The sequence below is a fragment of the Nipponia nippon genome, unplaced genomic scaffold (genome assembly GCF_047370975.1).
Source record: "Nipponia nippon isolate SJK-2023a ecotype South Korea unplaced genomic scaffold, ASM4737097v1 scaffold_3, whole genome shotgun sequence".
Classification (NCBI taxonomy): domain Eukaryota; kingdom Metazoa; phylum Chordata; class Aves; order Pelecaniformes; family Threskiornithidae; genus Nipponia; species Nipponia nippon.
Genome location: NW_028262347.1, coordinates 9,992,722 through 10,136,900, shown reverse-complemented (window position 1 = coordinate 10,136,900; position 144,179 = coordinate 9,992,722).

The following is a 144,179-nucleotide window of genomic DNA, read 5'->3' as shown; positions in this document are numbered from 1 at the left end:
AATGTAAGCATAAATTACACATGCCCTGGGAGTAGGGTGTGAAGTCTAATCTTTTATCTGCTTCAATTATTCATCCATTTTTTGCTTTTAATTTTATATTGGCATTACAGCTCAGTAACTAGGTGATGGTCATGATTTATCTTTACAGTTTAGAAATACCAGCTTGTTAAAAGTCTGTCAGAAAATAAGTAAGTGATTTTTATAGACTTTTATTTTAAGTTTTGGAATTGTTGGCATTTTCACATTTTTAAATGAAAGATTTCCTCCTTTTTCTCAAGATCAAGTTTCACTTCAAAATTTAGTTTTCTACAGCTAGCCCCCCATTCCCTAAACATTTTAAGAAGTCAAAATTTATTTCAAGGAAACACTATAGAAGTATCACAACAAAGATGTTTGATTTATCCAACTGGACCTTCCATATGAAATTCTAAATATATTAGCTCAAAGTTTTTGACCAAGCTTAGAGCAGAAAGTTCTTCAAAATCTTAAAAATTCTCACTGCAAGAGAACCATATTCCTCCAGACTTATTAATTCAGCCTGATCTTGAACTGCAGAATTCTTACCACTTCAAGCATGCAAAACTCTTAACTCTGCCTTTCAATCTTGCCCCAACAAAGCTTACTTGAACTATGCACCTGAGTCCCTCCAAACCATCACTGGTCACTATCACTAGATTGGTGGCAATTAGTACATTCAGTCTCTCACTTGAGCTGCTACACACATATCTCTGTATTCATCAGAGGTAATTGGTAGCAAATGCCTGAGCAACCTTATTCAGGTGATTGCCACCAATTTGCTGCTTGGCTGGCAGTGTGATGTTGCAGGGTCCAGTCTCTGTAACCTGCTCTAATCACTGTGCTGGCTGCAGGGACATTAGCCTGTGTGGGTTGGGAAAGAAGATGGGGACCTAAGACAAGAAGGATAGATGGGGTAATATGGCTGTAGTCCTAATTTTCAGGAGCCAAAGAAGTTCAGAGAAGGTGATGGAATGGTATACGGGGTCTTCTTGGGAAAAGGTAAAACCTAGGGACAGGGCAGCAGAAAGGGTCTTTCTCCTCCTATGTACACACACAACCCAAAAATCTGACCAGAATCAGGTCCTTCTGCCACTGGAAATGTCAGGAGCCCCTGTATTAGTCTCTACTGTGCTGTTGTAGACTCCTGCACTCACAGAGCAGATTTGGTCATTTTCTATGATAATGGTGTGCTAACTAATCCTTCTCACTTGCTGCCACTGATATCAGACCTGAAAAGCTCATTCTCAAGAGAAGGGGAAACAGTTTCACCTGTTCTCATTCTCCTAAACTCTTTATTCCCTCAGGCAAAATAATCAACTAACACACCTGTGGAAAGTGAGTATGGAGCAGAGGAAACCCTGCACAGAAACTCCGTGAAGCCACAGCTGTGCATGCTCTCACTGGAGTATGCCCAGTGTGTAATGGCACATTAGGTAGGCATTGATCTCAGCCAGTTTATGAGGTCTGTTACAGAATTGAATCACTTACTGCTGAAACCCATGGTGCAGAAATTGCTACTTCCTAAGCTAATCCATTTTCAAATTAGCTTCCAATTGTGACTGATGACCTCACTGCAAATCAGTTTGCCTAATTGCTGACACTCACTAAGGGAAATCAGTCTTTATACCTCTTTCTTTGCCCTATTTTTCTTAATTTTTAAATTTCTCACAGCTTCCTTTTACACTACTCCAACTAGGAAGATAGGCTTTATGAAAATGCTGATTGCTTAATTGTCTGCTCCTATTCAGAAGACAAAAAAGGTAAAGGAAATCAATGACTGCCAGTGCCTCACTGACAGGGCAGTTGAGAATGTGTATTCATTTGTTTGTGCAGCTTTCCTAAATTGTTACTTAGCATCTATATCGGAACAAGATACAGAGACTTCTGCTAAAATAGACTCTGTTTCTTGATTATTGTGCATAATTATAGGCACTTCATTTCCCAGTTTGTAATTGTAAAGACAAGTCTTGACAAGAGAATAGGCACAAGAGTGGATGGAAAGGGAAGATTTGATGCCTGCATAATTTTTAAAAGTTGCCTCATAAGTCTGTTCTAGATGACTCATTATGAGAAGTGGAGGTACTTTTTTTTATTTCCAAGGAAGATTACAGGTAGAGATGAGAGTGCATAAGTAATATCTTACACAAGCATGCTTCAGACTGAAAAGCAGAAAAGAGAATCAAAACAACAGATACAGGTACATCCCACTTTAAAACAAGCTCAGACCTACGTCAAATTACGGGGACCTGTCTGGGACAAATAACTATTTCAGTTTGAATTGTCCCTAAAGTTGATGGCATTGAATTCCAAGCAGATACCTCTTCAGAGCTGACACATTTATATATAACATATATTCTACATGGTAGGATAAAGTGTATAGCAATGTAAAATATAAATAAGCTCTGAGTACCATGGAAATTTATCTTTATTTTTATTGTATTACAAATCAAGTAAAACTAAGAAATTATACTACAAGAATGAAAAAGGAAAAAATAGTCACTTAAAACTAATTCACTGAGAGTCATACAGACCTATCCAAGCTGGTCTTCAATGCAGTCAGCCCAAATTAAGTAACTATTAAGTTCATCCTACACTGACTCAAAATAGAAGACAGTGAGAAAAGGATCTCTGTGCAGCTGAGTAAGGGACAGTACAGATTTCCATTTTGCTGTGTCAGCTGGCTCAGAAACAAATCTGCATTTCCTCCTGGAGAGATACAGATGTACTTTTTTTAATAACAAAATAGCCAATATGTCTCTAAATATGATTATCATAACCACATATAAGTTGTTGTACAACTATGCTCAGCTTCATAGGTAGGGCAGAAAGCCAGAAAATGTGGTGAACATATCCTCTTCTCCAACCCCTTGACCTACTAGTGTGATGTTTATCTTCATGCTGACATTCCTAAAAATCTATATTTCCCCCTTGAATCAAGCTACCATATATTGAGAACAGAATAGTAACTAATGTTCTTTTGGCATTTTAGAAACATTTTCTCCTTGTATAAATTGCCTTGCTTTTGCTTTCCTTTTGTATGCCTCTCTCTTCATTGAGTCCACATTTTATTTCTGGCTGTGTGACTATTTGCAGCAACTCCTAGTTACATGTTAAAAAAATCCCAAGGAAACATTGTGGCTTGTGGTTTCAAATGTCAGTTTTACTATGTCCGTGAAGTTTAGACATGAATGACATGTTGACCTTTCAAGTAGCATTGTCCTGGGACATAGCTGAGATTTTCTATTAGAGTGAGGTTTGCCTTTAACAGAAGAGGAATGTTCAGATAGACTGATTGGTACTTGGCCCCTGGCTAGGCTAAAAGTATAGCTTTCCCTCTCAGGCCTAATTCCTAGCATAGGAATGCAGAGACAAAAGGAAACACAATAGGGAGATAAATCTAACAGAAGTTCTTCCGAGCAACTTTATAGAAGTTTAAGCTATAAATTGGAACACTTACTTCTTCTTTTGGGTTTGTTTTTTGGGTGTTTTTTTTTTTCATCCATTTTTGCCTGTGCCTAATATATCATCAAAATATGCAATGCTATTCTGAAATTTAGATAGATTCAGTGTTTTTTCTTGGGAGAAATGTTTCGTGAGAGCTCTAAAGTAATAGGATAAGGTATAGCTTATTTTCTTAAGAGTTTTCTAATCAGCATTAGTATGCAACTCAAATTCCAAAATATTTGGACGCCCACTGAAACAAATAGAAGTGTTGAAGGAACAGAAATGCACTAGTGACCTCAGAGCAATTTTTAATATTCTTAAGTGTTACTTCCAAGTACCAAAATCTTTTTAAGTGGTATCTAGCTATTTTTCTATGATATCTGGGGATAAACTCTATTCTTTATTTATCTAAGCAGGGGTTCTCCTTCAGTGAATCTCATAATATTAAAGAAGCTAATTGAATTAAGTAATTATAAAAGGTACTAGAGACCAAACCCATGAAACCAAACTTATCTGCTATTAAGCTTGCTCAGTGTCATTGTAATTTTCACATCCCATTTCAAGGAGCCTTCAGAAATGAGATTTAGTCAATGCTCCTGTAAATTTAGCTTTTAGGTAGGACCTCCAACAAAGTAACCAAATGTGGCAGATGAACTCCTATCAGGGACTAGGAGGATACCATCAAAATACACTAAGTACTTGTAAATGCTTTCCAACAAGCACAAATGACTATGACAGTACACAAGACAGTCATCTGGAACATTAAAGTCATCTCTTATTAGCATTTAGCTCCTTCCATTTCTCAAATCCTGGCAAAAAAAACCCCACCATAATTAAGCCCAAAACTGCAGCCCAGACATGGGACCTAAACAGACAGAAGAGCAGAAAGTGGTGACGCTCAGCTGGAAGAAGGAGAAAACAACAATGTAAGGAAAGGCAGCAGAAACAAAGGACCCCTAAACTACTCCCCTCAGGATCACAATAGTTCAGAAACTCACATTGCACAATCACATTCTTGATAACAAAGATTATACAGAAAGGATGTGGTTGATTTTTGCAAATACCCATTTGAAAACCAGTAAAGTGATGCAAAGATAAGATATGGAAAGGGAGAGGGAAATCAGTGACTTCATTTTCTATCTACATATAATCACAGACTTTAACTTTTCTGCACATGGGCAGTTGAGCCTTAGTCTCCTAAATCTAGGAAATGATTTCTCAGGAGTTTGCTGCTCACTAACCAGACTAAATCATCCTCCGGATTACACAAATATAGGGGTTTTTTTTTGCTGTTTTTCATTTAGAGCCATGTATGTTGGCTTATCAAAGCCTCTGCATGGAAAAGAAAATACTTTAGATGCTCACTGTGCGAGGACTGGCAGATACTTGATAGCACTTTGGAACCAGAATATAAAGCATCAAAAACTTGCAACAGAAATGGAAGAAATCTCAGAAACAGAAGTTATTGACTCTTTGGTGTAAGAAAAACATTCAGTTGCCAGCATTTTCAATAAACTCCAGGTTGGGCAACTGAGACTATGGCTTTGGTGCAATAATACATCCTTCCTGAAGACAAAGAAAATACAAATTTGCTTATAAACTTCACTGAAAGATAACAGCCTGTCTTGGAATTAAATGTGGTATTGTACTAAGCATAGCAGAAAGCATATGACAGTGAAATATCTATATTATCTTTCTTTTTTTTTTCTTTTCATAAACTATCATGAACATACCAAAAAGATATGCATACAAGAGAACAGAAGGAGAAACACAGTATCTACTATGCTGCTGTCATGACTGACATTTTAATTGGCTCACAAGCGTATGGGGACTGCAGTATGTTTAGACTTAATTTCCACATGTACAATACAGCCATTACAACTAGTCTCTTCTACATCTGGGAATTAGTTTATAGCATTGCAACTGTTGCTCATCTGGTCTTCTGCTGTCTTTGCCATGAACATGAGTCTTGACAGAGAAACTGTGGCTGGATAAAATAGCTAGCAGATATTAATGTAGTCCCCTTAGGTATACTAGTTGAGAGCATACCTCTGTAAGCAGAGAAAAGCCCAAACCAGAGCGTTTAGAATTGGAGCTAAATAAAATAGGGATTGCAGACTTGGAGTGCTGCTTCTTGTGCTGGAACAAGAAAGGCAGGGTAGGTGAAAGGTACAGTAGGTACAGCAGCACATACAAACAACAACCAGTGCTGGAACCCATCTCATGATGACTGCTGTTGTTCAACTGCAGCTTTCAGGGCGCATACACGGAGCAAAGGCCATCTGCATTACAGCTGGTTGGGACTTCTCCAGCAAAGTTCCCTTTCTATCCAAAAATTATGATTCGTCAGAACAATTTTTTTTTTTTCCTAATGAAAGCTAATAATTTTCAAGAACATTTTTATTTGAAACTTTTCTCAAATAGATCCATCACAGAATATCCCAAAGGAATACCTTTGCCTTGACTGTACTTTTACTTAGACAAAACATGAGAACAGAGAATTAACGCATGTATGTCATGGTCCAGTGAAGATAATTTATAAAAATGTGGAACAGCAATCAGAAAGACTGTCTCTCTCCAAGGATCATGGAATCATAGAATCATAGAATTGTTAAGGTTGGAAAAGACCCTTAAGATCATAGAGTCCAACCGTTAACCTAGCACTGCCAAGCCCACCACTAAACCATGTCCTTGAGCACCACATCTATCTGTTCTTTAAATACCTCCAGGGATGGAGACTCAACCACTTCCCTCGGCAGCCTATTCCAATGCTTGACCACCCTTTCAGTGAAGAAGTTTTTCCTACTATCTAACCTAAACTTCCCCTGGCGCAGCTTGAGACCGTTTGCTCTCGTCTATCACTTGTTACTAGGGAGAAGAGACCGACCTCCACCTCGCTACAACCTCCTTTCAGGATATAGAGCACACAGAGAGCGACATCCTTGGAGAGACTTCACAAACAGGGCTTTGCCCCATCCCCCTCTTGAGGGATCACCATGAACCAAAAAAAGGGTGGGATTTGAACTGCAGTCTCTCACATCCACTGAGATACAAAATGTTCCTCCATAGAAATTTTCTTCTTTTATTGCCATCGAGCCAACCAGACTCTGTCCCAATATTTAAGAATTTTCATAAACGTAAACAGTTGCAATAAAAGCAATGGAAAGAGACTGATTTTATTCTAGGATTTATCAGAGACATGAGAGAAAAAGAGTTTTGTTTTTCTTTTTAATCATAGGTGATCTTTATAACTATTGAGCTGTTTTAGAGTATTCACATATCAGTATTACCAGAAAAATAAGGAGGTAGAGGTTTGGAGGTTTGGTTGGGGTTTTTTTTCCTTTTTTTTTTTTTTTTTTTTCTCCTTTCCTTTACCCAATTTGATTTAGCATGATGAAGAAAAAACAAATCCCCAAACCCTGAAATCTTTCAGAAACCAGAGTTCCAGTTTTCCAGCCAGCCCACATCCACATGGAGGCCAAATGCTTTTGTCATATTGTTAATTCAGTCTGCACAAGAGGTTGTGGTTCTCTTGCTAGAGGAACTCTGCTATGAAATGTGGTGCCAGAAAATCTGACAAGTGCCCTCCCTCCCAGTACAATATTTTGGAGAGAGGAAGCACAGAGCAGAAGGCAGACTCTCTGTGGGTTGTTGGGGGATGGTTTGCATAGCGCTTAGACTTCTTTGTGGTGTGGTTTGGAAGGGGAGAAAGTTGGAGCATTTCAACAACTCTTCTCTCCCCGTCTCCTGCAGTTTATACAGGACAAAGAGAAATCCAGCAAAAAGAAGAAACCAATGTTGTCACTTTCCTGCCTTTTCTACCATCTTAGAACAAGGTCTACCACCAAATTCTAGTAGATCATGCATTACAGCCAGCATCTGGGAACACATATAGGAAAGGCTTTGGCAGTACAATAAAACCAAATATTTCATGAGAATGAGTGCTCAGTTTCAGATGTTGTTTGAAACCACATTCAACTATATGAAACGTGTGATTTTCTGTTTTTGTTATTTTTATCCCCCCCTCCCCATTTTAAAATACCTGAGAACTATTTTTAATATTTATTTCACCTTTCAGGTAAATATATTAACAGTCATATTGACTACTGTGAACACAAGCATTAGATCTTGGGAAGATGATTGAAACCCTAATAAATTTGAAACCGTTTTCAATTAGTACACAGGAAATTTACTTTGTGAGCCATGACTTGTTTTATTAGTGCCCTGGAGGGCAATTTAGATTGGAAAAATCAGGACATCATTGTTTGCCAAAAAAAGAAAACAGATACTTAGCTTTCATCTATAGTCTGGGATACAGCCATGAAAATGGGACTAAAATATTATTGAGTATCAAAAAATATTTATACACTGGGGTCAATCATAGTTCCAGAGTGTTGGAAATGACATTCATCCCATCCTAAAGTGTCTAGTTGAGTTGGAAGTTTGCCACTTGCTAACATACTGCTTTTACTTTTAAATGAACCCAAAGTAAGACATTTATATTACATTTTTAATAGGTACACTTAAGATATAACTTGACAGTTGCTCAAGAAAACAGGAACCTCCTTAAAATTTATCATACATCTCAAACTTTAGTCACCTGTGTTTTCTGCTGGGTTACATCATATACCCCATTCTCTATTTCTCTTCTGTTATTGCTCAGGTTCTCAGCCACGAATAAAAAGCTAGCATCAAAAGCAGAGGATAGAGAGAAGTAGGTACAGAGGAGGGCTCCTGCCAATGCATAATCCCTTCTAAAAATATGAATAGCAAGGTCAGCTTTTATGACTGCAAAATTTGTTCTGCCAATTGTAGTCTGGCCAGTAATGTGAAGGAAAGGATACACTCGATGAAACAACTCTTAATATGTCCTTGCCTGATGTACACAAGCATCAGCTACAAAAGTGTTCCTTGTGCATTAACCTGCCTTGACCTCATGCACCTGAATAAGGGCCTCTTGCAGTGTGGTCTGTAATTTTTCAATACTTTTTAATCATAGCCACGTCAGTGTCTTTCACACTTCAGCAAGCTCCTTCAAATGATGCCAAGCTTAGTTAGATTCAACAGCACTGGACCATGGCTTAAACACTTAGGGCTAAATTATCATAACTCTTTCTTGGTCGTGCAAGGGAGGGAGATGTCTCCCCTCCTTTTTCCCCCACTGTGAATGTAACTCCAGGGGGAAAGGACAGGGATATGAGAAGACCCTAGTGCACCTTGCTCCACATGCAGCAGCTGATACAAAATTCTCCAAGAAAAGAGGTGAAATGCTTGAGTCTTTTCACCAAAGCATATATAGGAAGGATGCAACTCCAAACAAGTATTCATACCACTTAGCATTAGGTTTCATCTGTACAATGAGTGCACTGTAATTAGGTAAAAGAGGCTGCTCCAGAAAATAATTCAGAATATCTAAATAAAACTAGTACTCAAAGCCTATCTCTGTGAGTAGAACTTACATGAATAGTGATCATAATTACACCAGGATTCACACAAGTGAAATTACCCCATAGTCAATGACAATTCCTATAAAAAAGGGAACATTAAAAAATACAGGGGCATTCAGTAATGAATCTCCAGATATATACAGGTTTTGTGAGGGTATTAAAAGGCCTTACACTTTTCCTTTCCCTTCTGAAGTTTTCACCTTTAAAATTTGTGCTTCTTGAATCAATCATAGATGCAGTATCTGAGCTCTTACACCTGAAACTATTTCAGACATGCAAATATCCAGCCAAGTGCTTAACTTGCAAGAGTGAACTCTTGTAAATGTTGCTTCCTTCAGAACAAAAAGGCTACCAGGTGTGAAAACAACATTAACAGTTCAGAGCAGTAGTGTACCTACAGTCCTATCACACATTCACACTCTGGACACATCTGCCCCTGAGGCAGAAATACCATAGTCTCACTCCCAGCTCCCCAGGAGGGAGGGACCCTGGCATGCCCATCCACTAAAATTTCCTAAATAAAAGCAAAACACACAAACAGCATCCTAATGAGCCAGGTCCTACCTCAGTAAGCAGGCATGACGTTGTCAGGACACGTACCAAAGGACCAGAACTGTAGGGCACATCATGGACTGCACCTATGCCTTATTATAAGCATGGTATCTATCTGACTCCATCAAATCAGCTGTGTCTATATGACCTTCTAGCTGAGGTTTTAACAGAAAATTAATCAAAACTAGCATTCTAATCCTTTACATAAATTTCAGGGTACTAGTTAGGATCTTGAAGAAACATAGTAATTTTACACAGAATTCTTCATTACTTGGAAACAAACAGGAACAAACAGTTATCTTTAACCTATTTAAATACATGTTTTAAAAAAAAAAAAAAAAAAGATGAAAAGAAAAGAGCTTACTTCACACAGCCACAAGTGTTTAATGGTCAAAGCAAAATTATCCAGTTTGATCGATGTCTCGTTTGATACTCCTAGAGAAAAATAGTTTTATATTTGAAAAATACAACTAATTTACAGAAAAAACCATAAAAGCTTACCTACATGTTTTGACAAGTAAATAAGAACATAATCAATTCCCTTAGCATTGCTTTAAAGCATCTAAAGCCTTGACTATATAATGGGGAATATTCTAAATTCAGTACGATTTGGGAAAGTGCATGGCAGGGGGCTTGTGATGAAACACAGTCATGTTGCTCTTGTATAAAATATCAGCCTTTTTGCTGTAATGAAGTGAAGTCATCTTAGTTTGCAACTGCAGTTTGTTAGGACTGTCTCATTAATAGAAAAAAAAAAACCAAAACAAAACACAACACCACCCCACCCCCCAAGCCTCTAAATGCATCAATTTTTTTTTGAATGAAGTTACATCTCCTTATAAAGGCAAGCCTAGACATAATACATTGAACGAAATTAGTTTCACTTTTTGAAACATTATAGCATGGTTTTACTTTGGCCCACTCAGTTAATCTTACTTAGGAAAAGGGGAGAGAGGGAACGCTTATTTGGAGAGGGGACAGGCAGTTTTGCAGTGCTGTATGAATAACACATAGCACAGGTGTGGAACATTGCATAAATAACCCTATTGCAAAAAAGCAGCAAGCAAGAGCACATGCCAAGGAACCTGATCTTACATTAGCCAGAATGCTGTAACACAGATGTCAGGTTGCCCATGCCTAGGAGCTGGGCAGAACTACTATGCACTTTTTGGACTTGCAGGTCTACTCAGACACATATGTAGGCATCCACGAAGGCTAACTCCAGCCAAGGAAAGTTGATCAGAAAGCCAAGTTCATAATGGAGTAGGTCAGAGCACCTAACTTTAAAGTTCAGTTGTAAAAGAGCCTCACTGTCTTCACTGGAAAAGCTCAGATAATTCACCTTCCTACACTAACCTCAGACTATATGAAACTCCCTTTCTCCATCCACTCTGTTCCTTCCCCTGCACCCCCCCCCCCCAAAAAAAAAAAAAAAGTGCAAGAAAACAAGCTAAATGAAAAATATTTAAGACTTTCTACAACTCATTAACAAGAACTTTGCTTACATAAACGGACCTTCCAGGCACTGGCACATAACCTCTGCTGGCCATAGGACAAACTTACCACTGCCTGATGCCTGTCACATGAACTCAAACAGCCTGAGCTGCAGTTTCCCCTGGGACCTAGAGTACACCCTGGATCAAGTGATACTAAATAGTGACTGGGCTATGGATGAACAGAGAAGAATACTTTTCAATACTTTCTGTATGGAATTTATCCATGAAAGATCAAGTCCAAATGCAACTAAACCCAGTTTGGTCTACAGTTGGTTCACTTCATTGAACATTGCAAATTAAAGATTTCTGTTTGGAACACATGGACTGTGTTGGTTAATTCTGTTATATTTCTGACGGCAGATGCTATGGGACTCTGCAGATTTGGAGGATACATCTTGTGTTTTAATATGTGCTTGCACAATACCTAACATTCCTTGGCAAATAAGTTAGTAACATTCTCACGTAAAATTATACAAGGTCTTGCTTGTTACATGTGAGTATAGTTTAAAAAACAAGTTTCTGTATTTGAATCATGATTTACAGTTTCACTGAAGTTCTCTGGCTTTCTAAATGTGACTGACACAGGAGGAACTATGCTAAAAATATTTTTGAAATAAGGAAGAATCAAATGAGAATACAGGATACTTTTCTTGTATAAATGTATTACAAGAAGTTTGCTGAAAGACAGTCTAGCCTCTAGTTTTAAAGAGCTGACAGAAAAAAAACTCTTCCAGGGGAAGACACCAGTACTGTGAACTTGCCCACATCAGCTGTCAAACAGAAACCAACATGCACAATTAAAGTAATTCGAAAAGAAGTTTTAATATCTCAAAAATACAAGAGCTGATCTTCTGTAACCTAGATTGTCAATGATCTAAAATGAAATAAATTACCTTATCTGCTAAAGGGAACAAAGTTCATAAGTCTGTCTTTTTTTTTTTTTTAAAAAAAAAAAAAAAAAAAAGCCAAAAAAACCCAAACAAAAACACCACCATACAATAGCTGCTGATTTGCTCTCCAGGGGTACTCTTCTTTTTTTCCCCCCTAGTGTTCTTCTTTTCAGGCTAAAGACAAATTTCAGACCTTACTCTGCCTTGTGTTAAAACCTGAACAAAGCCCACTGAAGGAAGTGGAAGACATTTCAATGAGCTATGGAAGCAAGACCCAAACTTGGTGCAAACCCATCAAATCTAACAGACCTAGATCTGTAGAGGCTAATATAGACCATTTAAAAAGTAAACTGAGACAGAATTCATAAAAGATACCTCTGTGGATTCTTGCATTTTATCTTTTCTTAATCTGATCCTAATAAATTATTTGGGAAGACAACTGAGAGCGTCCTAGGAGTATTAAACAGGTTTAACATTCCAGTTTTCCTAGAGCTTTATTAATCACTACACTAGCTCTGTGAACATCTTGCTAATCTAGTCCTCTCTGGACAATGTTTTTTTCCGCAAAAAAAGCAACCCCCCCCCCACCCGCCCCGGTTTTAAAACACTTTAACTCCAACGTTTCTCTATTTCCTGTGATATGCATGCACATAACCAAACTATTGACTTTAACATAAAACAGCTGAAGAAAGCATATTCTTAATTATAGTAGAATTAGAATGATATTAAAATATTATTATTGTGATGCTTCTGTTAAAGTTCTATCAACACTTTCCAGAGATATGGCAACAGCTGTATTTTTAGAGTTTTATCATCTGGACAGAAAAGCATTCCCTATGTTAAAGTTTCCAATTAAAATTTTGTGTTAAAAAGACTATACTTTTTAACTTCAGTTATGGAAAAAGATCCAGAATTTATCTCTAAGCCACAAAAACATAAAATAAATTAAATGATTTAGCATCAAGGTTTTTTTCCTGGTTTTTAAACTGACTTTCTAGCATCACAGAAAATACACTAAAAAAAAAAAAAAAGAAAATGTCAGGCTTTTTTAAGATTCTCAAGAGGGGCATCAAAAGTTTAAGCACCCAACATTATTAATCCCTTCTGAAATTCCTAATGCAGGTGCATGCATTTCTTTCTTATGCATATGAAGCCCAATCCAAACCTCCCAGTTACAAGTAAAAGGAGTATCACTGATTTTAATCATCTTTACTAGTCCACCTCTCCAGGCAAGGAAGGACTGACAACATTCTTGTACCTCTTTCAGATATTTTCCTCAAATATTTTGTGGCTCAGACACAGTCACGTGAAGACTGACCAACCAACCTACCCACCCATGCGTACATACACACACACATGCAGAAAAGGAAACTAATCTTTACTAAACAGTTTGTAGGATCCTCACTGCTTTTTCTTGTATGCTCCCACTACTTCAGGGCCAATCACAGGAGCCAAACTACCTCCTGCTGTTTTTTACAGCTGAGGTTTCTCAGTCCTTTATAGGCACCATTTGACCCCTTTCCAGCTGGCTCTGATAATCAAATACGGGCAGCCGAGTCCAGCCCTACCTCCCTGCTCTCTGAACAACTGCTCTAGGATTGAAAGGAGCAGACCACCCTGTTGAATGTCCTATGATTAAAACAGCAAAAAATTTAATAGGAAAATCTGCTCATTTTATTATTTCTTACAAGACAAAAGGAAGAGAGAGAGCAGAGAGGGACCTTTTGTGGATATGATTAACTTTTATTCACTTGAAAGTCCAATTTGGAAATAAAATGTTGAACTATGAGCTTTTGCAGACATACAGCAATTTTAAGTTAAGCAGATATTTCACGTAAACTTTACTATGTTAGTTTTGTCTGTGGAATACTCCGCATATGAAGTGTTAGTTTGGGTAGCTATTTTGATTAATGGGCTTACACAGACTTGAAATAAATTCAGATGAAACAACTCTTCATGCTTCCATGTTTAATTTTTTTTTTCGCTCTTTTTTCACTATTTTATGTTATATACAATATATGATAGAAAGGTCTTAGTGATAGGTAAGAGGTAATTCCATGAGCTCACATTGTCTGAACTACTAAGCTTGAGATGAGACAGGACCCCCTGGAAGGAGGCACTGTATTTCCTTGACAGCAAATGAGGAAGACCGAGTTTGTGGCATGGACAGACACTCTTTAGAAAAGCAGAGAGCAAACACAGAGAAGCAATGGAAAAGGTGGTTTGTCCAGGTAACAGGAATCTCAGCGCTGACTGGGAACAAGATTTTGATTTGAAAGCTATACTGGACAAGAGGGAGATTTCAAATAATCTTATTTTAATTTCCTTCGCCTAAGGTCTCTGAGATTTCTCTGAGTCACCAGTTTGTTGGTGTTTGTTTTGTTTTGTTTTGTTTTTTTTAAATCAAACTCAGTTTTGAAGATCTGTCTCTTTTTTCACTCTAAGAAAAGGTTTGGACAGGCTCGTCTCAAAACTATGCCTGACTTAAGAGTCCTATCATGGCATCTTATCAAGTACACAAAGCTAGATATGTGAGTGAATACATTTTCATAAAGATATTCCTCATTGACATTAAAAATCAATATTTGCATAAGAAAGTAGACTTAAGAGGTGATGTTTGGCTTTGACTCAATGCTAGAACTGTTTGTCACAAAGCCTTGAGATAAGCTGCAAGCAGATTGAAAAATTATGTAAACCATATTTTTGTGTTCTGCACAGAGATAAACTTTATCCCAGACATAATAATTGTATGATGAGTGATAGCATTTGAGAGAAAGTATTCTTTTAATGAAGAAATGGCATGTTATTGTAAATATCATTTTTACTCCTCAAGTCATCTCCAAAGGTGCATTTCTGAAAACGTGAATTTTCAAAATGAGACTCACAGGCAAAGTCTCCGCTTGTGTTTGGACAAAGTGCATTCAATTCTTGTTAGTCGGGTTTCGTGGTCTCCAGTTATCATAAACATTCTCAGAAGCTATATTATGCATACTATTTTGTGTCTGCATAAAATTTTGGATTCCCACCAGCGGAGAAAGAAATGTAGAAGCATTTCCCTGTCTTTGAAATTGTTGGTGAAAATGAACACAGGCATTTTCAGAATTGGCCTTATTAATGAAAGCCTCTCCTGGCTGGTACATATAAGGGCAAACACATTATTCCCAATGAAAAACAGCTTTGGAAAAGTGAAGGAGAAAGCCTCATGGGTGGCCTTCTAAGAAAATAAAAACAGAGTTTTATGCTCTAGCTGCATTTAAAAAAAAAAAGGTAGCCGATGGCTACCTTTGGGGCCCAGAGGCACAGGAGCAAGATGCCATGTTTGAGTCTAAGAGGATCTGTATTCTGTCCTCCTCAGACTGATGTGGGGAAATCCTGTGTGTTTCCCAAATCTGATTCAAAGTGAATGAAATGATAGAGAGTTTCACTCCCTGAACTGGCTGAAGCAAGATTGCTATGGAGGTGAGGGACAACTGAAAGTTTCTTGTATCAGCAGAGAGTCAAAATTGACTGTAATAGGTTTTAAAATAGGCTTTTACCCTTGATCAGAGGTCTCCAAGATATTTGATATTCTGGCATTAGCAGGAGCCCAGTCTTACACTTGAGCAATTTAGTACTTTGCGGAATCTGGCATTCTGTGTCTGATTCATATTTTTAAACTCTTGGCCTCTGCTTCCTGTCAACCATGCACTACTGTCTTTGACTACATCTTTACTACGTAGATATATACCTGTTTCTGCTCTTTTTAAGATGGGACAATTACATCTTCTGGTATTTGGGAGAGAGAGACATGAATAATAGAGTTGTCTTGTCATTCTGGTACAAATTTCATCCTATTTCAGTACACTGGCAAATACTAGAATTTAGAGGGAGAAGAAAAAGTAGAAAACTTCTGCTAGTGCATATTACAGATTTTAGCAGAATAGAGAGTAGTTTCTAAACTGTTGTGTTTGATTGGCTTTGCTCAGGTCTTTCAACATTTATTTTATGCTCTCATACAGACAAATCATTTATTGTGATAAATATTCTGTTTAGATCTCTTTTGGTTTATGCCTTCCAAATAAAATTCCATTAAGTGGAGCGACTACATTTATTCCATGTGCAAAATTGCTTATGACATTTCTGATCATTCTGTGATAAATGTTGCAGGAAGAATGAAAGAGATGCAGAAGCAGATATATCTGTAGATTAACATAACGTAATGCTATGAGGTATTTGACTTATAGCAGAGGCAGTGAATGAATCCATCTCCCATGCCTCCCACTCTTGTTAAGCTTCCTCTAGGCCCATCTAAATACACTGTTACATAAATGTCATCACATAACTTTGGCATGACTGTGGAATTACTAATTGACTACTCTGTTCTCACTGATGCAAGACCTTCCTTTTCTTTATTAAGTCAGCTTTCCTGCCGATAGATGTCACAGAACATGCGATTTCCTTCTGAAAAGGTCATTAAATGTGACAAATACATAAGCACAATTTGCTTCCTCCCTGCAGCAGGGATCTGGAAGTTTTGCATGGGAGTCTCTTGCGTAATACTCCCTGCCAGCCAGTTTGGCAGGTCCAGCCAGCACTAGTAGCATAAATTCACTTGGTGAGATATACCTTTGAAAGTCATTCATTACAACTGTAAACAAAGAACAACAGTGGGGAAAAGATCAACTATTTTAAGTTCTTTACTTTTTTTTTTTTTAATTCAGTGAAATACTCTGCTACCATGCTATGTTATTCCCTGCACTGCAGAGATGCTAACTGGTGATCAATAAAAGATGTTTCAACTCACATTCATGACCTTCATCTCAAATTAAGTCAATAATAAGACTCCAGGCCATTGGAAAACATCAAGTCTTAAATGACTTAGTAATATACACTTGAAGATAGTGGAAATATTATCATTGAGTACCGTGCAAATGTTTTAAGCCCTTCTGTTCTAACTCAAGTGATAATGTATTTATAACCAAACCCATTGGACAAAAAAAATGCAGAGCCTTACCTAAAAGCTTACCACTTTGAACACAGTCTATATCTGTATTAAAGAAAATTAATCTGCTGGTGATAATTCAGGGGCTTACATTAACTTGATTAGATGGTCTCCATCAAATTCCAGGACTGATAATGTCCATATTGTCTTTACTATGGCTGGTACTTTTATTGGAAATTTTATCAAATAGATATTAAGCTGCAACTCTTTTTAGCCCTTAGAAATGCCCTGTTCAAGACTAAGGATCATTACAAAAAATAAAATAAAATAAAATAAAATAAAATAAAATAAAATAAAATAAAATAAAATAAAACAAAATAAAATAACAATAACAATAATAAATCTTGCTTTATTTACATACACTAATCTTTTGAATACAAATAAAAAAGACTTAATCTCCTTGACATTTAATTCAGAATTATAATTATTTTTTTAGGAAGAAGCCTGTTCCTTCTTTAGAAATAAAACCAGTTAAACCATTTCTCTGCATCAAGAACAACTCTGAGCCTCTATTCAGAAGAGACTGATAAGGATTTCTACAATGAGTGCTAAGAAACCAGGTCTTGTAGATGTATTCTAACTCTTAGAAAGCTTAGTGGAAAAGAAAATATGGAAACAAAAAATGGTATGCTTCATTGTAGAGCAAAATATCCTCTTACAGGGAGGATATTTTTTAAAAAAAGAGCAGTTTATTCTCTGATTGTGTTCTGTCATAAATCATACAGACAGATGTGTGCCTTAGTCACGCATCAAGGTTGATTACCATTTCTTTAGGTTTATACAACACAGGCTAAGGATTAGACTTTTTTTATTGTAACTTTTTTTTTTTCATTTTATAGTAGAGAAAATGTAATATTGCATGCATTTTTCTTTGTTACAACACATCTGTACAATAAAAACAATATTTATATCATACAATTTTCTGCTTTATGAAGAAAAAATCTAGTCATAGCTGGATCTGCTTGTTCTCTTTCTAAGAACACATTTTGGGGGAAGTCCTCATACAGGTTAAGATAATGACAAAAATTTTTCATTGCATACTCTGCTACCCACATGCCTATCTACTTTTTATATTTTAAAAATTGGTTGATCAAGAAAATCTTAGAATATATGTATAGATTAAAGTACCTGGAGAATAAGTATTTACCAATTTAATAATTAAACCCTGTTGAATTCCTGCACCCATGAGTCAAGGACTTTTAAATGTCAGGGTGTGTATGTTTTTTAACTTCATTGTACCAGGTCAGCCTGAACTAGAAGTGGGATTCTTCCTCAGTACAGTTCCTTACCAAAGAAAACCCTGTAGGAGGAGAATATATACATCAGGGATAGTGATCTGACCTCAGCTAGTCATAGCTGGCATCAAGAAGAGATTAACATGAGGTTACTCAATATTTCTATTAGATAGAGTTCAGATTTGACATTAGTCATGGGTATAAAGTAAATTTTGACTCTGCTTTGGAATTCAAGCTCTCTTAGTTATCTGCCAGCTCCAACGAACTTACAAAACCAAGATTGTTATATCGCACAAAAGAACGAACACATGGCTGAAACAAAGAAAATCTAAGATTTGGCTGAGGAACTCATAGTGAAACGATCAATGTTCACTGGTGTTTGAAACTTACCAAATTAGATTTATTTCTTTAAAATTGAAAAGCAAAGCGAATATCTAATTCATCATTGAAAGAGCAGTCACTTCATATGATTTCTGGTGGTGAAATATTTGGCGAATGGCTCTCTTAGACAATCTCATGACAAATGTTGTGTATTATTACAACTATCACAAAGATGTCGTCTCGGTTTTGCTTCTTTGTCCACAGGAAAGGCCAAAAAGATAAGAGATGTGAATCTGCCTGTGAATTAGACTGTTTCAAGTTTGGTAAAGAACAATATTTCCTATCAGTCCAAGAATGTTAAAAAGTTAATACAATGTGAGTCAAGGAGTGCTTTTGTCCTATCATAATATAGTTCATAACATAGTAGATCCAGGCTCACTGATATCTTAATAGAAACAATAACCCTAATATTTTAGTAACATTTAACTTAGAAATTTATTGGTGTACCATATATTGTGCTTAGTGCTCATTTATTTCTTCTCCTAGTCCGAACAGAAATGGGACAGCTATTTCAACTGTTGTTTTTGTTTCTGTTTTTTGCTTGGTAAATACCAAAACAATAAAAAATAACTTGCAAAAAAAATCAGGGATTTTAATTTTTTTTTTTTTTCCACAGGGGTACATTTTTCCACATAACCGTGATGTTTATGTTCACTCTGACTCACACTGGAAGGAAAGGAGGTGTTAATATCCATGATCAAATCAGTTCATAAATTTACTTCATTGCCTAGTCACACCATCAACACTTGTTTTTCCACTGAATTTGTTTCTCGTTATTTCCTCTCTTCTACCTCACCCATGAGTGGTTTTAAACCTACATCAATTGAAAAAGTTCTCAAAAACATCCCCATGCAAAGAAGCATTGTAAAAGCAAGGTGACTTACCTTTTGACAATTCTCCCTCAAAACGGAAAAGTTTCGTACTTTTTTGAGCAAGAAACTCTCCTCTGAGGCTCTTCTCTTCCCTTGCCTGTCTTACACTGTGGCTTTAACCTCTGCCATCATTATAATTTCCTTAACCAAGGACTATGATGTCACAACATTTTCATGTTATGATGGACCTCTTTGGGTTCTGGATATAATTACTACTTTTCTGGGTGTAGCTATGCAGTTGTCAAAGAAAAAGAGATAATATAAAAATAAGGAAACAAACTACAGTGCCTGGTTCTTGGCCTATTTGTTCTTTATGTTGATATTGTTTGAATACCAAAGTCTCTGGCATCTTAACCACTAACACACAGAAGCATTTTACTATCTTCTGAAGGAATCAGAAAGTAAACAGCTGATTGACTTATTTCACCTTTCCCTACTGAAACCTGTTATTGGTTGAAACACAAGAAGAACCGGTATTTCTACTGCATCTCATTCTACTGCCTAATCAACTTCTTCCTCCGTTCAGCAGAAATTGAATATTAAAATTAGCTATAATCTAGGTCTATGTAATGATGCAGAGTATATGTTTATTTTCTGACCTTCTTTGTGCCAATGAATACATATTCCTGGACAAATGACTTTTGGGGCTGCAAAGTAATTGAAAATTGTCTGGCAATAGGAGCTCTGCACAAAGAAACATTTTTATTGAGAACTTTGCCATTGCAAGTAAGTTGAGCAATCTCTGTTACTTTGGATTTTTAAAACTAGATTTCAAATGCTAATTTCGTCTCAGATGGGGATGAGGTCTCCCAAAAGAGGAATCGTAAAGAAATCAGCTTCTCAGTCTGCTAAGCAAAATATCAGAGTCAACTGATCAAGGCTGAAATCAAAGCTCAGCTCAGGTCAGGAGAGTTTAACCAAGAGGCACACTTCCTCACTGAATGCCACGGACGTTTATTTTCCCTGCTGGAGTTCTCCACATTTCCCCCAAAAGCCATAGATGGGACGACAGTTTGTCCAAGCAGCAGTGCAAACTGCTGTGCTAAGAGCGCATAATCCTTACTGACGTGTTCTGGCAATGAACACATATCTGATGGCAGCCCTGTTTTAGATGATCTTATGCTCTGTCCTTCTCTCTCTGCCCACACTGAGAGCTACACAGCTAAACACAGGGTAATCTCTCTCTCAAAAAAGGAAAAGTATCTCTGCGCACCTTACCCTGCAATATACAGATCTCAGCCTTGACAGTCATCTGTGGATTGGATGTGAGTGTAGTCAGAGAGTGGATGCACCCTGTGTGGCACAGAGAGGTGATGAAATCCTCATCAGCAACCTGGAAATGAAGGCCAGACATTCAGTGTTCACGGAGCCCCATGAAACGATCTCAGTTTACTTGAGGTGCTTTGAGTCATGGGGCCTCAGAATGAGAACACCAGACCCTGCAGCAAGTGGTCAAGTCAAGAGCCATAACAGCAGCTGTATGTGGGCCACAGTTACCTTTACAATATTGAGACTGGGTTATCGTTACTAAATGCAGTCAACTGCAATACAGGGAGCTTGTTTGTGCCTGGAATGATTGCATTTTAAGTATAATGGAAGAAGCAAGCATCACTACCAAACATCTGCCTGTTGCGTGAGTGGTGTTTGTATTGCTTTAGCTTGCAAGCCAGTAGGAATTTGTTGGTCTGTCAGCTAGAAATAAAACTCAGGGAATTTAAATCTTTACTGAACTATTTGAATATCATGGCCTGTTCTTTGGGTTTTTGGGTGTTTTCAGCTTGATGACTTAAAATACAGAGGGTGGGTATGGTTATATACCCTACTCCCACTCAGTCATTCCTAAAATGTATGTTCATGTTCAGTTTCTCCAAGGTCCCTCTGGATTTGTGTCACTGCAGCAATGCTATGCCAGCTCTACAAGCTGAGAACAGGCGTCCTGGTCTCACTCAGTTGCACATCCCCCAGGCCATATAGTAACCACTTGGTGAAGAGGAACACTGTGATTAACGCAGAAGTTCCTTCAAAAATTATTACAGAGCTTTGCTTCAAGCCTTTGAGCCCTCAGACTTTCTGACATACTAAAACAAATTCTTCCTCGGGCTCTGTCCTACCAGTTCTAAGCAAGAACGTTAGAGGATACAATATGCTGTACAAAATAATTTGCTTTCTTTATTTGTAAAAATTCCTACAATAAAATAATGAACATCAGATATCTTTTTTTTTGCTAATGTGCTGATACTGCATAAAAGGAATACCTCAACTCCCAGCCCAGAACAGCATTTCCTACTCTTCATGCCACAGACCCATAAGAAATCACAATACAGATTCATGTCATGAAGCCTTCAGCCTTCAACTTAGCCTAAGATAGATGTTCATGTCTTCTAATGAAACTTCTGTAACCAATGAACATAGACACTCAGTCAACCTCAGTCACCTTCTGGAGGTAACTATTTCTTATTATTAGCAGAAATCTCCTGCAGTAACTGCTCTTCTATCTTCACTGTCTTCATTTAATGCCTGAAGAGGGGGATGATTTCATCTCTGGCTTTTCTAACTCATTCTTCCCCACATTCCTCTTCATCTTGACATTATTTCTGATGGGAATTTAATCAAGCAATGATGCAACATCCTTTCTGCACACTCTGATCTCTCATGATTTTAACCCATTGGGTGTAGTTTGTAATGGGAAAAGAAAGTGTTTGGCCACTGATTTTCTCTGCAGTTTTCCCCTGTATTTTTCTTAACTGTATTTCCTAACTGTGTTCGTTCACTGCATAAAAGCTTACTGGAGTAACTGTCAATGCAAATTTAGACAATCTCATTGCTCTGCTATACAACTAATACACAAAGACAAACCTATTGAACTGAATCCCTTCTAAGTTATGCAAGAGGAAATTAATCTACCATGCACCAGTCCATTTAGGCATGAGACAAATTAAAATTGGTATCAAATGAGGTACAAGAGAAAAGCCAGCATCAGCTAAGAAGTTCAATATATGGTAAGTGAAGTAAGATAAGAACTTATAGAAGCTAGATGCTATGGTTAATTCTTTTCTTTATTAAGTAAGAGTCATTTGTATGATAGGTACTCAAGGACTTATTGATCTTGGCAAAGCAACTAGATTATTTTTTAAAAGTCAAGTTGTTCTTGAAATTATACCTGACCAGACCTTATAAAAATATATTAATGTCTGTATTTTTATCAATATTTAAATCAATATCATATTTCATTTGATTTATTTTCATTGTATGATCTTACTCTTATAGACACCCAGATGAAATATCTCTTTTTTACTTACAGGTGGTCATTCTGTCCATTTTGAGGTTTTTGATCATAGAATCATCGAATACCAGGTTGGAAGGGACCTCAAGGATCATCTGGTCCAACCTTTCTAGGCAAGAGCACAGTCTAGATGAGATGCCCCAGCACCCTGTCCAGTTGAGTCTTAAATGTGCCCAGTGTAGCAGAGTCAACCACTTCCCTGGGGAGATTATTCCAATGGTTGACTGTTCTCATTGGGATTCATTAATTTGATGAAGCATGTTATCTTTTCCAGTTTTATAAATACCATTGCCTCCTCTTCAAAAATACTCAGGCCAATATTTGAGATTTTATTAAACTCAAATTTGATAAAATTTGAAGGCAAAACCAATGCAGAAAAAAAAATGCTTTTTTTCTCATAGGTTATCTAAATTTCAGGAATTAGTTTCTCATTATCAATATGTACTGAGGTACATATTGATTAAACATTATATCTCTCTATATTTATCTCAATATAATATCACAGATAAAGTAAAATACGCTAATTAACAGGCATGATTCCTGTGAATAAATTTTCTTTGCTGTTTTATGGTTTGTTTTTTTTTTTTTTTTTTTTTTCCCTGAGAGTAAGTAACTTCATAACCAAGAACTTCATAACCAAGAACTTCAAGTAACTTCATAACCAAGCAATCTTTTCTGAAGTTGCAGATTGTTACCACGGGTCATGGTGCTAATTAGTATTTCTTCATTATTTCCTTGGACCCTCCCATCTGTGTGTTATTCCTTGTATTAAGATTTCAGGATCTTTGGAGAAGAAACCATCATTTTACTCTGCGTTTGTGCAGTATCTACCATGTATGCTCATCTTTTATGAATGATCCTACCGAAAGGATAATCTTTGTTCCTTTTAAATAGTTGTCTCACCCCACAAAAATCTCTATAGATTTCCAGTTTCAATGTTTATATTATGAAAACTCATGCAATCACATTATTATACTCAAAATTTTATGCTGTAAATCTAAGGTAATGGCTATAAGTAGGGATAACCATCTATGTAGGGGATATTTTGAATCTCAGAAAGAATCTAAAGATCAATGTATAACTCACACTACATGCTAAAACGCACTGCTATTAACATAAGAGACATCCACTGGACTGAAGGAGGGTAGGATGTGCATAGTGGATATACACAAACATTTTACACTGGAAAAATACTTCTGTGGTGTTAAGCTACAAGTTTAGCCTAGGTTTTCAGTAGGATCTCATGAGTCATGCCAAGCTGCTTTGCAAAATGAAAGCCTGCTACTGCAAACCACAAGTTGGCCTTGTGTCTCAGAGCAACTACAAAATTGCTGGGTACTGCCATGTTATGTCACGTGATTATCATATTCTTGAGGCCACTCCTTGAAAAGCCTGAGCCATTTTTAATGTATGGTTCACTGGATTTATAGTATTATCCTTTAATATGCTAGATTTTTCCAGGAATTAACGACCACCTTTTATTGTGGCAGTAAATTATGTAGTAAATGTGGCTTTACTGTCTTTTTACTGACAGTGTCTAAGAATAAGTAAGGTTAAAGAACAATGCAAAAATATCATCACATGGCATATATGATATGGTTACATTTAATCTCAGGGTTAGAGACAATTTTTGTAATGTAATTAGGAATCATTGTTTTTCTTGGCGTTAGATACTCCCTCTGTAAAATGGGGATAAAAATATTAATCTTTATGATGATGAAGGAAAGTAAGCTTTGCTGTTGAAAAGCTAGGTATTATCATCCTCCTCCTCTCTAGTGGAATAAATCTTTATATATGTTAAAATTATACTCCCTATATATTTTTCCGTGCTTCAGCATTTAATAAAATAGACCCTGGACTCCAGACAAAAATGTTTTCTATAACACAAAATGATGTCTGGTTTTGTGCAGAACAACAACAAAAAAAGATTATTACTGTCCTCATGAGTAACCGAAAAGTTAGATTGATTATGTTTTGCATTCATCCACAGAAAAACTTGGAGAGAAGGATTAGTCTTATTTCTAGAAATAAAATACATGTTTTACTATCCAAAGATTTCAAAACTCTTTCACCATATCTAGAAAATATGTACTGCATCATATTTTATAAGTGGCTTTTGTTCTGAGTAAGTTTTTTCTGATTTTCATAAAAATTTTCTCTGTAATGGCACAAACAATTTTAATAATTTTATAATTTTGCTGTAGTCTGCCTTTTTACACTATTCTGGTGCAATGATTTCTCCATCCCAATGGGACTTAGCTGAGTGTCTTAAAGAGTTTCTTGAATTCAAATATAAAATGTAAATGAGACCCTTAACTAAATCACAGATGCAAATAACATCCAGATGGATCAGTACAAGTATTTCGTAAACATTCCCTATCTTTGTAATGGGTTAAGTTAAAATCCTGGATCCAACATGCAGTAAGTGGAAATTTCAATCATCTTCTCAAATCCTTATTTGGATCTGATTTGCATGACTGATGTCCATCTCTAGTCAAAAATCTGTTTGTCCAGAGAAAAATGATTCCCACTGTAGTCACAAATAGTTACACATGTTTGCATGGGTGCCTGTGAAGCCAAAAGTTTGCACAGGCCAGGGAAGCAACCTTGTCAGAGGAAAAAAATATACAGATCCCATGCTGCAATTGTTTCCCAAATAAAATATTTCAAGCCCTGGCGTGTCTGGACTGCATATGGAATGAGCATGTGTGTGTTTATGTGCACATGCTTATGATCGCATATAGTTTCCATTTCTAATATATATTAAAAGAAAGGATATGAATGAAAACTTATGCATTTGACTTCTCCATAAGCAAGAATAAATGACCAGTTCAGGCTAAAATTGCAATTGCTTTCAATATTGTAAGAAAGACATTTTATACAAATCTACATGAATTTTATGTATGTATGTACATGCATGTGTGTTCATATAGAAGTATATTAAAGCATATTTATAACTGTATGATTGGGACAGGGATTTTTTATAACTAACGATAGGACAGGGACTTTTTATTTAAATATACTGTGATAGTACCAAACTCAGTAATGGAAAGACTCAGCAGTGTCACAGCCAAAGTGCTAGACTCAACAACGGAAACAATGGGAGATGAACAGGAGTTACAATGACAGCAGAGCCAAACACTTCTTGGTAGCAGCAGACAGCAAAGCAAGGGGCAAGCATCAGAAATTGCAGCTTGGGAGGCTCAGATTAAACTTTAAGAAAAAAAAAAGTTAACCCGAAGGTTAGTGTTGGCAATAGTCCCACTTTGAGCAGGAAGCTGGACTAGACACATCCAGAGTTTCCTTTCAATCAGCATTTCTATGGTTCCATGAAATGTATTAAAAAGTGTATGCCAGGTATCACATCTTGAAAAAACCCAACACACTGATACGTCAACCCAGGTGGATTAGCAAGGCTTAGCTACGGATATTAATTAGCAGAACGAGAGGTAACTGTATTTTTATCCAGGTCACAAACATATGCCCATTTGTGAAAATATTAATGGGATTTCTCCAATAAAAATTTTACAGAATTGACCTATAGCAATTTACACTACAAGACTCCCTCCTGGAATCTCTAAAATTTATTTTTTCTTTTATGAGTATTGCAAGGTTAAGAAGTGTTAGGCAGCTGTTAAGAATTATTATCTGTATCAGCACCTTGGATTCCATTGTCTGGTTCCAGTAGTGAGCTCTCCCACTCCATAGTGTAATAAATTGTTAGTTTCTTTGATCAGGAAAGATTTTCCATTATAAACGTGCCAAAAATGTACCTGTATGTAATAATGTTTGTTTGACCCAGCAAGTTATCATAGAAATATAATTACAAGAAGTATTAATAAATAGAATTTATTTTAGTATTCAAGTGTAATGTCAAAAATTATTTTATTTTTTCATTCACTGTTTTCTCCAGAGTATTACCAAAACAGAGTATTACCAAACAGAGTGTTACCAAAACAGAGTATGAAATATGTACTTGATCATAAATTTTAATTTATTAATTTGATAACACTTGCAAGCATTCCTAATGCTCCATTCATTGTGTTATATAATTCTACACACCGTTGCATCCTTTTTTTCAAAAGAGAGAATGACCTTGTACTTGTCAGTTGCAGGTTTAGACATTTTGAGACACTCCCAAAAGTTTCCTCTTTTACTTGTGCTTCTGTCCGAAGATTTCTAAATGTAAATGCAGGTGCTTTAAAGTGTGTCCTGATTGCTTAATGATGAATAACTGCAGATGACTTGACTTCTACTTACTTACGTACTAATTATAGATGTCTAGCTGAAATACATCCAACATTTTGAGTTAGCATGGGAGGGGCTTGGATACTATTCTGACAGGTGCTAGGATAAAACTTTAAGACAGATGAACAGGAGTCATATAGCCAACTAACGGCTGAAAAGATTGACTGTAACTAGTCTTTGCTTCGGTTTTTCAGCTGTAAAATAGAGATAATAATATCTCTTAGGAAAGAAGAAACTCTGAAGTGTTATGAAGATACCCTGATTTTGCAGACCACTGTGAGTTTCTTGTCTGGAAGGTGTTATATATGGTGAGAACAAGTTATTGCTTGCTGTCTCCTATCGAAGACAGATGCATAGTTAATCATGAATCCTATGCTTTCATCTTGCAACCCAGATGCAGCAAATATATTTTTTACTTGCCTTCATCTTAACAAGAAGAATTACTCGTTTCTTAATGAAGTATATGAGCCTGTCCCTAATCCAGCTTTCAATGCCAGATTGAAACACTGGTTCACAGTACCCTGATAGATGTATCTGGTTCTTTCATATTCACTGTGCATGCGTATTGTTCAAAAGTCAGTGCACATTTTAAAAATGTCACTGCACATTTACACATCAATGAACCTCATAGGCTTTTGTTTCTGCCATACTGATCCTGAAGAAAGAAATATTACTTTTGTAATATTTTTGGTTTTGTGATGAGGAGAAATTACGAGTCTATTCTAATTTACTTCACTGTTTGGTAACTATTAATACCTGGTGCAGATGAAAAGCTAATAGCATATTGAAGACAAAGCAAAGAAAAAGTACTCTCTCTAGTTAACTAAAATTAAAAATTCTTCATCTTCTAACTGCCAACTCTTCATTTTCCCAAATTTACCACGAAATATTTCAGTATATGCCAAAAACTCAAATACGTCCTCCTTCCATTTCTCCTACAAAAGCTTAAAAAAAATCTGTTGCCTTCTTATTTCCGAGTGCCAATTTCTTGGGAAGTTACATTGTGGTACTACCTACGTTCTGAAGAAATAGCACTAGATGGTTTTTTTTTTCTCACTGCCAGCTTTACATTGGGAGGCAGTTGGCCCATTCCCACTTGAGCCTGCTAGAGAATAACTTGAAAGGTTTTTTAGGACTAAGCATTTCAGCAACTAAAAAGCAAATAACCATATACAGTGTGATATTTTATACTACATGATTTTCAAGAGGAAAGTGGAACAACAGAAGAATCACATGCTCTTGCCAGAAACAAAGGAAAGCGTAAAATAAACTGTAGAAAATGCACTGAAAACTCTTGCTTGCTTCACAGAAATAGGAAAGCAACACAAAACAAAATTGCTTAAGCCCTTGCTTAACCATTAAGATACCATTCACGTGTTAATAAAGAGCTGCCTGCACTCTTAGAGTCAAGCATTTTTCTGGACTGGGACTGCAGTTCTCAGCACCAGGCAGCATCACATCTTCCTGAAACAGTCTCATGACCCCAGTCAATGAAGAAATTCCTAAGAAACACTTGATCAGATAAGAAGAATGTTTTCAAGCAATAATCATGCAAAGGTTTCCCAGATGGATGGTTTTGTGCCATGAATAGAACACTGTGGGGCACTGTTTTTTGCAAATAACTTTTATCCTTTTTTTTTTCACACAGTTGTCTTTTATTTCTTCACAATGTTGGTGGTAGGAATTGCTGTAGGCCTCACAGGAAGCAACCAGCCAACTTGGAGTTTCATAAAACACAGCATACAGGCTTAAGCCTGCCCAGATACACTGTTAACCACAGAGCTGAGTGCAGGGCAGCTATGTTACCTACATAAGCGTTTTTTTACCAGTAAATCAAATCATAACATCATCTGATTTAGGATATAGCAACACCACAATGTAATGTCCTCTTTGAGCTACCTTAGGTGCTGGAAGGAATACAAATGATGTTCATAAAGTGATCGTCTCAGCTAATATAACCAGCTTCTCAGCTGCCTACCAATTAGCCTAGACAGAAAACAATGTTAATGAGCCTCTTCTACTGTCTGTATCATCTGAACTTCTTCAAATATCATGAAATAGCACAGAACTTTTATAACCATGACCACAAACTGTTCTCTTGGATGCAGTCGGAGTCCCCTTGAAGGCAGTAAAAGTTTATTTAATAATATCAACGAATAATTTAACCAAGAAGGAAGAGAAGGGGCCATTATAATCTTGTTTGGTCTTCTTCACTTTCTCCTTATCCAGAAATAACTCCAGAGTGAAAACAGTGTAAAAAGAATCAGACTTGTGTTTCGCGCATGATTTCCAGCAGCCTCAGCAATACGAATTAGAAGCCACCCATCTAGCCGATGCACGAAGACCACTAACCATACACTTAATGACATATTTCCATTTTTTGCTGTCTTTTTGGATCATTTCAATGGCACAGCTCAAGGCAGCTGTGCTCAGTGTCTAAGGAGTTGCAGCTGTTCATCATGGATGTGTCAGGAAGGAGAGGGTTTGGAGCTTGTTTCCAGGGATCCTACTGTGTAGAAGGCTGGCAAGGACTGTGGAAAAGGGAGGGTATTGAAAAGAATTTCTGTAAAGCTGTTTCCCATAGTTGTGGCTTTGGTCACATGTGGCGAATAGTTGAGGTGGTTTTTGGTTGGATAGCCTGGGCACTCTCACAGCAACTATCAGGCAGTCAGCATTTCAGAGCTGGTAACTAAATTGTTGAGGGCTTTGGTTTTCAGCCATTTTCCTTGATATATCTTATAAGGCCAGTCATATACGGCTGTTTGTAATGAAATAGCTCATTCTTTACATTTGCTCTTTCACGTTGCCAGCATTTGAAGCCAGGTCAGGGTTCCAGTCAAACGCATAATTTTTTGGGAATCACTATTCAAAGACACATAAGGATAAGTACAGTAACTACTGAAAGGAGACTTCTCAATTTATTTATCTTAAGAGAGACAGAGAAGGTTTTCTGATCCCAAATAAGCAGATGACTTTGCTTTAATTATATCACTGTAAAGAAGGCCTGGTGCTTTAGCTGCTGGCCTTTTAAGATCTCAAAAGCACCATTCTTGCAACACTAGGCAGTTACCATGGTGCAGTGGACTTATTTTTAGCCAATAGCTGAAGAATTTGGCTAGCCAGAGAATGATGTAGATATATTGTGACAGAAAACTTATCTCATAGGATTTGTACAGAAATCTACTAAGCACTTGTTTGGGTAAATATAAATTACTTTCATTTGATTAAAGTTTTGCTCTGGTCTTCTGTGGTTGCCTGAAGCACAAGTGATGAACTTAAAAATAAATAAATAAATAATGCTACATTACAAGGAATTTTCATCTCTACTGGTAAGTGTAGAAGATATATATTGACAATTTTAATATGGATCAAATGCTTCACAGATTATGGAATCTTTTTCCATATGGCACCCACACAGTACAGTTTTATGGGTCTAGTTCTCCAGCTGCATCGGTTTATAGGAGGTGTATATGCCTACAATGCCTGTCTCTTGGTGCTGAACATATTTCATATCCCACCTCCCACCACTGTGACAAAGGTAAACAAAGCAAGATTTAGAAGAGGATGAATGAATCCGGCAGCCTTTGTGTCAACTCAACCCAGAAGATAGAAAGGAAGTGATATGCTGCAACAGAAACCTCATGAAAATTCCTGGCAGTTTTGCCATTCTCCCACAGATTTTGCAAACGTTTTGGATAATCCTTCGTGTCATAATGACAGGGACTGTACACATGAATGCAGATGATGTCTACCAAATGTCTTTTCTCTCCCCGTGTGTGCATATATGTATACACACATACATAAAAAATTACAATCATCTCTTAAATAGAAATTTTATTACAAGCCATATCCTAAGGAGCTTCATGATCCATAAAATGTGACAACAAAACAAATAGGTACCATGTGTTCAACACAATCACAGAAGAGGCATTTACAGGCACTCAGAGATCACAGTGGTTTACCTGCATGGATTCAGGTTATACCACACATGAAGAAACTTTAGATTCATTGGAACAGTATATGCATGTTCAATGCTTGTTTCATGTTCCATATATGCCAAGACCCTAATGTGATTTAGGGATGGTTTTCTACATGATCACAAGGCTGAAACCTGGTAGTTTCTACGTGACTGGGTGTGGAAATTGGGAAACATGTTAATGAAGAAGATTCATGAAGAAAAGCCCCATGTTAGACAGGAAGGTAATTCTTGAGGCTGGCCTCAAGCTAGCAAATCTGGCAGCTAACCTCTCTGTAACTTAAAGATGATCAGTTTGAGATTTTTCTTTCTTTTGTCCTAATGAATAAAACTTAATGAACTTCAGAGAACTGAATAATTGCCTGAGAATTTACTAATTTTATTCCTTTGGTCACCAGTCCTCAGCATTTAAGCTTATGACTTCTGTGAGCCTTCTAACCTGGAACTGCATTTTCAGCTCTGAGTGAAATTTTCACCCAATCATTTCCCATCATCCTCTGAGATGTCATATTGCCAAAAGTCCGATTTATTTGGTAAAAAAGTATAAGCTAAGTCATGGAACTCATGACGCGTGTGACTGCCATGAAGAAAATTCATTTTGCCTTAAGATTCTGAATGCTGGACTCCTAGTAGCCTGGTGATAGTTAAGTTTCTATCCACAACTTTCAGGATTTTTTTTTTTTAATTCAATGCCTGATACAGAATTTTGTCTGATTCATCACATAATATCTTTCAGTGATAATCTTTGCTTTTTTTTGAAAGTAACTTTTTTTCTTTTTTTTAAATTTGAAGTCTACCATTTTAAATATGCTATGTCTACAGGATATAACATAGTTATCGTGGTAACAAGAACTTAAATAACCAGATCTGACATAATCTGATTCCATGGTAGTTGGCTACGCACAATCTGCCCTATCAAGAATGATGCATACCTTTTTATATGTGACATGAAAGAAACAAAATTATTACAATTTCCTAGTTGGTTGGAAATTAGTCTTTATGAATATATCAACAAAAATATAATAGGGGAAAAAAAAACCAAAACCAAACCCATGAATAAGCAAACAAAACACCAAACTCTGCCTAAAAGATTTTAATTTCTGCCAATGGATGTCCACATCATATTTTCAGGTCTTATTTCTTACAAATTGCAAGCTATTACTAATTGTTAGAGCTAAGACAGTCAAGTAATCCCTGCAGAATTTTCCCAAATCGTCTTGTGTGCACAACTTGTTTTTACTGAAGTTATGTGATATGAAAGAAAGATATTGAGAAGATAATAAACTGAAGCTGAAGCTAAATCATATATTGACATCTATGGAACTGTATGAATGTAAATCAAATAAAGAAGAATATGACACCTGGAAATGTTGTTTATGCTTTATGGCTGGCTAATGGCCCCCGAAAGAGATGAGATTAAAAGAATTCAGAACTGGATGATTAGTGGTAGGAAAACAAAACTTTAAGCATCCAATTTATGCTGTCTGTGCAAGGTTGCACATCAATGCAAGGTTGCATTGCACATCAATGCAAGGCTGCATTGCACATCAAAACATGGGCTAAGCTCAAAACACAAGCCACAGATCTCTGGCTTCGAGCTGATATGCTGTTCAGACATCCATTCTCATTATCCATGAAGGTATCTAAATAACATTTTTTTTCATAGCCATGTAACCGTGCCATAAAAAATACTGTAATCTTTCTTTGAGCAATTTTAGTCCTTTGTTACACTGATTGCATGTAAGTGGTTATAAAATATTTTAAGTCATTAAGTTCATCTGCCTGGAATTCAAATTTTGTTTCTAAATATTTTAATTCAAATCCAAAAGAGAAAGTGAAATGGTTTTGGCTTTAGGCCTACTTAATAAACTGGTAGAACTCTTACACTCTACACATTGCAAAGCTAATAATTTTTTCTTTTATATCTATTATTTCATAGAAAATATGTATTTTTCAGTAAAATGGAAATTTCTCTCCAAAATTTTTATTCTGGAAAAAAACATGGGGGATTCCATCTAAAAAAAAAATATTTAGTTCTTTTTAGAAAACAAAAGGGAGACGTTCAGATTTTCATTGTACTTTTTCAGTAAGACCAGACATTTTTGCTAAATCAGATGCATTTTTTTATTTATTAAAACTGAAATTACTTTGGGAAAATATTCTTTCTTAGTTTGAAAAAGCATTTTTTTTTTTTTAATTTTATTTCTTCTTCTGGATGTCAACATTATATTTTGCAATAAGACTTTGCAATTAGAACATGATTTTCTTGGACATTATTTGGCTAAAACTGATGAAGGAATTACTGGATATTGTGGTGGAAATATAGAGGAGAAAAAGGAGAATAAGATAAGGAAAATCAATGAATAAAAGTGACAGAAGAGATTACAAAAGAAGAAAAAGAAATTTTTAATTTCCCGAGGAAAAAAACCAATGATAATGCATTTTTGATTTGGGTTATGATTTCTTTATACAAGTGCAATGGAAATGGGTGAATTACAAAATCTCCACAAGATTTTTGGAAGAGGTTTACAAAATCATTATCCATGCACTAGCAACTCAGTAATAACGAATGAGCCCAAGACCGTAAATGCAATTTTTGTGTTGAATTATTTGTCTAGTTAGATTCAATAAATCTTTAAATCAGACCTTCCTTCTGAGGTATCTTTTATTGTGTGCTTTCACATTCATGTAGCTTTATTGATTGTATCTTCTTCACTGCCATATGTTAAATTACAAGAAATAAAATTGAAACATTAAATCACATTCCTTTCCTTTCATGTGTCACTTACCTATTGGGAACATATGTTACACTGGCACAATAAAACTTGCCCTGAAGGCCTAGTTTATGTACACAATGCTGTGAAAATGGAGGCATATAAAAATGTCCCTGTGTCCTAACTGAAGATTAAGCTTCAATAAAATAATATTATAAATATTTAAAACATAAAATATGACTTGTAATGATGTAATAACAAATTCTCCGGAGTCTGTGGCCATAAAAGGAAAGCAGAAGGATATCTGCAGTGTATGTCTTCCAGCAGAGTTTACCACTTCACCTATGAAGCAGGCCACAATCTTTCCACTCAGTTGACTTTTTTGCCAGAGTAACCTAGCACATGTTTGTTCTTTATATAACACATTTTATTGCTATTCATCTGAGACAACTGAGAGATACACAAAGAAAATTAATATTAGTTTCATTACATTTTAAAATCAATTTAACAGGAAGGAAAATTAAGTATTCTATACAGTAGTGAATGAAACACCCTGGGTTTAGTTTGAGTTAAACCTCTGTACTTTCGATTAGATGAGAAACTGGTTTCAGCTTGGTTTTCTCTTTTGGAAAAGCATAACCTTTTATGACTGTCATTTTTATTTTTCCAAGGATCCAGTTTTGACCCATTACAATCGCAGAACCAGAAGTCTGGAGTACATCTTCCAGAACATTGAATCATACCTGATACCTTATTAATTGATTATGAAATTAATTGATATGAAATATTCACTTACGCCTTTGTTAGAACCAGACTGATTGGTTCTTTCTGAGAGACAGGTTGTTGAACTACATAAAGAGTTCTGATCCAGTCATTCCTTAAAACTCCTACCTTATAAAGAACTAGTGTAGATAATGAGACAAAAATGCTAGTATTTTGTCAAAGTTTTGTTCCTAACTCATAAGCACCAGACAGATGATCCTCATACTGTAGTTCTTATACTTTGATTATAAACTTATATTACGCAAACAGTATACAAATTTACTAAAAGGAAGTGAAAAGTTCTGAATTTTGTTTTTTAACAGCACACATAGTTTTGCTGATCTTATTTCTTCCCTCCTGGTCTGGCATTGGCAGAGATTGTTCAGTGGCAAGCAGAAGCATGGCACAGCAGTTTGAAGAAAGTGAAGAAAAATATTTTTTATAACTGAATGTTGAGTTAGTTCAAACCAGAGAGTATATAATTGTCAAAACCACACTGGAACTAACTCACCTATTCTTCCTAAAAGTGCCATGGGGTCTTCATTTCACAACTGGTCCGTGGGACATTAGAGTTTATTGTTTGTTTCATTGCAAAACACTGTGAAATATTGAGATTGAAAGTAACTTTAGTTTCATTCCCAAAAGAAAGAACAAAGTTTAACTGATATTTGCTAGAGCATGAGTCCAACAAAACAGCTGGAGTTTAAATGAAAAGGACTTCTATTTCCATTATAAAAATGAATTTTCTGTGTTGTCTGGGAGAGATGTTAGGTTCCTTCGTCTGCTCCAGCATAATAGCACTACAGTCTGACTATACTTATCTATCTCATCCAATTCTTTTTCTTACTATAGTCCTTGCAAATGAGTTTTTCACTGAAAAATCAAAACAATGTCTAACTTAATGAGCATTATAGAACATTGAGAAAAGCTGTCAGTTCATCCAACCCTTATTATTTCATCATGAAAAGTCTGATCCTGAGACATTATCCATTGGTTTTTATTCTCAAGCCCAGGAGGGAGCAAATCAATTGCAAATGCAAAATTTGTCAAAGGCTTTGGGCCCAACCCTTGAAAAAGAAGTGCATCCCATGCTAAATGGCTGTGCTCCATAAAAACTACAATGGGGGTAGTGGGAAGAAGTCTTCAATCCTGGCCAGAAAAACTGCCTATGCAGCTGGGTCACAGATGCTAATTTAGAGGAACGGGCACAGAAGTGATTGCAGGCATTTTCCTTCAAAAGATTTGATCAAATATATCTGTACAACATTTCAATATGTTACATACATTCATAGACTAAAAATAACAATACAAAACAGGGAAGATGTAACAATCTTATACAATATATAAGGAGTCCTCTTATAGCTGTTGTTGCCCTCTTTGTGCCACCAACTTGCAGCTCTTCAATGAATGCATCAGTCCCAGAGATATGTATCTCAGGGTAGGATATACCTCTTCAAATTTTAACCATCTGTGGTTTGAAATTTAAGTCTGAGCTAGTTACCCTTCCTCTACAATAAAGAAAGCTCTTTCAGAGACATAGATGCCTATCTTAGAAAAGGGCAAATCAGTGTTTGGATGTGTCTACTTCTTTTTGTTGGTATAAATGGAATTTAGGTGATTGTATCAGAAATTAACTTCTCTTAGACTCTTAAAATCCTATTCCTAGTTCCCATTTATTGTTCTTATAGAGCTGAATTCTACAAACCTCAATCACTCTTAAAGCAGTCCCTTCCTAGGTGACTAGTACCACTGTTTGCAAGGGGTTAACCAGACTGCCAGGTACTACTCAGTGCATAAGCATAGTGGAATCTGGCTCTCTGCCTGAGCATGTTGAATGAGGTTGGCTAAGAATGCTTGATTTACTGTGAACAAATAGTTAAAGCAAAATTCAAAACAGATAAATAAATCATTCATGTAACCATCACCCACTACTACCACCTCCTGCTACTATGACATTATGAATACAGAATATCATTAGGGAACTAGAATTGTGAAGCTTAACTGTATTGCAAATTCTGTGCATGGCTACACAAGGCTATCTCAGTTCTGTGAGTAGAGCTCCACAGGCTGAACTCTTGTAGAACCATAAAAAAAAAATTATGTATGTGTAACTGTCTTTGTATTGCTTAGGGTGAAAGCATAGCATGGCAAAAGGCAACATTTCTAATATAAATATAGTGTCTTCTCATCTGTGTCTTTGTGTATAGAAGAAAAAAAGCATATGGTTGCATTTAAATCATAGATAGGTAAGCCTGGCCTACCATCAAAAAAGCAGAGTAAACTGGTCTACAGTGAGATTTCTGCTGTTACAGCTAAGCTATCTTTAACCAAAGGAGTTCACCTAAGTTATGTTGGACATCTTTATACCTACACACATACAGGTACATACATAAATAAACACGTATATACATGTCTATACAGCCTACAGTTATTCTTGCACAAAAGTTATATCAGAGCTGTGACAATAAGAGCCTCCGACATTTTGAAAGTACTTGGAGTTGGTTAATGCTTTGAGGTAGATCTGCATAGACAGTTTCTTTGCAGTGAACTCACCAAAGGAGTCCAAAAGACTCTTAACCTGAAGAAAGCCAGACTTAATTAGAATACATATTAGGACAACATAAATACAGCTCATCATAACTCAGTCAAACACAATAGAAAAGAAAAGGGTTTATACACAACTCTCCACTGTGTCTCTGCAGGGACCCTCTTAGCTTCTAGCCAGCTCAGTAGCTTTGAGTTGCAGCAAAATTGGCACAGCTCTTTGTGGCCCTGGGGAGGTTTTTTTCCTCATTTCTGATGCCTGGTTGTCACTGTCTGCTGCTCCTCTCAGCAAGCTCTCCCACTCAGCTGTGCAGCGCTTTTCTGTGATATTTCACTCTTTGCTGAGCAACTTTCAGTCTCTGAAAACTTGTCTCCTCTGAATAAACTAAATCATTTCCAAGGAAGGAACAATTTTTCTAACCAGCGAGCTTCATCTGACCCAGTTATTTTTTTTAAGGGAATGTAACACATGAACAGAAACAAAGAGTAGTTATATTAGTATATATATATAATAGTAATATTCTTTCCTTAGCAGTGATGTTATATACTAATCCTAAGCAGGAAAGCTGGCTACAAGGAAGGTTTGCAGGACCCAATGCCAGATGGAAAGTGCTCAAAGACTGACTGAATCAAATCTATTGTAAAGGCTGCTTCACCTATGCAGGATATTTTGTCTGCAAAGATTGGCTAAAGGGCCTAAGTAGGAAACAGTGTCTTACAATTATCCAACTTACTTACAAAATGCATCACAGGAAGAGAGATTCCTGAAAGAAGCCCAACAGAAGAAACTTAATAACTAAGTCTTTGCGTGCTGAGAAGTCACTTCAGATGAGACAACAAGAATCACTAAATCCAGGATAGCTCTGAATTACTTTTATTCTTCAGGGAACTGGCACCAGTCCAGTAGGAGCGTTAGTCCCACTGGGTTTCAGAGTCTGGAAAAATCCAAACTGTAGGTCTCAACCTCTCTTCCTTAAAAGAAAGGATTCTGAATTTTGGTCATTTTGTTTAATTTTGTTTTGTTTTAAAGTGGAAGAATAGCAGTGGCAATACATACTCCTGTGCTTCCAGAGGATTTAGTAATATTTTTTTACTAAGTGTAAGATATGTCAATACTCCTGAAAGTAGGCTGCACAACAAAATTTCATCCTAAGCCACTGGCTGCTTGAGCTGGGCAGCTTGGGGTAGAGGAGTAGGCATATAGGGAATTTTCTGTTCAAACAAGGAAAGCTGCAATAAGTATTTATAGCTAGAGAATTAATAGCAAAGTCGAGACCTTTCTATCCAACTTGAAGTAATATTTGATGACAGAGTTTCTAAAATGTGTTTTCTAATTACTTCTAGCAACTCACTGAAAGCCAATTAGGTGAATGTAAATTAGATTCCTTGAAATAAAGCCAAATCATTGCATAATACAGATCTATGCAACATGCATTTTAATGAGAGAAAAGTGCAATACCTAAGATAAATAACTTTTTAATCTTTTCTTCCTAATCCTTGCAACCAATCAACCCTTGAACAGAGGAAATTTCTGGAAAATCTCTGTCCCCTAGCAATACTTATTGCTATTGAGTTTAGCATTCCTGGTTTGTAGTTGCAGATTTGGCTCCTCCTTTGTTCGTTTAGTAGAAGTACAGAACAGCTTCACAAAAGGCACATTTTCAAAAAAAACCCACACCCTTCCAATACAAAGCTGTAAGAAAACTGTTAGACAATATTTCACAACAGACATCATATGGACAACCATTTTTATCCTGATTAAAGTAAAGAAATTCTGACATTACACAATTGCTATTGATATAATTTCTTGACTAGAAAAATGGCTACATGAACTTTTTTAAAAACCTCAACTTTTCTGAAAAAACAGCAGCCTTTGTTTTAGTTATGGCATTGGTGAGAACAATTTATTTTTTGCTCCACAGTTTACAGTTCAAAGAATATTTGTGTGTGTGTTGCATTTGTCTATTCGAGTCACTGTCACAGGTAACAAAGGGAGCCAACCATTGAGACAGTTAAAGTGTTAAAAGTAAAAAGAGTGATAAAATATATTTTAAATATCATTAACCCTGCTCCCAGAATGGTATAATGAAAGTGGATTGAGACATGCTAAGATGAAACCCATGCCTTTTGTCTGGAGTTTTGTTTTCCAAAAACCCTCCAGCTTTTTATGTAAAACTACTCTCTGATTCTGTCCTTCTCTTCTCAAAGGTGCTTAGAGTTTCTTGAGAGAAAAAACAAACAAACAAACAAACCAAAAACCCCTGAAATAAATCAGCCCACTTCCTTCATATCTTTTGTTCACACTTACCATGTAGCTCAGCATTTTTGGTAGTAGGGCCAAGGTATGAAATTTGCCTTTTGTCCTGTTTCACTCAGTCAGCAAAGCAAACCATCCTAGGGAATACTCCAGGAGACTAAACCTCCACTTCTCAAAAAGTAAATCTGTTTAATATTAATAGCCTACAATTGCGAGTACCCACCCTTGTAGGAGGGTGATGAAATCACTTTTCCCGTCTAACATTCCAACATGCCATCTCGGAAATATAATACTTAAATCCCATTTAGAGAGATATTTCCAAGTACCCCCACATTCACGCTATTTTCCTAGGGGCTGAATTTATTTTTAAGATCTCTGCATATTTGCTTGTCCAAGAAAAGGACACCAAATGTCATTCCTATCAATTACTAAATACATATATATGATCCATTTGGAAAATATTGCAAAAATTTGAAACTGTAAATATCTTTGCAAGCTGCAGACAAATCAGATCGATATGCTTAAAGGTGTTATGAATACATGAGTGCCAGATGCACTGGGCTACAGAAAGCACCACTCCTTTTTGTTATTTAATGCTTAGACTCCACATGGCAGACTAGTGGTAAAAACAAATCTGTTCACTAAGGCCGTTCACAAACTGATGAGCAGTGTAACCTTTTACTGTGATAAAAGTAAAGAAAACAAGGACATTTGAGTGTTTAATATGATCAAACTAATGGCAGCACAACTTTAAATTTATAAAAGCTCTTAACCACCTGGTTTTCACAACACAGAGCTCAGGGTGGAATTATTGTTCTGATTCTCCTGCAACACTGCCATGATAGAGGGTAGGTTTTCCAAAATAAATATAATCAAAACAATCCTAGGCAGTTGTGTATACGCAAAACACTCTGCAGGACGAGGCACAGATGTGAACAAATGGCTCATATATACACTTTATAACCCTTCAGGTTATTTTCTGCTGAATTTAAGGGGGAGAAGTAACAAACATTTCTTTATACAGTTCAGAAAACATTCAATACCAACCATCATTATCTCAAACTAGTAGGCCTGCTCTTGTATTTCAAATCAGATGGATGTTATCTATTCTAGTTTGATTGCTGTATTTTATATGATTGTATGTGGTCCAAGTCGTGATTATGGCCTGTGGGCATTCTTGCATTATGAACTGACTGATTGTATAGGCCTTTAGTTATAATAATAATAAATATGTAAGGCAAACTAAAGTCAAGAGGATAAGTGCAACAACTAGCACAACAGTTCCATGAAAAGTATAATTACTTTATTGAGAAGTAGAGAATACTTGGGAGAATGAGACTATTAATTGAAATAATTTTCCTCTTCACAAGTAAATTTGGAGACTTATTTGTCCATGACTTAGTGGTCAGTATCTGGGATCATCATGACGAGATTATTCTTTTTCTCTAAGCTTTGGATTCATCTCATCAAAATGTAGCTGTCTACAAACCAGGTACCTAGGTTTAGTTAGACATTTGCAGTCTCACTGTGCCTAATGCAAAAAGGCAGGGTCATTTTCCACTCACTTTTGGGACTGAATAAACTCTACTTGTGGAAGAGTTGGTAAGAAAAAAAATAGTATTCTTCAGTATGAATTATCAGGATGAGTTTATTTACAGCAATCATCAATTTAGTGTTTCAGTATTGTTAATTTATATTATAACAAGAGCATCTGATGCACTTCTTCAGATTTTAGCTACTCAGACTCTTTCCATTATCAAAGAAAACTTTGGGATGCAAAGGATATAGGTTTGAGATATACCAGTATGGTGTTCTGAAGACACTCATTTAAGTTACTTCTATTAGACTTCTATCAGAAATCAGTAAATTTATGAAATAATGCTCTAGAGTTTCTGATTGTATTTTTTATTATTAATGATGTGTCACATTTTCTTCTGGCATAAACTGGCACAGCTGCTTCGAAACCAATTGATCTATGCCATTTTATTATAACCGGCAATGAAACCCATTGCACCAGCTTCTGCTTGTTGATATTCTGTGAAATAAAAGGGTTTTGATTTTGAGTTGAGCCCTCAGGATTGCACCAAATAAATAGTCTGGCAATTTTGCATGCCTAAGCTGTGGGCTGTTGGTGTGTAGAACAAATAGGCAGATGGTACACAGAGGACCTGGAAACAGTTTGTTTCATTATGTATTTTTTTTCTTTTCTTTTTGTTCCACTATCTGGAGATTTTATGGTTTATTTGGGATATAGCTATTTTGAAAATGTTGTTTTAGTTAATTTTTTGATAACGTGCCCAGAGCTTTTGCTCTGAAGGAAGAAAGCCTCATGGTGTAAAAATTTTAGCATTTAAATTTAAGTTTCAGTCTTACAAACATTTACAAACATGCTCAATTCAGAGGTACTCAACCTAAAGTTTCTGAACTATGAATGTTTTGAAAGCATATGGTATGAACAGATGATATAGAACAGGATAATAGGAGTTTGCAAGAGCAGACTAGCATTATCATGGATGAGTTCTAAAGTTATTCAGCTACTGAATCCAAGAAACTACTATAACTCGCTTTGCCATGTAGAGTTACTCTATATAATTACTATAACTAGGGTTAATAATTTGCATGTTAAATACTATGACTACATATTTACAGTTAGTGATGTTTCTCAAAATTTGTTCAGGTAATAAAGACTAAGAAAAATACTTTGTTTGAAATTGTTGCTTCACTTAATTGTTTACCACTAATTTTAATGGAGCAAAGAGTACTTGCATGTTATCCAGACCTCAAGAAATGAAATATTTTTGTCCAAGGAATTTAAATTAAGTACATTATATAAATTTTATGGAGATACCCTTAATTGGTCATATTAAAACTGATTTCCAAAGAATAAGAGAATAAATCTAGCCAGTTTTATTTCTTTGGTAATTTTTGCGCCAAAGATGATTCAGAAAAGAGCATCTTTTTACACTGAAATACATGGCAAAGGAGTGACTACTGAAAAGGAAGAAAATGTAGCATATAGAGGAAGATGGGAGAAAGCTTAAAAGTATTTTAAATGATAGGAAAAAAAGGTGGAATAGAGCAGAGTGAAATAAATCCTATGTCTGAGTACAGTTTTAGCACTGGAACTAGGAAAACTAAGAAATTAATGTGATACCACAGGTATGAAAGAAGAAACAAATAAGGGAGTGAATAGGTTACTACTGTACTTTGTAAATCAAAAAGTGATTCCTACATTTCAGATAGGAAAAAGACTCTAGGAAGAAGCAAGCCAAAGATGATCAAACATGATCCAATTTTTCAGCAGGATCGCTGGAGAAATTATGTTTTACTAGATTTCAAGACCAGAAGAGACCACTATTGTTATCCAGTTTAAACTCTCACGTCATAAACCACAGAACTGAGCTAATGATTTTGTAGCATGCACAGAATTTTTGATTGAACCAGTACATATCTTTCAGTGAGACATCCTAAAAGACTCAACATGCTGAAGATCTACACTTAGGTTATTCAAGCCACTAATAAACCACGTTATTAAGCTATTATACTGTTTTCCTTACAATTTCAGCCCATGGATCTAGTTACATTTCTTGCTGGATCAAGGATCCCCCTGCAATTTTAGCAATGTCATGGACCAGTAAGATTTGATGATGACCTGAGTATAAGAGAAAATGCGCCAGGACATTAAAAAAAGGACAGTGTGGAACAGTAGATTTAGGCAAATAGGAGGACTAGGAAAGAACTGAGAGGAAATATGTCATGTCAGTTTTGTGAAATAAATTCTCATCGCAGGAGAAACATGGCAAAAGAAATCACATTTTTGCCAGATGCATGAAAAGCAAAACATATGGTTTGTTTGTCTCACATTTTTTGCATATTTCTTCTGTGTTGACAGACAGGTTTTGGAAGATGGAAAGTGCCTTTCCTTTCAGTGAAATGTCCATATATTTTTTATCATTATTATTACTATTTTGCCAGCTTGAAAAAGACTGTTCCAAATAGTTAAAAATTACTCCAAATAAAACTAAAGCCAGGAATACATTGGAAAAATTCAAGAACAAGCCAGAAATTTTAATGAAATCCTACAATTTTATAAAATATAATGTTTTTGGGGAGCCACATTTTTTCCAAATTCCTTGGGGGGGAGGGGGATTTAGTAATGGAAGAAAACAGTACTTACATAGCCCTTTATTTGTCAGGATAGGGGAAAATCTATACAGACTTTACTTTTATTTCCCCATTTTTTTTACTACTTTTTACCTGTCACTGAAAAAGAAATCCTATTCTTTTTGAAGACAATGAACAAAACAGATCCAAGGAAGTAACTTCTTATTTTTTAAGATATTTTTCATTTAAAAACAGAAAAGGAAAAAACCAAACCCAAATTGCTCCCCTACTGTCACACACTATATCCAGAACTTAATAAAATTAATGCAGGTTAAAAAGCTAAGGTAAAGTCCTGACCCACAGCAAAAAAAAAATTCTAATTTTTCTGCACCCATGAGTGTGACAGTGCCGAAATATAGATGCATGGTCCAGGGAATATGCTTCACAGATGGGCTTCCAAGTTTGTCTCAGTCAAAGGAGGCAATTTAGCAGCTGTGAATGGGCTCTGCAATACACAGTGTATTGGGCAACAGGACAGTGAGACATAGTGAAGAAATCTGCCCTCTTCCAGGCCTGGAGTATGTCTGTCCCTTGAGCAGAAGCATTTGGTCTTGTTTCATGGATGCTAACCCTGCATCTGGACATCCTGGGAACATGTCATCAGGACATCTAAAGTGTCTCCAAGCTCAAAGTGCTACATCTATACAGCACCTCCATTTGGACATAAAGCATAGTTATATGAGCCCATACCTATCTTCTTCCAAGACCTTTCATCTCAAGGAAATCTTGTTAGCAACACAGAGCACTTGGCTTACCTCTTCATTTTATCAGGGTCTGGATACTGGAAGCAAGGAATGTAGATGCAACGCTTTCCACACAGAAACAGTTAAAGGGAGAATTTTATTTATAAATGTTAATTTCATAGCCCATTCTTTCCTTTTTTCTTTTTTCTAGTTTGTTTCCCCATCTTGGCATTTTTGAAACATAGATTTTTTTTGAGTTGTGTGAAACCGCAACTCTCAAAACTATGACAACACTTATGAGTAACTGCCACTGTGCTGATAGTTAAGCATCCAAGTTTAGTGCAACATGTCTTTGAAAATGATCCCAAAGTGATGACACTAATGATTTTGATTATGAAGTGGAGAAGAGAACTGATAATTAGTAATTAATCTCCAACATATATGTTGGCAGTCAAAGTAAAAGAATTGTTATGGATTAAAACTCAAATAACTACCCAACTCATGTAACAAGGACAGAATTAGGCTATACATCAGGAAGGTATTTAAACATGCATCTAACTTAAGTAAAGAGATGCCCACTGAAATGCATTGTTTAAAAACAGGAGTAAAGTGGAGTCAGTGAGATAAAATAGCAACCAATATGACTATTCATGTTTGTGAGTATTTAAATACCTTTGGGGTAACTAAGGATATGTTTTGCATGAAGGAGTGACATAAAATTCAGTTCAGGGATATGCTTTCAGTCAAATATTTTAACGGTATGCAGCAACTATAATAAGAATCTGTCTGAGAACAAGTTGTGCAAAAATTGAATACGGGTCCTGAGATATATGCCTTTGTATGATAACTTTATAAATCACTCCTGCAGAATCAAGGAGTCAGCATCCTGCTATGCACAGCTGCTTGCCCAGAGAACTTCAAATAAAAAAAAATAAATATAGAAAAAAAACTAATGTGGAAAAACACTATACAGCTGAAAAATTAGACAAGCACAGTTTGTACTGGATCATTAGTCATGTATTGGCAAGTCCTGATTTTCAAGGGTGTCACCAGCTCAGAAGTCGTTTGGCATTCTGATTTAGCCTGTAAATATCTAGTCACATGCTAAATAAAACAGTCATTTTTACCCATGTTATTTTAGCATAAGATTCTTTAGCTATTTAGAAACTCCTGTGAATGTTTTGGAATTTCAGCATACAGAACAACTGGAGGAGCAAGCCCTTAACTAAGCCAGTTATAAGCTACTCTGTTCTTACAAAATGGGTTATCTATGCGCAATAGTCTATCCTGTGGCAGCTGATCACACTTTGCTGAGCAGAGCCAAGAAAAATGCAGGTAATGGCAACTAGAGCGAAGTTAATTGGATTGCAATAAAAGGTTAACACTGATAAAAAATCTTCCACAAATAGAAGCGAGTCATGGAGCTTTGGTTAAAAACAAGGTCCATTTCAGAGAATGCACAAGAAAAAACCTGCCCCATGGAGGTGGACAAAAATGGTACTTTTGGAGTAAGCAAAGGAGCTTTACAAATGGGGCAGATAATAGTACTATCCAAACAGTTAAATACATTTTGGAACCTAGGAATTTCCAGAATGTTGAATTAAAATGAATAAAGTTTACTCCAATGCACATACACAGAAGATGAGCAAGGAACGCTTTATCCATTCACAAAGCAAATGAATGAAATTTTCACCGTTTCTCCAGATGCATTAGATTAAAAGGAGATCAAGCCAAGGAGACTGTTTCAGACTGCTAAAAGCAAATACTCCATTAAAAGCAGATTAACACTGAAAGCACAATTGTTCTACACATTTTTCTTAAAGATTTTAATGTCACCTACTAGGGTGCAAAATACAGATGATGACTGGAAATGCTAGGTCAGAGACTAAAGGTGAATTCAAGGTGAGACATGTCTTAAGAATAGAAAGAAACACTGAGCATACCCAGCCAGGAAATCTATAAGATAAATTGGTATGATGGCATAGTTTATGCTTTTTCCTTTAGGGGTAGTGTACTTATTAATAACTAGAAGATATCAATGCAAGATCTGCAATGAGAAGAGTTCTCTCTCTCTCTTTTTTTTTTTTTTCCCCCATGAGCAGGATTCAGCAATATCTACAGGGGAATACAAGGGTCTAGCTTATATTTACTGTAAGACAGGCGGGGAATTGCATTCAAAGTTGAAAACGGTGAAAACGTATTAGCATAGGTTCATGACAGTTGGATAGCCAGAGAGAGACGATAGGTTTTCTAGCATTTGCATTCTTTAAAAACTGTTCTAGATTAATAGGTTTCTGTTGCCAAGGGTTTGACATTCCTAGATATATATTAGCTTTCTCTCAAATATTTAGGGGATAGTTAAGAATTATTGAGATTTCATTTTATTGGCAATCCAAGACTTATTTCTAAAATATTGGAATGTACTCCATGTTTCAGGGAGAAATCACAAGAGCTGGAAATCTCACCAGCAAAAAGTTTTTATGACGATAACTGAAACAATTTTTTAGACTGAGCAGGATTTGTAAAGGCTCTTACCTGCCTCTAGATAACAGGCATGCTACGTCTTTAGGAATACAGGAAGGATGAAAACAAGGAATAATACCTAGAAACAAAGTAGCAGACAAACACCTACTTGCATTATTCATGGTCATTTGACTCAGAGGTCAGGGCTTTGTTCTCTACCCACCAGTCGTAATAGCTCAAATAACATCAGCACATTGCAATGGCAGAGTAATATAGCAGTAAAAAGAAAGCATATTGGCACTTGACAGTAGTTTGGCATAGTAAAGTGGCACAGTGATACAGTAAGTTAGGTCTAGTGAGGAGCTGTAATTGTTTATGAGTCTGGTAAAGCTGGTTTTGATATTTACATTCAAGGTTCTTGGTGAGCAGAGATTTGGCCAGACTGGTGGAAAAAGTAATGTATTTTTTTTAAATTTGGCTTTTAGAATGGTTTCCAGCCCTTGTATTTTTGGTCACTGAGGACAAATGGCCACTAGGACTGCAGAGCAGTCCTTAGGGCTTATGATTTTGACATTGCTAAGACTATTAGCCAGGCAGCTGTGGATCCAGTGCTAGTGATTTTAGGTTGTGAGCTTTTTATTTTGAAGGGTCCTTAAATACAATATTTCTGGGCAGCCATTTAGTCAGGTTCATTAGAAACACATACCTATTTCTCCCCTTTTTCCACCTGGCTACAATATTATTTGCTTTAAGAAGTCCAAAAAAGACTTTAACAATAATGCTCATTTTTTCTGTCACCTGTGGCTCAGTAGATGGGCTTAAGCAGTACATGAATGTATATTTGGAGCCCAGACAAAACCTCAATGGAACCAAAACTAGACTTTCAAAAGTCCATTCCCTGTTTATGTAATATTTCCTAATATTTCACATGCAATTACATTTAGTGTCTGGTTGCCCTCTAACTTACCTGCCTCCACTTTGTGGCTTCCCTAGTCAATAGTTTAAACATAAAAAAAGAAGAAATCTTTTTATCTCTGTCTATTTTATGGATTTTAGGAGCTGAGTCAAAGTGAGTTTACCAATGGGCCAGACAGGGATATACAAAGATGAAAATAGATTTCAGACCTGTTATTTAATTCAGGAAGCACCTGTGGGTGGTGGAAATTAAACAATGTAATCTATCCTGAGCTTTACTGGACTTGAGATTCCTTTTCCTCTTCTGTAGGGAAAATAAAGCTTCAGCAATTGTGACTAGTCTAAACTGAGGCCTTGTTTTCAGAAAGAGGTGACCCTAAAAATCAAAATTTATTACCATATCCATATTTTCACCAAAGGTGAGGGTTTTTAGGCATGTAGCAGAATTTGAGTTTGTCATAAAGTTCTTGCATGGATCCAGATCATTGCTTTGCTGAAGCATGAGGACATCCAGGTCCATTCTTCATTCTAACAAATGAGAAATAATGACATTGTCTTGTTTTTCCTCAACTCCATATAATTTGGCTGCAGTTCCCTTTGCAAGAACAAATTGTTTAAATCAAATTATGGTATGTATACCAATAGCAGTGGTAAAGCTACTTCAAAGTATGTGCAGAAAAATATCTGGCCTACTGCCTTTTCTCCAGAGAAGATGGGGAACAGCTGTTTGGCCAGTGAACTCTGTCTGCTTGGTTAAGCGAAACATGCACAGCCCACTGCAGAGGTGGCAGATGCTGATGCCGTTGCTGCCAACTGGTGCAACTCAGCTCTTACTCTGTGTTGGCATTCTCTTTTCAGGAAGTGCAGATATATGGAATTACACCTTTTTGGATATCTCTTTACATCAAAACATGCCTCCAGTTTTCAGTAATCTGTAGTTTAGTTACAAATATTTCTGCAGTCAACATGGTCTAGTGGGAGCCTAACCCAGACTATAGACATAGTTGGTTAAGATTCCTCTTCTAATTTATTTTTGAGCTAGTCATCTTTAGGCTTCTGTTGTGGTCAAAAAGGAAAAGTAGAAACTTGTAAGGTGTGAGTCATCTTTTGGTAACTAAATTATTTAAAATAGGTCAGACAAATCACTCACTAGAAGTGTTTAGGTTTTTTTCAGTCTGCAAAAGGAGTCTTGAGACTAGTTAATGTGTGTGTGTCCCTATAGCAAGCATTTAAAGTTAGGTCAGATGAATCCTAATATTTGTGTAGAAAATACTCACAGTTGCTTAGAATAATTTGATGAGACTGGAAATAAGATAAATTAAAGATGATTAGACCTAAATCTGAAAGTTCAGAGAATCCAGATATTAGAAATATTCATGTATGTATGAATGTATACATTCAAATGCCAACTTTTCTTTTTTATGTCTGTGTGTTCTTTACATGGGGGCAAATGTTAGTATGCTGCTTTAAATCAACATCCAGTGACATTGGCCAGGGGCAGATATTTAGAAACAGGTGTATGAAGCTTTCTGGTAGACAACCATAAAAGAAATTTTCAATGGGAAATTCCTTCTTACCGTCTACCAGATAGTGGTGGGTTGATGACCTGTACAATACGGGATCAGAAAAAAAGGACTAGAGTGGATGAGAATCGCACTTAGCTAAGGAGGTTCACACTTATTTCTATTGTAGTTCTTATTTATTCAATGCTCAGAGGAGAATGAAGCCTAAAAAATAGATTACTAGGCTACTTGCCTATGTTTTTATCTTGCTGTTCTTTTGTTAATTCTTCCATGCAAGCGCACATACCAATACTCAGGCTTTGTATTGCTGTGCTGGTATGTTAAGATTACTACAGGACTTATTTAAATGAATAAAATATTTTGTTGAAAAAGTGGTTGGGTGTTGGGAGCAGTGACATATTATTAATTAACATTTTTCTTCTTTAGTTGGAAAAAAATGCAGAGTTCATAGCCTTTAGCTTGTGTGAGGTGACAGTATTACAAATAAGTTAGGGAGAAAGGCTTAACTGTACTCTACATAAAGAATAAAGTTGGTAAACAAATCCCACTTGGATAACAAGCAGACTGCAGAGCTTTGGCAGCCTTGCTTTTGTATTATTTTTGCCTTGTGTTGTTTTTTTAATTAAATGAAGCAAGGCAGAGCATTCAGAGCATGACTCAAGCTATTGCTAAAAGTACTAAATTAGATTAGCTTGGCATTTAAGTCCCGGCAATTTTGACTCAAATGCTTGGACTGTAAAGAAGGGAAGCCTTGAGGAATGAGGCTGAGGTCATTGCTTCTGAAAAGTCAAGTCCACATAATAAGCATCAGTATAGAAGATTCTTCTTAATGCTCTTTCTGTCTCATCCATATGACCTGGTTACGCAGTATGTCTTAGCAAAACAGTTTGTTACATGTTTCTGCACATAATTTGGGAGGGGGCAGGAGAGAGGGAACTAAACCTGTAGGAAATGACAAGACGTTATACATGAGGTGTGTGTGTGGGGCAAAGGCACTGCTTACATCAAATCCTTTTCTCATGGTACCAAGTGTCCTTGTCCAGAAAGTGCCAATCCACTGTGCATGTGCTATCATAGCATTAAGAGTCTGTGTTGCATCTGCTCACATTCTATACACTGCAAGGCATACCAACAGGAGGCTTCCAAAAAGAGGAAACTCTCTTTATTATAGGGCTGAGATGGGTACCTAGATTAACAACTTTCTAAGATAATTTAAATTTCTTTATGTGTTGTGTTACCAGAACTACAAAGAACTACAGTTCATAAACTGCTAAGATCCTTTTTTGCCTGTGAAGAGACTTTTTTTATTTCTTTTTATTTATTTGTTTTTCTTCCTGATGGATTCTAGCTAGAGAACTGTGGTCTTAATATAAGGTGAAGAGGCAGAAATGTTTAGAAAAAAAAAAAAGAGGATGACATAAGGCTTAAAGGTTAAGTAGGTTCTTGCCTACTTCAGCCCCCCTGATTAAAAAAAAAAAAAAAGTCAACCACTTTATACAAGAACATGATGACCTTTCATTTATTTACCACTGTCTGACAGCAAGCCCTCTGTGCCTTCAGATGTTTGCAGAGCACCCAGCTCAGTCTGACCTCACTTCTTACTGAGGCTTTCCTGTTACTCTAATGCCAATATTTGCCAACCATGATTACCAATGCTTGTAAGGCCATATGATTTTTCTTCATGGAAGTCTGTCTAACTTGGGATGAAAATCACATTTTGTCTAATAATTTTCACTTATCTGAATAAATCTAAGGATGGATATCAAACATGTTTATCAGAAAGGAAAGTGCCTTATGCCTATGATTTATTTTTGAAAGTATATTGTATCATATGCCATGTTACTCTTTATTTAAATGACCTTCAACTGGGAATGTAATTTTACACCCTAGGTTTGTGACAACATGATTTTCATTTATTACCTGACAGTTGTAAAGTATAGGTCATTATCAGACAGTAAGTAACTGACTTTAAGTTGTCCAGCGATGGAATTTTGCTATACTGGATAAATTTTAAATGTGTCCCTTTAAAAGACCAAAGCACTATGCTTAGCCACATTGTATTAGTGGTACAAGAAAAGTTTCTGCCTTCATACACATCAGTACTGGGTGTAAAGAAAAAAAAAAAAAATTACCTACCACCTTCTCTCTTCTTTAGAAGTTCATAGACCAAAGCATTTTAGTGTTTCCTTAATGCTCCCTCCATAACAGAGCTCAGTGTTGCGTCCTAAGTCACAGATCTGACTTGAAGGATGCAATCTACATGCAAAGGGCACTACATTTCCACATGACGGGTTCTAAACTTTCTGGCTGCAAAATGCAAACCTATAACTGTGTAAGCACTGATTACTGCACCTCTGGAACAGATGTTTATTGTTCTAACAATTTCTTCCTCTTAACAGCCTTCCAGTGATACAAATAAAGCAATAATGAAAATCCAATTTGTGGAGTTCAGTTTTGTAGAAGAAAAGTGAAAAAAAAAATTTCTTTTTTCTTTAATGAAGAAATTTTTAGAACAATCAAGATTTCTAAACCCACGAAAAAAAAAAAAAAGGAAAAAAACCCCGAAGCCAAACAGACCAATCCTCAAGATATATGAAGAATTTTCAATATCAGTGTCCATGAGGGGAAACACTGTTTTGTTTAGCCACTGATTCTTCACCCATATTGGCACATTAATGTTCAGCATACCCTCTTGAAGTCCGATGGTTTTTATGCCCAATATACTATGGTAGCACTTTTCACCTTTCCAAATTATGCAGAATTTAATCTATTCCAAAGAACATTAGTAAAAAAGATAATATTGAAGACAGGATCACATTATAAATATTTATTGGGCCAGGCAAAAAGTAATAAACCAACATGCATCTAGAAAACTAAATTCTTGTTAAAAATAATTTTAAACGGGTCCCTGCAGAGCTATTCCGAGAGTCTTTTTTGGCTTGTGTAGGGAACAAGTGCTCTGTTAAGAAACAGGAAGCAATTCTAAAGACTGCAGCAAGTAAACATTTACTTCCATTGAAAATCATAACAACAACAAAACAAACCGAAAAACCCAAACCAAAAAAACCCACAAAAACAATACCACCTAAAATTTAACATAATAGTACATCAGCGATGCATTATTTTTCTTTATGATTAGACTCTTGAAATAACGAAATACATAAAATCATACAGCAGCAGAATGGTTCTACTTGTGTCAGTAATATCTACTTCAATGTGTATGTGTTGAATCTTCACTGTTATGATAATCTTGGACTAATAAGTGACATATTCCATACTCATTTAAACATAAAATTGTGTGCAAATTTCTACTACCTCTTAAAAAGCACAATTGATTTGATTCACACAAGTGTGCATTTTTCTATGAAAAAAAAGAGACAAAATATTAATATTTGTTGCCTTGTTACAAATGCATGGCAATTTAAATTATTCCTTAATGGTTTCATTAGAGATAGCTGTTTCCTTCTTGCAATTTTGCCTACCATTACGAAAAAAAAAAAAGAGAAAAAGAATTTATGAAAAAAAAAAAAAGAAAAAGAAGAAACAAGTAACTGTCAAAATTTCAATCCATTTGTTATACCTAGAGCTGTTTCTAAATTTTTTTTTTAAATTGTACAAATATGACTGTCGTGGTTTAACCCCAGCCAGCAACTAAGCACCACACAGCTGCTCGCTCGCTCACTCACTCCCGCCCCCTCGCCCCCCACTGGGATGGGGGAGAGAATCGGAAGGGTAAAAGGAAGAAAGCTCATGGGTTGAGATAAGAACAATTTAATAATTGAAGTAAAATAAAATAGAACAGTAGTAATAGTAATAGTAATAGTAATAGTAATAGTAATAGTAATAGTAATAGTAATAGTAATAAAAAAATACAATAATAATATACAAAGCAAGTGATAACTGTATAATTGCTCACCACCCGCAGACCGATGCCCAGCCCATCCCTGAGCAGCAATCGCTGTCCCCCCAGCAATCTCCCCCCAGTTTATATACTGAGCATGATGTCATACGGTATGGAATAGCCCTTTGGCCAGTCTGGGTCAGCTGTCCTGGCTGTGCCCCCTCCCAGCTTCTTGTGCACCTCACAGAGCATGGGAAGCTGAAAAGTCCTTGACTAGTTTAAGCATTACTTAGCAACAACTAAAACATCAGTGTGTTATCAACATTATTCTCATCCTAAATCCAAAACACAGCACTATAACTGCTACTAGGAAGAAAATTAACTGTATCCCAGTTGAAACCAGGACAATGACAAATGAAGTTATAACCTAACATATATAATGACAATTAATTCTTCAGTGGATACTGTTCTAAATATAATTTTGGCTTCTTTTTATTGGCTTTGCCAGAAAAAAAGGTGTTTTAAAATCCTGTTATCATATGAATTACTAGAAACATCATCTCTAGTCTGAGCTGAACATATAGCTAGACAACTGTCTGTCTCCTATGCGAGGCTGCCTGAGATTCAGAGGTCAGGTATGGTTACCTAACCTGTGGAACCATACACAGGAGCATGAGCGCCACGAATATACTCTGAGAAACGTGGAGCCGAGCATGAGAAAACAGAGGCTGTCTTTTGCAATAACAGTTCAATAACTCTGATTTTCAATGGGGAAACCTGGATGCAATCCTTCCTTATCCTAAAGTTTGAAATGTATTTCTCAGGGAAGAACTTGCTAAGCTATGACCTATTCTGGGGAAGAGGAGAGGACCCTGTACCCTTCCTGGTGATGTTACCTGCTGTGCTGTCAGGCATACAGGGTAAAAAGGACTGACAGAAGTCTAATGTCAATGACTTATAACTGAAGCATCAACAGAAAAGAAGCTCAACTATGCAGTAGTTTCCCAGTTAAAGCAGCAACCCTACCTTGGTAGCCTAGCAGGCAGGCCATTCAGGTGGATAGTAGCTATGTCAAATACCTTTCTCCTGCTCCTGGAATATACTACAGGGATAGTGACTATGCTAATGCTCCAGTCTGGAGCTCCCTCCAGGCTGCAGAGCTTCACTATGCAGCAGACACAGTGGTAACAGGACACCACGTTTTGCACTGGGTCAGTGCTGGTGAAGGACATAGCCTGACTCAAACAAGAAATCCTGAAAGCAAATGCAGCAGGCACAGTGGTGAAGGGACACCACTAGGTCAGTGCTGGTGGTAGTCATAGTCCGGATCAAACAAGAACTGCCTGATCATCCAGCTGCTGCCAACAGCCTTCCCCACGTAGGTAAACTAGTGCTACTGTTGCTTAGAAAACAGTCATAATGAAATTAGCCAGCAATTGAGAGTCAAAAGTATTCAGTTAATAAAAGCAGCATTGTTAAATTAAATGGGTGTAGAGCAAGTAGTCTGAGTACCTCTAGCGATGTTGTTCTCTGTCTGACATGTAGTATTTAAAAAAGCTGTACTGCACTCTGCATAAAAAGAAAATAAGTTTCAACAGCTTGAGAGAGAGTTAATATACAGAAAATTACTTTTAAATGGCTTAGCATTATGACAGGTACATCTTGAAATATTTAAATCAAAGGTTGCTTCTCATGAAAAAAAAAAAAAGAGGTTAAAAACCAAACTAAGATTAATATAAATCACTTACTTTACCTCCATTATGATAAATCCTCAGCTTGTTCCTGGAGAGATCTAGTGTGTCTGAATGCTCCAGAGTAGAAACTATCTCCACCTACTCAAGAAACTATGCAATGTGTCTTGCGTGCAGAGCCCTGCCTAGCGCTGACCCATGGTGCAGGTTTATTCCCCGCATCATCAATCAGCAAGGCTATTTGAACACCAAGGTGTACGGAGAGCCTTATTAACTCTCTCTCCACCAGAACAATTTACTAAATATAGAAGTGTGCCACATTTTTTTTCAGCAATTTTGGTTGTAAACAGAGAAACACAAAAGCCACAAGTAACTGTAAATGTTTTCTTTCTAAATTTGTGTGTGGCTATTTTTAACTTGGGACTTGTTTTTTGAAAGTGAGGAAGAGGGAATCTCTATAAAAAGCCACTTTCTCATTCAGATTAACTTATGTTCAAAATAATTGCATTGACATTATTCTGCATCTACGCTGTTGGTGTACTCAAATAAAGGATTTGGTTCAGAAACAGAAGTTCACGTTGAGTTAAGAAAGCTTTCCTTGTGTAACCTTCTGTGCTTCATCTGGTTGAGAGAACATGGAGGGTGCTTTCATTAGCTAAATGAGTTGGATAGATATTGTGCTGATACTGGTTGCTTATGTATCAAGTCTCAAGTCCAAAACCAGTAATCTAATAACACCACAGGCAACATATTCAGGCAGTTCAACAGCACAGAAAGAAGTCAGGAAGTCTAAGACTTTGATGTACTTTTAGGTAAAGAGCTTTGTGTATTTTAAAAAGAAAGGGACTTTGTATGTCTTTTACTGTTTCTAAAGATGCATTGTGCTGTATGGAATGGATTTTGCTGTCTTGTGCATCAGTATTACACCTACATAATTCCAAAGCTGTGCTGGACTTCCACTGACACTGATGACAAGAGATTCAGGCCCCAAATCTGAAATCCAGTACATTCCCAACACAGAAGTGCTTAACTTCCAAGACATATGACCGTAGCTGTCTGTAAACTAGCTGTCTCTGCTGATGTGTTGGCATAACATCATCATTGCCTGTAGACCTACAGACGTACACAAGTGAACTTACACAAAGTGAACATCTAACTTTCTTTTACACTTAATCAAAAATGAAAACAGTTAACCAACATACAAAAGGCAGATTGGACTATAGCAATGTTTCTTGGCTAACTAAAGTGAACTAAATTAATTTTGCAACTATAAAGCTTAAATACTAGGATTTAGTACAAGTGACACTGCGAACATTTAGGGATTCTGAGCATTATTTAGAATAAACAGAAGCTTAAAGCCTGGATGGTAAAACCAATCCTTTCTCATAAGGGCGTTGCCTGTAAAAATACTGAGAAGGAATCCCTCCTCTGGGACATATAACTACTGCACAGGCTTTTTCCCAAGGGGAGGGTACAGACAGATGGTTGTAAATCCTCTGGCTTCTTTCCCCATGAGCCTTACTCCAGACTCCAGAGGACTCTTCTCCTGAAGGTGGATTGAGCAACTGCAGAGCTACACTTTTCTCTACAAGTAGCCGCGGAGCACAGCTCCTGCTCCAAGCAGAAGGGAAGCACATGGTTCTGCTGTATTTCCAGCTGTCCATCAACTTTTGGTTTAGGCTGCAGAATTTGGCTCTGAGGAAATGTGTTTAAATTCATCCTATCCTCTGGTGGATAACAACAGCCATGCCTGTGTTACCTTGTGTAGTAGAGAAAATAATCACTGGAAAGCTGGCAATTATGGTTAAACGGAGGGCAACATTTTTAGAGAGAATATAAAGCTGATGGCTTCCTGGCTCTGAGTTTTGTATATTTCTCTACATTTATTACTCTATTCAAATGTTTCCTTAAACCAGAATGATGCAACACATAATCTCTTGTTCAGCTGAAACCGTAGATGGCAGAGAATACAGGGAATACAGCTCTAATCAAAGAAAATAAGAGTAGACATTGGATCTGATCAGGCCGTCTGGTTATTTTATAGCTATCCTGGCCCTTAAGGAAACAGATCTCCTTCCAAACAGAACCTGTTAGAATGCAGGCATTTTTTGACATGCTAAAAGTCTGCCTTTGTTTGATCTTGACCAACAATCCGAATGTATATCAACAGAAGGAAAGCACACATCTGCCACAACAGGCATGTTTACAATCATTTTAATGACACCATTAGATTCTGTTTGCCAGTGTTCACTTATTTCAGGCTTTTATACAAAAAACATGCTAGATAAGTTTACCACCTGTGCGCAATGGAAACAACCCATTTAAATGAATAATTTTAGTGGCAATACATAGCTCAACTGTTTTCCTCTGTTCACCAACCTAATTGTGGGACCACAATTATGTTTACCCGGAATACACAGAGTTTTTGTGTTCTTGCAGAAAGTTTCTTTTCGAACTAGCCTAGGTTAAGAGTTACTCCAAACAGAACTTTGCATGCTTGCAAAATACACAAACATGCTTTAAAGACAGGCCACTTTAGAAAGCTTTTCAGGTGGCAGGTGGGATTAGTTTTAAATGAGAAATCCAGTCTTAAAAGACATCTGAAAACATCTATCCACTATGTTAAGCTCCTCTGGATTTAAATGTTTTAAGAAAGTTAGAGTTTGTCTTTGAGGGCTTGATGTTATTCCCACTGAAGTCACTGGGAAAATTCATGATAGTTTCTAGAGAGCACAATTTAAATTAAGACGGAATATAGGTGGTGTTACACAAAAAGGCAGAGAGACTGAAGATACGGTAACAGCCTTCCATTGCAGATGTGATAAAATTCCTGATGTTGTATTAGTTAAGATAAACACACACATATCGTCCTCACTCAGATCCTCATTGTACTGCTACTAAATCTCCCAGAACCTTAGGTATCGATTGTGCCTTATTGTGCAAGATGATAACCAAATAACAAAAAAAAAAAGACTGTCTCAGACACAAAGAGCTTAGCATCAAATCCACAAGGGTGTTTAAATCTCATCGACTCGATGGATATTTATAGTCTAATTATCTAACATGTAATTAGCACTCCTTCTGGAGACAGAACTGAACAGGGGATTACATGTGATGTTGCTGAGATATTACAAGAGGTTGTGTGCTACACAGTCCAGCTTTTTATGTAAAAGAAAATCATGATACTAATACACAGCCCAGGACTGCATTATTGCTTTGCTCAAGGGCACTGAAGAAAACCATTGCTAGTCAAACAGCAGTGGTGAAGGTGTGAACTGCGCACAGGTCACCTGCACAAATCAACATGCATCTATGTAAGAAAATTCAGCTGGAATCAGAACTGTACTAACACCTGGTCTCTGTTAAACTATCCATGATTTTAACACAATTTTCAAAAGGAATGACGTTATCTGAAAAGATGGGGTTCAAAATGCATGTAAAATAGTCACTAACTGGTACTTCCCCAGAAAAACTGTGGGGTTTAAAACCACAACAGAACAGAACAAACAAGAAAATCAGCTAAAAAACCAGCTTCTTGTATTTTTCAGTTTTACTAAATGAAGTTCCAGTGAGCAGTTCTGAGTTTTGGGTTTGCATTTGGGTTTTTGTGTTGTTTTTTTTTTAATTGTTGGAAAAATATTATTAGTTTTTAGTTTCCGTTAAAACATTCAAAGGGAAAAAAAAAAACCCTTTTCCTTCCACACACACTGTTTGTTACAGCTAGGCTGAACAAAAATTATAGAGCTTTCTTCACATGATACTTTCAGTGTTGTTTTCTTAGTGCCTCATGTTATCTTACATTCCTAGCAGGTAACACCACTCCTGGGTAACACCCAGAAAAAAGAGACATGCTGCCATCTTAATTTTTTTTTCTGAAATAATGCCCATGCACAATGCAAAATGTGATTTTACAGATTTGCTAAAAGTCTTAATTAAAACTGTGAATCTTAAAGTAGTAAAAACAATTTTTAAAACGTACTCAAATAAAGCATAAAACTTTTTTGCAATCTGTATTTTAAATTACTGACATTAAGCATAGCAAAGAGCTGCTGACAGTTACTTTTCAAACAGATTTGCAAGTCATAGCATTATTCAGCATCTTGGACTATATGGTGTCTCAGAAATGTCAGGGGCACCTTTTCAGCAAGGCATTTAATTGCACAGTTACACATGTATCTAAATACCACTGAGCTATGTGAAAATGAATTAAACCAGGATTTAAACATATACTTACATTTAAACACAGTGTTAAGCACAACACTGAGCTGGGCTCTATAACATTTCTATTTTCCAAATAATCAGTAAGCCACTCTAGAATATTTAAGGATGTTCATTCATATTTCACAGGTGGGTAGTTAAATAAAATAGATTTTTTTTTTCTTCAGGCTGTTTTAAGTTGTTTTTATAAGGAGAATTTTTATATGCACTTCACTGAGCAAGGTCAGCAAGCTCAGCTCTGACACATGCAGTGTGTAAAACAGGTGCTGTCATTTGCCTGCTTACTGTGAATGCATGATTCATTAAGGAGCTGGATTGCCCATCACCACTTCATATGCAGTAAATGTTACAATGCAAGTAAATTGAAGTTTTGCAGTTAATCTCTCAATAAACCACGTTAACTGGGAGGTTCTCAGTTATCACAGAACCACCAAGATGGGAAGGCTTCTTTGGAGATCACCTAGTCTGACTCCCTGCTCAAGCATGGTCAATGACAGTAAGTTGTCCAGAACCATGTCCAGTCGGGGTTTGAATGTCTTCAAGCATGGAGAATTTACAGCCTCACTGGGGCGACCTGTTCCAGAGTTCATCTAACCTCACAGTAAAAAAGTGTTTCCTTATGTTCAGGTGGAATTTCCTGCTTTTCCATTAATTTCCACAGCCTATTGTCCTGTCATCAGGGACCACTGAGAAGAACCTGGCACTGTCTTCTTCACTCCCATCAGGTATTCAAACACACTGCTAAGATGCCCCTGAGCCTTCTCTTCTCCAGGTTGAGCAACCCCAGCTCTCTCAATATCATTGAATGACGGATACCCCAGTCCCTTAATCATCTTTGTAGCTCTTCACTGGATTTGCTCCAGTAAATGAGTATCTTTCTTGTACTGGAGAGGCCAGCACCAGACCCAGCACTCCAGATGGGTCTCACCAGTGTTGAGCAGAGGGGAAGAATCACCTCCCTGGTCCTGTTGGCAATGCTCTGCCTAGTGCACCCCGGGGAAGGGTTGGCAATGCTCTGCCTAGTGCACCCTGGGAAGCTTTTGGTCTTTTCTGCCATAAGGGCTCATTGCTGGCTCATATTCGGTTTTCTGCCTGCCAGAGCCACCAGGTATTTCTCTGCCAAGCTGCTTTCCACACAGTTGGTCCCCAGTGTGTACTGTTACATAGGGTTACTCTTCCCCATGGGCAGGATTTGGTATTTTCCTTTGCTGAATTTCGTGAGGTTTCTGTCGGTTCATTTCTCCAGCCTGTCGAGGTCCCCCTGAATGGCAGCACAGACCTGGTATGTGAACAGCTCCTCCAAGTTTTGTATCATCTGCGGACTCGCTGAGGGTACACTTGGTCTTGTCATCCAGCTCCTTAAGGAACAGTTAACAATTTAACAGTATTGGCCCTGGTATCAATAGCTGGGTACACCGTTTGTGACTGGCCCTTGGCTGGAGTTCACGCTGCTGATGACAACCGTTTGAGCCTGGCAGTTCAACCAGTTTTCAGTCCACCTCACTGTCCACCTATATAGACCATACTGGAGCAGCTTGTCTGCGAAGATGTTATGGGAGATAACATTAAAAGCCTTACCAAAAATCAGGATAAAGTACTTTCACTGTTCTAACCTTATCCACCAAGCCAGTCATCTCATGGTAGAAGGCCATCAAGTCGGCTAAGCATGACTTCCCCTTTGTAAATTCATACTAACTACTCCTGATCACTTTCTTGTGCTTCATGTGCCTGGAAATGGTTTCCAGCATTAATTGCTCCATCACCTTCCCAGGGACTGAGGTGAAGCTGACCAACCTGTAGTTCCCTGCGTCCTCCTTCTTGCCCTTCTTAGGTCGAGGAATGATATTTTCTTTTTTCCAGTCCTCAGGAGCCTCTCCTAATTGCCACAGCCTTTCAAAGATAATAAAGAGTGGCCTCACAATGACTTTTGTCAGCTCCCTTAGCACTCGTAAGTGAGTGACATCAGGGCCCATGGATTTGTGTATGTCCAGGTTGCTTAAGTGCTTCCTAACTTTGTCCTCCTCCAGTGAGGGTAGGTCTTCTTTGCTCCAGACTTTCTCTGTGGTCTCAGGGGCCTGGGACTGCTGAAGGTCAGTCTTACCAGTAAAGACTGAGGAGATGAATACTTCAGCCTTTTCTGTGTCCTTTGTCACCAGGGCCCCTACCCCATTCAGTAGCAGGCCTGTGTTTGCCCTATCCTTTCTTTTGCTGCTGATATACCTGTAGAAGCACATCTTTTTGCCCTTCATGTCCCTTGCCAGATTCACCTCCAGGTGCTCTTTGGTTTTCCCAACTCTATCCCTCAACACTGGGACAGTGTATCCGTACTCCTCCTGGTCCCCTGCTCCTGTTTCCACCTCTTGTGCACTTCCTTTTTATGCCTGAGTTTAGTCAGGAACTTCTTGCACATCCATGCAGGCCTCCTGCCACCTTAGCTTGATTTCCTGCTCCTCAGGATGAGTCTTTCTTTGGCTTGGCAGAGGTGATCCTTGAATATCAAACAGTTCTCCTGGACCCCTCTTCTCTCCAGGGCTGTATCTCATGGGATTTTTCCAGCCAGATCGCTGAAGAGGCTAAAGTCTGCTCTCCTGAAGTCCAGGATTGTGATCCTGCTTGTAGCCCTGCTCCCTCTTCACAGGATCCTGGACTGCACCATCTTATAATGGCAGACTTACAGTATTGACAACATATTTATGGCTGGTCATCTTCATCCATGCTAAGAAGAACTGATAACTACTAAAAATCCTCTTATTTACCAGTACTAGTATCCTGCAGCTTTCCACTGCTGTGTAACCCCTTAAATGAATGTATGCAGGCAGTGTAAAGAACCTTGTATATTTTTAACGTTAGTCAGTATTCGAAACTAGGGAATATAATTCCTCTCTTGGAAGATGTGGTTTACAACTGTTTGATGAAGTAGACAGTTTCTTTCTCACATCTCTTTTTCTTGTCCAAAACATAAAAATATTTTTGTTCATGGAGATATGAGTCTAGTCTCTATTCTAACCTCTCACTTAGCTAGTTTTATCATTTGCTATACGAAATCACTCAATTATTGTAGAAACAAACATTTCTAATAAGGTTTTGATTTAATTCATGGACATTCTCAATGAGAAAGATCATGATATTACAATAGACATGTCTTCTTTACTGACTAAATGAATAATAAATAGAAAGAGAATCATAGAATCATGGAATCATGGAATCCTAGAGTCATAGAATCATAGAACAGCCCAGGTTGGAAGGGACCTCAAAAGATCATCTGGTCCAGCCTTTCACTGGAAAGAGAGCCTAAATGAGATTATCTAGCATTCTGTCCAGTCACATCTTGAAAACCTCCAGTGATGGGAGGTCTACCATGTACTTGGGGAGGTTGTTCCAGTGATTGATTGTTCATACTGAAAAAAATTTCTTTCTTATATTGAGAAGAAACTTCTCCCATTGCAAGTTGTACCTGTTGCCCCTTGTCTTTTCGATGTGGGTCCTTGTGAAAAGAGAACCTCTGTCCCCTTTGTAGCTGTCCTTTATGCACTGGAATACTGTGTTCAGGTCTCTCCTGAGCCTTCTCTTCTGCAAGGAGAAAAGACCTAACTCCTTCAGTTTTTCCTCACAGGGCAGGTTCTTCAGCCCTTTGATCATCATTATGATTCTCCTTTGGACCTTCTCCAGTGTCCTGGTTTTGGCTGGGACAGAGTTAATTTTCTTCCTAGTAGCTGGTATAGTGCTGTGTTTTGGATTTAGGATGAGAATAATGTTGATAACACACTGATGTTTTAGTTGTTGCTAAGTAGTGTTTACGCTAGTCAAGAGCTTTTCAGTTCTGACCAAAGGGCAATTCCATACCGTATGACATCATGCTCAGTATATAAACTGGGGGGAGTTGGCTGGGGGGCAGCGATTGCTGCTCAGGGGTGGGCTGGGCATCTGTTAGCGGGTGGTGAGCAATTGTGTCATGCATTGCTTGTTTTGTGTATTATTTTATCATTGTTATTATTTTCTCTTCCTCTGCTGTCCTATGACACTGTCTTTACCTCAATCTGCAGGTTTTACTTTTTTTTTCTGATTCTCTGCCTGACCCCACTGGGAGGTGGGGCAGGGTGAGTGAGTGGCTGTGTGGTGCTTAGTTGCCGACTAGGGTTAAACCACAACATCCAGTCTTTCCACATCTTTTATGAATTGTGGGGACCAGAACAAGACACAGTACTCCAGGTGCAGCCTGACAAGCACTGAGTGTGATGATCATGTCTCTGTCTCTGCTAGCAATGCCCCTGCAGATGCAGCTCAGGATCTGATTTGCCTTTGTTGCTGCAGCAGTGCACTGCTGATTTGTGTTCAGCTTGTTGACCAGGACCCCCAGGTCTCTTTCAGCAAGGCTGCTCCCCAGCCACACAGATCCCAGCCTGTACTGTGCTCTTTGGTTATGTCATGGCAGGTGCAGGACCTTGCACTTGGTTTTGCTAAACTTCATATGTTCTTGCTAACCCACTCTTCCAGCTTGTCCAGGTGTCTCTGTGAGATGGCTCTCTCTTCTGGCGTGTCCACCTCACCAACCAGTCAGTCTAGTGCCGTCAGCAAATTATATTATATTCTATAACAAAAATATTTCTACTGTCCTCTACAGATGCATGACTTTTGGTGACCTGCTCCTTTTCCCTTCCCTTTCCCTTTCCCTTTCCCTTTCCCTTTCCCTTTCCCTTTCCCTTTCCCTTTCCCTTTCCCTTTCCCTTTCCCTTTCCCTTTTTTCCCTTTCCCCTTCCCCTTCCTCTTCCCTTTCCCCTTTCCTGTCTTTTTATTTCTTTTTGCCAAAGCTAATCAAAACTTTTTTACTCCTGAAGAAATAAATTTTTTTGTTTCATACATTGTACTGTGCAGCTATGAACCAAATATCACTGACCCTTATATGCTCAGTATTTTACAAAAATACAGTAGGAAACAAAGCTTATCTCTAAGACCCTGCAAGTTCAAAGTGTACAAAGGTCTGTCACAATGATAGCTGTGAATATACCTTGTAAAAATATAGGCTCTAGTCATCCACTTCATCTTTTGGAGCAAAAAACCTGAATCTCCTGAATTAGAAGATACATCCCTATGACTTGGATCTTATGGAAATTATGTAATATTTTTGAATAAGGACTAGATGCAAATAAGGAATAGGAATATTGTAAGGAATAAATTTAATCCCACTCTTAGTTTTACAGTAGATTGGTAGTTTAATTTATACAGACAGTATTAACATAGTAAAATCTATGTTATATTGAACCTGTTGACTCAAGATAGAGGAGTGGTTGGGAGGGTCCATGAAAATGTATTCACAAGTACCTGATGGTAAAGGCGTGGGTAGGACCACAGGTTTGACACATACTGTGACTGATGTAAGTCACATTAATGGAAGGCTGAGTTTACCATTATGGTATGGTCAAAAGCACACTCTTGAAAGATCCCTTTCCTGGCTAAGAGGAGGTGGAACTTATCATTACTTGTCAGTGGGAAACATTTTTCCTTTGTAGATTTATCCTGCATAGAGGACAGTCTGGACAAGATCAGGGGTCGGGAGTCCTAAGCCCAAGGTGCTCTTTTTAAAGTGTACTTAACTCCAGGGAATTGACACAGGTAAATAAAATACCATTACAGAGTGTAAGGAGAGTAAGACTTTAAGGAGGTGTCTATTCCAAACAGGCAGAAGACAGTAAGAGAAAAACAATTTGGTTTGGTTTTTCTCCCCCCTCCTCCCTGCCTCATCCCCCCCTCCTCCCCCAGAAAATATGCATGATGAAAAAAGAAAAGAAAACAAAAAATCACAGGGGAAATAAAGCCAGAAAAGTGAAATCAAAGTATTGTATACACTACAACTATTTCATAAATGAACCTGTTCAAGGCTTTGCTTGTGTGTCTCACTGAATTCACTATTTGTGTTTCTTTCACTTAAAACAACTACTTATTTTCTTACAGGATTTTTATTGTTTATTGCTCTAAGAGAGAAACATCTGTACCATGAGGGGCCCTGACTCCTCAACATTTCCCAGCTGTTTACTATAAAAAGAGAAAAAGAGCTTGGTGTCCTCCCCACTCTGATTCAGTGTGCCCCAGACATCTGCCACTGGTATATATATGTTCCCCTCTGTTGCAAAATGAACTTGATTTCTACCACTCCTGACTACAAGTAGGATGTAAACCATTAAAGTCTGTCTGTTTATTTTTCAATGAAATCAGTAAACCTTAGCATCCAGCATATGAGTGCAGAAGAGTTCTGACCCACCCAGTTCACAATGTGCCAGCTTCAAGATTCTAACAAAACACATCTAGTACAATAAAAAAACCTTTCCATAGTCAATGTGAATCATAAAAGTTCTATATCTGGTGTAAGTTTAGATTCAGAGATCCAGATTCAGGTAAAGAGTCTTGGCACATATTCCTCCGTATACTGAGGAAATCTGGGAGATGGAAGGCTGAATCTGTTCCACATAGTGCTATCCAAATGCCACATAAAACTTTCACTGGAAAAATCATAAACCCAATTTTTACTAAGTAAATTGAGATATACATTCTTTCCAGTCATATATTTTCTCCTATGATAACAGATAACAGCTGGATTATACCAGACAACCCTTTGGTAATGTATTCTGATTTTTAGTAAAGAAAAGAATATCAGGAGCAAGTTAGTGGGAAACAAAGTGGCATCACCTGATCTACCACAGAAGAAGAAAACTAATTTATAGGGGGAAAGAATCCTATTAAAACTACTGTCTATCCAGGTTGTCTCCTCTTTATGTAATGCAGCCATGTTTTCTTGTGTCCCTTTATTCTATGTTAACTTCTTTCAAACTTTCCATATTCTACCAAATGTCTGCACCATTTCACCCTGAGGTTTTTTTCCTCTTCTTTAAAGAACCATTATAGTCTTTTTCTTTTTTAACTGTGCCTGGCATATGTTGAAAGGTATCTTCTAAGATTTCATTTATGATAGCTCAAAAATGTATGTCTTGCTAAGACTGCAAAGCAAGCTAATGGTTTTAAAAGCACAGCGATGAAAAGCCTGGCAGGGGAGTCCGTGCTAACTACATACATGGATCACAGAAAAGGGTACCAGAGGTCATTTTTTTCCCTCCTTCTCTTTTCTTGTCTTTTTTTTTTTTTTTTCTAGATACAGGATCAGTTCAGGTCGCATTGGTTACAGCCAATTGCACAGTGGCATTCTTTGCCATTCATCCTCGTCCAAATCCTTAATTACGGTCTACACAATCAGAGCTGGAGCAAGAAGTCGCAGCCCTGTATTGTTCCATGGTGAGCGCTTAGCAAAAAGGCAGGAATCTGATACTTGGTCACAGTTTGCAAACACTGTGGCTGAACCACCTGAGGGGGTCACATTTTTACATTCTGAGACAATTTATTAGTAATGGTGCTTGTTACTTGGAAATCCCCCTAAAGCTCCTTCCTTTGCGTAGGCTATCTGAAGGCAGCTTTCGCTCAGCAGTGGCTTAAGCAAGAGGCAAATAAAACAGGTGACCCACCCGCTTGAAGTAATTCACAAGAGAGCAGAGAATCCTCATCCTTTCCTTAGAATTTTTCTGTTAAGAGCTTCAAAGCATAGTGACAGACCCCTTGAACCAAAAAAAATCCTGTCTGAGAGATTCTTTAATGTCTAGAACCAGATGGGCCTGATGCAAACTTGACTGATGTTTATATATATTTTAAAAAATCCCCCATTAAACTTCGAGGGACAAGAAAGGAGTCATATATGTTTTTTTTATATCACTTATGTGCTAAACAGTACCGATTTGCAACATGCTGTACAAGCCACAGGGAAATGTAGAATTGCCAGTCCTGCATCAGAGACCTACCTCAAATTTTATTTTCATTTCATTTAAAAAAGGCAAGCAAAAGAATAGCAAAACAGCCAAACAAGGACTCTTTGTTAAAATGCAGTTTGCTTCGTGACACAAATAATTCAAAAATGTCAAGGAAATTTGAACTTACTGATGCTTCTTGAACTTCTAGATACATCAAAGCAAGCTCAGAGGGAAAAGACTCTGAAGTCAATATGAATACTCCTGGGGTTTTAAAGAAGTTTAAGATCTAGAGATGTATGTCTAAGCTGTTATTAAGTGTGTGCTAAGATGTTCCCTCTGATCTGCAACATTTACTCAGTAAAAGTAGTCTTATTAAGGTGAACAGGTCTGCTGAAAATAATATTCCAAACCTGTGATGCCTGACCTGCTAGAGCCCTCTGAAGTCAAGGAAGTATTTGTCCAGGTAAAGGTTATTCTGTTCATGCAATTATTTCCCAGAAGAGCCTTCCAGTCCTACAAAAGGTGTTAAAATATGCTGTGGTCAAATTATTTTTTAAATTGTTACAAAGAATTTAAGGAAATGAAACTCACCCCTCTTTAAAGAGCACAACAAAAATAAGACAAAGAAATTTCTCTCATATAATTTTGGCCAAATTCTTTATTAGAAATATTATCTCCCTAGTCATTTATCTGTTTTTTAAATCAGCCCTTTTCTTCTTTTCATGTTCTTCTGGCTACCATTCAGGAATTTATCATTTTATAACTTCTGTTTTTGTGACAAAACAGTGTATCACCATCTAGGCAACATAACATTGGCCTTACCCATAACCAGGCTATTTGATGCAGCTTTTTAAGCTTGTATTCACTGAAGATTGTGTGGGTGATTTGAAAGCTGTGAATAAGGGAAATTTGGGTAAGGACTGGAACACATAAACTCAACAGAAGAGAAACACAACTTCTAAGAGGTGATAGAATTTCAAAGTGCATTTTAAAAGAAATTTTTTTCAGCAATTTTGGCTGTGTTAAATTTCACAGGAGGACAAAAAATCAACCTTTAAATTAAAAGAGAAAAGTAGAGGAGGACAAACAACAGATAACACATTGCTTTTCTCCAAATGCTTTCTCTCTTTCAAAATTGTAAGCAACCCTTTACATTTACAACAGAATTTACCAACATTGTGAATGTATCTTTTTATAAAATATAAGATACAAGCATCCTAAAAGAAATCAGGTCTTTATCTAGTATAGTTTACTATTAGAGCCAATGTAGTGGGCAACTTACCGAGCTAAGTTTCTTGTTCAGGAGTGATATAAAAATAAATAAATAAATACAGTCATACACTGGGGAGATAAAAGACTAGAATCGACAAGTCTGGGGAGAGGCAGATTTGACTTTTCTTCTGTATTCTCCAGAAATAGTTCATTTTTTCATGTTAATCTCATATTGCCTGAATTAGCAATGAAAGTAAACTCTGGCATCTTCCATTACTCCAGGCCTAAATCACTGCTATGCATGATAATGACACCAATACTGATGAAATAATGGTGTTTACATACCTTGTAATTTCACAATGATTTTGGCCCTGGAATTTTCAGTGAAATTGCTCTGATATATAAAGTCATAATTGCTATCTTAAGCCTACTTTTTGTTTCTTCCCTGTCTGGATGTATTTAAGGTTATATAGTTGGGAACAACATTCTAGAGTTCCTACCCAGCTCATGTCTTGACAATATAAAAATAGTAAGAAAACAATTAAAGCAATGCATAATGGCATTCTGAAAATATTCTTAATTATCTTAGAAATCTAATGAAAGTTCAAAACTGGGGTTAAATCGTTGATTCAACTTTTTCTTAGCATTGTGCTTCCCATGTGGTCAGAAAAATAGTGGATAATTGGGCAGTAGAGAGAAAGGCGGATGTTTGTATGTATTACTGAGCTTCCTCTTTGCTCATAAGCAGGAAGGTTAACCTGCCTTACATGTAACAATAATTTAATATAACATTGATTTAATGACAGACATATCTCCAACTGAAGAAAGTATTTTACAACAACTTTTGTAGAATATAGTTTTCTTTTTTCTCATGGTCGATACAGATGAATTTTTAGTCTGATGTATTCCTGAGCCCACCCTGCAGTTCTGAGTTGACTACCAGAATAAAACATTTAATACACATTACAGAGTTTAATCTTTTTCCCTGAAAGTCAATGGGAGTTTTGGCATTGACTTGAATTGGAATTCAGGTTGCCACATAAAAGGAGAGGACTTGAAATAAGTAATACGTATTTGATTTGGACTATGACCAGTTATACAATCCAGAGTCCTTCATGGTGTATCCATCTGGGAATGCATCACTTCACAAGGAAATCTGCTTGATTCTGGTGGTCAGTCAGACAAGGTGCAGGAAATCAGAGGTTCTTAGTAACTGAACTGTTATGTGTGGAACACATTGTAATAGTAACCAGAAAACAAACTTTGATGCCATACGGATAAAAATACAAGAATATATCTATTGTGATGAAGGTAAAGGATTCATTTATAAAAAAGAAAGAAAAGAAAAGAACATTATTTGTATAGATAATTCTACAAAGACTCTATTTCTACAACTCAAATATAAACAATATTCAGTTCTTTTAGTGTTAAATAATAAATTGTCTACACATCTGAATGTATTCAGTTATACTTTAAATTTTAAAGTAAACACTCCAGTCCCTAGCCTGTATTCAGACATGAAAAATAATACTTTCTGTGTGTACAGCAATAATACATTCATAATTGCAAAAAGATCTTGAAAATGACACTTACGCTCTTATTTATTCTCTCTCGGTTACTTCCAGATACAGTTAGTCCAGTTTATATAGACAAATCTATATTTTTTTCAACAATAGAGCCTTTACCTTCAACTTGAATATCAAATTTTTTAGTTCTTAGTCCATGTTATGGTTGCTAAGAAGGCAGCATATTTTTCAGTAAGGTAGCAACAGTACTGGAATGCAAGGTATGGATGAATCCTGCTTATATGGTACTAAAAATTTATCTGTCTATATAAAAAACTGTCAGAAAAAGACAGGTTGAATCCCACTGCATAGGCATTTTTTTGGTCATAGCCATACTTTGAACCAAAGCTGACATACTCATAACTGAAACAACAGGTTCTTGGTAAGATATTGTCTGTTAATTTCCTGGTCTCAGTCATATCCAACAGTCATAATTTCAAATTCATTTATCAGTCTGTACTTTTCAGTGTTTGAGAAGTTCTGTGCCTGGTATGGTAATGTGCTTTTCCATTGGAAAAAGAAAAAAAGTATCTTATGTAAATAAAACATACTCAAACATTAATATTTACACATAAATGGAATCAATTCAGGAAACACACAATTAATAACATTTAATGTGGAGTGTCACTTAAGCCTGAATCGGTTTTATTAAGGGAAGAAAAATTCTGTGATACCAACATAGGTAATGATTAATCTGAAATACGTAATTTCTCTATTTAGTCACACCTGACTTAAAAATACTCTCTTACACTACATTGCCACTAGTGCTTTAAATGATAAATGCATTATTAGACTTTTTTTCCCAGTTTGTTTTATTATTAAGACATCAATTAGGACATCTCACATACTGTAAATACATTTCCCATATACTCTTGAATATGCCAGACATAAACCTCTTTGGAGACTATTTATTAATCTAAGCACATATGGGACTTCCATTTCCACTATTTCATGCTAATGTAATATCTAGCCTTAAACAGACATGACTCTAGCTTCTCCAAGCGGGTTCAACCACAACCAACCAGACTAATTTCCATGTCATAGCATGTGTTTTCAATTACACCATGAATTAATCCAACTTATTTTAAAAATTTCTTTTTTTGCTCCTTTGTTTAGAAAATGAAGTCTGTTGAACATGTTATAATATATTAAGACTTTGGCCTTGATAATTACTGACCCCTTTTTTTTTTTTTCCAGAAGAGTGATTAGAGTAAATGCAGTAATAGATATTATAGTGATTTATAAGCAAATTTGCCATACTGCAGAACAGTAAGTGAAAAGCATTTCTGTTGAACTCTGGATGTTGCTACCAATTTCTTCATATTCCATTTACATTGAATCTTACTCATGGCTGTGGCAGCTGATGTAGCACAATCTGTGTTCCTTTGCATTTATCTGGCAACTGTTTGGTTTATAAAATAAATTAAGTTCTCTATATTATGCTTTAAGAATGTGTTTGATTTCAGTGATTTTTTTTTTTTTAATACTAGTCTAAGTTTTTGTTGTGTTATGACAAAGTACATCTAGAATAACTCTTCTGGCATCGAAGGAGTTATTCAGGATTCTCAGCACTACAATTTGAACAGGATCAGGCTCTGCGTCCTTCACTAAAGGGCATATTCAGAGTGACGGAGTGGCTACATGCATGGTTCACATGCAGACACACCAGTGTTTTACACGTCACCAAGCAAATTCCTAATCATTAATGATTTATCTCACTGTCAAATTGCAAAGTAACATTCCACTCACCTACAAAAAAAATGCTTTCTTTGTTACTGTTTGATAAGTGGCTTTATTCTCTTACCACCATATTTCCTTCCTCTCATTTATCCCTCCATTTTTCATCATTTCCTCCCTCCAGTAAGGCAAGAATCATGTGTGTGGGATGGATTATTGTGAAGAAACAGCACTTTTCAATAAGTAATCCAGTTTCTACAGCTTTCAATTATACAAAGAGAGATACCATGCAGTACTCTAATACCATGTTTGTTTACAATAAAGAGAAATATTAAACTTTTATCTAATCTTACACATAATATCTTTTTGCTGCTAGTGAAAAGAACTGAAAGACAGAGGAGCTTCAACACCTAAAGTCACCACTGAAAAAGAAACTGAGCCGACTTCCGTTTTAATTGAAGCCACATTCAGATTAGATGTCTTAGAGACTGTTTTCTCTACTGGCAAATATTTCTGATGAGCTTAAAGAAGAGAAAACCTGGAAGTGTTCCCTTGTGCTGAGAGGTGAAGTTATTAATATGAAGCTTGATGCTTTCCATGAAACTTTGGTTATTTGCAGCTTCAAAGTTACAAAAGTGGAGGGGAAGAAAACAAACATGTTGGAGAGAATGTAGATTAGAGTTTTGAACTGGGGTCAGACTGGGCAAGACAGATATTTGCAATTTTACTTGAGCCAACACAGATACTTCAAGTTGAATTCACAGCAGTTTTCAGAAAAATATATACTTTTTATAGAGGAACTGTCTCAGTAGAATAAACTAAATAACACAAGATCAAAGTCCACCTTACATCTCAGCAAGTAAATATTCATTCAGATGTACAGATTTGTAAAGTTTTGCATCAGGAGAGACAACAATTCACACAGCTGACCTTGGAAATCCCAGGTTTCCAAATTCTACAGAGGTACCCCATATTCAGAAATTAACTTGTATTTTGTTAAGTGTAAGCTCAAAAAAACGTTCAGAAAGCCAGAATTTGGCTATATTTTCTCTTTGCAGTGGCAATGATATGACTGTGCTTAGGACGAAACCTTATTTTTTTTTGGAAAGAAATATCCTCTGTCTCCAGTGAAGCCACAAATGTTGTGCTTTGATCAACAAAAACTTTTAGTGCAAGACTGCATGTAATTTACCTCATTAGGTCTACTGTATTGAGAATGAATGTATTTCAGTTTTTCCCTAGCCATTTGCTCTAACTCCCCTCCTTACCAATTTCATCCCATATTTCTTGTCACCTTTGTCTTATTTTGCCCTCCAAAGTGCATAATTTCATTTAATCTCCTTCTATTTTCTTATCTCCCTAAATATACCACTAAAAATCATATGATGCACAATATCAACTGCTATGATGTTCTTCCTGCTTATGTGGTGACCGCTCTGATTACGTCTAGTCTGGCTTGTCAGCTGTCTGGGGCCCAGTAATAGATCTATCCTATATTTAAACAATGTCGCAATGGAGATACTTCTCTTTTGGTCAGCTGGCAGCACTGTGATTCAGAAAAAAAAGCACTGTTATTCAGAAAAACACTTGCGTATTCACTTAAGCACCTGCTTAACTTCAACTGAAATAAAAAAAAGTAATTATGCTTGTGAACTGAGCATGTGCTTTCTAGACTAGACTACGTGAATTTCTGTGACATTAGGATGTATATTAGAATTTTGTTTTCTTTATTTGTCATTAGGTTTGAAACAACTAGCATGTAAGGCACAAGACGGAACTTTCATTAATCAGAAGATACAGGAACACTTGAAAGGTAATTAGGCAAACTGTTTATAAGAGCCAGGTCTAAAGGAAAGCTTAGACTCATAAACTATTTATACTAAAATGTCACTGAATTCTCAGATTGCAATGATTAACATAGCTATTTGTAAACAGGATGGATGATCAAACCCTTATGAAAATAGAGTGAAGCAAGCTTATTTTTTTATTATACACAATGGTGTTTTTTTTTAATGTTATTTACTCAGAAAAAGTAATGGATATTAATAAATTTGTGAACTTTGAGCATAACAAAAATTTGCAAAACCTGGCTTCTCTTGTATCCTTCACCTTCTGGCTATTCATGAAGTGATCATGAAATTTTCATGCCTTCCCTAATTTAAAAATGTTCACAATATTTTTTTCCCAGGAAATAAGCCATGGTCTGCAGTTCATTTATGAACAGTTCATTCTGAAGATCTTCAGTTCACCACGTGGTATTGTTTCTGTTCCAGGTGATTTATGATATGGTATGTACCTAACAAATGCAGCGTGAAATATGAACACTATGAATCTTATATATGGCTGGAAGTAACCTCTTGGTAAATATGAGAATGCTCAAACTTAAGGCAAGATTGCAACTGGCTTTTTTGGACTGCAAAAGTCCAAACAAGAGAGCGAATCATCCTCCTTAAAGCACTCAACACAGTGTTACTTCTGCATGCATGAGAACACAGATTGCTTACTCTGTACACTTTTTGGTACAAACAACATTGTGAGGAAGCAAGTACTGCTCTATCTTCCTGTATGTGACTAGGGCCTATGGGCTGCCAATGTCATCTCAAAGAAGTCCAAAGCTCTGCATTGCTGCTCTCGTAGTAGCCTATTTGGGGAAGGCACAGTACTAATCAGCCTCCGCCAGTATTGTGTCAACAGAGCGAAACCACAACACATAGATGCATGGAAGAGAGACGAAAAAAAATTGGAATGTGTTTTTAATAAGGAATAACATAGCAGAAATACTGAAAGCCAAATTTATTCATTTTGGAACTGACCCACAGCCCACAGATGACAGTGGGATTCTTTATTTTAACTTCAATGAGTTTTCGTTGAGATCCTTGGGGGAAAGCTAGAAACAGCTGGATCTATGGAAGAGAGGAAGAATGACCCACTAATCAGAGCACAAGGCTGTGAGTCAGGACATCTGAGTCACCTGCTTTGCCCCAGACTTTCTTAGATCATGAAGCTGCATCTATATGTGAACAGCATAGTAGAGTGTAGATACCAATGACCTACTTGAGTGTGTGGTAGCTCTGAAACATGGTAATAACATCAGGCTGGCACTTGACTCAGCAGGACATGGGGCTGACAATTTTACTTTCAGAACTGAGATTTTCTCTCCACATAAACATTGTGATGCTTCACATGGACATACCACCTTGTTTGGTGACCTCAGATATGCCTAGACCAATGGTTCAATGTGAGCATGTCCACAGCATCACATCAGGAACCACCACACAGGGGTCAGGTAAATCAGTTATGGGAGAATTCAGGGGTATATTCATGAAGCCCACCTGAAAAGACACATTGTGAAAAAAAAATTATACATAACTTTGAGTCATGGAGAAAGGTCAAAAAGACTCCCAATATTATGGGGAGGGCAAGTTTACAGTTGGTTTGGTGACATCATAGCCAGATTTTATGGCTTTAAACTGAAAGAGGGTAGATTTAGATTAGATACAAGGAAGAAATTCTTCACTGTGAGGGTGGTGAGGCACTGGAACCAGAGCAGCTGTGGATGCCCCATCCCTGGAAGTGTTCAAGGCCAGGTTGGATGGGGCTTTGAGCAACCTGGTCTAGTGGAAGGTGTCTCTGCCCATGGCAGGGGTGTTGGAACAAGGTGATCTTTAAGGTCCCTGCCAACCCAAACCATTCTATGATTCTGTGATTTTATGATTTCAATCAGTTATTATTGCATGCAAATCCATCTGGGTTCAAAGAAAGATTAAGATCCCTTCTTATCAGACTTCACTTTCAGACTCAGAGGGAGGAGGGAAGGTTTCTACAGAGAACTCAAAAAGGTGAAAAATTTAGCACATTTCTCAAAATTATTCAGATTAATGTATTTGAAATTGTTTTCTATTCTTTGCTTTTAAATACAAACCACTTATTTTCTACGTTTTTCTTTCCTTAGCTTTCCTGCAGCTTCCTTTCTACTTGTGTGTATGTAGCATCAGCAAAAGAACAATCCTGACAGTTTTACATCTTTGAAGCAAATGTACAGAGCTTGAAAGTTAATTTCTGGGCTGTTTTGTATACAAATATAGAGCCATAGATGAGGGTATATTTAGTAGAGTGGATAGGTCTGATATGAGGTTCTAAACAGAGGCCAAAAAGGCTATCAGGGGTTAACCACAAAGAAGATTTAGATTAAGGCTATCAAATGAAGACATACCCCTCCTGGGCTGACCCTAGAGTAGTGTGAAAAGAATTAAATGCATTTAAAAAAGAGATCTCTTTAACAGAATCTGACAATTTTTACGTTGCTTTGAAGTTTACCATATATAAAAAAATGGCTGTTTTGTAGACAGTCTGTTATGCTTTTTCTTTGCCATTTAAAAATCATTAAAAGTCAAATGTAAAAATGGCACAAACAATAAGAAAATAAAAAAGGAATCTACTATCTACTCACTGAGGATAATGGACTATATGTATGTGTATTGAATAAAGACTTCATAGGTTTACAAACTACTTGAGTAAAAAGTAAAAGTAAAATTGCACATAACTACTACCAATATTGTGTTTATTAATATTAATATTAATATTAAAACAGTAAGGATAAATATATTTGAGGTCTAGACAAAGATATCTGTTTTGGGGCTGAATAAAGGTGTACAGTAATATATGTACAGTAATATATCAGTTCTGTGATAAAACTGTGAAACATTGTACCTTCTCATGCCCTGTTGTTTCCAGTTGTTTTCTGGGGTAAATGCATGACATATTTTACCGGGTCACCAATTCTTGCTTTGTAACTCTTAAGGCCTGCAGCAAGTTGAGGAGCAATCACAACACAGTGCTGCCTGACAACCTTCCTCCCCTACCCACTGCATGAAGTGACAAGGGCATGCCCCACATTGTGAGACTATCAAACATAAGATAAGCATGTACACTTGGGCATTGCCTAGCACCACAACTTCTCTTCACATTTCTATATGCAGTGCACAAGGTCAGGGAGCTGAAGAGACCTGAAACGCTAGGAATTTGCAAGTCCTCAGTACTGCAGTGGGGGGAGAGGAGCTAGGGATTAAGAAGAGAGCCAAAATGCAAATTTCATTTGGATACAGTCACCTGTCTCCCTCTGTATTAGCACTACAACCTCTACATGAAGCTTTGTTTGCTTCAAGACTGTTCGGTGCCATTTTAGACTCCTGGGGTACTGGAGATGTCGATAAGGAAGGGGCAGTATCTTGCCCCCACTGGAGCAGCAGATTGAGGACGAGAAAAGACAATCTTGTGCACGTTTATGGCAACAAGCATGTACATGAGGGCTACTGAATCCTGCTGTACCAGTCAGACATGAAGCTCTCCTAACTTAACATTGTATCCTAATGTATTCTTTTATCTTCCCTTAAAATTTGATATTAGAATAGCAAGTTAATATGTTCAGCTCACAGTATCCTGAGAATTTTGTAGTCTTTCCCCATTATCCCTGAGGCAGGACCTCTTCAGACAGCTTAGGTCTTCTCCAGACTCTTTACATTGATACTTGGATATGGTGAGTTTGGGATCTTACAGCAAACTCTTTCACTGATTTACCCTATCAGTTGTACCTCTAGGGTCTGGACTGAAGGAAACTGAAATGTCCTACCTTTTCTATGTACGATAAGCCTCCTACTTTTTTCGCTCTGTCTCTCATTCCTTGGATCCCCCCTTTCAGCATTGGCCTCTGCCACCCCCCAGCCCATGGTAGTGGCCTGTGAATTACCCTGTGGTAGAGGGCCAGGACTTATTCTCTCCACAGTCCTTAATTTCCTATAACAGCCCCCATGGATACAGTTCAAATTCTTACAATTATTTCTTCCCTCCCAGCTTGATCCCATGATGTTTCTGAAAAACCACAAGACTCAGAAAAAAAATATAAAATTCTTAAGACTGGCAAGTGTTAAAAGTCAAGTTAAAAGACTGCAAGTTAAAACTGATCTAAGAACAAGGACTCTCTGCAAAATAACAAGTTGCTCCACCCAGGTTTTACTTTTGTTTTAGCTAATCTTGTTTGTTTAACTCACATGAAAAGTTAAAGCCTTTATACATCCTTCTTCCCTCCACTTGGTTTGGGAGTTTCTAAAGCTTTTGCAAAGCATGGAAAGCAATGATTGTAAAACACATGGCACTGGAGCAGTGCACTGCAAACATTGTCACAAGTGTGTCATTCTAAGTGCTAGATTATATGTATATCCAGTGGAAAAGAAATTGAAAACAGCAACGTTACCAGAGTTCCAGTTACGGACGCATAATTTTTTCTGACCCAAGGAATAAGACTCTTTTTGTTAGACAATGGCAGGCAGCAGAATATGTCAGTGCACTAGATCATGAAAAGAGGGTTCATGAAGTGTCAGGTCAATCGATGGAAGAGAGGCTGCAGTGTGAGGTGTAAGCTGGGAAGAAGTGAGGCTTCCCAGCTGTCTCAGTATCCTCAGGAACCAAGAACATCTGACCAGCTTCATGTGCTGGTCAAGGAGTATAATACAGACAGAGACGTGTTAGGCAGAGGTGGACTGAACAAGTCTCATATAAAAGTGTGGGACAAGCCTGCTTATGGTACTGATCTGGAACACAGCTGTATGTCCCCTGAGAAGTGGAAAGAGACCAAAATTGTTTCCACAGAAGCAAAGACCACGCTAATAGGATGGATCTGTTGACATTCTAGACTGGAATAGAGGACATTATCTGACAAAATAGCCTACAATATTGGACCCCAATCCTTCTTTGTCTACCTCTCCTTGCCATGACATATATCACTGCAGATGAAGGAACTGTGGGACTGATGTCATGAGTGACAAAGTGGGGAAGAAAGTTTGAGAGTTTCAGAATACTATGAAAACTTCACTACAAAAGGGTGGACAACTGTCTAGGACAAGTGACATTAATGGGTTGTAAGCAGGCTTAGAGGTAACTGCTGTTGAATCAGTTCGAACCTTGAGGTATGTCCTCACAGCTTTTCTAGTATAATACTGGGTAGGACTGATAAAAGTGGAAAGGACTGAGGAGATATGGACTGAACACATCAAGAATGGATGAAAGAACTAGAAGGTTTGGAAAGGAGAGTGGTAGAAACAGATGGTAGGAACAAACTGATTACCTCCTCCCACCTTGCTATGTCTTAACAGTTAGAGATGCAAGTGGCTTTGTCAACCAGCTGTGTGAAATTCAGAATCTACCAATTTGTAACAACTTTTCTAATTAATCTGACAATCTGGACATTAGGATAGAGTAAGAAACTGGACCTAAATAAGGCTACTGTTGAATCTGCCATATTTCTAAGTCTTAGTTTGCCTTTTCAGAGGGATTTGGTACTTTGATACTTAACTCAGTTCTACAATTCCAATGCAAAATATTAGCCCTCACTATATTCTTTCACTGTTGTTCTTTCACTATTTCATCCTTCTTTGTCAATACTGTATTCCACAATTCAGAAGTAGTTTATGGTAATCCATTGACTGTTAATGAAATTAGCTCTTGAGAATGTCCAAAGCTTGTATTACTCATTTCTGCACTAGTTATAAACAAAGCGTAGGTGCTCTGGGCCAAAGCTGATGTAGAAAGTTTGTGCAAGCAAATAAGAAGTATGATTTCGGAAGTAAATCTTTAGCAACTGTCACGTATTTCCCTTCTCCTGTTGATGTTAGTAGAGGAACATGTATAGACACTTTATCACGTTAAGCTAACATGGCCATGAAGCTGGAACTATATAACGGGTTATTAGAGCTAAAGAATATTCAGACAATTTGAAGGTTGCGGTTTTGTTTTGCTTGCTTGTTTGTTTTGTTTTAAATAGCATGTAGGAGGGAATTGGACATTAACAGGTCACTAGTTTGACCGTAAGAATGAAATAGTTTGTTCACACACAAATTAGTTTTCAACTACTGTTATGTAAATGTAATAGTTTTATATGGGGGAGAGGGAGAAGTACTCCTGCATTTGGTATTACTGTGATTTCATAGTTGTCATAATAAAGTTCATTTCTAACTGTGGGTGAAACTCACTGAGAAAAATCCTTCTTGCTCTATTCTACGAATGTCATGTATTTGTATTTGAACAACGCCTAGAATGAAACCCTAACCAACTAAGACTTCCTGATCATAGTGTGTCTACACACATTTAGAAAATTATGGTCCCTGCTTAGAGTTTAATGGTAAAATTAAGTACTGTAAATGATTGCCACTTAATTGACTTCCATGTAGACTTCCTCATATAAGATTTCTCTTGGTATATATACTAGAGGAGAATTTGTCCCAGTGGATGTATACAGCAATATAACTTCTTGGGTATTTAAATATGTGCTGTGGGATGATGTAATCTGAGATACACCATAAATTCAATAGATTATGCTTAAAATATATTATACTATATAGAAGAGAAGCAATTATTTGAAAATAGATACCAATGGATTTATTAGGAAAACAGGCATGCAGCAGTGGACAAAACCTCAGGCATTAACAGAAGCAATCTTCTGGTAATGCAGAGGCTGTATATAAGCCCTATACCTTATTAAAACTTTTATTAAGAACCACCTTTAAATAAAGAAGTTGTTTTTCCTGCCATTGCTGTTGCTGAATAAAAACTTACCTCTTAGGGGTTAGAAAATATTATTTTCTGGGCTGGTTCTAGATGGGGCCTATATGAAAGGTTAGAGACCATTTTCTCAGCTTTTAGAGCATGCCATCAAAAGATTCTGTTTTTTATATACCATATGTAACCATAAGAAATCACAATGCCGGAATTCGTCTAATGTTTCAATGAGCTTTGTTAAAAATCTGCAAACCTACAGCCTCACACTTTAGAATGAATTTTAAACACAGACTGCTAAAGATATACAGACTCCATGTAATTTTCAGAGCCACTTTATTTCATCTGTAATTTAGGATGTCTTGTTTTGAATTAAGAAAAATAAAAAAAGGTTGAAGACCTTTTCTCCCTGGAAATCATATTTTCCATGGAGTGAAATGTACCATATTAAATCAATCTACACATCGAGTCTTTTGAATCCAATTAAAATGTTCAAGTTTGGTTGTTTTTTGGTTTTTTTTTAAGACAGAATAACAGAAACTTAAAAACAAAGGAAAGGCAAACATGTTGCTAAAAATGATAAACATTTTCTGACTAATACTTGGAAAGATGATCACACATGAGAAGAGACTGCTTACAGGACAAAGACAGGAATAGATTTATGAATGTGAAAGGATGCAGTGTACTGTTTTATGGTGTCCAGTTGTGTGTTCTCTCAAGTGACTTCTCAATTGATAAAGGGGCTGCAGTTTTTCGAACTACAAAAGACATTCAGCTGTGTGCCCAATCATCTTACCCTTTGTATTGATTCTAATCATCTTGAAAATATGACTGGAAATTAGTATGCAATTCAGAAACTTTTTCCTTGTTTTTGATTTATCTTTTTTTACATAAATTTTTCCAAATTACATGATCTTTCACACACAAAATCTTTGAAAATCTTAACCCTGTTTGGGTAAGTATTTGTTGAACGAATATCCAGGTTTTAATTTATATTTAATTTTCATAAATGTTATTTCATAACTAGTCATGCATTCTTGAAAGCAGTCTACGTGCTGATTTTTTAAAACAGTCCTGATTCCTCCACGTGTCCAAAGCCAGACAGTTGGCTGCCATTGAAAAATCAATCCATCAGTGCGATTTAATTGCCTAAATATTTTTGAAGAAATATGCCTATGTCCTTGCATATTGTTACAGCCTCCGTTGTCATATGTGTGGAGTTCTCACTGGGGTTACAGTAACTGCATGCTCAAAAAGGCAGACTTTCTACTTGTGTAAACACCTATTACAGTATCTTTTTACCCTCTAAGGATTTATGACATCTACTTTCAGAATCTTAATCTTTCCAAACTGGAGACACATTTTGATCCTTTCCTGAAACAAAGTATATCAAAATTTATTCAATAAGATACCAGGCAAGACATCAATAAAACTTCCATAAAGTACTATGGAGGAGCACAGCAGAAACTGACAATATGCAACAACTTTATACATCCAATTGACTACTGAAGAAAAGATGAAACTATTATCAAAAGAGCCTTTTTGTTGAACTTTTCTTGATAGTCAAAAAATATTGTGCCTCTTGGAGCAAAATATGTGAAAGACCCATCAGCACAGAACAGGACAGAGGGAATCAGTGTTTTCAGAAATTGAACAGCCAAATCATTAATTTTCAGTGGGAAATTATGCTTAAAGTCTTACCACATACATGGGGACATCTCTGTGATAAAGAGGAAGTGACTCATGGTGATTTTTGTTTACTTGCTTAATTTGTCTGTTTTTATCAAAACTAGTGCTGCTTCATCTTATTTTTCATTCCAAACCCTTTCCATTTCCCTGGGAAATATTTTGCTAATTAAAATGAGCAATAAACTTCAAAATCCAAATTCAGCAAGGAAAAAAAACTCAGATTCCTTAAGAATCTAAAGAAGTATTCTATCAATCAGCATGTTTATAAGTAGAAAATACAAATAAATAGCTCACTGTCCAATAGGCATAGTATTACATCAACAGTCCTTTTAAAGATTCATTAGTGTTTCATCACTAAATGTTGACTTGTTGCTGTGTTTGAATTGCTTGAATGTCAATGATGAGATGAAATAAATATACCAAGAAAGAGGTGAATAGTTCTTTTATACTTATCCAGAGAGTAGAACCAATGAGTTTTAATTCCATGAAGAACACCAATCTACTTTACAAAACCCTGTTTAACAGAATTTTTGTTCTTCTAATTAACCCCAGGCCCCTCAAGTTGAATAAGATAAATGTGCAATGAGAAATGGTGCTTTTGCCAGCTGTCTGTAAGCTTAATTTCTTTAAGTTTCTAGGTCTGATTATGACCACAGTCAAATCATTTTTATGCCAAAAACAATTAAACGTGTTCAAGGGAAGCACTCCCACCCTACTTGTGTAAAAATCCCAGTGACCTCTAAAAATCTGGATGCTTCCCTGATCTGTGATTTCCAGAGGAATTAACAAATATAGGCCAGATGATATGCCACACCAGCATGGGAATAGGAAGCATTCAGAGCTGTATTTGTTCCATTAAATGTCAGGGAAAGGATTTCCTTACATGGAAGAAAGCAAACTCTATATCCTTCTTATATCAGATATGTAGCATGTCTGCCTTTTAACAGCAGAAGCCAGAGCGGAAGAGTAATTACAACCTCTTTTAGCTTGTCCTTGTTCCAGAGTAGCACAGTATTGCTACTTATCACCATTTCTTACGAGGCAGCAATTTGCAAGAAGGCCTTTAAAGAATTTTAAGCTCCTTTTGGACACCCCAATGGGGCTGGAGGAGAGGAATAGGAGGTGGTAAAAATTATGGGTTGCGTTCAGCTTCCATCATCCACTAAGTCTTTTCATGTGGTGAAGGGGAGAATTGCACAGCAACATTCTCCAAACCCTTGGCCTGTGTTAGCCTGCTTGTTTGAGGTTCTTAGAAACATTTTTTCAAGATCTACAGCTATAGATGACTTGGGGTGTATATCAGAAATAACTGTTTATACCTCTGTTACAGTGTATGGTGCAGACTAAACATGCCTTGTACAGATTCTGAAGAAGTACAGACTTCTGCCTACAGACTGGAATATCTACCATAGCATGGAAGTCTTGCTTCTGTTTCTTGTTGGTGACAGGATTTCTGACTTACAAGGTTTATCTGGTTCAACTGAGCAATGTAGTTTTTTCTTGGATTAAATGATTGAAAAGTCATCACAAAATTATAACAATGTAAGTAACACATGATTTACCTTAAGTTTTCTAAACAGACACACTGTGTAACCTATTCATTATACTTTGTGAGTGACTGCCACTAACATATGGTCACTGCAGGCAGAATTCTTTCCATACTGAAGTTAATTAGAAATAATGTTTTAAAATGTGTTTCTAGGTATCTGTAACAGGAAAACCTTCCTAGCAAAGCAGCTAGACACCCTTGCGAGCAGATATGAACATAAGAGCTGCTCGACACACTTCATGTACAACAACAGTATTCATTACAACCAACAACCAGCAAACTAGACAAATTAAAACTTAATTGTTTGCCCTTCTAACGATTCACAACCTTTTGGACTCTCTGATAGTTGTAAATACTTCAAAAAAAGGTGGGTTTTACAGCATATCATGAAAGTCATCAAATGTAAATTATGCGGAATGCAAATTATACGTGCTGTGTAATGTGCCCGACAGTCTGAAAAAAAGAATGAAAATGGCAAAAAATCCTTACTGCACATAGAAATGCTGAATCAGACTCCCACACACAATCTAGCAGGATAGGCTGAAAGTTCTGTTTTAGTACATTTTGTTAACATTTTTCTCCCTTCCCAAGCCCCATGCTTAAAAGTCTTGTTATATTGGGACCTAAAGCTGGTAAACGCATGTTGCCTCTAGTGAGAGATATTCTTACATTAGAATTGCTTCATCGGTTCTTAAAAATGGAACTAGGAAGAGTTTTTAGTAAGATGTGCTTTCCTCACATATCAATATACTTTTTCAATTTTACAAATGTATGCATCATTTGCAGTAAGCATGCAGATCAGTATTTGTATAAACAAATTAATACAGTGAAATATTGCCATAATTTTTTCAACATAAGCATGCATTTTGAAGTATAAAAGCACACAAATTCCCAATTTAATTTTTATTTCACTTCATCCTTTTAGCATTAAAACAGCCATTGGAACAGATGCATAAATCAACCACTTATTCATGAAGAAATGTGATTTTGTATTTGTGAACAAGCAAAGAATAGTCTAAAACAATAGGGAAAACCACATTGGCTATGTAAATAATGTAAACGCCTTATGGGAAAAGGAAAAAAAAAAATCATTTGAAGAAACTGGGTTATGATCTACTTCAAAATGACCAACCTATTTAAGTCTTGCCAACTCAAATATTGCACACCATGTATAATTCAGTTGGGAAAAATCAATTAATTTCCTAATGTTTATGCTTCATAACAGTTGCAGAATTTCAGCAATGCTTCTGTACTTCTAATCTCTCCATCAGTTCAAACTCCATTCCAACAAACTTTTAACTGCAAAGACAAAAGTTGGATCAGTAGGGATTTTGGAATGATTCTCCTATCTCAGCATTATTGTTATTCAGAGTAATCAAGGCTGTCCTCTTTGCAAGAAATTTCTTTGACAGCACTGACTAGCCTGAACTTTCTCAGAATTCTTTGTGTCTGTATATTTAAGCTTCTGCTATGCTTTTGTTTGGAAAGGTCTTTGTGACAATGGGTAAAATTGTCCTTTTTCTGATTCATTCATGAGCAGGAAAAATATCTGGTTTAAGAATTGATTATGCACACACATAACGAGAACAGTTACACTCAAGTTTCTTGTAAACTACGTATGAAAGTAACGGCTACTCACTGGATAACTTTGTCAGGACACCTCTGAAAATACAGAGAGTTACTTCTTAAATCTCTAATAGCTGGTTATTTAGACTCTCCATTGGTTAGATTAATCTGAGATTATTCATTAAGCAAATTAGTAGCTTCAAGGTACCTGGAAACTTTATGAACATTACAAGGAATAACAGATAGCTTAATGAGATTTTCTTTGCTGTTTTGGGGGAAATTGAAAGAACTTGAAAGGAACTGGTATCCCAAGATTTGATAGCTTTCAAGTGACTGAATTTGGAGCAAAATCAAATAATTTTGTTTTGTGAATTAAGCATGATTTTATATTTATGTTTTATTTAACATTAAATGTTAGTAAAGTGAAATTGGTATACTGAAACACTTAAGTTAGATTTTTATAAAAATACATATATAAAGATAGATATATGTACATGTATGTGTATGTATATTTTGTTCTGATCATGGTTAGGTGCAACTATGATGATTTCCTGACAAGCTCTGGAGTCATCCATCTTCATTTTTCAAAGAAATAAGGATGTTGACTATTATATTCTGAAGATTTTTGGCAAATGCCCCAAATAAACAGAATATACATGTTAGAGAATCATCTCATTTCTGAAGGTAACTCTTCAAACTGTTGGCATTACTGGACCTAGTATACTACTGAAGATGCAGATATACAAATTTGTCTATCCAGCAGCCTCCTTGGGTTTTGTTATTTTTTTTTTTTTTTCTAAAGGAACTGTATACTTAGTTTCTATGTACATTTCTATTCCTTTGGGCTTAGTTCTTGAAATTAATCAGGATTTGCTTCCTTGGCATGAAAGGAAGGATAATTTAGTTTTATATTTTAATCTCTTCTGATCTTAATAGCTGATTAGGCAGCAATTATTCAGCATTTCTCATAACAAGTTCAGCAGGGCACGAAGTGAAGGTATCTGGCAGCAGGTTGAAAACAAAAGGGAGTAGTAGTTTTTTTCATATAATGAAAATTTAAATCATGAAGCTCACTGTCACAGAGTGTTGTGAAAATAAAAAGTCTAAACAAGTTAAAGAAGGTAATAGACACAGTTTCATGGAAGCAAAGTTTTTGAGGGCTGCCAGACAGAAGGATGAGATGTACCTGCAGTCCAGAAGCCAGGGGAGGTGCCAAAGGACAGAGGCATTTTATTCTCGCACTCCTCTAAGTGTCCTCTGCTGACCACAGTCATGGGCTGGACACTGGCACAGGCTCACCTCTGCTCTAACTTAAATGACTGCTCTCATGCTTTTATCACATCTGTTGATGTTAAAGGTAAAAATACAATGGTTCTGCTCAGCCACCACGTAGGGTGAATGTATTAACATCTAAGATGAGAGACACATCAAAAATAATTCACTCAAATCATGGGAATAGTTAATTAAACTAGTGCAACAACTATAACTTGAAGTGAATGGGGTATGAGCTAATTCCACCTGCAAACACCTTTGTATACTGATCTGGACAAATGACAACCCCCCTTTTTAAATAGCTATGTTTACTATAGTATCTAATGGTTTTGTACAGCACTTTAATCGACATTTAACCAAATCTAGTAACAAGACTGTGTTTTCTTATAGGTACTGCTAAACGATGTAATATTACTTCCTGTAACTATGGAGACCTTTGCTCTCGTTAGTGCTGCTATTGCATTTGACTGTAACCTGAATAATCTTTAAAGAATGTTTTTAGTCATGGGCCCTTCACCTTCTGGTGATTTCATCCAGATACAATTTCCACAGGCTTTACTGGGTTAGACAGAATAAAAGAAAGGACCATCTGAATAAAATAAAATGTCACCATTAAATTGGCTTTTGTAGCTTAAGGTATAATGTAATGATATTTTCCCAACAGCTGCTTTCAGTTGAATTTGAAGTTTTGAAAACCCTTTGCATCTGATTCAAGTAATAAAATGCAGGTTGTGTTACTTCCTCCTTCTGTGTCGTATACAATAAGCAAAACGTTGATACTTTACATGCAACTGGTGGTCATTAGGAATTTTTACTGTATGTTAACATTATTTACTGACCTCAACATTTGATGAATGAGTCACCCAATGAAAAGTTTGTTTAAAAATCAAGGGGTGGATGGATGTTATTTTGGAAATAAACAATTCAGTATTTTTTTCTAATTCTTGTTGCTCATAGAATTTTATTATCTGTAACTTATTATTTGTATTTTCATTTCTTTCAGTTTTTACAACTAGATTGGAATAAAATTAGTGCAATTCTACGTATCTTCATGTGTTGCCTTTTATCCCAAGAGATTTTAAGTACAGACTAGACAAAGGTATCACTTCATCAAGCACTGAAGTACAGCCATCCCTGAGGTGAAATGTAGCAACTGCTTGTCAGTGTATACAACCAACATGCAAGAATTTAAGAAAGGGAAGGAAGAATAAGCATATTCTTAGGAATTTAGTAAGGCAAAATCAACACCTGAGGCTGAAGTAATATGCCACAGTCCTGCAGTGATAATCTTTTGTGAAGCTCACTTCTTAGTGTATCTAAAAGAAGTCATTTCATCCTTCATCATATGTTCCTTACTGTTATTGCTACCATGGTAAATATTGTACAAACATTGAGTATTTTCTAAACAAACAAGAAAGACACCACCCCCTCCAGTAATACCCTCTTTCAGTATGACCAACATCCTTGATCCTAAAAAAAGATTTTAACCATCTTATTCAGCATCTGCTGCAAAAACTTCATCAAAAGACATTTTATGGTATACTAACATGAAGACTTTAAGTAGTAGAGGTTGGAAAGACAAAGATGTTTTTAAAGGTATCTCAGAAGCAGGGAAGGACTGATGAATGACATAAGAAAGCAAGAACCATGTTAACAAGATCTTGTACAAACTATGAGGCACAACAACAGGAAAACAGGAAAGTATTGTCCAGTAAAGTCAAAGTAAAAGAGAAACAGAAAGAGACTAAGAAGGTGCATGAGGCAGAATACAGGAAGAAGAGGGTGTGAACAGATGAAAAATATGAGTCACAACAGCAGTAGAGCACGAATGTAGAGTCCAGAAAAGTGGGAGAGAAAGAGATAAAGACGGTGCATGAGACAGAGTGCAGGAAATCATGGAGTGTGTGAAATGCAATGAGAAAGAAAAAAAAAAAATTACAAATTTAATTCCCAGTTGTGTTTTCCTGGGTCACTTTTGACCTGAACTGTTGAAATGACAAGCATAAAGCAGCCCTGTTTTCATGGAGAGTAACTTCTCTGTTGAGGTGACTTTTCTCTTGCTTTTTCTGTTACCTGGTTTTGCCTGGAGGGTGTGACAGGTTAGTACTAGTTCAGGTCCTTCTAAATGAGCTGATGCATTTGTAACGCTGTCAGTTCTTCACTCCAGAGGGAATGCCACTTCATGAGGCAATCTCGTTGCAGAAATTAGCATTTACTGTGACTCAGCTATATTCATCTTAGAAAGAGCAGAAAGAGACACAAGCCTTGAAGAGATACACTGACATCCCTAATGGAGCACTTTGGAGAACTTCTTCATGACTGTGGTTTTAATTAGGCTTTAATAACTGCTGAATGACTGTTTATGCTACTAAAATGCAAGAAACTTTCAGTGAGAGAATACAAGATGAAGGAAATGAAGAATTATGAAAAATCAAGAACATATAAATGATTTTTAGAAATTTCAGGCTTAGATTTCAAAAATTTTATATAAAACATTCCCCCCACTCCCTGCCTCACCCTAGCTTTGGTTTATACGTACTTATAATCTTGAGTCTCAACTGAAATTTTAGGTCATTTTGTATCCAATAACTGAAAGGGAAATATAGGCATATCATTTGCATTGGAACAATAAAAAAAAAAAAAAAAATTCTCAATGACACTTCAAACTATAAATCCCTCAGAATCCTGGGAGTTTTACCAGACTTTCACAAAAACCTCCACATCCCATATTGTTCCAAACTAGATATGTTAACAGGTGTGTGAATGTAGTCTAATATTCATTCAGTTTTAATGAAATCTGACTGAAAAAAAGTTATTTTTGATTTTGCCATAAAAGCTCTGGAATGAAAGCAATTCATCTTACCAAACTATCCCTGTATAATTAGAAGTATTTGAAGTAAAGTGAAAGAATTAGCATAAGAATTTGCTACAACCATTTTCACTGAATTTTCAGGAACACAAGAAGTCACACACATATCTGCCTGAAGACCAGCTGCTTAAACACTTCCCTCTGAAAAAAAAACCTCAAATCTAATAGCAACTGTTAAGTGATTGTACTGGGTTTGGCTGGAATAGTGTTAATTTTCTTCATAGTAGCTCCTGTGGTGCTATGTTTTGGACTTGTGACCAAAACAATGTTGATAGAACGCTGATGTTTCAGCTGTTGTTGAATAGTATCTATAGAGCATCAAGGCCTTTGTTTCTCACACTGCATTGCACGTGAGTGGTCTGGGAGTACATGAGAACAGGGACAGCTGACCCCAACTGACCAAAGGGATATTCCTCCATACCATACAATGTCGCGTTCAGCAATAAGAGCTGGGATGGGTGTGGAGTTTTCCAGGGGACTGGCTGAGCATCCGTTGGCCGATAGGGAGAGATTGCCTTTGTATCACTTGTTTTTCTTTGAGTTTCTTTTTTTCCTTTTTTTTTTTTTCCTTGACCTATTAAACTGTCTTTATCTCAACCTATGAGTATTCTCACTTTTGCCCTTCTGCCCCCTGGGGGGAGTGAGTGAGTGCTGCGTGGGGCTTAGCAGCCTACTGGGGCTAACCTACAACAGCGATATAAATATTTGCACTGATCAATGGGAGTATTCTGGTGTTTGAGAATTACTGATGTTGATTATGTTCATCATGCACAGAAAAAAAATAAAATCACCTTCCTTCTAATGATTGGAGTTTTTCATAATCTTCATATTAGTACAAGTATTCATCATTATACATTATAATTGCCAAATAGACCTTATCCTACATTTAGCTGATTGTTTCCTACTAAACATTTGCAATACTTCCAGGTCCTGCTGTGATGTTCCAGTGTCACATAAGAGGGTAAATCACATCATATTTCTTTATCTTTATAAAGGTTTTGTACTTTTTCACCATAAGACACTTAGCAGAAACAAAGTAACTCTTTTTTCTTTAACAGGTAAAGATGGAAATGAGCACTTCCATTCTCCAGGTTGGTACTGTATTTGGTAATGGTCACCCTAGAGAATAGTACCAGCTGAAAGAAAATATCAAGGGAGAGAGATAAAGAGAGGGAGGATCCAAAATCTAGCTTAAACACCTGGAAAAAAAGATCTTAGATAATAACACTCTTAGAAGAAAGTCACATTGTTGTCAGGATCTTTTTTTCAGTGATTTCTTATTTTGAGCCAAAAGGCTTAAATTTCCAAAACAAAACAACACCCAGAACCAAATCCAAAACTAATCAACCCATGTGTACAGCCATCCTCTCTGGTTTTGATGGAAGATTTCTTTACCTATATCACTTTCCTTTTTTTTTTCTTAATTTTTGTTACAGCAAATGATTTTTTGTATCTGTTTTCCTCCCTTCTACATCAGGATGCTTAAAAAAAAAAAAAGGAAAAAAGAAAAAAGTCAGTCACACCAGAATAATGAAAAGAGAATTAAAAATTACACCTATGCTATCAAATAGCTCTGTTTCTGTTTCAGTGATGGTCCACGCTACATGTAGATTAAGCTATAAGTTGACTGCTGCTTTCTCCCCTAATCAGTCTGAGCTGAGGGGATGTCAGGATGGACACCTTCACCCAGAGCAGACTATGCTCCAGAGGCCTTCAACTGGTGGGAAGAAAGTGATCTCCAATCCTCTTACCTGAAGAGCAGAGATTTTAGCAGGCAAAACAGCAGCCTAAATAGCTGACCTGTGTGCCTGAGTGATTCACGTGAGTTTCTCTGTCTCTGCACTTGTGTCCCACACAACCACTCATCCTATCCTTTACTTGAAGGGTGGGCTCTGGTTGGGCTATCATCAGCGGTGACACATTCATCTCAAAAGTACCTGTCCAAAGTTGGCATTTTCCCCACACAAAAAATACTCTGTCAAAAAGTTCCTGCCAACCTTTGTGCAAAATCATCTTAAAAATATTGGGAAAACCACTGCTAACCAGCCAATGTTGATTAAGCAGTCAAGTGGTTATTAATGGTATTATTACAGCTGCTGGTATTATGGAAGGATTATGTTAGTGATTTTTCAGGAAAACAGCATCTGCAGAAAATGCCTTCTTTGTGATCAACTAGGAAAAACTCTCAACAGGTGTTAAAAATGGCATACTACCATTCACGGCTCCTAACCTTGTCTTTTTAAAACCAATAAAATGTAATTGCCCCATTGCAAAAATATGTAATGAATCAGAAATTAAATACTTCAAAAAAGTGAAAGGATTGATGGTGGATGCTCAAACTTTCTGTCTCTGCATATATCCCTTTTTTAGGTATATTTGGTGAAGGTTTTTTCTCCATGCGTCTCTACTCTTATAAATGAGCTGGCAATTTATATTATTACAACTGAAGCTTAGAATATCTCTCCTCATCTATGCACACATACTGCAAGAAGGTGTCTGATGTCATTGTACCTGATCCAGACCTTATGTTCAAAGATCCTGACCCAACAGCCACCAAAGCCAATGGAAAAATTAGTTCTGTTGAATTTCAGGGGGGTTTTGACCAAGTCGAGAAGTAAAAAAACTTGAAAGATTTGTTTCCAACAGCAAAAAGCACAAGAAAGCTCCCTGTGAACTTCCCACTTCTCCTTCTGTGCTCCTGCATGAAAGAATCTGACCAAGTAACTGAGTCATTGCTTATTCCTTTTTATTAACACAACCTTGTATTTATCTTAATGAATCTGCTTTTATCATTGATATCCTTGTACCTCTTCAGTTTATTCTCTTGCCCTAAGATATGCCTTCAATAACCACAGTTAATTCAGTGGCTATGAATCAGTGGAGAATATTACACCTTATCTGATTTAAAATTTCCCTAATGTCTCATTGTTTCTCAGCTGGTCTCTTATGTGACTGACCACTATACCCTGTATCGCATGCATGGATGTGGGAATGGAGTGCTGTTACATGACCTTCACTTGACACACTGACCTCCATTTAACAGTTCACCATTAATAATTACTCTCCACCTTTGGTTATTCTTAACAGTTATGCATTCGGATTTCTCTAGATTCCTTCTGAAAGTATAATTTGTAAATTTAGTAAGTGCCTCCTTAAAGTTATATATTATTTGATGACATAACAAATCTGTTAGAGGAATTGCTTTTTGAGAATATCATGTACAAGTACATTTTATACCATATACATCTATTGGAAGAGCATGTTGCTGATAAAGAATCCCTCCAAAATGGGATTAATAGCACACTTTTATTTCAAAAGTAAGCTGCACATATAAATTCATATTTATGAAGATTGACATAATAGAGAAGCAAGACCCACAGGGATATTAATAATTCTGTCATCAAAGCAAGTTTGATTATTGTATTTACAACATGATCTGCAGCCACCCTTGAAATGATGAGGAGAAAACAAAATACCAAAAAATGGCTCACAAAGTTGGCACTACACATGCTATATAAGCCATGAGAGGGATGTGAGCAAGTGACACTGATTCCAGCATATTGCAACAGTGAAGTGATTAACTCCACCATAATAATAATGTTCTCTTAATGCATCTTTCAGGGGTGTAATTATAACTAGTATTACTAAAGTGCCAGCTGAGACCTATTATCCCTTGTACCATGTGCTATGCTACAGACACAATAAAAGAGAGCCACTTCATAGTATTACAAGATCTGGATACATACCATCCCCTGCATGTCTGTGTTTCTGTTCGTATGGCAAAGGCACATGCTAAATGAAGGACTGTGGTGAACTTTAACTAGTTCCATGATCTGGAAACTGAGAGATCAAGGCTGCACTACAGAGCACATTTGCGCTGCTTGCAGAATAAAAGAGGTTTTTTCCTGTTCCGTTTTTCATGTGTTTTACAGAGACTGAGAAAGTTGTTAGTTTTCCTTTTTCCATCATGGCAATTGTATGGTAAAGTTCACTTTTCTAAAGCTTGCAGAGAAATGCTGTGAGATTAAACCCTAAATACTTTCATATGTTAAAAAAGAAGAAAAAGAAGAAAAACAAACCAAAAAGCTATCCAAGGATCTGGTTAGTCAGCCAACAAATCCAGCTGGGGTACCTGATCCTCTACTGTGTAAAATGCTCCCAGTCCTACTGAAGGTAATAGTAACTCTTATTTGTGCCAACTGGGGTTCTAGCCCATGAGGCCATAAAGCAAACAGGGTAAAAAATCCCATCAAACTAAACATAATATGTATCATTTAGGCTACCTCCAAGGGCTCCTAAACTAATAAAATCTGAATCGAGAGCAAGGATATAATTAGCTCTATTTGTGTCATATTTAATTTTATCAGTGATGTGACTAATTGGCCCCTTTTCTATCTGTTTTCATTGTTTTCAGGCTTGACTCACTTTTTGCTTGTACACTTGCCAGGGGTTTGATGGCATTGCTGCTCTCTGGATTTAACCTCTACAGGAAAAAGACATCTCTAGATTTGCACCAGGGCAACTAAGAACAGAAGGGTGGATTTATCATTACAGACCTGTTCCTACATTCACTGTAGCCACTGGAAAATGAAATATTAGACTACCACAGTATTTAAATTTTTACTTGTTTTTAAGTATTCTGAAGTAAGCTTTACTTATTTTTCTGTGCCCATAATTTTTTAAAATGCATGACCACAGTGAAATGGTAACAACTGTTAAATGTACCTGTCTGAAATGCAGGAAATTTCTTTTCTATGTGAAGATCATATTGCTCCCTTGAACTCACCATGTTCTTTCCCCCTCCACTACTTTACAGTGTGTGTAAAATCAATACTATATTTGAAAATTTGCCCCACTGCTGGTTTCCATTCCAGTATTCTGACAATAATGAAGAAATTTTTTATAAATTTATTCAGCATCCTTGTTACAATTTAAAGTCAATTGCTAAATTGTTTAGTAGACATTCATTTTGAATGTGAACTAAATAGGATCTAACTATATTTGATTTCACCTAATATATATAATGCAGAAGAAACATAATATCCACTCATGAAACTAGTTTGAAGATTGATTGTGATATTGTGTTGCATTATGTACTATGGGCAAAATACAGTTAATTAAAGCAAAAGATTAGGACCAAATGAAATATGAACTCATTGAGACCTAAAATTTTACATATACAGGGCCTGATTCTAATTTATATGAGCTAATGTAAAATGTGAGTCACAGGAAAAGCAATTAAGACACACCTCTAAAATGAGTATAACTGATAGGATTACTGCTTTCATTGTCCTGAAATGAAGAGAAAGGTTGCAATCAAAACCAAGCAAAGAAATATAGATTACTGAAATTAAATTACTTCTGTGTTTTTTTCCTTAGTGTAGCTACCATTGGATGTTGTTTCCAGTTCTGGTGCCCACGCTTTCACAGGATTTCAGAGAGTGAGCAAAGAGATGGTGAATATGATTTATAACATAAGACTTTTGAATTTAGATCCAGATTTGTCACATGTATCATTAAGCACCTAATACAGGCATCTCAAGATTGGAAATGAGTGTTACAGAGTCCTTCTATAGTTACTACTGGTCTTTCAGTGGAAAGAAAAAGTTATGTCCAGAGGGCAATAGTATCAGCCTAAAAATGAATCATCCAATAGAGGTTCTTACCTCAGCCTAGTGAGTATGTAGAGGACTCTATATACCCATAAATTAATCTGCGGTATGTATCTGTAAAAACCTCGACATTTTTTAGACAAAAAAAAAAAAAAAGGACTCTAAAATATGTGAACAATACATTACAAAAATGAATGGTTGGAACTGGACTTAGAAAAATTAAAATCAGTAATTCAGAAATGGTAGTTAACTGTTGTAACAACCTGGATTTTTTTATCAAGTGTTCTAGTTCTACTGTGACTATTGGACCTGAAATAGGAATGAACCCAGAGCGAAGGAAATCCTATATCCCGCAAGTTTGGTTAAACAGCTTTATAATTGACTGTCACCAAGTTCTTCCCCTTCCCTCCAGGTAACTAAATATCTACCTGTTCTGCACTTCTTTGCAGCCATAAAACCATGCTGGAACCAGATGGGACCTCAACATGCATATTCTTTTGAGCTAGTGACAAATTCTGTTCTTACATTTTTGTTGCCTGTGTTATCTGAATGCTAAATCCCATATATATGTCATAGATGGTAAAACAGTGCAGAATTACAAACACAGACAGCAGATATGGAAACATAGCAATAATTCCTATGTTTTTATGGTTGAAGAAGATTTTTTCTTTTGCTCAGTCTCTTTGTGCTGTGCTGGACACTGTACGTAGAGTCTGGGGAGTCAGCAGCGCTCTCCAGGCTGACATTCATGGAGCCCGGCAGAGCTTGGCAAGTCCAAACCACCCACCTCGTGGTATTTGGCTCCAGAATGTGTCCTGGGAGCAGGGCCCAGGGCACTGCTGTTCTCTGCCTGCTCTTGGCTGGTATCATCTCACAGCACAAACCATGCCAAGGGTACTGTAGACCTGGCTTAAGAAACAGGGAACCACAAGAGCCTCCATTCAGCCATATACTTTCCACAGTCACCTGTTGGGAAAGTGCAAACCCTAGACTTTCCAAAAAGAGGCATTTTCATGAAGTTGTAGCATCATTTTAGGAAGAAAAAAAAAAGAAAAAAAAAGGAAAAACCCCTAAAATCGATCATGCACAAGAGCACTAAAACTAAACAGTGTAGAAACATATTTCACAGAAATCCATTATTTTTCATAATCTTTCTAGTTTCACTAACAAAGCCAGTGTGGAGGTTGGGCTTTGATGTGATTGAGTCAAAATCCGCTCTGAAATTCTGTGCTTATAAACTGGAAATATATTTTAGTGATGTTTTCCACTTTTCTTTGCAAAGATTTCCAGGTTTATGTAAAGTGATCGACATTAAAAAATGATTTTCTGAAATGTCTCAATACTGATTTCCCAGCTTCTTCTACAATTCTGGTTAATTAAAGGTAAATTAAACCCAACCATGTCACCCAATTACATCCACATTGCCTGTTTTATTACATGTGTCTAGGCTGACAGCATAAAGAATTGCCTTCAATAGAAGAAAAGCAAATTATTCTCTATTTAAACTGCTGGGACGGCATTTTAATTCTTTAACACTTGATAAGCACTTAACAGAAGAGGACAAAATTACCTTAAAGAATCAAACCTTCTGTTTTTCAATTGACTTCAGTAACTTGAAGCTTTTTAATTAAGTACACCAGAGCAGTTTATTGCTTTAGCTGGTTCTCTGTACCTTTGAGTGTTCTAAAGTATAAACCCTTTTATGTGGTAATAACATTCCATATAGGTTTTCAAACAGCATAAAGGTACTGGTTTAGCCTATTTATGCTTAGCTCTCTACATCTGCTAAGTAATTGCTTTTTTTCTTAAATGAAATATTAGAACACTAGAGCATGTACTTTGTATGTATAGACATTGTGGATAGGGTATAATAAAATCATTCATGCTGCAATAATTAAAGCTGTGTCAGCATTTTCATTACAAACTCCATTTTTCAAGTGTTTATAATTCAGCCATAAAAAATTGTCTTGGACTCTTTCCACTTTATCTGAAGGCCAAAAAAATACATCCATAAAGAAGTTTACAAGTTTTGAACACTTGTTTTGCAGGTGTAGAACTTAAAAACAATTTTGATTTACAAATGAAATTTGACAAGTAGCCACTGGCATTTTTAAACTCAAACAAATCCAAAACACTTGAGATTATCAGGTTCATAAAACCATGCTTTCTGTGAGATCGTATTAATTGCTGCAAATGGGTGTTGTCATCCCTCATCAAATCTGTGATTGGTCATGAAAATACTGGTAAATGCTAACAATAAGTAAATTTGTAGCCTACAAGATCTTAAATCTAAAAATGTGAAGTGTGATTGATGTATTCTTTTATGAATACAAGTATATATACATTTAACTCTTTGTAAAGGTGTTAAATCAAAACCCTATGCTAAATCCAAGTGCTGTGGAAGTCAGTGTGAGTTTTGGCAGGATTTTCTCTCTGGAGACAGTAGTTATCTGTTTTTTCACAGATCCAATACAGCATGGGCATCAGCTGTGCCTGCTTTCCCACAATACCCTGTTAATGTGCCTTAAACCTGGTGTGAAGGGAGCCATTGCAGTGATAACAGAGTAGCTCACTTGACATGTCATTAAATCTTTTTTCTCAGTCTGCTAAAATGGCTGCCAAGTAAGGTCACTTGGATGGAGTTTCCTGTAACAGGACAAATGGATGGACTGCGGAACCACAACTAATTCCATGAAATAACAAACAGGGCTTTGCTTGGTACATCCCTGCCACCTCACACATACACTCATCAGCTTGTGGAAATCTGGCCTGTGAAGACATGGAAGCACTGATCCATGGACCATCAAGCTTTGCTGGCATACTGCGTCCTTGCAGATGCATAAGGAGCCCTGACAGAGCTGTTCTCTGCAGTGCTGGCCATCTGCACAGCCTTCTCAAATCTCTACTTCATCAAAGGGAAATGTGCACCATCTCCATTAAATTAAGGGTGGGTTTTTTCTACTAATAAGGTTGAAAGTGTGATTATCTTTCAAGTAGAATAACCCCTGTAACTTCCGTTCTCTCCTATCCTATCCTATCCTATCCTATCCTATCCTATCCTATCCTATCCTTGTTAGAAATCAACACCATAGCACTGTATCACTTTTCAGCTGTGCATTAGCCAGTGGAAGGTCTGTCAGGGATGAGTCTTTTTGTCTGGTTGATGGAGGCAAACAGAAATAGGCTTTGCCCTACAGAGCAAATAGCTCTGCAAACCACTGCCCTCAGGCCCTGTTCACACCCATTCTGCATATTATTTGGCTTGGAGAGTCATAAGGCTTCATGTGGCATCTCTATGGCCCTAAAACATGACTATTATTTTGTTTGTTTTAATCTTGATACACGTGAAATATTGTGAAGGTTGTGTGTCAGCTGCTTAAACAGTATTTTTAAAGCATGATGTCCAGGATCATGAGATGGATGCCCCATTATGTGATAGGGCAGGTTGGACTAGGAAGACTTTTTGGGTGATCTTCGAAGATTCTGCATGGGACAGAGGTGGTATTGTTGGTGACATACTTGTCTGTAACTTTTGTGTCCCTATAGATACCCCTTTGCCCTCTTCAAAATCTTGACTAGGACAGTAGATATGCCAGGAACTGTCTTTGGACCAGGAATATATTTGGGCTTACTAATAAACTAGTTCTTTAGGGATTTCACAAAACTTTATTTAGAAAAACAGGGTTTTTTCTCATATTGCCACAGCATTGAAAAGAAAATCTATGTGTGGAGGCAAAAGGCCTATGATTTAAAAACCAACATTACCAAAATTGTACCACATATCAGTTCTCAAGATGGAAGGGTCTGTTTGCACTGTGAGAAAACCTACTGAGGTAAAAAAAAAAAACAACTTCCAATAGAAATCACATTACTTTGTACAATGCATGTTTCTTTAATTTTCTCCAATGTAAATTTTGAGGGTAACACTAATCTTATGACACAGGTATGACACACATCTGTGATATGTACCATGTGAATTTGCTGTGCTGATATTTCAAAGACTGGTTTACATTCATGGAGATTTTGAAGTCCAGCACAACCTTCTGGAAATTTAACAAACACATTTTTGACCTCAATGCTTCCTGTGTGCAGTATTGTTGGCCAGTTTGTCCCAATTTTACAGGTTTCTAATTTCAAAGTTTTCAGAGTAACAAAACTCGTAGCTGGTGTTACTTTAAAACAGTTCAAAATAAAAATTGAGCCCTGCTGTTAATTCCAAGGAAGCAAATGAGATAACACCTGAGTTGAATTTAATACAGTAAATCCAAAATAAGATTTGGAAAAAACCACAAAACAATCCTCTTGTTTAGTCTAGTTGAATTTTTTTCTTACTCTTAAATTTAAAGGAAAAAAATGAAAAATAAATTATTCTGATTCATGGTTTCCTTACCACTGTTTTCTGAGGTTTTACACCAGAGTATAAGCTACTGAATCAAACTCATAGTCATTGTGCATGGGATTTGTGCATATCATGGGGTTCATATATCTTTATCACCCTTTAAAGAATAGTAGTAAAAAAAACCCAGAAAGCCTTTTGCATTAATCATTTCAAGTGAACTCACATTTTTAGAACAAGGACAGAGGCATGTTGCTCTTAAAATACACTCCTTTGCTGTTTGTTTTAATAACACTTGCACTCCAATGCCTCATAGGAAGAAGAGGGTAATACGCAGCTTGGCTCTAGAAAAGCATGATTTTCAATTTCTTCCTGCAGTTTTACTTCCGTTATTCCTGAATATTTGTATCTACTGCCATCAGCACCCAAGCTGCTCACATCTGTTGAAGACCAACCTATTAGTAATTATGAGAAAAAACACTTGACAAACTGTTACTGAAATATCAGAATGATAAATCGAAATGGCAGCATTATTTCATACAAGCACTTTATGTGACCATCCGCAAGTCCATATATTAAGAATAAAATTATCAACAATCAACACATCAACACCTCTTTACTGTGATACCACTGAGTTAAATAAGCAAAAAGAACAGCTTTATGGTATTTTAAGACTTTCATTCTGATACAGAGCAGCGAGACACAAAATGTAATTATTGTCTGAATGCACCAGAAATTTTGAAAAACATTTTTACTTGAGGTGATTTAGTTTTAATATAGACAGCAGCAAGAAATCTTTTCTTGTATCCAGATTCCTAAAATATTGGTTTATCTTTAAATCTGATGGTATTAAACGTTATTTAAAAAGTATGTGTCAGGCATTCAGCACCAAAACCCAATTATGAATGGACACAAGCTTTCTGGATCAAAGGCTTAGTTTCCATGGCAGTACCTAAAATGCCCTCTTAAGTAACAGCTCATGCATCAAATCAGCATTGATACTTACTTAACATAAGAAGAATGAAAACCAAATTATGTTAATTTCTACTTAAACTCACAGAGGTAACCAAGACTTAGGAAAGTAAAATTTGTAAATCTGCAGTATATTGGTGTAAATAATTCATGTGATTTTAATGTAAATAGTAGTAACAATGCTTGCTAACTAGACTTGCAGTATGTTGGCCTTAGCAGAATAGAGACCTGAACTAGCTTATAATTGATGCTTTATATGAAGAATAATAATACAGATGAAGAGAAACTTTCTTCAGTAATTGTTTATGGAAAATATTTTAGATTTGTGTAATATACATGATTTGAGGTTTTCCTGTAACCCTAGCTAATGTCTCGGTAATCTTTTGATGCTCATCACTAACACATTGTTATGCCTATAAGCACTTTTTCTACATCTTTTTCGGTTTAAGACTCATTAAATCTTTAGCAGCCATGAGTAATAGTATCATAGAAGATAATACAGGATTCATTGTGTCATACAATGCCTATAGCTTCCACTACACTAGCAAATGGGAGAAAAATTAAAGCCTTCTGGAGAAATGTTAGTTATAGGAAAGAAAAAAGACTTTCTTAATATTTATATCTTCAGTGGAGTTTTGTTAGTAACCAATATGGTCAAATTATGTCTACTAACAAAATATTTTCAAAATGACTACTGATTAATTAACAAATTCTTTATTACTACAGATTACTGAAGTGTTAGACACTGTGCTTCCATTATAAATCTTAAGTATAACGGACAATTTGCCATTGGGCTCTTGGTTGAACATGGAACTAATATAGCTAAAAATCTCAAATGTCTGTGCCTAAACTAAGCCTCCTAGGGTTGTATTCATGCATTTAAACAAAAGGCCTAGTGAAGACAAACTTAGGTCTGAACATTTAGGTGAATAACTTATTCTTTCAGATCTGGGTATTTTTTTCAGATCCTGATCTTTTTTTTTTTTTACACACAAAATTAATTGTAAAAGTGGACTGTATAATGTTTCCAGTAATTGACATATTGCTGTAAAGTACACTCTCAGCACTATCTAATAATTAATATAAAAAATAAACATTGTTGCTCAACATATTGCTACTTGCTCTTTTTTGGGTAAGGATTATGACAATCAAGTTTATGCATAAACCCAGAACTCTGTTGCACTCATGAGTTGTAGCTGAGGTCAGGATTAGGCTCTATGGTATGGAAATGCCATATTTTTCATATTCGAATTATTTTAGGCACTGAAGCCAACAGAATAGGTCTTGAAGGATCCAAAGCTCCATTTCAAAGTGGGGAGACAGCATAAGACATAACATCTCTTGTGAGTATATTTGCATGTGTATATCACAAAGATGGTGAAAGAGAGAAAAAAACTAGATTAAGTGGTTACACTACACACACTCAAAACTCACAGTCATAATAAACAAATGGGACGAAAAGGTATCATATGATGCTTATTTAAAATATTTAAAAGTTGTTCTATTGCAAAAACGCAATACAAAATAGTAGGTGATACTGTAATTTACATGTAAATTCGTAAGTTTTGAATTTAAAATAATATATTAAAAATAATAGTTACACAGTATGTATGATCAAAACACATGACAGTTTTTTAGTTTTCTTGAATTAATTTGGCTAGCAAACTGGGATAATTTTTGTCAGGTTTGTTTATGTAAATAGAAACTTACCAGTTGATAGCATCTTCATCCTTTTTTGTTCCTATCCCTTAATGCCTTACAGAGCAATGAGTTGCATTGAAAGCAAAGGATGAAGTACCACTCCAAATTTGTTAGATTGGAAAAAAACAGAGTAAATTGTTTTGATCTAAATACTGGCAGAGTACTTGATGTGACTATGATAGGGAGAATGTGCCCCATAACTCTATCACCTCACTTGTATTTAGCTGTACCTTAACCTCATAGCTATACTGCAATATCTAGGACCATTTTTACATACTATTATTATATATGGATTGTTGCAAAGTTGTATTCAAGATACATACATATTGACATGAGGTAAGCAGGAATTTCTTGTGAATTCATGCTTGCACTTTGCAACTGTGAAAGAAAAGCACTGCTGATTATGGCTTTTAAAGTCTAAAAGCTATTTTCCACTGGGTTACATTTAAGAGAGAGAAAATGCCTATTGCTATTTATTAGTTATGTTATTTATTAGTGATCCAGTTCTTTGAAAATGACTTTCTATTAATCACAGTCTGACCTTGCCATTAAGGGGCAGTTGTTGGAGCCAGAGAATAACTGCGCTACTCGAGTGGATGAACTGAACTACTACAGTGTTCATGCACTAGGGGAGTCACAATGAAATTAGATTCTCTCCCTGTAGGGGGTAGACGTTGACCGCTGTCTGATGCCAGCAACTACAGGTCTAAATATTTCTTCTGAGATGGTTGTTTTACCTTCCTAAACTTCCAACTTCATCCCTTTTAAATTGCCATATTTAGAAGCTTACTGTTAACAGACTGGATGTTTTTCAACAACAGAGTTAGGCTAACAGCTATGCACAAAGGATAACTTTAGCAGCCTAAAGCCACAGCTAATTAAAAGGACCATATATACTTGTCTGTCCAAGAGCAAAGAAAATAATTCTTCTGCAGAAGGGAAGACTACTGAAAGCATTTTATAGGCATAACTGTGCAGACTCATTTGTTCCACTTCCGGTGTTGACGACAGCCACCAACCTGGCTAATAGTTCAGAAGAAATTAAGCCTAAAGTGAGAAGTGTCATCTCATTGGATCCTCCAGAAAATAAATTCAGACATACTTCTGGTATGCATTCTTACACCGTGTCATCATCTACTTGAGATGCTGGCAGATCCTTTTTATACTGCATGTGTTTATTTCTCAGACAGAACATTTTATATATGCAATGGACACATTCTTTTACATTGCCTGACATTCCACCTGAAAGTCCATCACAGCAAGCTTGTTAATGTGCTTCAGGATATACAGTACAGTAGTAAACAGACTCCCAATAGCAAAGTAAAACTCTGGTAGGAGGCTTGAAGAATATGTGTGTGCTAAGATCAAATCTTGACTTCAAGTTCAAGCGCAGTTTAACAGCGAATCCGAAGTTGTAAATGCAAAGTAAAGGCAATTTTAAGGCTGCTTTAAACCAAGCATGAAAGACTGACGAGTCAAAGTTGAGATTCTATACATCTGGTTCTAATATGTCTCTTGCATTTTAGACAAGCGACCTTCTTTTTTTGTTTCAAGCTTTACTATCACTGTAGTTGATAGAGTTTGTTAGTTTATAGTTTGGCAACATTCTCGGTACATTTGAATCAATGATTTGGTAAACAAAATAATGCAGCTTTCTTTTTCAGGTTAAATTACTTTTATTTTTTAATGCCTAACATTTCTAATTCCTGCTTCTTCCTTTCCCTCTTCTCTTCCACTGCCCCCCCCCGCCAAAAAAAAAAAAAAAAAAGAAAAAAGAGAAGAGGTTTAGAGTATTTTACTTTCTTCATTTAAGGATTTTCATTTATGCATTTTATAATAAAAATGTTTAAACCTCACTCAGTAACCAGATATTGTACAGACACATATCTTAATAGAGAAATGGACCTGTGTTACTCATATCAGTATATAGCTCAGTTTTAGATAAGAAAGCTGCTGCAGACCAGCTGTATGGTCTGAGCAATCAGACTGAAGTGGCAGGACAAGGGCACGGTGTAAAATGAAACAGGAAGAAATACACAGGGGATCTACATACAAACATTATTCTGCTTCATTTCTGCACCAGCCTTTAGAGGATTCCCTCAAAAGTAAACACAGTTAATTAATTCCCAAGTAAAATAAGTAAAGACAAATTTTCCACTTACTGTGTGCTGTGCTTTGTCCGTGCACTTGAAGAGAAGAGACAGTTCTGCAGCGCTCACCTAGATCCAGGTTGCTTTCTAAATTAGTCATACATGTAAGCTGGAGGAAGCTCATTGACTTTTTAACTGTGCAAAGAGCAACCCATCTCACTGCTGCTAGACAACCCTTCAGGACACTGTGCTGAACTTCAGCACGAGAGCACAGCATCTATTACGCTTGAGGCTCTACCATTTCACCTACACCTGGGTGGATCTATCAAGCTTCATCTCTATTAGGGCGGTTTGACTATGTGGTTTAAAGAAAAAAATAAAAAGAGAAAGGGGGAGTGAGTGAAAGAGAGAGGGAGAGAGAGAGAAAAAAGGGCTTGCCGTTGTCACACTTGTTTCCTATTAAAGAGCCTTACGGTGGATTGAGTAATTGTGTACGAAGGTAGTCTGGCTGGCAGATGTGTGCAGCCCCAGTGGAGCACTAGATTCAAGGCAGATGGGTTGTACCAGGGCGCAAACAACACTGGAAAAAGAGAGGCGTGATTAAAACAGCAGGCCTCCGTTTTACAGTGCTAGAAGTGGGGATAGCATGAAAGCTCCCAGGAACTAAAGCTCCCCCAAATGGGAACTGTACAGACACAAGCATACTGCAATAAAACAAACCTGATAAAGCACAATGGATGATCAAATTGACCGAGTTATGCAATACTGAAACCATCATGATTATTAATGAGCCTCTCTCCCCTCCTCCTCCTTGCAGGCTCTTAGATTAGAAATACTCAGTTGCAAAGAGCATGAGCGTGGGTTTATTCAAAACAGAATCCTGGGCTACTGTATGGTGTGAGGCATCTTTTGGAAATGGATTAGAGCTGCTTTGAGAGTTTTACATTGTCTGTCATGTCTGGTTCAGTTTAAAAGAAAAAGAGAAGCTGAGTGGTGGGAGTGAATCTGCCGTTAGCAGTTATTTCTGAGAACGGTTAAAGCAGATTATCAGAGAAGTGAACAAGGAATCCTCATTATAAACTTCTGTCTGACATGCATAGGGCCAAAATCAGCCTCAGTATAACTATACCAGTATATGTCAGGGGTGATTTTGTCATGCTGCTTCTCCCAGGTTATTGAAACTTGGCTACACCAGATGGTCGGAGAATCCCTGTTATCACAACAATGGTTTGTAATAGTACACGATAAACTCCTACGCAGACAGGAGAGAAAGGCTACTTGTATAATACCGAAATGTTCTCAGGTGCAGAGCTCCCAAGTGTGAGCTCATGTGTGCACCAGCTGCCTACTTTGAGGTTTAAGTAGAACTTAAATAATGCTTACCCACTTTTTGTGGGACTTCTACTCAGAAATGATGAGTCTGATACAATTCCCTCAGTGAATCTCTACTGCAGTTTTTTCCACTAAGAGTGAAAGACACCACAGCACAGATGCCTGCATCTGAGCTGATCACCCTGGGACACTGTTGCGGTTAATGGTGAAAAACAGGCACTGCTAGAAGGCAGCTAGTCTGAGCCTATGTAGATATCTAAGAGGTTGAGTGAATCATATCCTTTTCCTATTGATTATCATGGCATTTCAGATTTGAGTTACTTGAGGTAAATCCCCTGCTCTGCATGTCTGATCCTCAACCAGTTTAAGTTAATATTGATCAATATAGTTATGATGTTTTATAAGAACTGAGATTATGGCCGCGCAGCCCAAAACAATACTACTACAGTATTCTAGGACACCATTGTCGGATACTATAGTACTTATTTATTGTGTATAGGGAATGCTGGTCCTTAATATCTACCAGCTGTTTTATAAGGTCCTTTAGACAAGAATGGTTTATATACAAAATCCTATGGATATTTCCCATGTAAGCTCTTGTTATTAATTTTTCAATAAGGCCCATTCATATCCAGGTAACTGAAACAGCAAAGGAAACATAAAAAATGGGCAAATATTTTTCTTTTTACATCAAGTTCCTTTTTTTCTATGCCCTAGAATTGTTTTAGCACAATGGGAGTTTCACAAGAATGTACTTTTCATTGCTCCCCCATTTTAAAATCTAGATTTTTGGCATGCTCTTCTCTCTTAATGAAGCCACACAAAAGAAATGCAGCAAGAGTTAGGGATCAATGAGCCTTAAAATTCATATATGAGAGTTGCCTATACCTAAAGTTAGAAGAAATCTAGATTTAAAGTTCATCAAAAGTCTTAAATTCTGAGTCTGGCAGTAGCAGAATGTCTCAGACCTCACAACACTGAACAGTTTGTTGTCCTTTTAGTGCCTAAATTTTTGGGATCCTTGGAAAGCGAGGGGTTCACCTTCAATCTACAAGCATTTTGTCAGACTGCTGATGGAGTAGCCTTGTACAAAATGGACTTCCAATTTTCAAAGACAACCAAATGGATTCTAATGCACAACCCTACTGTCCAGCTAATAGCAGCAGGCAATGCAACAATAGCATCTGGAGTTAGATGTTTTCAATGCCTGCACTTTTCATGAACTAGGAAAGGATTCCCTGGCTCAGATTTAGCATGGGAGAGCTACACTGTTTAGCCTTGTAGCTGAGACATTCACCTGAGGCAACAGAGATGGAAAATGACTCTTTTTCTATTTACCGCAGACTGTTTATTCAAAGACAGTTTAATGAAAAATACACAAACAATCTTTGACAGGAGGCAGGGCTGGATTTGATCCCATCAGGAAGAGAAAGGACCAGATCAAGGATCAGGATATTTATATTCCAGAAGAGGGTTTCAACAGAATTATTTTAGAGTGAAAGGCAGCTCTGTTACAGGCATAATTTCTGCCCTCCTTCTGCCTTCTCTAACCTTCTGAAATGAAATCAGTAGATACACACTTTCAGGGAAAGAATGAATCTAAATGAAAGAAGATACATAATCTGACATGTAAATGAGGCACCTCAAATACACAGAAGGAGGTGTTCAACAATGACCTCTTCTCCCGTTTCCTGTGGCATCTCACTCAGCATGTTGGGTGCTGAGGATTATGTTCTCGGTTCCTTGGGTGCTGTGGAAAGGGTCAGGGTGTGTGCACAAAAGACTGACTTTAGGCCAAAAAGAGGTATACTTGCCCAAGCGTCCCTCAATAGTCAGTGAAGTCCGATGGGTCTACAAGCTACAGCAGCCTGTGGACAACAGACTGGGGAGAATAATACTGTCTAGCTCTAATAATGTCTGTGCTCTCAGTTAGCTCCACATCCAAAATTATACAGTTTTAATTTTCTGTGCTAATTCTTTACCAAGGTGACTGACGTGTAAAGTACAGGTAAAAACTAGCAGGGTCTGTGCCTTCTCTGCACTCCTCATCCAACCGTTGGGAGTCACTGGGAGACAACACTGTGCTACCTTGTGAAGGCATTGACATATCTTAAGTCTTTCTCATCTATTTATGCAGAAATTGCTGCAGCTGTTATTGAGGAACTGCCATGGGGTTCTGGCTTGTCCTTTATATTTTAAATAAGAATTTTCCTGGGAAATCTGTCTTTTGCCATGTAGTTCCTGGCATGTAGTTTTATCTGGCTTCTGAGAGGAGAACCTTCCAGAATGGTGGGGCTAATTGTCCTCCCATTTACACCTCTACAACTCACTGTCTTCAGGATAAGTCCCTTCCTGACATCTCCATGCATGTTAGGATGGCTCTGTTGTCTATGAAACTGTTACATGACCACCCACTATTAAACAGATGTGCGTGAAGCTGGCTGTGATTTATTTAGGTAACTGTGACCTTGTATGGAAATATTCTCACTTTTTTCTTTTTGGCAAAAAACCCTTTGATTTTCAGCAAAAGAAAGCTCCTGGGTTAGAAAAGGGCTTTTCTTTCACATGTAATTATATTGAGATTTACCTGAATTACAGGATGTAAAAAATGCCTTCTTCAGGAAAATACAGGCAGAATGGAAAATGGAAAAGAAAAGAACAGAATATTTTTAGAAACTGGGTCCATATAATCTCTTTAGTGAAATGATTCAGATAACAGCCTGCATCTCAACAAACTAAATTATTCAAGTGTCTTCTTAAAAAACCCTAATATTCAGTCAATATTTCCCATAGGATGTCTCTGATTTCTCTTCAAAAAATCTCAAGAAATTTTAAGAACTGCCCCATTGGACTACTGGTATTGCAGGGGGGAACTGATGCTCTGGCAGCAGGCTGGTGGCAGAACTGTGGCTGTAATGAGAAGGTAAGAGGAGACGAGATGGCAACTGGAAGAGGCTCAGTGGTTTGGAGCTTACCTGGAGCAGTTGTCAACCTAGGGATTTCATTGGCACCTCCTCTCTGGCAAGAGAAGCCTGGTCTTTTTATTGGGGATGGGTAGAAAAGCTCACAGAAACCACACAACCCTTAAGAGCGTGATGCCAACCTTCTAGGCCTGATGGTCACTCCTTGAAACCAGTGATGGAGATGCCTAAATTATACATCTCTGCACTACTTCTGTGCAAGTTACTCTGTGTGTGTGTTAGATCAAGCTCCATCTAGCAGTACCAGAATTTCAGGTTACAGACTGAATGAGTGCATTTATGTCGAGCAAATCTGTGTGTTTTTTCAGAAGTGATGAATTCACAGGGAGAAGGATGAAGGAAGTTATAAGGGAGGAAAAAATGGGTTGTTGGGGAGCAGACTGCTACATTGCCAGAACAACTCATCCACCCCCTGTCTGCTCCCAATCTGCCTCTGATGCAATAACATGTCTTTGAGGATCCCATACAGCCCACACACTACTACAAACTGAATGCTTCTGACTTGGGCCAGGAGATTTAAACTACCCTCACATTGGTTTTTGAGCCTGGATAATGAGTTGTGTGAGTTGGATGTAACTGGAGGGGGGAGGACAGTGCCCATAACCTTGACTGCCCCTTGCTGCTGCAGGAAGAGTTCAGGGCCAGGGCTGGGCCTTGGAGACAGCAGTCTCACCTTCTGTTAATGACTTAGGTTTCCCAAGATAACATTTTGGAAGGGCTCCCCCCAGATAAAACTCTGTTCGTTTAACTTACTTTATGCAAACTTATGGGTTTTAAATGAGAAAGTATTTCTTACTGTGAACACCCAGACAGGGCAATTTATTTTCCCCGGTTTCTGGGTGAGGGCCTGAGCTGGTGTCACATAAGAATTTTAGAATCCCTAGAAATCAAACGCAGACACTCTCTGTTGTGAGACTGCTCCTGGAAAAAAGATCACACTTTTGTAGTTAGATAAATAGTGTAAGAGAAATAAGATGCACTAGAACTCAAGATTTTTTTTTGTGGTTATAAAATGTAAATATTCACTAACACTGCATTGTGTATAGCAGGGATTGTATACCCCTGACTCAAAAGTGGCAGGAGGTGCTGGAGGGGAGAAGATGCACAGGCATCACGTAACCACATTGCATGATCTGGGACCATGCCCACACCAGTGAGTGATAATTGGGATTGTCATCTCTGAAAACAGTTACTTCAGACATGGACGGACTTCAAATATAGAGAGCATTGGGGTCAGGGGTCTAGGACATGCTGGAGGAAAACCAGATGGTTTAAATGGTCTGCAAGCTAATAGAACAAAACTAACCAGTTGGTGTAAATATGAGTTTGAAACTAGCCAGATGAGATGGGAATTGCTAAGTGTGCTGTGGGGGGAGAGGAGAGGGGAGGAGGGATGGTAATTAAAGCCTTCTTGCCTTGTTAGGACAACAGTTTGCCTATGAGAGGTAACAGACCAGGTTCTGTGGCTGCAATTTTGCCCAAATCTTGGCCAATCTGATAGTTTGGCAGTGCTGAAACCAAGAGGTGCCATTGCTCCCCCTCTCCTGAATGGGGTGAGAGGGTGGAGCTGTGGGCTGGAGGCAGTGGGGCTTCCCTTTTGGCAGTGGTGAGTTGTGACATTGGTTCACAGCATCTCACAAAACCTCAGCCTAAGTTTCAGTCCTTTCTTACTGCTGCAGAAGATCTATTAAGTTATTCAGGGCTTTCCCAAATATTGGGTGAATATTACACAAAGCAGGGACTTAGCATCTTCTTAACTAGAGGAAATGGCCTCAAGTTGCATCAGGGCAGGTTTAGATTGGATATTAGGAAAAACTTTGTCACTGAAAGGGTAGTCAGGCACTGGAACAGGCTGCCCAGGGAAGTGATTGAGTCCCCATCCCTAAAGGTATTTAAAAGACGTGTAGGTGTGGTGCTTAGGGACATGATTTAGTGGTGGACTTGGCAGTGTTAGGTTAACAGTTGGACTTGATGATCTTAAAGGTCTTTTCCAACCTGAACTATTCTGTCATTCTATGATTATTCCATCAGAAGCTTTTCTATCAGTTAGACAACCACAGGAGTTGCAGAATTGGGTCCACTTCTGTATTAATGTCCCTAAACATTAAATGAAGAAAGCATTTGTGAATTAAACTCCTTGACAGCAGAATGTGAAAAAATTGCAGTACGCTTACAGATTACAGGACTTTCTAAAATGTTCTTCTGCATTGCTGTGCCCACTTGCAATAACTGATTTTGTTTTGTGGAGAATTTATGGGTGCACACTGCTATTTTTTTCAGCTATATTAAAGAGAAAAGGAAAGAATGTTAACAGGGAGAACATATTCATAAGTTTTTACTACTGTCTCCTGGTGGAGGTGCTTAGGGAATTACATCATGGTGAGTCGTTCCAGCAAGAGTATAGACATGTCTTTCAGGTTGTTTTTTCAGCAATTACCAGCGGTTACTGGTAGGTAATAAATATTTCTGTAGTGACTTATTACTGTGCTTCTTAGCAGTGCTGATAAACTTGGGTTGCTGTGCTCTTGCCACAAACCAGTTGCATCACGAAACCCAAAGTTCAGATTTAAAAGTCAAAAAGTATACAAAGCAGGTTAGTATGTTTTAGGATTCATGTATCTAATCCTCCCCCTCCTCCTCCTTCAGTAGCCCCTGTTAAACATATTTCTTTTCTGTGAAAGTGGCTGAAATCCAGACTAACAGGATGGGTCTAGTCTATATAGAACAGCAGAGCCTTTTCTCTCAGTCCAAACTTGCTCATATCACCCTCTACTTCCACCACAAAGTTGCAGAAAGCCTCTAAATATTTCTGAAGACAGAAAGATCTTCAGAGTACCGCTGCAGCCTTGCCCCTGTATTTTTTCTGATATGATTTCCAAACTGGAAAAGCAGTGGAAGCTGGTGGTTTTGGGGGTGATCTTGGGTATATTGCTTTATTTTATTAGTCCTTAGTCTCACCGTCTGTCAAAAGGCAATGATACTGCCCTCTAGTAAGGTGGTTTGAGATTTATGGATGGCAAATGCAGAACAAGCAGTAGTTTTTATTATATTACAAGGTGGGACTTCCACAGGCTTAGTTAAATGTCATAAAATGCATACTTCAGTAGGGGTTTATGTATTTTTCAACTGTAATGTACTTTTCTGTAATTCTTACAGGATAGAAAGCTGCAAAGGGAGAGAGAAATTAATGGCCAGTTTCTCACTATTTTAAATTAGCATAGCTCTGCTGAACTGTACCAGGCTCTGCAAGCTAACAATTGGGATTTCCTCAGTTTTACTACATATAGGAATTCTTTTTCTCTTTGAAGATCCACTTCTTTGATGTCATCAGGGGAAAATTCTTTTGGTCCTTTAAGTGATGATATTGCTATTTCTGTAAATAAAAATCTTAATGTATAATTCTTTCTTCACCCTACTTTACAAATTTTGCATGTGTGAAGCTGCTGAAGTTTATGAAACAAGAAACTTTGATTATGACTGTTTGGCCTGTTTACATGTAACTGTTAAAGAAAACAAAACTAAAGCAAATCCTGAGGCCTTTTTACACAGGAAATTTCAAGTGGAAGTGGAAGCTGTTTCTCGTTGTTCAACTTCTCATTCTACAATAATTTCACATTTCAGAGTGGCATGTTACATGTGTCATTTTATTTATGTCGTGGAACCCTAAAAGGCAAGTGCAACCTATTTAGTAAGTCCAGATTTTGCTATGACCACAACTTAAAAGCACAGGAAGTTCAGTTTCTTTAACATAACATTTGCCTCTCTCTCTCTCTCCATTCATAATTTAGTGGCCTGTTACTGCCTGGGTTCCCATAGAGGTTTCTCATTTTGACCCTTTCTATTCGCAGTTTCTACCAAATTATTCTCTGTTTTTCTACTGACCAACTCTCCTTTAACATCCCCCCACTCTGGTGTCCACATCTTGACTTTTCCCTGGTTGAAGCAGTGAAGAAAATAAATGCTTTCCTGTTTAGAATTGCCAAATCTTATTTTGGAACCAAAATGAAAAACTTGAGGTTTGGAGCTTATTCTAAATTCAACTCAGTCTCCAGGAGGTATTCGTGGTTTGACTGAATGGGCTCAGATTCATCTCATCTCTGCTCAGATCTCATCACAGCTTCCTGATCTGGATCCCTGTATCAGCCTTTTGCTTACTTGTCTAACTGAGTAATCTCTAGGCTATGCTCGTTTTTAAGACATTTTACATTGTTATCACTATACAATATCATTCAGGCTTTTTATACAAGTTCCATTTCTTACTCATTTATTCACTTACTCCTCCCCTTCTTTATGTCCCAGGCATAATTTTGTTTCTGTTTTATGCTCCCATTTTTCCTTGTTCCTACTCCATTTTTAAGTCTTAAACTTCTTCCTCACTGATGTCTTGCTTTCTCTTTCTCTGGCTTCTGAATTATTTTCCCACACACCATTTTCTCTTTAATCTACATAGTCCTAAAGTCCTAAAGCCCTGTCTTTGGAGCTAAAACAATTCCTTTTGATTATAAGCAATTAGCTGGCTTGAATTGAGTGGACAGACCATGACATCTTCTCACACAGCGACAGCCTATACTAGGTGAGAAGCAACACAGTTGGCTGGGTGGGCCAGGAGGAGCAAGAAGAAACAAGATTCTTCTGCACCAAGCAACACGGCACAGGCTTAGCATTTGTCAGCCCTTCTGCTTCGTAATGACATTCACATAACTTCTTACTTAAATCTACATTTCTCAGAATATCTTAATTATGCCACAAGGTGTTGTGTGACTTAGAGTGCATGACACTTTTTCTGCTAAGACAAAGAGTGAGAATCCTGAAGGGTGCTTTTAATCTATTGTTATATATACTTCTAGGTACACATTTACAGTGACAGGGTTTTTTTAAACACATTATTACAGTAACATAGAGACACACTGGACAGAATCAGGGCTTCATTGTACCAGACACTGGAAATAGCCCTTTCCCAAAGACTTCCTCATCAATAGTTGTCAAGACTGTTGACAGGATGTTTTGAAGATTCAGTAAGAGTCATGCAAAAATAATATTTCCAGGAGATTACCTAATATTATAAAATCTCAAGTGATCAGCCATAACGTTTTACTGCTCTGCAGCTATAGCTTTCCCTATGTAGATTCATACAAGCTGTATTAAAGTCTTCATAAATGAACACATACTACACAAAATATCTCCAATATATCACTTCCATTGAGAAAAATCAATGAACAATATTGCCATGAAATTCTTCAAGCTCTAGTCCTAACTCTCATGAAAATGACAATTTCTTGCAAGCTAGAGTGTGTGTATTCTATCTGGAGTTCATAAAATCTTATATTTCTGCAGGACCTGTCCCTTTTAGTGCAAGATTCATTGCGGCTAGATAAATGAAATACTAAAATCACATAAAGAGGTCAAGGCTAAACTCTAGTTAAGTGGCCATTTGAAGAAAAACATATACACAGACAGGGCAAGAGCTGAAATGCCTAATATGAATTACTTTCAATAAACACACAAGGAGTCAGACACAAATTACCTGAAATGGGAAGTAAAAAAAGAAAAAAGAATTTTTGGTATCCACTGTCTAATTATTGGTAAGTGCAATGTTGAAGCTTTCAGCATGGCATGTAGAAGAATTAAAATAATGAGACTAGGTTTGAAAATCAGTGCCAAGGTGATTAAAATTTTTTTAAGATGTATTTTTTGTTTTATTTAGTTTCTTCTTATAGTCTTCCCTGTCCATCCTTTTTTCCCCCAATATTCCACAAAATCTGTTCCTTATAGCCAGTCTGCTCCACAGTATACCCTGTCTCTGGAATGACAAGTTCTCAGGTACTCAGCACAGCTACTGTACCATTATGTAGATGTTACACAGTTTATTCTGTATTTTCTTCTTGATTCAGGTTTTGAAGATTAGAAATTCAATCAAAGGAGTAGGTAATGTAAGAAGGTAGTTCTCAAATTTATTCTGAGACCACCACCTTGGCTGAGTGAGGGAAGTAATTGGCAGAAAGCATCCTATTTTTGGTGCAGTTAATTTAGCTCAATTATTTTTTGTGAGAAATTTAGGGACAGGTTGTTTTTTTTTCTGTAGAAAGTCTGTGATATTTTTCTTTTTTTTTCTTTTTTCCTTTTTTTCCCTCTTTTTTCTTTCCTCCTCTTTTTCCTTTTTTCTTTTATCTTTTTTATTCCTTCTTTTTCCTTTTTTTTTTCTTCTTCTTTTTAAGTCTAAATCTAGACTTAAAAAAATCAGTTGCCAAAATTCAGAACATTTATGAGGGGAAATAAGGCTAGTTCAGACAAAAGTCAAATCATTGCATCTTTCCACAGATTTTGATTTTCCCCTCTACAGCTTTTTCACATGACTTCTACCTGAAGCCATTATACTGAATGGTACTTCATTCCAGTATTAATCTGACTAAATTCAGGTTTAACATTTCAGAATAGCATGTATTTTTTCCACACAAATAGAGATGTCGTTGCTATCTTGACTTACTTACAGTTGCCTTTTACCATCTTTGCTCATCCTTGCTGTTTTTTCCTATACTTAATTTATTGGCACCTTCTTTGGAGTGGAGGATGCGATATCCAAGCTCAAGAACATCAGAGACTCGAGGCTCCACTTTTTTCTTTCCTGATAGTGTGTTATATTCTTTCTGCTTTCTCAATTGCTTCTAAGAAAAATTCAAACATTTTCACTTCTTTCTTTTCACGAGTGACAACAGCTAATTTAGACCCCCTTGTGGCAATGCGTGTATAGCTGAGAGGGCTATAACCCCATTTTCCCTACTTTACATTTCTAAACACTGAATTTGATCATACAGAGTTTAAATCATTATGCCTGGTCATACAGTTAGTTACATCTTTTTGTACAGCCTTGTGCTGGTTTGGCTGGGGTAGAGTTAATTTTCTACCTACATGGTCAACCCACCCTCCTTATCCCTTCCTCTTCTACTATCCCACTGAAGCAGTACAACCATGGCAAACAGGACTCATCAAACACGTTTAGACATACTTCTTTCTTTGAAAGCTCTTCACAGCAGGAGCATAGTTTTCAGAGGGTCCAGAACAAATCAAATACAAATTTCTGGGGGCTGTATTATACTTACCTTTTGTAGAAATGCTTCTAATACCTACATGTATTAGACCACAGAGGATGATTCCAGGGAAATATGAAAATAACAGGGAGAAAACAGCAAGCTAATTATACCTTTTTACAATCAAATAGAGCCTGTCTTGAAGGTTAGCTTTGGCTGTTTTAAACTCTTCTGCTAAATCTAAACAAGATGTCAAAATTTCCTCTACAGGGAGAAGAAAAGTGATGGGCTATAAAGTGATGCTCCTCATGCACCCAGAACACCTATTTTAAGAGGGATTAATAATCCTCTGAGATGTTTAGTGCTTTCTTTTGGCTATAGAACGGCCTAGAAGAAAAATCTTTTTAGATGGGCCAGCCTCAGAAGTCAACATATTCCTGTCTCTCCTTCACCATCCCTGCCCTGCCCAGACAGAGCACTGCATCCATGTTACTTCCATGGTCTCTACTTTAGGCAAAATTCACCCTGAAAATTAAGCTGTATTTACCCATCTCTGAACTATCCAGACATAGCCACATAGCTCAATTAGCTCCAGGTCGGTTACTTTCCTGATTTGGGATATAAATGCATCTGCCTTCTCTTCTTGCAAGCAGGTTGTGAAAATACTCAAAATGTGACACCACCCCGATGACTGTGCATCACCACCTGCACAGTCAATATTCTGTTTGAAAGAATCTGTTTCATAGTTTAATGGAGCCAAAATGTTCAAATAGATGAAAGTAAACATTGCATTCATGCAACCTAGAGTATCTTGTGCTCTTTTCCCTTTTTCCTGCTCCCTCAGAAGCTCTCATGCACATATTACATAGCGTCCAAACAAATTGGAACCTCCTGCTTTAGCTAGTGTCTTGGCAAATTTCTCTCTTCCTGGAGCTCATTCAGGATTTTCCTGGCTTTGTCTGTAACAGAATGGCATCCAGACAAACCTCCACCTCCCAAGCCAGCCTTCTAACATATTTTCAAAAGCACAGGCAGCATTTAGGAAACTATGACTAGGCATAAATGTGTAAAACAAAGGCATACACCTTTCTCCAGTGGGATTGATTTAAGGCTTAATGTACTCAGTAGAAAGATCCTCACAGATATCAGGGGCTTTTCATTAGGCCTATTATTGGTATCCCTTTCAGAATGCAGATCCAGGAATGTGGAGGTAATTCTATAATAATGCCATGATTCTTACTGTAAATTAATACAGTTTGTATTTTCTTAAAAAAAAAAAAAAAGAAGAAAAAAGAAAGAAAAAAGAAAAAGAATCATTTCATGATGGTTTACTTTGAAGCTGGACAAGGGCCAAGATCTGCAAAATGGAAGACAGAGAAATGTGTTATGCTGAGCTACAGAGTAGCTCTGATCAGTAATCCAGATATCTTCCCTGATTGCTTAAGATCAAGTCTTGATAAAAACAAGGTTGCTTCTGCTCAGCTCTGATGTGGTTTCAGATGGAAGTTAAAGAACTCAGCACATTTTTTTTTTTAAGGAAGAAAAGAAAGAAAGAAAAACCAGGACAACTGATCCTCCCCAGGATAATCCAGGACAAAATTATTCTTTGCAGAAAAATAGGATTTAGTTTCCAAAGTTGTGGTTTAATCTATTTTTCTTTTTCACCATGGCTGTATCATGTTCACTCACCAAGATGTAACGTTACTGGCGCTAAACAGTGTTCTTTATAAAGCCCTTGGGACATGCTAGGTATAAATGTCAGTCAGTCATATAAAAACTTCTTTGACAGCCTTACTCTGCTTAAACAGACTTCCCAGAGTAGCATAATAGCTAAGTGAGGTGCAAATGTGTGTATGGAGCTTAGCCTTACAGATTAAATTGTTGATGGACATTGATGAAAGACAAGCATGATCAAATGAGGCTCTCTACTGTCCCAGTGATTTAACCCTTTTAATTCTCACCTCTGAGCTACTGTGATCTTGCATATTCTTCTCTATATTTATGTGGTTACTGGTGGTTAATGCTTCAGTTTACTAGTATCGCTATTGCTATTCCTATTGTTATTGCTGTTGCTGTTGTTTATTGCTATTGTTATTATTTTTATTACTGTTATTGCACTTGCTGACACCTTTTTGTAGATAATACACTTATAAATGTTTCTAATACTGTTGTATGCAAATCAGACCAAGTTCTAAATCCTTAAGGATGTTTTGAAATTGAGGGTGGATTCAGTCTACCAAATTGTGGCTTCCAACTCATGTTTAGGGCATATTTAACTTGCACTCAGAAAAGACATAGCTTTAATTTAGTTGTCTCCTATACCAATAGGTGTTAAAAAGCAGTAGATGTCAGTGCTGTTGGGACTGGAGTGGGCACCATTCTGGTGACACCAGTTTGGGAAGGTCTCCCCTAGTAGCCCAGGCTTCCTGACAATGGAAACAGATTCAGCTCATGTGGTGTGGTATGGTCACAAGAACAGATTTGGTTTATTTTACTGATTAGGCTGGGACAATCAAATGCAGGACTACTCCCCAAAAACTGGATTAGTACCTAATCCAGACATAATTCAATTGTCTCCAAAGTTTGATTGTTCCTCACATAATGCCCCTTTAATCGCCTATGAAATCCAGCCATTCCTCGCATCACTGTCTGTTACTTCTGTGAACTTCTTACATTGTTATCTGTTATGTCCAGCAATTTCTCATGTCATGTCTAGCAGTTTTCTGTGCTCTGTTCAGTTAACATCACCTCAGGCCAGGGCCAGCCCTGCAGCCCAGCCATTTGCCTGTAGCTTTAACAATAACAACTGATAACGAGCAGCAGTGCGGACTTCTGTACCAGCATTACAGGTCCATCGGGGTTCACACGGCAATGCAGTCACTCCCATTAGCTGATATAATGGGCATAAATAGAAAAATCCCTAATAATTGACAGATCTGCTGTTTTCACGCTGACATTAGTTCAAGGTCACACAAGGACATATAAACACGGGTGGGAGAATTTCAGCTCAGAGGAAAGTCATTCCAAGTCTGCTTCAGAAGAATACCATGTTCCCTAAACAATGCCTATGACCAATAATGCCATTCTTACATTGAGTAGAATTTTGGTCCAAAATTCCCAAACTCTCACCTCCATGAAACCACGGGGGTGTGAGATGACTTCCCGCCATGCAACCACATTCTAAATACCCCAGCTGAAAAAACTCCTTTCATCTCACACAGGAGACTGTTTTACTGTGAAAGGTGTTCCCTGCTGTTCGCCTTATCTTTAACTCCCTTCTAATGCACTTTTAACTGTACTTTCCTGTATTTCAGCAAACAATAATTCTTTGCCCCTTGTATTTATGTATTTATGCTGTATGTATATGGATTTAATTTTTAAAGTGAGCCAACATAAGCACAACCCTTATTAATCAACGTCTGGCCCCATGTATTTTCTTTCACATCTGTGAAGTCCTTTCCAATTTGTCTACATCCTTTTGAATAATCCCTGTGCTGTAGCGTAATCACTTGTATTCAAGGACTATCATCTCCCTGTGACAGGATGAGATGTTCCTATGTGGGCAGACCAATATCACATTTGCCTAAGCCATCATTTTGTGCTATGAATTCCTATCATCTGATTTAAAGATCTTTGGAATATACTATTTTTTTATTCTTTCTTTTCAAGTGTTCGGGGCATCTTCTATTTTGCTGCATGTACATATTTCTGATTAATTTTCCCTTTGTGCATCAGAATTCATGTCTAACAAGCTTATTTTATAATTGCTTGACTGATATTTCTAGATTCTCCAACTATCTTGTTTCTATTTTTCCTTTTTTTTATGGCTGTTTTCTTCTAAATTTCCCACTGTAGCATACAGTAATAGGTTTAATATTATGACTGCTCATTTTTCAGAAAATTAATTAAGATTTTGACAAAAACAATAGAAATTATCAAAAAACTCAGCAGAATATGCAAGACAATTCTACTGACCTGTACTCCATAAAACAGGACACCATTCTATAGCTTAACATGTTCGCCATTCTTACACAGAAACAAGTACTTATAACTGATCTCTACATCATTCATTATTTTGTTTGCTCTTGCTTTGGCTGTTGGTAATTATCCATTTCGTTATGTAAGATTTTTTTAGCAGGAAATTCAGGCAGTGGTGTATGGGTTCTTCAATGACCAATATTATAGGAGCTGAATTTATAGGAGCAGACTAGCAGCAGCATCTAAGGCCAAAAAGCAATACCCAGATACTATATCTGACATCTCAAAATAAAAAAAAAAAAAAAAAAAAAAAAGTGGTAGCATGACAAGAGTAGTGCAGACCTTACAGAAGGAAAAAAAGCCGTAGAGTAAAGTCATCCCAAGGGCCCAGCTGATGTTAGGATGTTTTGCTTGTAGAAAGAGTGCTACACCATAAAGAGCTGTGTGACTAATAAATGGAACTGTGAAGCTGGTCATATCCCCAACACATTGTGTGGGTTTCCTTACTTTTTGAAACTATATACTTATTGCATTTTTCCCAAATAAAATATATTTGTGGTTTCATATTCTCAGAACTCCTGTGTGCTTGCAAGGGGAGAAGGAACACCTGTAAAAGGTTAGATTATTAAATTCCTAAATGTTGGTGTTTTAGGTGGGGGACCAAGCCACCATTCATATTTATTTTAGAAGGAGTCCCCTAGACATGTTATTGAACCCAGTCCTGGTTACTACCACTGACACCTGGCAGGAGGGCTACATGTGCAACAAAAGTAAATTACAAAATTCCAGCACTTTTATTTCTTCATTCTCCTTAAGCATATAGGTGGACACTTCAGACTCCTGCTGAAGTTGGTGGGAGCTGAGCCTATAACCTGCAACAGAGTTTGGCCTTCTAACTAGAAACCTGCTGAAAACATTTTCTTAGAAAATGCCAACTTGCTAGCACAAAAGAGTTTGGCAGGAATGAGTCAATATCAGATCCTCTTCCACCAATGCTCAAGCAGCTTTTCTGCTTAACAGCAATGAAAGTGCTATGAAAAAGGGACTGAAGAAGCCCAGACTTCAGAGATCTTGAGTGTCACTACCATGTAGAACAAAGCTACAGGATTAGAAAGTCCAGTATGTTTCATTTTCCCTGTTTGAAGAACACATATGTGTACATATTTATGTGTATATATATATATGTAAGTACACTTAGCATAAGGGATTTGTAGGTTGGTTTGTTTGTTTGTTTGTTTCAAGTATTACTGTAGTAAAATACTTAGTAGCTTAAATAGTTTTGAGTTAATAAGTCTTGGCTTTTCCAAAATCATCCAGAGTCTAGGATCCTGACTTGGTAGCAAGGATCTGGAAACCCTCATAATCATACCTGAATGCAATGCTCCTGTCTCAGTAAGTTGAAGACAGTTGCCTGATGCATCTTCTATTGGAAAATAAGATCCAAATATTTACAAAGTGAGATATTTTTGAACACTTTGTGGAAATAAAGTAGAAAAAGACAGAGAGAGAAAGAGAGACAGACAAGTTGATTTAATTCCAAACTTAAGAATTAATCAGTTTTACCTGTGATACTGATTACTTGACCATAGAAAAACCAAAATGACAATTCAGAAGAAAACCTTGATGAACCCCTAATTGAATCAACACATACGGAAAACTAATATAAAAGCTACTCATTGTTCCAAAATATACTGGTTTCATTAGTGGTTTACCTCATCCGCTTTTTACTTATTGCTAAAGGTCTCAATTAGAAACATATTTGCTTATTTTGCTACTGCTTACTTCCCTGTTCATATTATGAAACAGACAAGAGTGCTTTATTTTTCTAAGGAACTTTCTCTCAGTCCACATGGTGTGAATTATTAACAAGCTGAACTTATTTTTACAACAGACTCATAACTGTAGAAAGTTGTGTCCAATCTACCACAAAAGTCATTAAAAGAGTCATACACAGCCTTTGTGCAGACCTTCTGTATTTGTAGATTTTCAGAGTAAATCCTGATGTTTTACAGGTTGACTTATCTGAAGGATAGTAAATGATGGACCTGAAGAGACAAAGATTTAAAACTGGAGACTAATTGTATATGGAAGAATTTGTTTTATAGAAACAGAGTGGATAGCATCTGGATCCAGATTTTCATGGCTGTTTTGAATCCAGTTATTGATAGAAGCTCCTTTCTGTTCCATATTCATGTAAATTACAGTGCAATGGGTCAAAATAACAAGACACTCTTTGGAATTGTGCTAATACATCTGCAAATTTAAACAGAAACAGATGGGAAAAGATAATTCTGAAGCTTACCAACCATTCAGATATGAGAGATCCCACCAACATCAGCCTTTGTAGGGTAACATCCAGGCAAATAGCACTTATATGCCATTTATACACTCACACGTTATAGGAGCTGTGTCCATTGCTCCCCATGTGTCATGCTGGAAGTCCCTTTTATGCCATGTAATTGAAAATAATGAGGCTAAATGAAATACAGTAGCCTTAAGAGTGAAGAGGGCTAGGAACTCCTGGGGCTTGTAAGTTTTTCAATGCAGAGCAAATGCCTGAATTAGTGTTTCAGAACTTAGAAGACTTCGAACAGCTTTTATAAATGAAAGCATGTATGTTCATTGCAACTGCATTTCATTTTTCAATTTTTAGTTAATGATCTGTGTTTCTCTGGAAGTTTCAGAAGTATTCAGTTTTAGAAACTATCTGTATGTCTCATCTAAACATCTTTAAGCCAGTATGCAGTATACTATAATGCAGCATGGCCACGTGCAGCTTAATTCATTCCTGAATTTATTTTTGTGTGTGGTTTGAATAATAAAAATTTTAGCTTCATCAGGTAGATGCTTCAAACAAAATTCAAATATCATTATTATTAACCTTCCCAAATTGTTTACTATTGTTACCTCCTGGACTGTAGAATTTCAAACATCTTTGCAATGGTAATGTCAAATAGATGTCAGCAAACATATGGAGATAGAAAAATAGTTCTTGTAAGAAAAAAGTGCACTAATCCTGGCACAATAAGCACTTAAGAAGTAATATTTCTGTTAATCCTTGAGGACTGTTTTTAGAAACTTTTGGGGAAAAGGAGAAATTGTGGCAGTAAGGTTTTTTCCTTATTAAAACTAGATTCTATTTACTTATTTAATAATAAAAAGTACCAAAAATAGGGAAAGTTTTTTAAAACAACACCAATATTATTGACTTATAGAAAAAAAAGAAAGGTCTTTACCTACAAAATGTCATTCATGGAAAATCAGACAACATTCCATTGACTAGAATAGGTTTGTACCATGTAGCCATGTGAGTGTAAGCTCGTGCAGATTTTACTGCCAACACAGAGAAATAGATCCTTTAAGGGCCTGAATCATTTCACTGAAGAATAAATATGTGATGTAAGTAAGTTACACAAATTTCTCCCTCAAAGTGCCCATTTCTGTCCAATGACTAACGAGTCATTGAGACTTAACAAATAATAATTAATAATTGCAGTTACTAGTCTCACTGTAAAGGTCTCCAGTGTAGGTATTAAAAAGTAAATGAAATGAATGCAACTCGCGATATTAAGAGACACATAGAGAAACCACTCAGCTTTCTAGAACTAAAAAAAAAGAAAATAAACTTAAAATATTAATTTGTATTTATTAGAATGTCCTTAGTCTAACATTATAATAAACACAAATTAAAATTGTAGTGAATTGAGGGATCTAGAAGGGCTGGATCGATGGGCCGAGGCCAATTGCATGAAGTTCAACAAGTCTCAGTGTTGGGTCCTGCACTTGGGTCACATCGACACCACGCAACGCTACAGGCTTGGGGAAGAGTGGCTGGAAAGCTGCCTGGAGGAACAGGACCTGGGGATGCTGGTCGACAGCAGGCTGAATATGAGCCAGCAATGTGCCCAGGTGGCCAAGAAGGCCAATGGCATCCTGGCTTGTATCAGAAATAATGTGGCCAGCAGGACTAGGGAATTGATCATCCCCTTTACTCAGCACTGGTGAGGCCATAGCTTGAATACTGTCTTCAGTTTTAGGCTCCTCACTACAAGAAGGACATTGAGGTGCTGGAGGGTGTCCAAAGAAGGGCAATGAAGCTGGTGAAGGGTCTAGAGCACAAGTCTTATGAGGAGTGGCTGAGGGAGCTGGGGTTGTTTAGCTTGGAGAAAAGGAAGCTCAGGAGAGACCTTATTGCTCTCTACAACTCCCTGAAAGGAGGTTGTAGCGAGGTGGGAGTTGGTCTCTTCTCCCCAAGTAACAAGCGACAGGACAAGAGGAAATGGCCTCAAGTTGTGCCAGGGGAGGTTTATGTTGGATATTAGGAAAAATTTCTTCACTGAAAGGGTAGTCAGGCACTGGAACAGGCTGCCCAGGGAGGTGGTTGAGTCTCCATCCCTAGAGTCTCCATCCCTATTTAAAAGCCGTGTAGGTGTGGTGCTTAGGGACACGGTTTAGTGGTGGACTGGGCAGTGACAGGTTGACGGTTGGACTCGATGATCTCAAGGGTCTTTTCCAACCTTAACGATTCTATGATTCTATGATTCTATGAATATTTATGTGCTATATTAATTATCACATTTTTAGTGGTGGATTAATGTTATCTCAAGAATGTCATAACTGTAGATAAACCTGATAGTCTGTATTACTAGAGGTAAAGTTTTAAAATACATAATTTCATTTCTTGTATTACTTGTAACAATAGGTTTGAAATACCAAGAACTACACTTTATTTTTTAATTTTTATTTTAAAAAACACATTCAATATGACCTTTTTCCAGATTCTCCACTAAAAAAATCCAAGTTTTTTTAGGTGGTGAGAAGAAGTTGCATATCTTAATATTCATTTGGTCATGGTTAAAATTGCACCTTCAAAAGAACTGAAGCGATATGACTATAATAGCACAGTTCAGCCTTGTGCATTTTGGTTTAAAGTTTGCATTAACTTTATAAATTTGCTCTTCTTCTAAATTCTTTGACTCTGGAATTAGTATGCCAGCAAAAAACAATTTTTGGCTTTCATGTCAAAGGTTGTGATATCACAACTTTACTAGAAATAGTAATATGGGAACTGACTTAAAAATTTCATAGCTTTATATTTCTGGCCTATAAAGCAAGGTATGAGAAAGAGAAGAATTACCAGAGAGATTATCAGACTTGAAAATTTCATTTTTAAAAAGGCTTCTTTTTTTTTTTTTACTATAAATACAGAAAAGCTAGGCAAATCCTTCTTTTTCCTCTTCAATAAGGAGAATCTGAAGTGACATCTGTGTAAATCACTTGTAATATCATCAAATACTGTGTTAAATCAGGAAAGTAAGTGAACATAAAGAACAACATGTCTATTCAACATTACACATCAGTGACTGCCAATTCTGCTGTTCAGCATTTGGTCAAGGCTTCTCCAGAAAGATACAGAAATGAATGGCATATAAAACAAACAAAAACCTCCTGATGTTATTGTAGCTGGCATAGGAAGATAATCATGGCTTAGAGAAAGGTTTTTCATGGGTGGTACAAAAGTTATTGAAGATTTCACACAAATGCTAAATTCCAAATGCTGAATTGGGGGGAAAAAGTTGTCATTCAAGGTAATCTATACTCCAGTGACCCCAGGTTGTTGTAGCCAGTCCCTGTAACCAGGTGGTCTTACTGGGGAAAGATCATTACAGATCACTCCTCAGCGACAACTCGGACCCAAAGTACTTGAACAACTAACCTCAGAGTAACTATTTTAAGCCAGTGAGAATCACTCAGCCTCTCCCCATTTCAAAAAAATACATATATAGTTATTCCTTGAGCACCTAATAATCCTGTATACATTCCTCTCCTGAGATTTGAGAGTACCCAAGATACTGCTTACCGGTTGTGTTGGATCATGACAACTAAAAGATATTCCAAGAATCATATACGAATATAAATGGTGTCAGAGTGTGATTTAGAAGTGATACTTGAAATTTTTCCAAGTGCTGCAGTTACTGTGGGTACATTTATGCAACACCTTAACAGAGTTTCAATCTCAGCTGTGCATGCTCTATATTCTTTTCAGTACGATTTGCTACCAAAACCTACTGAAGCCAAAGAAATATATGACAAAAAAAAAAAAATTTTTTTCAAGAGAAAAGTAAGAAGAGGGCCAAATAAATACTTCTGTAACTAGGTAAATTAAAAGCAGAATGAACATGTTATTAAAAACATCAAAATGTTTTGACAATTTGTTCAGTTGCAACACTTGTCGTTTTATTGAAAGAAATTATTACATTGTAGCAGTCAGATTAAAGTCTATTTACTTTAATTAGAGCTATATGAATTACAAGCTCAAAGTCCGAGTGAGTGCAGATTTTTGGATTCTATAGAGTCTGGGGAAAAGACTCTACATGAATGGAATTTTTAGACCAAATCACTCTTTCGTAACAGCAAAATATGAGCTTCAAATAAACACTTTTTTTCTCAGCCAGACAATGGCCTTCTTGGCAAGAAAAGGATGATGAAATGAAATGACAAATCCAAGACAAAAATATGCAAAATGTTTTGAAACAATTTAAGAATACACATTTGCCAGTCAACCGGGAACATACTTTTGCCATTGAAGTCCTGGAGCCAGGATCTGAGATCTAAATTAATTTCTAACTCTTTCATAGAGCAATTAGTGAGAATTGATTTTGATTAACACATTAAACAACAACTAAATGACCTGATTCTCACAACACAACTCTCATTTTCAACAGGGACTTAAGCTTTTAAATGTCTATGTCTTGTTGACCTATAGATTTTAGAAATTCAACACTGGAATTCCATTGATAAAGTAATGCATGGTCTGGTGAAGGTGAAGAAAACTTCTTTTGCCTTCTGCATGACCAGAGCCCAACATCTAAAATTTTAATTGTGTCCGCCTCATGAAACAAACTGAAGAGCTCATAAAAACAAAACTTTCCCAGTTACACTCTATCCATCTATTTTCTGCTATGTCAGCAGTGTTCCTGTGACACTGAAGTCTAGAAAATATAACTCAAATAAATGATAAAGTTATGAATCAAGATATATGCTGGAAAGATAACATTCTCCTTCAAAGGGTTATATGATTGTAGCTAACATCCAAGTTTCCCTATCAGGGTAGAGATTTCCCCAGGTCAAAAGATGAATTTTCTGTATTCAAAGCAGAAGAAAGCTCTGCATGACTCATGAATGTAGCACGATTTGTATTTTTCCTTTTTTTCCGATCTAGAAAACAGTCATATAGGAATGGTTCCTAAGGATAACACTTAGCTCTGTTGGAATACTCAATACAGTCGATGTCTGTCATGCACTTACTGCTACTATCACTGAGGAGAAACAAAGCAAGGGTCATCTAGCTCCATGTAAATATCTACATCTTAGCTGGTCTCTTCAGGCTCACTACAGAGTCAATGAGGAAAAACAGGCATTTTGAGGCAATGATTCGTCTCATCCCAAACAAGATAGCCAACAATAAGCCACGTGATCTGCACTTTAAATGAATTATGTGGTCATCTAAGGTTGAATGAGACAGTATCACAGCCAGTGGCCAATGTAACTGTGATACAAATATTTCCAGGTTTGGTCACCAATTTTCTAATACAAAATAGTCAATTGTTGGCAGGAAACAGTGTAAATTGAGTGATTGAGTTCCTTGACCCACGAGCTGACTTGTTTGCCGACTAAACTTTTGGGCCCTATTCTAAGCAAGGAATCATATATGTGATTGGGCCACATGCAAACAAGCCTAGAGAAATCATTCTTCATTCAGTGCAATTTTGTTACATTGGAAGGAAGGAGTATTTTTGCTATTTAATTGAGTTTAATTTTTGTTATATTTTAATTTGATCTGTATTATTTTCTATCTAGAAAATAAAGCACCTTTAATTTTTCAGCTTAGTGTCATTATGGATAAAATAATAGCTTTAAAAGCACAGGAACATTTTATTCAAAGCTCAGTAATGACAGAAGACAACTGTCTATACAACTAAACAGGTCTTTGATCAGGTCAATATAATTCTTGCAGAAATGAGTGGAATACATTTCATGAAGGACAAGAGAAGCTAGATGGGAACATCTTTGTCATCCTTCACCAGCCCTCACTCTTTTAGAAAAGGAAAACTTTGATGACAGAACATGTCTTGATTTTCAGCTTTATGCAGGAGACAGCTTGTGTTTATACATTTTAATTGGGTGTATCATTTTTTGTGTCTCCAAGCATATTAGAAATCTAGCAAACTTATTGCATACCCTTCCCTGAATCCAGTTCAGGACTGTACAATAAATGTCATTATTAACTACAAAATTCTCTTAATTATTTTTGGCATACACCCAAAACCAAAGGAAAATAAAAATTCCTGGCATCTTTAATAATTCCCATTTGAACAAAACTCTGAAAAGCAGAAGTAATATAATCCAGAGCTTTGAGTAATCCCAAAATAAGTATGCTTGGACTTTCAGTAGTTATTGCAACACATGAAATATTCCAGCTTTTCTCAGAGTCTTCTTGAAACTGGCTCTGTCCTTGAGGTGTCAGATTAACACTCCACTCAGAAGACAAATTGTTCATGGGCATGCTGGACATATGAGAGCCATTAGACAGTGTGATCTACATTCTTGAAAAATGAAAAATTCTAGGCAACATTACATTTTATAAATGCAAGATGTTTATTATTACTGCACTAGCAATAAATGTTTAGAAACTGGAGAGGGTTCACAATGATTCTGACTAGGAACATATGAGGATGGAGCCATTGAATTCTGGCATGAAATAAAAGGTCTGGAAGCTATTATGTATTTAGCCCTCTATGAGTATTTAATTATATCAATAGGAGAACACAATTTCTGTTGCGTGCTTTGTGATGAATGTCTTCATTTATTTGTGTTACAATGAATGATAGATGAGTTCAAGCCAGATGTGGGAACTCATTTGCAATTTACTTAAATTATTTTAGTGAAATTTCTTCTAAAGTTCACAGGACACCTCACTGAATGTCATGGGAATTTATCTGATATGTAAAATTTGATTTCTGCTTGAGGAGTGAATTTGCTTTTGTTAGGCTATATGTAAATAAGTGGTAATAAACATCAAATGTTGTGTGGTTGACTGCTTTTTAGACACTAATACAGTCTTTAATGAGAAAAACGGATTTCAGTTTCAGAGTCTCTCATTCAACCTGTCATAGGAAAGAAAGTAGTTGTTAGGCAGTTTAGTAGTACGCAGCTTAGCTTAATAGATGATACTGCCAAAAGAATTTATCCCAGGTAGGGAAAAAGTTCCTTGATTATAAATGAAATATCTTCAAGAGGTTTTTGAAAAATCTTTTAAAGGTTTTTGAAAAACATCATGACATGAAATTATTGGTTTATTTCTTGAATTTCAGTTCAATAGGTTTCTTAATAGCTTATATTTCCACTGATAAAGTGAAAACATACTTCAAGTGTTGTGAAGGTATGTTCACTACACCAGGACCCAAAAAAGGTGACCGAGGAATGTATGGTTAAGAAGATATAAAACGTAAGGGACCAATTAAGACATTCAGACCTGCTGATAGTTTGGCTTATTTTTTAAAGTATTGATAAAATCATTAAAGTTCAACTTATTTATATATTTTGTTTGTCCTTACACAGCAGGTATGCCCATCCTTTCGTTTTGATTGTCTTAGACTGTTTATGCATCCTTCCCCTTGATCCACCTATTCCATGTTTGTTTCTGTTTATAAAAGCTGACACAAAAGAAAAATTAACTCATTAATTAGCTTTTTTTGCCTGGTGGCAAGTGTGCCATTTCAGATTCATTCTACTTCTCTCAACAGACAGAAAGATAAACAGATACTATTGCACTGGAGACTCAGAAGGATTTTTTTGTAATGCGCTGTTATCAAACCTATGCTATTCAAATGCATCCAGCTAAGGCAAAGGGAAAGAAGCACTAAGATGAAATTTTTAACCCTTTTTTCTTTTTATGTAGGGTATTTTTATATCTTAATTTTTTATTATATTCTATCTTACAACCTGTCCTAACCTGAAAACCAGGCAATTTGAAAACCTTTTCATAAAGCTGTAATTTGAACAGACATCACACATTTGCTATCTACTAAATCAAAGTTGACGTTCTCAAATGACTGCTACATTTGGTACTTTCTAAATTCTAAATTCAGTTTTAATACCCAGGCTCCATCAGTGTTTCAAGGACTAATTGTACCTAAGTTAGGTACATCTCCATTTATTACTTATGCAGGTCAGATACTCAGATATTGAAATATTGCTAATAAAATCTGATTATGAAAACATGCAATATGCTTCTGATTGCTATTGCTGTATTTACAATTTTGTCCTGATATCTCTCTTGCTTCTATGGAATTTCTCATTTAATTCTGCTTTATCCAGAAGTCATGGTGTCTTTAAACAACACAGAGATCTGACAGAATCAACATATTTTAAAATGCATTGCCTTGCACTTTTTCCTCAAAGGCAATATAAGTTATAAGTACGAGCAGGCTGACTCCAGGAAAATCTTTCAACAATGTACACCAAAATACGGTGTCTTTTCAGCTTAGCGTCAGAAGTTATGGGCAGGGGATTGTTAGTTTGTGTCTGTGTCTGTGTGTTCCTTATGATGGTGATTCTTTAACCCAAACAGACGTGTATCATGGTCTATGCTCCTATTTATTTCTATTGATTTTGCCAGATTGCAGCTTGGGAAACATTTTATGTTGCATAAGACTGCGTCTTGCATTTAATTCCTGCTCATGAGCTGTAGGGTAGCTTTTAAAATATCATTATAATTAATTTGTGATGAAGAGATATCATTGATAGTCCTCAGCTACCATGAGGTAGAGTATGGGACACATCAGCACAGCACAGGCCACTATGATCCCTAGAAATGAGAGTTATTTACCTTGCAATATAATAAAAATGAGTCTCATTGCTGGAAATAGTACAGGCCACATTTAGTTTCCATAACAAAAGCACTGCTCAGTTGCACAGAATTTGACCCTGCCACCCCTCTCTGTGTCTCTGGCACGATCAGCAATACCCCGGCAGAGGTTTAGGGACAGCATAAAACTCCTGTCTGAGGCATTCCCAGCTAGGCACATCCTGCTACGCTCTCACTTGCATGACCAGTACTGTATTTGTGTGTCTTATGACAAATACAAATGAGGGTATTAGATTACTATCTGAAAATTCAGTTAAATGATAGCTGGACTGCAGATGACACTTTGTTCATGGGCATGAACCAAGAGACATAAGTCTCATAACAGCCATAAGCCAACAACAGCTGGAAATTGATCTGTAAAATCAGCTCACATGAAAATTTTATGTGCTTCTAAAATATGTGTTTACATCTGCAGGTATTTCTTATTTGAATGATATGGCTAAATGGGAAAAAGATATTACCTGTCTTTCTAGCAGATTTTCCACCAAGTAATTTGACTCTTATCTTCCTATTTCCACAGTTCTAAAAATTGTTTTTGTAATTATCATCATTATTCATTATCTCAGATTTTTTCATTTTCTTCCATTTTTCTTCTTTCTCTTCTTCCACCATCCCTATCCTCATGCTAGATAAGCTTCCTATATACACTTATTCTGAAAATATCTCCAAGATACTGTGACTTCTTAAATAAAGAAACCTTCTAGTGTATATTCATTACTTGATTCTGGGAAGCAGATTTTGTTACGCAATTTCACTTCTCCAGGGTCTACTAAGTAACAGAATCACAATACAAATGGAGAATATTTCCTTGGATAAGCAAGTGTCAACAACCTTGTCTCTTACCAATTATGTTATCTGTGTTACTTGCTGATGGATTATACCCCTCCAACTTAGCTTCACCCATACATTTTCAGCTACCAATAACTATCACACTGTGTAGTCTAGTGGGTTGCAGGTGACAATAAAAAATTTCACTGATTTAATGGAAGAAGAAAACAGAAATATGAGAACAGAAGGAAGGTTAAAAAAAAAAAAAAAGAGTTTAAACTATATACTTATATAGGCAGTTATACCCTGAAGGCATCCATGCTTCCATGGCATCCATGTGCCTTGTTTCTATTATAATGCAGTCAATATGAAGCATGATTGTTTCTGTTCTTTCCCTTCCTGTACTATAGCTATTTGTCCACGAGATGGAAAGTTACTGTGCTATGAATTCCATTACATCCTACATTTGTTAGCAGATATTTTAGCTGAAGTCTACTATGTAATTGACACCATTTTGTACTGGCCTAGGTCTGAATACCAATGAGATATGAAGAATTCCTTTTGTTTTAATTTCTAGTGGGCTGGGGAAACATGATGTATTACATAACTTCATTGTACCTGATCTCAGAACAAATGAACAAGCAAGTCTCTTAGCAGAATCATCTTTCAATGCTAAGATTTTTTTTTTTTTTTGAGCAATATCAGCTGCCATTTCTTTCTAACACAATTAATTTGTGGTTTTCTCTTCATTGTTAAGACAGAGAGAGATATTAAGCCTTCTTTTTGGTATAGTTCTCTCAGTAGAATTCAACAATAAAGAGCCTTTTTTTTTTTTTTCATTCTGGCAAAAGAATTGAGATAATATCAGTGCAAATCCACAACAAATGTATCTTTTTCAGTTCAGCTTATCATGTTTGAGGGTTTTTTTCCTTTTTTATAACTCTCTTGTATTTCAGACATGAAAAACATTACTGCTAAATAAGTCATGAAGTTTAATAAAGTATTGTTCCTGTTTCTCTTGGACTGAATTTGCAGTTTTAAATACATGATTACCTGCTGTAATTCTTTATCTGGGCTTTTCTTAAACAGTGCTACATGGCAAGTGACAATCCATCACTCAAGTCTAAAATGACTTGGCAAAAAGTCTTTTAACCATAAAGGCAATCTTTCCAGACAGCATTGTCTTAACTAGAAAACTTTAATATTCTAAAACTGTTTTAATTGTAAAGCCAGGAAGTGGACTTAGTTTATAGAAATGAAACTGCAAGTTTTACAAAATTTTGTTTAAACATTTCTCCATTACATCAGTCTTAAGACATTTTAGATCTATTGGTTTATGAAAGTAAAGAGAATTTTAAAGGGATGCATCATAGGGAGTGACATCAGTTGCAATGATGTAAAGAACAGGTCTGTCACAAACCTATTTCCAAAGTGACCCATCTTGGCTTATAAAACAAAATAAAAAGACTGGTACTTTCCATTGGTTTATGACAAATGTATTAGTAGATTATATGTGATGGAGAAGAGACAGAACAAATATGTACTGCTTTAGACTTTCTTATTATATTTTCACTCACCGTACGGTTTATTTAGTCTTCTATGCTGACATCTAGTAATGACTGAATAATGATGAAGATTCATACTTAGGCAGACTGGGTCTTCTTGTTGGTTAGATACTTCTGAAGGAATTGAATTATATAATAGCAAGCATTTGCAACAGAGATTATGTGGAACAAAGTTAAAACAAAGAATGGGAGGATAGGATTCTTGATGTTACTTTGGTGTGTTATACTGCTTTTCTGTAACTCTGATACAATGATATTCACTTTAACTGAACATGATAGACTGAATTTTAATTCAACAAAGCTCTAAAGCCTACAGAGATCAGAGCTGGAACTTATTCTTAATTACACTTATCCAAAAGAAGCCGGTGATTTCTTCATATCAGTAAGTTTAAACCTTTTCCATTTTATAGTGCCATTTTCTCTTTCCGGTTTGCATTGCAAATATATACTTATTTTTCTTTCATGAATCCCTGAGGTGTCCATTCCCCAAAAGCCCAAGAGTAAAAGGCTGAAATCAACTGGACTATACTGTAGCCAGTGTAGTAAAAAGCTTTCCTAGCGGAAGATGTATATTGTGTAGGATGTAAAGAAAACTTTTATATCAATAAAAATGTAAATATTTCTGCATTATTGTCTGTTTAGAAGGAAAAGCATGAGAGTTTGTGTGCATGATTTATGGAGAAATAATTGAAACAAGGACAGAAAATGATCTCACTCAGTATCAAGAATTTGGCAACAGACTTCGGCTCGTGGTACTTTTTTCTTCTATCTGTGTGTTACATTTTCAGACAAGCACTTTCTTACTTCCTCCCATGCTGCTTCTTATGTTACTTATAAAGATAGGCAAGACTATGTAATTTTTCCCTTTTGAAATTCTCTCTTAAAACTCTGATTTCCATGCTTGTTAAAACATGTCATTCTTAAACTTTTTCTTTCTGTCTTCTATTTTTCTGTTTCAGCCTGTATGTTCTTTGGGGCAGGCACCATCCTTTTGTATGGCTGCCTTTGCATCTGTGTGTTTTTAAAACATCTAGGACACTGATATCCCATCTGTGTTATATTTGGTGTGACAGCACTATAAAGGTAAAATAGAAAATGCATAAATAAAATTAATAAAAGCATTTAAAAGATTCTGTATAGTTTGAGCAGTCAGAAAAATGCAGTTTGACAACAATTGTTTCTGTTACATACCGCTTTCCTATTCCGTGATACTATACTGCAGTCTGGGTAAACAGACACATGCATTATTTGATCAGCAAAACAGGAGTAAAACTTTCATTAAAATTTTTAAGAATATGTTGCTGAAAATAAAGGACTATAATTTCCAGGGGAAGATGATGCTCTGTTCTTCAGCTCCTTAAGTAGCTGACAAAGCAACAAAGTACAGAGATTTGGGATTAAGGGCTGCAAGCTTCAACATTAACATACATAGAATCATAGAATCATAGAATTGTTAAGGTTGGAAAAGACCCTTAAGATCATCGAGTCCAACCATTAACCTATCACTGACAAGTCCACCACTAAACCATGTCCTCAAGCACCATGTCTACCCATCTTTTAAATACCTCCAGGGATGGAGACTCAACCACTTCCCTGAGCAGCCTTGTCCAATGCCTGACTACCCTTTCAGTGAAGAAGTTTTTCCTAATATCCAACCTAAACTTCTCCTGGCGCAGCTTGAGGCTGTTTCCTCTCATCCTATCACCTGTTACTGGGGAGAAGAGACCGACCCCCACCTCGCTACAACCTCCTTTCAGGGAGTTGTAGAGAGCAATAAGGTCTCCCCTCAGCCTCCTCTTCTCCAGGCTAAACAACCCCAGCTCCCTCAGCCGCTCTTCAAAAGACTTGTTCTCTAGACCCTTCACCAGCTTCGCTGCCCTTCTCTGGACACGCTCCAGCACCTCAATGTCCTTCTTGTAGTGAGGGGCCCAAAACTGAACACAGTACTCGAGGCGCGGGCTCACCAATGCCGAGTACAGGGGCACTATCACCTCCCTGGTCCTTCTGGCCACACTATTCCTGATACAGGCCAGGATGCCATTGGCCCTCTTGGCCACCTGAGCACACTGCTGGCTCATGTTCAGGCGGCTGTCAACCAACACCCCCAGGTCCTTTTCTGCCAGGCAGCTCTCCAGCCACTCCTCCCCCAGCCTCTAGCATTGCATGGGGTTGTTGTGACCCAAGTGCAGGACCCAGCACTGAGCCTTGTTGAATCTCATAGAGTTGGCCCCGACACATCAATCCAGCCTGTCCAGGTCCCTCTGCAGGGCCTTCCTACCCTCCAGCAGATCAACACTTCCACCCAACTTGGTGTCATCTGTAAACTTACTGAGGCTGCGCTCAATCCCCTCATCCAGATCATCAGTGAAGATATTGAACAGGGCTGGCCCCAGTACTGAGCCCTGGGGAACACCACTTGTGACAGGCCACCAACTGGATTTGACTCCATTCACCACCACTCTCTGGGCTTGGCCGTCCAGTCAGTTTTTAACCCAGTGAAGAATGTACTTATCCAAGCCGTGAGCAGCCAGTTTCTCCAGGAGAATGCTGTGGGAGACCGTGTCAAAGGCCTTACTAAAGTCCTAGTAGACAACATCCACAGCCTTCCCCTCATCCACTAAGCGGGACACATTGTCATAGAAGGAGATCAGGTTAGTGAAGCAGGACCTCCCTTTCATAAACCCATGCTGGCTGAGCCCGATCCCCTGGTCGTCCTGCATGTGCCATGTAATGGCACTCGAGATGATTTGTTCCATGACCTTCCCCGGCACCGAGGTCAGGCTGACAGGCCTGTAGTTCCCGGGATCCTCCTTCCAACCCTTCTTGTAGAGGGGTGTCACATTTGCTAGCTTAATTAGTGATGAATGCTGAATTGCTAGCTGAATTAGTGATACAATTAGTGATGAATGTTCAGATGGGCTCTTTTACCCATCTCATCCCAGCATTATTTACTGAAGGAATGGTGTCATGTTTTCACAGGCTTAAGAGTTTCTTGTGTGAATGATACATATACAACAGGCCCTAAATTACAGCACATTGAGCATCACATCTAAAATGTAGAAAATTCTGGATTTCCACTAACATTAACTCAAAGTTTGTACCCAGCCCTCTGGAGAATCAGCTCCATCTTTTCACCAGCAACCCTGTTTCTCCCTCAGAAATACTACCCGTGTATATAACTGAACCAAGAATGATAAATGTTGATGCTATCCCAATAAATACTGTATTACTTTCTTAAGGTTGACTGACAGTTTATTATTAGCAGCTTTATTACCAGGGCAAAGTTCCATGGGTAACAGCAGTGAATTGTCAAAGATACTCATAAAGAAATAACAATAAGTTTACATTTATAAAGTGCTTTTCATCCCAAAGGAGGCGAGAGTACTTTCCAAAGTTGATACAAAAGAAACATAGCAACATCTGTTACTGAATAGAATTGACTCTGAGAGGACAAAAAACATTGTAAGGTTGTGAAATGTGCTCCAGAACCTTTACTGCCTGCAAATGAATTTCAAATAGTTTTTTTGATGAAGAAAACTTAATGAAAACTCTTCAGCAGTGAAACAAACCATGACAATCTTGGCTGGGTATTAGTCCAAAACAATGCCATCTCCGAATCACATCATGTGCCTAAATTCTGAAGATTTTTTTAAAATCGTAATTCTTAGAAAACAACCAGGTCAATAAATTACAAAGATCCTACAATTAAGACTGAATGCAGTCACAGATACTGAAATGTAGAAAAAACTCAGGGAAACCTCAAACCACTTGAGGTCTACTAGAAAAAAGAAAAAAGAAAGAAAAGAATAGCTGATTATATGTTCAGAAGGCCATGGGTACACAGCTGCGTTAGTCTACATGGATACATGAATACATATCTACTATGCAGATACATAATCAGTTCATCATTAGGCAACTGATAGGTATAGCATAAAAGCAATGAAAGCAATGAAGAGGAAGGATTTTTGTTGGAGCATTCTAGGCTAGAATATATAATTGTAGGGATGTGACCATATCTTTGTTCAGTGAATATTTCACTTTATTATAAAAGCTTATTTTTTTCAGTTTTCACAGCTGATGTGGTGAAGACCGCTGTCTTCCCTGCAAAGGCCCTGGAAAGGCTTTTTTGGGAAAAATGCAGAGCACAATCCTGACTACTGAAAAACGGAGTCTTATATGTAGTTCTGGACAGATGTCAAGAAGTTCCCTGGATGGTGCTGATATGTGGCAGCTACAGATTCCTAAATATAGTGCTTCTAAATGTATATGGGAATGCATATGTATATATGCTTAAACATGCACACAGATGCACACACACCCACCTATGCACACACACGCACATATATATTTAAAATTCTAGATGTACTTTTGGTACTGCTTTTCACATTCATGCTGCTTTTTATCCAATGATTTTGGAGCACTTTGCAGACATTATCTAATAATCTCACAACACAGGGTAGGTAAGGGATATTATTGAGCTTGAATACTTGTCCACTGATCTAGTGGGAATTCTTCTGGTGTTTCTGACAAAATTCTGTCAACCTTTAGCAGGCAGGTGAAAGCATAGAAGGAGAAACATGGAAATAAAACCAGCCCTGCTTCATGCCTTCTTACTAAAGTTGGATCACACCAGCTGAGGCCACAAGTGGGAAAGGCATTTGAATGCCAAGCACATAAAAGTCCCACAAAGACAAACATCATAATTAGCAATGGATGGGAAAGCCAGCATGAGGCAAGGTGGTCAGTTTGATCTTCAGAGTTATCATTCAGGAGTGTGACACTGAGATTATACAATGTCATGCAGGTAACGCAAATGTTAAACAAATCACCCATCTTGAAATTTCTTAAACTCCTACTTTATAGCTTTAAGATCAGACGTGTTTTTGATACTTGTAATGTTTTTCTTTGTTAGATTCCCTAATGAATATAACAGTCTTTGCCTTAGCAGGAAATCTGGACTGACCATTTGAGGCCTGTTTTCTTTATATCTTGTAGCTCACAGGTTTGCTTTTGGACACCTAATAAATCATTCACTAACATCTAAGAATTTGACAATTCCTCCTCCTTATAAACTCACTGCTAAATCAAGGATAACAAAATAGGTAAGAAACTTGCACTATTCCTATTTTTCTGATCTAAAATGCCTGCTTGGTGGATTTAGGCCTCTTTTTCATCAGGTGTTCTTCAATCTTGAGTTCAAATTTTACCCTTATTTGTACTGCAAATGGCATTGCAGTTAGTAATTCCAAACCTTTCTTCCTATGTGCCATGGGCTGTCACGGATTTCACCCTATGGCCCTCTACAAGTCAGACAACTGCTGGCAGCTTTTTGGACTGGAGGGAAATTCCTAATCATTGTCAAACCTTGTTATACCTAATTAGTGAAAGCACACCTTGCTTTCATTTGATTGGAAGGCAAGACAAAGATAATTGCAGATCATGGCCAAATGCAAACTCTATGAGGCCTTTATTCCCCTATGGATTACATGGGGGAACATTTAGACCCTATGTGTTAAATTTCCATAAGACACCTGAAGCGATGATGTCCTTTCAGCTTGTGTGAGTAAGCAAAGTGAAGGAATCTAGACCCAAACTTGTTAACAATAGTATTTATTTCATTCATAGCTGTGTAAATATGTCATGATCTCACTGAAGGCAATGCAGTTATTCTACATATTGCTGTAATGAAAGCAGAGTGTGACCCAAAAAGCCTACATGTGTCTTAAAAAGCTTTGGAAATTTAACTCATAAATAAATTACAGCAAATCAAACTGGCATTCCCTTCCCCAGTAAAATATTTATGTTTGACTTTCATGGAATTCCTCCTAGACCAAGGTAATAGAGGCTGTTCAGCTGATTTTCCCTCTCAATAATACATTCTGAGGGCCCTACACTATCAGTCCTCAAGGAAAAGGAGTTGCTTACATGGCATATTTGCTGGAATCAAGATTGCCTTCTGAAGGTCTGGTGAATATAAAAAGCAGACTAAATTTCCTCTTAATCTTCCATGGTTTCACTGGATCACATTGAAGACAATCCTGAAGATTTTGCACAATTTTCCTTTAAAACAGTCATGAAACAGAACAAATTCATATGTGTATCTTTATGAAGATGTAAATAGTACATTAAAAATGAACAGAGGAAGCAGAATTTTGTCAAAAGGAAAATGTGTGTGTGCTTGTGTGTATAAAGACTTTGTGCCTTTCTTAGAATACTAAGGATAATTTTTTTTCTATTTTTAACTGTTGTGTTAAATGTCTCTTTGAAGGAGAATGGTTATTGAGGGTCTGTGCAGACCAATGCTGGTGAAACAGGGAATTTACTGACATTTTCATTGATAAAATCGTCACAAAGAGTGCCTGGTGATCTGTCATTACCAATCAATCACACAAAATCCCACAACCCGAGGAACAGACATCTATTCTGTGATCAAAGGGACATGAAGATTTAGAAATAAATGGGAGGGAAACAATGTAACAAAGGTAGTGCATTGCCCACACTAATGACATGAAAATCACTTAGCTGTGATTGCTTTAAGTAAATGCAGTTTTAATACATTCCAAAGGAGTGGATGAGGATTTAGCATATAGGATGATGTAGAGTCAGTGAGTCTGAATATAAAAAAGAGCTACAAGGCAGCAACTTTCAGCTACTACATGTTAACTAGGGGTTAGTAGAGGTGATTGGTCTGGTTTTGTTCCTACATCTGAGACCTACAACAATCTCTGGAATTTCATTTCTTGAGGAATGTGAAAGTGGACTTAGGAAAACTTGTATGTAAATGAAAACCCATCTTCAGAGAACATTGCCGGGTTTGTGTCACTTGGTTCTCCTTTTTGAATCTTTGCCTTCATAGCAGATGGAGATTTTACCCCTTTACTCAGAGCAGTTACAACAGGCTACAGAGACGTTGCAACTGACAAGTGCATCGTGATGTGCTTAGTTCCTCCCACGAGATGGAGCAGTGGAGCTTAATCTCTTGACACTATGTACCTCTACCCCCAAAAAATATTTCCTGCAGGTGCGGTGATTGACAGTCACCTTGCATAGGTAGTCCACTGTGACATGTATCTCACACCTAATCAACTGAAATAAAATTGCACATTTTGAATGTCTCCAAACTGAGGAATCTTTTATATAGGCTAATAAATTTGGACAGGTGCTAAGAATGATACAATCTACCAGCAGACTAGTGCTCATGAGAGGAAAAAAACACACCAGGACTCTGGACATACAAAATGAGCATGAAGTGCTCTTATGAAATGTCAAGTGATGAAGTCAGCAAGGTTGGTGCCAGAGGAAGGAAGGGAAATGAGACAGAAGGCAAACTTATTCCTCCTCTCCCTTACAGCTTCCAGGTCAGTGTTTAGATAAACTCTGATTAAGCTCCAGTTCAAACCTGATAAAACATCTCTGAAGTCAACAAAAATCAAACCTTACACCAGCTGTTGAGAAGCAGAGGAATGCTAGAGGCATGGGTAACATAAAACCAGTGAAGTATCTGAAAATCAAAAACTCTGGTAGACAGGAGCTTTCTGTTTTACTTGGTACACACTTAGTCTCACACAGGAAACAAATATACTGTTGTAACAGTAACCATGTACTGGTGGCATGGAGTCCTATTGAAGTAGCTGAAAAAATTTAGTTCTTCCTTGATTAAAGAAGAGCCAAGACAGTTTATCCTAAACCTGGTTTCCCCAGGGTCAGCTACAGATTCTGCATGATATTCATCTGTTAGATGCTTGAATGTATTGTACCAACATTTGTTTTCAGCCCCCATGCTGATGTTATTTGCAGAAGTGAATCTCAATCAAGCTACAAACTCAGTCAGAAAAACATAGAGGCAAAAAAGAACAAATGGGGAGGACAGGCTTACAGGAAAGAGGAAAGTATAAGTTAAATCAATGAGCTGTTTTAATTAAAGGTTGGAGAAAAAAAGGGGGGTAGGAAGACCTATATTTTAGGGTGACAATTCAATATTTCATTATGCCTCCTTGTTACAGTTTGATTTCTTTTCATACATATATCAAACCAAATAAACAGGTCCTCCCTTCTCACATCTTTATATTTTGCTTGGTTCAACATTTTTGAAAAAAGAAATATAATATAAAAAAATCACCTAAACCAACTGATAGTTGTATAACTGACAGTATGACAAGAGGGAGAGTGAATTGCCACTAAGTCTCACCTCTGTCAAGAACCAGCTAATGAGCTATGTACATGTATTCTGTTCAGGCTTTTATATTGACTGTGTTTGTTAAGGTAGACAGAGATGCAGATATGAAGCCTATCATGAGACACATTCCATGTGAAAATATGACAAGAAATCCCCAAAGAAGGAAGGAGAAAAGAAAAAAAGAGTTTTATCTCTTGCTAAATCACAAAGGTACAGTTGATAAAGCAGTCAAGTACAAAAATGTTTGATCTAACAAAAAGAGATCTTCAGCTGTAAGGAAGCAAAACAATGATTTTTTTTTTTTTTTTAATTAAGAAACATGGGAAGTCTCTCTCATGGTTAATGAGGAAATTGAGAGCTCTTACAGAAGAAAGGATAAATCTTTCTGGGACTCCTAGAAGGCTTCAAAGGAGGGAGTCTGTGAGAGTTAATGTTCTGCAAGAAGAGGTGCACTCTGATGAAGTCTCTTCAGTGGAGAAATTATCTCTAAAAGTTGTAGAGTGAGGGATATGGTATGTATAAGGAATGAGACATTGGCAACCTCCTAGTCATGAAAGGGGAGCAAATCAGCTTGATAAGGGCAAGAGACAGACAGAAAAGCATTATGATTTGAACTTAAGTATAAGATTAAAGTAATTTGAGCATAGTTTTTCTTGCAGTCCTTCACATCTATCATTTCCACCTCTGTCTTTTTTTAACTGTATTATCTATTTTGACATTTACGAGAAAATTCTTCTAGTCACACTTTCCTTTCATATGGTTGAATTAAGTGTGAATTAAGTGGCCGGATAACAATAAAGCATTCATTCCTCATGCAAGGTTGTGAAAAATCTGTGAACCGGGGTACTGGGGCACTAACAAGTGCACCATCTTCCCACACATCCTTCAGATTATCTAAAGAGTGATGGACTACATTCCCTTCCCATACTCCATTTCAGCTTCCTGGGCCAGATGAGGAGCTATCCCTACAAAACTCAAGGCAAAAATATATTCCAGTGACTGACAGTGATTAGGAAAGGTGTCTGGCAACAAATGAGACATTGGGCTGCACACTTAAGCCTCAGCAATCTACAGGCAGTTTTTTTGTTTCTTCAGGAAATAGGTAATTGTTTCTTCCTCCCTCTTGTTTCTGGGAGATGTTTTGTTTGTTTGTTTGATTTGTTGGTTGGTTTTTATAATTTGATTACTAGCATGATATCCAAGGGAGACCTGGGACAGCATTATGATTGAGATAAGAAACTATGCTCTGTTTGCATAACCCTTAAGAAAAAAAAATGTTTTTATTTCAAATTTGTCCTGATTTACTCTGCTTTCACCTTTTTTCATTAGGTATTATTTTGTAAAAACACTGTAGTAACTGAGAAGTTCTTTTGACTAACAGAAATTAAAGTCATGGTGCAGGAGTGTAATTTTAATGTATGCCCTGGGAGTAAAAGTCCACCAAGAAAGCTACAGTTAATTTAACAGAGCTTATAATATACACTCATTTCTTAGCCATGGGGACTTGACTTTAAACTGTCTGAAGGTCAAGCATACAGCGACTGCTACAGAATCCTTCAAGAACGTGAGCCACATCACGCATCTGCCACTCCTCACTTAGAACAATTCAGCACAGTTAGGAGCCTCCTTCTAAAAAGAAGCTGAAGATAGAGTAAACATGGCAAATGAATTACCCTTCTCCCTCTGGAGAGGTCACGTTTGAGGTTCACTGCTGATGCAAGATGGTGAAGCTTGCACCAGTGCCCACCTGCTAGGGATTAAACAGAGAGCTACAGTCTCCAGTGCAATCAATGCCTAGTCTTTAATGGGCTCTAAATTCATCACCGGAAGCTCTGACAAGCCCATAATCCATTCATTAATGTGTGTTAATATGTGCCCTGTGGAGCTGTCCTAACTTAAAAACAAAAGGCAAGGCGTTCACATATGTTATTTGGAGCAGGATGGAACAGGGAACCCTTAGCGCCATGGAGAGAGAAACGATTGCAAAAAGGGTTTTATTACACGTCTCCCAGCAGGATGTTTAGAAAATAAAGATCCAACACATGCTGCAGCAATAAAGCAATTGCTTCTTGGCCAGATCCAGACAGTGCTATGCAATTGTTCCCTTGACTTATTTCAAATGGATAAACACTTTTTCTTGTGTGTATCAAGCAGGTGTGCACAGGTTCAAAGAGGTTACAAAGAACAAGGTCTGATCCTCTGTACTTCTGGTTTGGGGAGAGCCAAGACATGAAGAAGGTAAACAGCCAGAAAGTGAAATGCTAAGACTTTACCCCTGTCTTCATTCAGCCTTACAAGTCAAGAAAATTGACCCAACTCTGTCCATGCACAAGGTTCGCAGGTGTCTCATTCTACAAGACACACAAAAATGTTGATGTCGACACCTAAAAACCCTTCACCACTATGTGTGGTCCCTACTTATTGCTGGCAGCTTGGACCCAGCTGAATGCTAATTAAAATGACTGAAAGTATGAGGACCCTGAAAGAATCCTGCACAGGCATAGACATACAGGCAAAAATTGAGTAAAGGGACAGATGGACACCAGGAGCTGGCTCCAATCCAACTGGCAGTTTTCTCTAGATTTGGAAAATTTATAAATTTGTTATTATGGTTTAATATTGTTGTTATGGTTTGGTTATGGTTTAATTAAATGCAACATTTGCTTGCATCAGTAGGTAAAAAATTAACATATACTTATAAGTAATTAGCTTTCATTAAATTATAAAGAATTTGCATAAATGTAGAGACTCTTGCTGTTTGTCCATATAATGGTGACAGTTTTCCTAATATTATTTAAAGGAAGCCTGCAGAACTTGTTAAAATTAGGTCACTACAGATTATGAAAAAAGTTCAATAGGGACTTCTACTGAGCAATAATGAATCTTACAACATTTGGATCATTTACATCATCTTTTGCCAATTTCGAATATCATCCTTGAAAATAAGCCATCACTTTTCATGACATTTTCCCTACTCTTTAATAAAATTAACCAGCAGACAATATCAAGAGAAATAGATCAAGAAGCCCTTGGAAGCATTATGGAAGTCTGTTTTTGAAAAACAAAATGAAAGGAATGGTGCCAGCTGAAAATGTCATTATTCTTTTAGTTTCTTACCTTATAACCAAACTTTAATTTATTCCAGGCTTTAGCCTCCTGCTTCGTAGGGATGAAATTTAGCCGCTGTCTACAACATTTCATGAAAACACACTTTTGAAAGCCTGAAAAATCATGTTGATGGTTGGCCATAATATTTAGCTTTTAAAAGCTCAGGCTCCTCTCAGAGCCCGCAATGATTTTATTTTTATTTTCTTTATGACTAGGCTGGTTGAAACAATTGCTCAGGACCAAAAATATCATCAAAGTGAAAGAAAAAGTTGACTGATTCCAAAGAAGATTTAAATTAGGAATTACTGAATAAAACACTTCCAGGAGGTGATTCAGGTAATAAATGAACAGAATCATATTCTGCCTCTCTCTCAACACTGACTATAGAGGGAACATAGAACAATTGGTATCCTAAGCTAGACTTTCATATATATGCCTAACTGCATGCAGAATGACTTTGGGAGGAGACACCTTGGAGGCCAGGGAATGGCAGAGAAGAATCTCCTTTATTTTCACTGTGTTCACCTGTGCATTTGGATGCTCTGTAATAATGAGCAATATATCACTTGTTTTTTCCCACCTAAAGTGAAAAGTTCAGATGCTGTTATCTAAATCAGCATTATAATAGGACAGTAGAGTCTTGAAAACTGCATCCTGTGACAGTGACCAGCAGGACTGGTGCCAATGACAGTAGATTACTATAGTACTGCAATATGTATTGCAGCCCCTAATTGAACCTTAGCAAGTTCAATTCTTGCTTTGCTTCCCATCCTTTTGATACCTCTGTATCAAATTAACTGTAAAGAGTAGCTGGATGTAGACATCTTTCCAGCACCCACTGTGGTGAAGACATGCAAAGAAACCATTTATCTTCCTTGCAATCCTGTGCTTTTTGACTGGCTTCTCTATACTCTGGAGGACCAGCAGACCCACTGGCTCACTCTGCGATACTTCTGATCCGTCAGGATAATTTAAAAGAGGATTTCTTTGTCTTTATGCCTTCAGGTTTTTTCTTAATCTTTTTTTATATCTTACCTTTCAAACTTTACATTCCTTTATGTTAGCACCATTTGTCCTGACTTTCTAGTATTTAAACTGGGCTATGTGGCCTCTCATTCTTGCCCACATAATTTAGCTATTTTATCCTTTTGCGCTTCTTTTCAATGCATTCATATATATTTGTTTTGAGATATGTAAGGATCCCATATGTTCTCTGAGCAACTTCCATGATGATTCTTCGGATTTTCATTTCCTGATTTTTTCCTTTAATTACT